Source organism: Salvelinus fontinalis, chromosome 23 (assembly GCF_029448725.1).
Source record: "Salvelinus fontinalis isolate EN_2023a chromosome 23, ASM2944872v1, whole genome shotgun sequence".
Taxonomy (NCBI): Eukaryota; Metazoa; Chordata; class Actinopteri; order Salmoniformes; family Salmonidae; genus Salvelinus; species Salvelinus fontinalis.
In genome coordinates, this window is record NC_074687.1 from 42,396,047 (window position 1) to 42,502,456 (window position 106,410).

The following is a 106,410-nucleotide window of genomic DNA, read 5'->3' on the forward strand; positions in this document are numbered from 1 at the left end:
CATTTAAGTTACTGTTTTGCCTTGAAGGAAGAGGTTGCTTCCTTATTTCACTGATCAGCGGATCTACAGTGGTTTCTGTGAAGTGTAAACACTAATTTACAGGCTTTACTTAGCAAGACAGTGTAGCATGATGTGTTGTAGGCCTACTTTGGGTTTACGGCTTCTTCCAATGGTTTGTGGCACAGGTGGTTATTCACCGTAAAAAAAATCAAACTACCCTTTATATGTCATTTAAACAGTAAAGTATGAAAACCCGGGGGATTATCATGAATTACACACGACGAAGGCTGTTCTCAAACGCCTGGATGCGGCACCTGGAGTGCCTAGGTTCGAGTGCCTATTAAACGGTTGCCAACATACAGTACATAAAATAAATTGTTTGACATTGACAATCAAACCCTTTTTTTCTACTTAGCCAGAGTCAGATGAATTCATGGGTACCTTTTTGTATGTCTGCGTGCAATTTCAAAGACGTTGAAGGTCGTTAATGCTAATTGCTCATGCTAACTAGCGTTTGCCCATTGACAAAGACTACAGGAGCAGCTAGCATGCTAAAGTGAATAGTTTGGGCAAAAGCCAGTAGTTCAGAGATTCAGAAGTTGCTAGCCAAGCGGACTGGTGGTCCATTTTAAGCAACAACAAAAAAAGGTTGATATGCAGGCTGGACGACTAAAGCTAACACACAATCACATCAAGTAGCTGAAATTAGGTGTGCATTTTAAGTTGTTTACCTTTTTTTCTATTTCTTTGGATATATCTCCATAATAATGATGAATTCGCCTGGCTCAGAGAAGCTGTCAGTCTTGTCTGGACACATTAATACAACGGGTGAGTCTATTCCTGGATGCTGTTTGGTTAAAACCACATTCCAACAATTATCTATTTCACAACCCACTACTGTTGTGAAATAACAGAACTCAATTCTGCATAGGTCAAGGGGGCAGGCAGCAAGGTTCAGAGTTAGAGGACTCATGGATATGACCCAATTTAGCATGGACATTGCCATTGAGGGCTTCCACCATTTTAAAGTAGTCAACTGAGTGGAGATTCTTATGGGTTGGGAGCGATCAGCCAATGATCAGAGCATTGTCTTCAAATTGGGTTAACTATGGTTTTTAAATTACTTTAAAATACTGTGTATCACCACATTCTAGTGGTCACAATAAGTCAATGACACAATTTGGTTCAGGACTCCAGCACTGCAAGTGGCAGTAAATCACCAATATTAGCTTTGCTTTTTTTCAAACACAAAATAAGAAAATGTAATACTTCAAAATGGAGATGGCCTCAATGACACTGTACGTGCTGTCACAGATGCCATAGTGCATTGTTCATTCAAATGGAATTGCCTGGGGACAAGGAATTTTTATTTATTGTGAATAACTTGAGGCTATCAACCAATCAGCATCCAAGATCCAAATGTACAGTTTTATAATGACTGTAGCTTAATGGGAAAAAGGATATTCTGATATTGTAATTGATTGACTGTCTGCATTGTACCATAATCTTGGCATTCATGTTTTTTAATTATCTCTCTTGTAGGCCTATGTTCGATCTTGTAGGCTTCGTCCTAATATTTAAATATTTCTTAACTCCATTCTTTTACTTTTCGATGTGTGTGTATTGTGAATTGTTTGATATTACTGCACTGTTGGAGCTACGAACACAAGCATTTCGCTACACCCCAGTAACATCTGCTAAATATGTTTGTGACCAATACAATTTGACTTGATTTTGATGGTTTTGCATACGTGATCGAGCTTCTGTGTATGTGTGTAGGGGCAAGGGGCCAAGCTTTTTTCCCCTTGACTTGAGGGATAAAGTTTTATTGTATATATTTCAGAAAGTGATCAATATAAGAAACGATTTATGTGGTTGCCCTATTAAGAGACAAAGTGCATTCGAAAAGTATTCAGACCCCTTGAATTTTTCCACATTTTATGTTAGTCTTATTCTAAAATGTATTAAATACATTTTTTTTTAAATCCTCATCAATCTACACACAGTACCCCATAATGACAATTTTTGGAAATGTATTAAAAATAGAAAACAGAAATACCTTATTTACATAAGTATTCAGACCCTTTGCTATGAGACTTGAACATGAACTCAAGTGCATCCTGTTTCTATTGATCATCCTTGAAGTGTTTCTACAACTTGATTGGAATTCACATGTGGTAAATTCAATTGACTGGATATGTCTATATAAGGTCCCACAGTTGATAGTGCATGTTAGAGCATAAACCAAGCCATTAGGTCGAAGGAATTGTCTGTAGAGCTCAGAGGCAGGGTTGTGTCGAGGCACAGATCTGGGGAAGGTTACCAAAAAATGTCTGCAGCATTGAAGGTCCCCAATAACACAGTGGCCTCCATCATTCTTAAATGGAAGAAGTTTGGAACCACCAAGACTCTCCTTAGAGCTGGCCACTCAGCAAAACTGAGCAATCGGGGGAGAAGGGAAAGAGAAAGGGGGATACCTAGTCAGTCAACTGAATGCATTCAACTGAAATGTGTCTTCCGCATTTAAACCAAACCCTCTGAATCAGAGAAAGACCTTGGTCAGGGAGGTGACCAAGAACTCGATGGTCACTCTGACAGAGCGCCAGAGTTCCTTTGGAGATGGGAGAACCTACCAGGACAAGCTCTGCAGCACTCCACCAATCAGGCCTTTATGGTAGAGTGGCCAGACGGAAGCCACTCCTAAGTGAAAGGCACATGACAGCCCGCCTGGAGGACCTCAGACTAGGATGATTGTACAACTTACCACAGGACAATGACACTAAGCACAATGCCAAGACAATGCAGGGATAGCTTCGGGACAAGTCTCTGAATGTCCTTGAGTGGCCCACCCAGAGCCCGGACTTGAACCCGATCAAACATCTCTGGAGAGACCTGAAAATAGCTGTGCAGTGACGCTCCCCATCCAACCTGACAGAGCGTGAGAGGATCTGCAGAGAAGAATGGGAGAAACTCCCCAAATACAGGTGTGCCAAGCTTGTTGCATCATACCGAAGAATACTTGAGGCTGTAATCGCTGCCAAAGGCGCTTCAACAAAGTACTGAGTAAAAGGTCTGAGTACTTATGTAAATGTCATATTTCAGTTTTTTGTTTTTAATAAATTTGCTAACATTTCTACAAACCTGTTTTTGCTTTGTCATTACGGGGTATTGTGTATAGATTGATGAGTGGGGAAAAAAACAATTTAATCGATTTTAGAATAAGGCTGTTACAAAATGAGGAAAATGTCAAGTGGTCTGAAAACTTTGCGAATGCACTGTACGTTCCTGAAAAAAAATACTGACTTGGAATTTGAGCAGGTTAAGTTCAGGCTGTTTCCTATCAGTGGAACTGCACCATCTACTTTCGCTTTCTCGGAAACCACATGGTTTCTACACTGCCGTTCCATCACTTTCTGCCACTCCCGCCGACAGAACCTGCAGAGCACTTGCAAAGATAAATGAAGATACGCCCACGACTGTTGAACTTTGCCAAGCAATTGTAATAAATGCAGTATAGTCAGCAAGACAGCTTTTCGAGTTATGAATTAGCTTTTTAAAATGTTGAACATTCCATTGCAGTACAGGATGAACTACCCCAAAAAGATGTGACATTACTTTCAATGCTTTTTCTCAAGAATATGTTAGGTTTCTATTTACGGTGTGAATGAGTTGATTTTTAGTTTCTGATTTCATGCTGATGAGGGAGGTTGCCCGATAGAAAGAACAGCGCCAAAACGCGCACTGGACTGTGATTGGTTCTCTGCTGAACCTATGCAAAAGCTTGGCTGCGATAGGCTATACAGAATTAAAAAGCCTACCTAAATGTTCACATGCTTTCTGAAGCACAGGGCTGGGGATGTTAGTCGAGGAACCTTTTCCCATATATCTTGACTTCACCTTTTTGTGCCGTTTTCAACGTTAATCAAGGTAGGTACAGCTTACTGTACCTGGTAGTTACTGTAATCAATACATAGCAGGGAAAATACGCCCAAAAAAGCAATTGTGCATGCAGCGAATTTTGTGTCATATATTATTGAAACGGTCAAATATTGTACATATTTCAAATGATTGTCACAAAATAGATTGTCTGTACATAGAATTTGGTTTTGTAAGGAAAAATATAATTTCTGCCATTTTCTTCTAATGATTTTTTTGAATAATTTTAATTTGAAAATTGTATTAGGTTTCACTGGCAGCTACTGGCACATATTTTTGAATAGCGTCACTTGTGCGGATTAATTTGACAAAGGTGATTAGGCCACCTAATAATTGCATACTGAGTCAATGCATGTGCAATAACTACAAGTGTGGTACAGTAGATTACCATATTTGTATCATGTTTTTATTTTATTTTTGTCTTACAATGCTGTTTTCAGAACGTATTTGCTTGAACCGTTATCATAATCGTAGAAAGACACGTCAGTTGATCTTGCAACGCTTCAAAGATGCAGGTTTAGAAAAATCACATCACCACAACCATAGCTGTTGACTGAATATAATTTGCTTCAATCAATCAGCATGTGATAATGGTTGTATATTCTTCATTTGGAACAGGAAACTCGAATTAGAAATATATCTTGATAAGAGACACAGGATACTCAATGGTTCAATGCGTAATCTAATCTATTGATGAAAGAAAACAACTGTTCATCAGTGCAGGAAAGGCAGCAGTATTGTCCCTGGACATCACTTGTAACCAGTGATGGAAAAAGTATCCAATTGTCATACTTGGGTAAAAGTAAAGATACCTTAATAGAAAATGACTCAAGTAAAAGTCACACAGTAAAATACTATTTGAGTAAAAGTCTAAAATAATTTGGTTTTTAGATATACTTAAGTATCAAAAGTAAAAGTATAAATCATTTCACATTCCTTATATCAGTTCTTACCAAACTTTTTATAGTCCCGTACCCCTTCAAACATCCAACCTCCAGCTGCGTACACCAGGGTCAGCGCACTCTCAAATGTGTTTTTTTTGCCATCATTGTAAGCCTACCACGCACACACTACACGGTACATTTATTAAACATAAGAATGAGTGTGAGTTTTTGTCACAACCCAGCTCGTAGGAAGTGACAAAGAGCTCTTATGGGACCAGGGCACAAATAATAATATAATAATAATTAATAATTTTGCTCTTGATATAACCATCTTGCATATAAAAACTTATTTGTTAATCGAAAATTGTGAATAACTTACTACAGGTTAATGAGAAGTGTGTGCTTGAAAGGATGCACATAACTCTACAATGTTGGGTTGTATTGGAGAGTCAGTCTTAAATCATTTTCCACACAGTCTGTGCCTGTATTTAGTTTTCATGCTAGTGAGGCCGAGAATCCACTCTCACATACAGTTGAAGTCGGAAGTCTACATACACTTAGGTTGGAGCTATTAAAACTCGTTTTTCAACCACTCCACAAATTTCTTGTTAACAAACTATAGTTTTGGCAAGTCGGTTAGGACATCTACTTTGTGCATGACACAGGTCATTTTTGCAAGAATTGTTTACAGACAGATATCTTCACTTAGAATTTACTGTATCACAATTCCAGTGGGTCAGTAGTTTACATACACTAAGTTGACTGTGCCTTTAAACAGCTTGGAAAATTCCAGAAAATATTGTCATGGCTTTAAAAGCATCGGATAGGCTAAATTACATAATTTGAGTCAATTGTAGGTGTACCTGTGGATGTATTTGAAGGCCTACCTTCAAACTCAGTGCCTCTTTGTGTGACATCATGGGAAAATCAAAAGAAATCAGCCAAGAACTCAGAAAAAAATTGTAGACCTCCACAAGTCTAGTTCATCCTTGGGAGCAATTTCCAAACGCCTGAATGTACCACGTTCATCTGTACAAACAATAGTACGCAAGTATGAACACCATGAGAACACGCAGTCATCATACCGCTCAGGAAGGAGACGCGTTCTGTCTCCTAGAGATGAACGTACTTTGGTGCGTAAAAGTGCAAATCAATCCCAGAACAACAGCAAAGGACCTTGTGAAGATACTGGAGGAAACCGGTACAAAAGTATCTATATCCACAGTAAAACGAGTCCTATATCGACATAACCTGAAAGGCCGCTCAGCAAGGAAGAAGCCACTGCTCCAAAACCGCCATTAAAAAGCCAGACTACGGTTTGCAACTGCACATGGGGACAAAGATGGTACTTTTTAGAGAAATGTCCTCTGGTCTGATGAAACAAAAATACAACTGTTTGACCATAATGACCATCATTATGTTTGGATTAAAAAGAGGGAGGCTTGCAAACCGAAGAACACCCATCCCAACCGTGAAGCACGGGGGTGGCAGCATCATGTTGTGAGGGTGCTTTGCTGCAGGAGGGCCTGGTGGACTTCACAAAATAGATGGTTTCATGAGGGAGGGAAATTATATGGATATATTGAAGCAACATCTCAAGACATGAGTCAGGAAGTTAAAGCTTGGTCGCAAATGGGTCTTCCAAATGGACAATGACTCCATGCATACTTCCAAAGATGTGGCAAAATGGCTTAATGACAACAAAGTCAAGGTATTGGAGTGGCCATCACAAAGCCCTGACTTCAATCCCATTGAAAATTTGTGGGCAGAACTGAAAAAGCGTGAGCGAGCAAGTAGGCCTACAAACCTGACTCAGTTACACAAGCTCTGTCAGGAGGAATGGGCCAAAAGTCACCCAACTTATTGTGGGAAGCTTGTGGAAGCCTACCGGAAATGTTTGACCCAAGTTAAACAATTTAAAGGCAATGCTACCAAATACTAATTGAGTGTATGTAAACTTCTGCCCCACTGGGAATGTGATGAAATAAATAAAAGCTGAAATAAATCATTCTCTCTACTATTATTCTGACATTTCACATTCTTAAAATAAAGTGGGGATCCTAACTGACCTAAGACAGGGAATTTTTACTAGGATTAAATGTCAGGAATTGTGAAAACTGAGTTTAAATGTATTTGGCTGAGGTGTATGTAAACCTCCGACTTCAACTGTAGGTACGTGGTTGCAAAGGGCGTCAGTGTCTTAACCGAGTAATTTGCCAAGGCAAGAAACTCTGAGCACAGCCCTATCCAGTAATCTGGCAGTGGCTCTGATTTAAATTACAATTTCACAGAACCGCGTGTTGCAATTTTGATGAGTCTCTCTTGTTCAGATATTGTTGAGTGGACTGGCGGCAGGGCATGAAAGGGATAACGAATCCAGTTGTTGTGTGTCGTCCGTTTTGGGAAAGTACCTTCGTAATTGCGCACACAGTTCACTCAGGTGCTTCACTATATCACATTTGACATTGCCTGTAAGCTTGAGTTCATTTGCACACAAGAAATCATACAATGTTGGAAAGACCTGTGTGTTGTCCTTGTTAATGCAGACAGAAAAGAGCTCCAACTTCTTAATCATAGCCTCAATTTTGTCCCGCACATTGAATATAGTTGCGGAGAGTCCCTGTAATCCTAGATACAGATCATTCAGGCGAGAAAAAACATCACCCAGATCGGCCATACGTGTGAGAAACTCGTCATCATGCAAGCGGTCAGACAAGTGAAAATTATGGTCAGTAAAGAAAACTTAAATCTCGTCTCTCAATTCAAAAAAACGTGTCAATACTTTGCCCCTTGATAACCAGCGCACTTCTGTATGTTGTAAAAGCGTTACATGGTTGCTGCCCACATCATTAAATAATGTAGAAAATACACTCGAGTTCAGGGGCCTTGCTTTAACAAAGTTAACCATTTTCACTATAGTGTCCAAAATGTCTTTCAAGCTGTCAGGCATTCCTTTAGCAGCAAGAGCCTCTCGGTGGATGCTGCGCCAAGTGGCGTCAGGAGCAACTGCTTGCACATGCGTTACCACTCCACTATGTCTCCCTGTCATGGCTTTTGCGCCATCAGTATAGATACCAACACATCTTGACCACCAACGTCCATTTGATGTCACAAAGCTGTCCAGTACTTTAAAAATATAATCTCATGTTGTCCTGGTTTCCAGTGGTTTGCAGAAGAGGATGTGTTCCTTAATTGACCCCCCCCATAAACGTAACAGACATATACCAGGAGCTGTGCCAGGCCCGCCACGTCTGTTGACTCATCCAGCTATAACATATATAGTTCACTGGCTTGTATGTGAAGCAGTAATTGTTTCAAAACATATCCTGCCATGTCACTAATGCGTCGTGAAACAGTGTTGATTGATTAAGGCATTGTCTGTATAGTTTTTTGGGCCTTTTCCCCCAGCATTGTCCCAGCCATATCCGCAGCAGCAGGAAGAATTAAGTCCTCCACAATAGTATGGGGCATGCCTGTCCTATCCACTCGGTAGCTCAACATATAAGACGCCCCTTCTAGCCCCTTCTTATTAATGGTATCTGTTGCTTTTATATATGTCTTACTACTCGAATGTCATCTTTATTCTCGCTCAAAAAACTCCCGTGGCTTATTTTTCAAATTGTCATGTTTCGTTTCAAAATGTCTGCGCAGGAGTGAAGGTTTCCGGCGAGAGAGTAACGGTTAATGTGATTGGATGTTAATTATTTGACTAGGCTACCTGTATTTGACATTGTGTTGTTATTTCGCTGAACACTAGATGGTTGAATTTTATTTTTGGCAGTGAAACGAGGCTACTTAGGCGAGAGAAAAAACCTCACCCAAATGTATAGCCCCGTTGGAAAATATAACTGTACTGTTTGAAAATGTGAAGAATTAAAAAATATATATATATTGACTGCTCAAAAAAATAAAGGGAACACTTAAACAACACAATGTAACTCCAAGTCAATCACACTTCTGTGAAATCAAACTGTCCACTTAGGAAGCAACACTGATTGACAATAAATTTCACATGCTGTTGTGCAAATGGAATGGACAAAAGGTGGAAATTATAGGCAATTAACAAGACACCCCCAATAAAGGAGTGGTTCTGCAGGTGGTGACCACAGACCACTTCTCAGTTCCTATGCTTCCTGGCTGATGTTTTGGTCACTTTTGAATGCTGGCGGTGCTTTCACTCTAGTGGTAGCATGAGACGGAGTCTACAACCCACACAAGTGGCTCAGGTAGTGCAGCTCATCCAGGATGGCACATCAATGCGAGCTGTGGCAAGAAGGTTTGCTGTGTCTGTCAGCGTAGTGTCCAGAGCATGGAGGCGCTACCAGGAGACAGGCCAGTACATCAGGAGACGTGGAGGAGGCCTTAGGAGGGCAACAACCCAGCAGCAGGACCGCTACCTCCGCCTTTGTGCAAGGAGGAGCAGGAGGAGCACTACCAGAGCCCTGCAAAATGACCTCCAGCAGGCCATGTGCATGTGTCTGCTCAAACGGTCAGAAACAGACTCCATGAGGGTGGTATGAGGGCCCGACGTCCACAGGTGGGGGTTGTGCTTACAGCCCAACACCGTGCAGGACGTTTGGCATTTGCCAGAGAACACCAAGATTGGCAAATTCGCCACTGGCGCCCTGTGTTCTTCACAGATGAAAGCAGGTTCACACTGAGCACATGTGACAGACGTGACAGAGTCTGGAGACGCCGTGGAGAACGTGCCTGCAACATCCTCCAGCATGACCGGTTTGGCGGTGGGTCAGTCATGGTGTGGGGTGGCATTTATTTGGGGGGCCGCACAGCCCTCCATGTGCTCGCCAGAGGTAGCCTGACTGCCATTAGGTACCGAGATGAGATCCTCAGACCCCTTGTGAGACCATATGCTGGTGCGGTTGGCCCTGGGTTCCTCCTAATGCAAGACAATCCTAGACCTCATGTGGCTGGAGTGTGTCAGCAGTTCCTGCAAGAGGAAGGCTTTGATGCTATGGACTGGCCCGCCCGTTCCCCAGAACTGAATCCAATTGAGCACATCTGGGACATCATGTCTCGCTCCATCCACCAACGCCACGTTGCACCACAGACTGTCCAGGAGTTGGCGGATGCTTTAGTCCAGGTCTGGGAGGAGATCCCTCAGGAGACCATCCGCCACCTCATCAGGAGCATGCCCAGGCGTTGTAGGGAGGTCATACAGGCACGTGGAGGCCACACACACTATTGAGCCTCATTTTGACTTGTTTTAAGGACATTACATCAAAGTTGGATCAGCCTGTAGTGTGGTTTTCCACTTTAATTTTCTGTGTAACTCCAAATCCAGACCTCCATGGGTTGATACATTTGATTTCCATTGATAATGTTTGTGTGATTTTGTTGTCAGCACATTCAACTATGTAAAGAAAAAAGTATTTAATAAGAATATTTCATTCATTCAGATCTAGGATGTGTTATTTTAGTGTTCCCTTTATTTTTTGAGCAGTCTATATTATTATTTTTTAAATGTGAGTCACATGTTTATTTGGCGTATGCCTAACGGCATTGTGGGAATACCTGCCTTATGTTAAGCAAACCAGACGGCCCACATTTTTATTTTTTATTTATTTATTTGGAGTAAAAAGAAAAAGTTGTCAAAAATATAAATAGTAAGGTAAAGTACAGATACCCCCAAAAACTACTTAAGTTGTACTTTAAAGTATTTTTTACTTAAGTATCTTACACCACAGCTTATTAACTTGTGACACTGTAGGAAAGTGAAATGCACTTCAATTGAATTCCAGTCTAGCTACTTTTAAAGCTTGTTTAAACTATATCCCTTCACGGAGTTACACAGAACGCCGTAAAAAAGATCATGGAAAACAGTTCAGCCATTATCACATAAGGCAACATTGGTGTTACCCAGCAGTACCAAAGAGCAGCTGACTCTCTTCCTCAACCCTTCAAAAACTAAAGAAGCTTATAGTTGACTGTATGTGCCTATGGAATGGTACATGGGGAAACAATGATTGCCATGTCTCTGTACCTGGTTCCTAGATGGCCCAGTGGTTCCAGCTGCAGAAATTAGACTCCAAGTACCTGGAGCAGGTGGACCAGCTGTATGATGATACTTTCCCTATGGAGATCCGCCAGTACCTCAGTGCCTGGATCGAGAGCCATGACTGGTGAGTGAGCAGCAGTGGCTGACTAGGTCTGTCATTTACACAGTCAGTATGTGTAGATGTGTTCAAAGGCTGTGTACTGTTCTCATAATTTAATGTGCTGCTGTTTGCTGATCTAGGTAAGGGATGGGCAACTGGCGGCTGTGGATCAATCCCCCCCCCCCCACAAAAATGTAAACTTACTGTTGAGAGTTAGAAAAGTATAAAATGCACAAGGTGCAATTTCAAAATTTGTTTGTGTAAAAGCAGATTCTCTTGTTATTTCTCACAGTCATTCAATTAGCCATGTCAGCAACAATTTTTTTAGATTGGTAAATTAGCTGGCCGCTAGACTATGTAAACTTGTCACTCTCACTCAAATATCATATTAAAAACTGCAATAACTTCTCTCCAGCCTATGGCAATATATGTAGAATTTAACGAGTGCGCTGAGAGACGGGAAGCAAGTACAGGGAGTGAGTGTTTTAATAAGTAAACCCAAAAAAACCACAAACAACACACCGACATGAAACAGAGTCAATAACACCTGAGGAAAGAACCAAGGGGAGTGACAGCTATAGGGAAGATAATCAAGGAGGTGATGGAGTCCAGGTGAGTGTCATGAGGCGCTGGTGCGCAAGACGATGGTAACAGGTGTGCGGAATAATCAACAGCCTGATGACCTAGAGGCCGGAGAGGGAGTATACGTGACATAGAATTACAGGAAATGCATGGGTAGATGAAAGCCTGCGCCAACTACTGTAATAAGAAAACTGAAAGTAAAAGTAAGAGATGTATCAAGGTTGACACTTTCGTTGTTGTTGATGTACAGTTTGTCAAACTCTTCACCTTCTAAGATACTGTGTCTCCGTGGTCTGGTCGCTATCATTTTAAATGATAACGATAGATTTCAAAATCCCGCCCCTTTTGGTTGACACCCTGCAGGGACACGGTGGCAACCAGCGTTTCCCTGGCGACGGTCCGTTTCCATGACCTATTGGGCCAAGTGGACGTCCAGTACAGCCGCTTCGCCCTGGAGAACAACTTCCTGTTGCAACACAATGTACGCAAGATTAAACGCAAACTGCAGGTAAGGCCAGGGTGGAATGTGCTATTAATTTGTAAGGATTGACCTTAATTTACAAGGTATAAACACTCCGGCATTGGCTATTGAGTATTAATCCATTAAACTGGTGCTTCGATTCTAAGACTGCTGCTCTGGAGATGCTGTTTTATTGTCAGATCAGGGCCAATCAGGATCGAAGGTATCAACAATGTTTCAAGCTGATGTAATGACACAAATTACACCACCAAAAGTTTTTTTTTAAATTTTAAAATGTATTATTTATTTTTTTTAAAGAATATACCTTTATTATTATTCCCCGCAATCCCTACCACCGATCCCCCAATTGGAGTAAACTAATAAACACTTCTGCTTTTACCTTCAATGTATACATCTCATACACATTTTACAGACACAGTCTACTTTACAATAGTTCTCTCTTGTTTGTTCTTAGTCCTTCCTCTATTTCTGATGTCCATCCAGTTTGATTTCTATTTGTAACTGTGCTATTTCACAAAAGTTCCGAACCTATATACATTTTACAGATCCCGTATGTTTTACATTGTTTATCTTGTTATTAGTCCCACCCTTCAGTGCCATTCAACCCCTCCCATCTATCTCTCAACATCATCCATTTCGGGTTTCTATTTTCCATATATTTTTCAACTGTGCTGTGATGCTTCACAAAATAATTGAACCTTCCTATTCTCATAGCTTCTACAGATTGTAGATTAAAAATAAAAATAAATGCTAAAATAATTATTATATTATTGATTGATTGACTATGGCTCTTCAAATCACCTAGTATTGCTATCTGTAGCGTTAGTTCTAGGCAAATGTTGCAATTCTTCAGCTATTCCTGGACCTGTGACCAAAAACGAGCTACATATGGACAATACCAAAATAAATGATCTAATGACTCTGCCTCCTCACAGCAGAATCTGCAGAGCTGGGAAGATTGTATCCCCCATATATATAACATTCTATTAGTTGCAAGAATTTTGTACAATAATTTCAATTAAAAAATTTGAAGTTTTGAATCCGGCGTTGTTTTGCGTATCAGTTCATAAACCATGTGCCATGGAATGTGTACATCGAAAATCTCTTCCCAACTATTTTGCAATTTATATGGCACAGCTGTCAGTTTTTTGGTCCTTAAATGAAATTGGTATATGTTTTTATTTATCACACTTTTCTTGAACCATTTATGTTCTTTAATACAGGGCCGACATACAAGTTCCTTACTTTTTTACCCTTCTACTTGCCTCTTCCATTTTTGTGGTAATTAATTGGTTGTAATTTTGGGTAGAGCAGACATTTCCATATGTCTGTGTTAGCTGCATGTGTGACAACTCCACCAGTCCTATTTATGATTTTATTCACAAAAATTATACCTTTTTTAAACATTTCTTCGATAAATACCGTTTTTTTTATCAATTAGTATATTTGAATTTAACCACAATATTTGTTGTACTATTTGTTCCGTCCTTTCAGGTGGAATAAACTGAAATTGCAATCAACTTTCTAAGGCTTGTTTAAAAAATAAAGATATTTTGGAGATTATTTCCTTTTCAAACAACCGAAAGTGAGCAGGTGTAATCTGAATAAAGGGAAAAAGGCCCTTCTTGAACATAGGATGAGACATTCCTACCAATTTACTAGAGAACCAGTTTGGATTTAAGTATAACTTTTGTATGACTGATGTCTTTAGTGAGAGGTCTAATGCTTTAATATTTAATAATTTCTGCCCTCCTAATTTCTCCCCTCCGATAGTGGACAACCTTGTTTTACTCCTCTAGATAGTTTAAAACTTTCTGAGATGTAGCCATTATTTACTATTTTACACCTAGGGTTACTATACATAACTTTAACCCATTTTATAAGAGATTCCCCAAAATTGAAATATTCTAGACATTTATATATAAACTCCAGTCGTAGTTTATCAAAAGCCTTTTCAATATAAGCTATGAAAATCAGGCCTGGTGTCCCCGATATTTGATAGTATTCTATTGTTTCCAGTACTTGTCTTATATTATCTCCAATGTATTGTCCATGTAAAAAACCTGTCTGATTAGGATGAATAATATCTGACAATACTTTTTTAATTCAATGCCCCAAGCATTTTGCTAGGATTTTTGCATCACAACACTGAAGTGTAAGAGGTCTCCAATTTTTTTAATGGACTGGATCTTTATATATACCACTTGGGTCCTGTTTCAGTAATAATGATATCAGACCTTCTTGACCTTCTCTGATAATTTACCATTTATATAGGAGTGGTTAAAACAAGCTGATAATGGTCCTTTGAGTATATCAAAACAAGTTTTGTATAATTCCACTGGTATGCCATCCAGCCCTGGAGTTTTCCCATCCTTAAAGGTCCCAATTGCATCAAGCAGTTCCTCCTCTTTAATTTGGCCTTCACATGAGTCTTTCTGTACAGATGTTAATGTTACATTATTATTAGAAAGAAAATCCATACAATTAGTTTCATTTAGTGGAGATGGAGGAGCCTGAAACAAAAACATATTCTTAAAGTACTTTACTTCCTCTTTCAAAATATCATTTGGTGTATCATGCGTGACTCCATCATTTGTAACAAGTTTTAATAAAAAAAAATTGGTAGCATTTCTATATTGAAGATTGAAAAAGAATTTGGTGCATTTTTCCCCATATTTCATCCAGTTCGCTTTATTTTTATAATATATTATACTGGATCTTTCTTGAATAAGTTCCTCAATTTCTTTTTGTTTTTTCTCTAACTTATTCTGTGCCTCTATGGTACTGTTTTTATTGCTATCTAACTGTACTGTTAGTCCTTCAATTTCCTTTGTTAATATGAACTCTTTTGATCTAAATTGCTTTTGTTTTATAGATGAGTACTGAATTGCATGGCCTCTAAAGGCACACTTAAAAGTGTGTACATGACCAAAAGCTTGTGGACACCTGCTCGTCGAACATCTCATTAAAAAATCATGGACATTAATATGGAATTGGTCCACCCCTTTGCTGCAATAACCTCCACTCTTCCGGGAAGGCTTTCTACTAGATGTTGGAACATTGCTTCGGGGACTTGCTTCCATTCAGCCATGAGCATTAGTGAGGTCGGGCATTGATGTTGGGCAATTAGGCCTGGCTTGCAGTTGCGTTCCAATTCATTTCAACGGTGTTCAATGTAGTTGAGGTCAGGGCTCTGCAGGCCTGTCAAGTTCTTCCACACCGATCTCAACAAACCATTTCTGTATGGACCTCGCTTTGTGCACGGGGGCATTATGATGCTGAAATAGGAAAGGGCCTTCCCCAAACTGTTGCCACAATGTTGGAAGCACAAAATTATCTAGAATGTCATTGTATGCTGCAGTGTTAAGATTTCCCTTCACTGGAACTAAAGGGCCTAGCCCGAACTATAATAAACAGCCCCAAACCATAATTCCTCCACCAAACTTTACAGTTGGCACTATGCATTAGGGCAGGTAGCGTTCTCCTTGCATCTACGAAACCCAGATTTGTCCGTCGGACTGCCAGATGGTGAAGCGTGATTCATCACTCCAGAGAACGTGTTTCCACTGCTCCAGAGTCCAATGGCGGCGAGCTTTACACCACTCCAGCCGACGATTGGCATTGCGCATGGTGATCTTAGGCTAGTGTGCGGCTGCTCGGCCATTTCATGAAGTGCCCGACGAACAGTTCTTGTGCTTCCAGAGGCAGTTTGGAATTTGGTAGTGAGTGTTGCAACCGAGGACATATGATTCTATGCGCTACTCACTTCAACACTCGGCAGTCCCGTTCTGTGAGCTTGTGTGGCCTACCACTTTTCGGCTGAGCTGTTGTTGCTCCGATACGCTTCCACTTCACAATAGCAGCACTTACAGTTGGCCAGGGCAAACATTTAACAAACTGACTTGTTGGGAAGGTGGCATCCTATGACGGTGCCACGTTGAAAGTCACTGAGCTCTTCAGTAAATCCATTCTACTGCCAATGTTACCTATGGAGATTGCATGGCTGTGTACTCGATTTTATACACCAGTCATCAACGGGTGTGGCTGAAATAGCCGAATCCACTAATTTGAAGGGGTGTCCACATACACAAAAGTATCTTGAGGTTCTTTAAGCTAATCATTAACCGTTGAATTGTTTGAGTTTTCAAACAGGATACTGGCTATCCAGTCCTTTGTTACACAAGCCTTTGTTTTAGCAAGCTTAAAGCCGCTATATGTACGTTTTTGGGCGACCCAACCAAATTCACATAGAAATGTAAGGTATAGATCTGTCATTCTCATTGAAAGCAAGTCTTAAGAAGTGGTAGAGCTGTTCTATGTGCGCTCTTTCTATGCTTCTCATTTATATGTTTAGTTTTAGCTTATTTTTCGGATTTGTATCCCAGCTTCAAACAGCTGAAAATACAATATTTTTGGTTATTGAAATGATATTTCACAATGATTATCTATACTTACTTGTTTTGCCACAAACTGAAATTAGAATTTTAGCAACCAGGAAACAGTGGCACAATTTCTGCATATTGCACCTATAATGTTTTATCTGGTTTGCAGGACATTTCCTCTTAATAAATTACATTTCCAAGAGGTAGCAACTAGCAAGTATGTGAAAAAGAACAGTGGTCCCGGAACAGAACCTTAAGGAACACCCATTCGACTTTTAAAGTTGATTAACTGTCTTCCTAGGACCACTTTCAGGAGGACCCTTTGCATATGGCCATGACTATATGTAAATGTCTGAAAGAGGAGAAGAAAATCCTGGCCTCCGTCTTACAAAAAGAGGTGAGACACTGATCTTGCCTTTTTCATACTGTCTTATGGAAATGTGGGAGCATCGTCTGTCGCAGTGTGTGTACTGAATTGTGATTATGACGCATTCTTTTGTGTTTCCGAGAAAAGTTGTTATTGCATGGACAATTTAGCCATGAACTGATTTTTCAGCAAATGTCTTAGCAGCATATATATATATATATATATATATATATATAGTATATACTGTATATTAAAAGTGTTAAACAGCCTCTGATATGATGTATTTTATCTTCAATCATAGCTGCAACAGAAGTAGCATTTCAGAGTGTGAAAGAAGACCATATTGTCTGTAACTGTTTCTGACAGGAAACCGTTGGGTCCACGCAAAACAACGTGATGTTGGAGAAACAGAAAGAGTTGGACAACAAAGTCAAAAACCTGAGGAACCAAGTACAGGTGCGCTCATTTGGCCATTACCAGGTGATATTGGTTGTGTTTTTTTTGTCATGCAGTCTACTACGGCATTGTCTATATGAAAATAGCCAGTTGAACAGTCTGGAAGAGTAGGACAGAAAATGTTTTTCACAAACATCATCGATGTCCATGAAAAACCAATAGTGTGACTTCTGCCCTCTTCAGGATGCAGAGCAGGAAATGAAGTCACTGGAGGACATACAGGATGAACATGACTTTAAGAAGAAGACCCTGCTGAGCCGAGGTACTGTAGGAGTTATAGCCTCTGAGCCTGGTCCTAGTCTATTTCAACAGCCTGGGTCTGGTACACGAGACTAGACTGGTCCTAGATCTGTTAATGCTATATGTCAAGGTTCCCCAACTGGCGACCCACGGGTGGTTTTATTTGGTCCCCCAAGTTATATTGAGCCTCCCAAAAATATATAGAGTGCTTTTGGATTTCTTTGTTACGTCACAGCCTTATTCTCAAATTGATTAAATCGTTTTTTCCCCCCTCAGCAATCTATACACAATACCCCATAATGACAAAGCAAAAAGAGGTTTTTAGACATTTTTGAAAATTTATTACAAATAAAAAATTGAAATATTACATTTACGTAAGTATTCAGACCCTTTACTCAGTACTTTGTTGAAGCACCTTTAGCAGCGATTGCAGCCTCAAGTCTTCTTGGGTACATTCTTTTCTGCAGATCCTCTCAATCTCTGTCAGGTTTAATGGGGAGCGTCGCTGCACAGCTATTTTCAGAACTCTCCAGAGATGTTCGATTGGGTTCTGGCTGGGCCACTCAAGGACATTCAGAGACTTTCCCTGAAGTCACTCCTGCGTTGTCTTGGCTGTGTGCTTAGGATCATTGTCAGCATCATCCCCACAGCATGATGCTGCCAACACCATGCTTTACCGTAGGGATGGTGCCAGGTGTCCTCCAGATGTGACGCTTGGCATTCAGGCCAAAGAGTTCAATCTTGGTTTCATCAGACCAGAGAAACTTGTTTCTCATGGTCTGAGAGTCTTTAAGTGCCAAATTTAAGTGCCTTTTGGGACTCCAAGCGGGCTGTCGTGCCTTTTACTGTGGAGTGGCTTCCGTCTGGCCACTCTACCATAAAGACCTGATTGGTGGAGTGCTTTAGAGATGGTTGTCCTTCTGGAAGTTTCTCCCATCTCCACAGAGGAAATCTGGCGCTCTGTCAGAGTGACCATCGGGTTCTTGGTCATATCCCTAACCAAGGTCCTTCTCCCCGATTGCTCAGTTTGGCCGGGCAGCCAACTCTAGGAAGAGTCTTTGTTGTTTCTAAACTTCTTCCATTTAAGAATAATGGAGGCCAATAGAGTTCTTGGGGACCTTCAAATGCAGACATTTTCTGGTACCCTTCCCCAAATTGGTGCCTCGACACAATCCTGTCTCGGAGCTCTATGGACAATTCCTTCGACCTCATGGCTTGGATTTTGCTCTGACATGCACTGTCAACTGTGGGACCTTATATAGACATGTTCAATTTACCACAGGTGGACTTCAGTCAAGTTGTAGAAACATCTCAAGGATGATAAATGGAAACAGGATGCACCTGAGCTCAGTTTTCGAGTCTCATAGCAAAGGGTCTGAATACTTATGTAAATAAGATATTTCTGTTTATTATTTTTAATACTTTGGCTAAAATCTCAAAACTTTTCGCTTTGTCATTATGGGCTATTGTGTGTACAAATCTGAGGAATTATTTATTTATTTAATCCATTTTAGAATAAGGTTGTAAAAATTTTAAAAAAGAAGGAAAATGTCAAGGGGTCTGAATACTTTCGAAGGCACTTATATATCTATATAATGAATTAAAAACATATTGGACATGAAAGACTAAAAACACCAGGATATCCTCTCCAAGTGATTTTGGAAATCTTTTCCCAAGTTTTCCTATGCATAGTAGAGAAACACCTGATCGTATACAAATGTAAGCAAGGTTTGAAATGATTGTTTTAGTCTAATATTATATCTGTTTGGGCTTCTTGCGGTCATCATCTAGTTGATGATCCCTGGTCTATGCTTTAGCCAATGTGAAGGTACTGAAATAACAACTTACTCCTACTGTACTAAAAACTACTTTCCGGACTGAAATAGCTGTGCTGTAAAATTCCAGATCTTTCTTTTTAATATCATATTGGGAATGCTTAACGCTATATCAGTTGTGACTCTATGTATTTGTTAGTGGAACAAGAGGTGAATGGGATGACACCGGTGGTACAGAAAGAGATCCGTGAAGAGGAGATGGTCATCAGAGCGATGTTCATCAACCTCAACAAAACCAGAGAGGTGCGTGTGTATGCATCCGTGTGTGTGTGTACGCTGTATGGTTAGCTTGTGGTGTATGATTAGCTTGTGGTGTTTGTTTTCTCCTGACCTGCAGGTGGTGGTGCATCAGATAGCTGACATCCTGAACTTGGCCGGGCAGATCCAGTACACCCTGGTGACGGAGGAGATACCTGAGTGGAAGCACAGACAGCAGATTGCGTGTATCGGTGGTCCACCTAATGCCTGTCTAGACCAGCTACAAACCTGGTCAGCCCGGCCTCCTGTCCACCTTAGCTCCTGCCCCTGCCACTACACATAACCTTAGACACTGTTCAGATATTTTCAAACATAACCCTGTGTGTGTGCAGGTTCACTGCGGTGGCAGAGGGCTTACAGCAGGTACGACAGCAGCTGAAGAAGCTTCAGGAGCTGGAACAGAAGTACACGTACGAGAACGACCCCATCACTCAGTGCAAAAGCACTCTGGAGGAACGCGCTCTCCTCCTGTTCAAGACCCTCATTGTCAAGTGAGACCCCGCTCTGTCACCTATATCTATGTTCTTGTCGCGATCACATACACATTAGGGTTTAACCAGTAGACCGGGACTTACCGACCAAGCTCCTTCCCGATTCCCAAGAAAAATATTGACGGGTCCCGTGAACCAATGCTAAACACATTTTATGCAGCACTAATGCAGAATATGCTTTGCGAATAGCTGCATGAATGAACCGGACATATCAATATCTGGATTCATTCATAGTCTACATTAGACCAGTCTTCACATCGCTAGCAGCCGACCATATTTTGCCTACTCAATGTAAAGTCCCCAATAGAAAACATCCCTTCTATAAATTGCATTGCTGACTATCAATAATAGGCTATACACGCAACCTCTCGACACAATTACTGAAAGCTATCTCTATCTTACATTCACAAATCTCCAAGCTATCTTTGTGGCACTGGCAGAGTCTCAAAATATAAACTGCAGCTACTCACTGTTATCAAAATGTCTGGTACATTGTGTCCACGAATGTGCTCGAGGAAATAGACATTTGCAACATTGATCCATGATGTTACAATAACAAAATGAGTACATGTGTGCTATCCTTGTTGCTGAATCGCCACTACTAGGCCTATTTGCATGTCTGTTTAGCGGAGAATCGGATATGTTGTTCCCTGTGATTAAAGTCACCACAATACCATGACCTTACGAAATCTCCTTGATAGCCAGGTGCAAGGGGATGGGAAAGGGCCAACCAGCTGGCTGACATGTAAAACCAATGACACTTTCACTAGGCTGTCGGCTAATAACCTCATCATTTTTTTGCTATGTCTCCTGGGCTTCATAACCATGTCTTTATAACAATTCAATAATGATGAGACTGGAGACAGGAATGTGTTCAAAAATGTATCTAGAACGTGTTCGGTCTCAACACATGCAACCCCCATGATGCTCCGTGACACAACCCCAATACACTACATCTCCTCCTTTCCTACTTAAATTGTCCCCATTATGAACAACAGTCCTGAGAAGGTGACTGTGAGCCCCTAGGTGACGACTGCTGGGTCAGGGTGTCACCCAGTAACAGTTCTGGACCACTCACGACTGGTGGTTCTGTCGGTGTGGCTTTACTCAACGGTAACTGATATGTGTGCCTTTTCCAGATGACGTCCTCTGCAGTCTAGACAGTGTAGGACACAGGACCAGTCGGAGCAATGACTGTAGCAGGAGACCCACTTTTGTCCGTCGAGGTAGTTCTTAGCTAAGACAGTCTCCAGGATTAAAAGCTCTGCCCTTTGCTCTCAGTTCATAACGTTTGAGATGACTGTACTGTTGACGTCGCACTGCCTCCTTTGAGTTCGGAGGTTTGAGTAGGTCGAAGCTTGTGCGTAACTCTCTCTTCTTGAGTAGCGATGCAGGCGAAGCCTTGGTGGTTACGTCAGGCGTGTTCCTGTAGGATAGCATTAAGCTGTTCAAGCATTGTTGCAGTGTCCCTTGACCCTGAACACTTTTAAGGCATGTTTCATGGTCTGTACGAACCTCTCTGCCAGCCCATTGGTAGATGGATGGTACGTGGGGCGGACCTGCTGTACGCCATTCACATGTAGGAACGTAGTCATTTCTTAGGACATTAGCTGCGGTCCGTTGTCGCTAATGAGTTGGAGTGGCGATCCAAACTGACTAAACACTTCTCCAAGCTTCTCGATGGTCTTCTCAGCAGTAGTAGGCCTCATGATGGCAACCTCTGGCCACTTGCTGTGAGCATCAAAGACTACGGGAAACATGTTGTCTTCGAATGGACCTGCAAAATTGACGCGTACGCGTTGCCATGCTTCCTTCGGCCAATCCCACGGATGAAGTTGAGGTACGTTGCGAACCTTCTGACACGAGGAGCATGTTTTTGCTTTCTCCTCAATGCTTCCATCCAATCCAGTCCACCAGAAGTAGCTTTGTGCAATTTCCTTCATGCGAGCCATTCCACAATGACCCGAGTGTAGCTGTTGCAACACTGGTATCCTCCAACACTGGTATCCTCCTCCAATGATGCTCGTCAGCGAACAATGATCTGTAAGAAGGGTGAACTTCCTCCTGTACAGATACTGGTGAAACTGACGCACTCATGAGGGTTTCTCGTTCTATCTGTGCGTAGTTACTTTTTGCATTGTTCAATGTTCTCAATACGAAAGCGACCGGCTTCTCTTCACCTGAAGGCATGATATGGGACACAACTGCTCCCTCATATGGGTTTAGCATCACAAGCTGGTTGGGATGGGCAATGACGGGTCGAAGTGTGTCAGTGCTTCAGATTTCAACAGTGTTTCCTTGGTTTTCATGAATGCTTCCTCACATTGTTCTGTCCATTTCCATGTTTTGTCCTGACAAAACAACTGATGCAGCAGTTTCAGCTTCATTGCTTAGATTGGGATAAAGCGTCCGTAGAAATTCAGTAACCCCAGGAAAAAACATTGGCTCACGTTCTTAGGAACTGGGGTGTCCAAAATATCCTTGACCTTGGATGGATCCTTGTGAAGGCCTGTGGCGTTGATGACCTGTCCAACGTATTCAACTGATGATTTGAATGCACATTTGACCGTACGAACTCACAGGCTGTAGTCCTTCAATCTCTCCAAGGTCGCATCCAAGTTCTGGAGGTAGTCCTCTTCGTCTTTCCTAGTAACGAAGATGTCATCCAGGTAGTATTGTACTCCTGGCAATCCACTCAAGATCTGGTCCATCTCCCTCTGGAACAGTGCTGGCACACTTGAGATTCCAAACGGTAGATGACAGTACCTGAAGACCCCCTTATGTGTCACGACGATCAGCAGTTCCTTTTGACTTTTCACCCACGTGCATCTTAAAATCGACCTCTGCGAAGTCTACTTATGCTGAACTATTGACTTGCCACTAAACCCGCAAAAAGGTTGTCAATGTGTGGTAGCGGATACTGCTCAGCAGACAACACAGGGTTAACTGTGACTTTGAAGTCTCCCATATATCCTGATTCCACCATTCTTTTTAAAGGCATACCTCGGGATTGTGGCAATAAGGCCCTTTATCTACTTCCCCAGAGTCAGATTAACTTGTGGATACCCTTTTTATGTCTCTATGTCCAGTATGAAGGAAGTTGGAGGTAGTTTCGCGAGCTAGTGCTAGTTAGCGTTAACGCAATGACTGGAAGTCTATGGTTATCTGCTATCATGCTCATTTATTCTAAAGTTTGTCTTCACAGTTTAATAAATGTCCTTTCCTTTACTCACTGTATATTCCTCCCTTTTATCATGTTGTTTTCCCACTCCAACGTCTGTCTCAAATCCTTTTCTGACATCCCATGACAATGCTATCTCGACTATGCACTTGCCCCTGTTAGCAATACACTGTGCAGCATGGGAAATAACATTTTTAAATAAGTAAAAAAACGACTTCTTCCAGACAGAATAGTTCCCATAGGTTCAGATTTACACGTCGCCAATCTTTTATGTCTTGTGGGTTTCATAACCACGTCTTTATAACAATTCAGTAATTTTAAGACGGGAGACCGGAGTCAATTCAACCATTTATCTAGAACATGCTCAGTCTCAACACATACAATCCCCATAATGCTCTGCGGCACAACTACAATACACCTACATTTTAGGCCTAGATTTAAACTAGGTTAAATTAACAAATTGTGTTATGTGGTGACTTTTTGACAGAACTTTGAGTTGATTCAATTGTGACTAATACAAAACAAGAAACCATGAAATTCCTCTCCAAATTTATAAATTCAAAAAATCACTGATATTATATGATTTTAAATAGCTTTTCCGGTTTGAACGGGAATATTACCGGGATGGTTGCAATTTTCTCAGAAATATAAATGTGTAGATTTTCGGGAAAATATTAAACCCTAATACACATGTTTAGTAAGTTTCTTTGGACAAAAGCGTCTGCTAAGTGGCATTATTATCTATCATTATTATGTAGCAGAGTTGGTTCAGTGAACTACGCTCGCATGAAAGGTAACCATGCCTGAGATTTGGGGTGTGATCATTAGTCCAAACCGTTACAAACGGAAAACGTTTTGCTGTAAAAACTAGAGTTTCTGCTGGACAAATTCAGGTAGGTTCCTCCCTGTTTGGTTCTGTTTGCTTCCGTTTGGTTCCTAATACATCCCAGAAGACATGAGTTAGCTCCCAGAGTTAATGTCTAGACTAGGCTTTAGTGGAGTGCCATAGGAGTGTGACTATCAGATGATTGAGAGTATGTTTCTGTGGTGTCTGTCTTTCAGTTCTATCGTGGTGGAGAGACAGCCCTGTATGCCCACTCACCCCCAAAGACCCCTGGTGCTGAAGACTGGGGTGCAGTTCACTGTCAAAATCAGGTGGGGGCACCAGTGACACACACACTTCAAACTCAATGTGCAATACTGTATTGATTAGTTTGTAGAATCAGCTGGGTTATATTTTTTCAGGTATGCTGAATGTCCCCTTTAGGACCCACATATTGGTACAGGAGTTCCCACAAGGTGGGCATGCTGGAGATCAAGCAAAGAAAAAGTAAAAATAGCTTTTAAAAAGCAGGCAAAGGGAAACCACTCCACTGCCCCTGTGGCCCCCTACTGCTGGTCAAGCGTATTTATTTGAAGGATAAATACGATGTGCAATTAATAGATTGTTTTAATGTGAAATGAATATGGTTGATTTATTATTATTTGTTTAATTTTCGGGAGAAGTGCAGTGGAATAGCGGCAATTTTTAGGATGTCAATATAAATGAATGTATTTATGGTTATTTTGTCTTGTCTTTTAATCATTATATGTGTTATTGTTTTTACCATCGAGGGCCACTTTGGGAACATCCATTTTTAATTAATACTTTCACGTGATATCCTCTGGGTCCACATTGTGCATTTAGTTGTATATGTCAAAATAAATTCAATCCAATTCAATAGCAGGGCTGGAGCAAAAGCCTGCAAACCTGAACAACCTTATTTTAACAATGTTATCCCCAGACTGCTGGTGAAGCTTCAGGAGTTCAACTACCAGTTCAAAGTCAAAGCTCTGTTTGACAAGTAAGTGAATGTGTGTGTGTTATAGAAGTGACCTGCCCTGAGAGTATACTTGATTCTGTAACCTTTTACCTCGAAGGCCCTGTATTAAGATGACACCGCACGTTCAGAAGTAATTAATTCTATTTTATCAATGACAAGAGTCAAAGCTTGAGTCATTGATGTGGGTTGTCTTTCTTTAGGGACGTGACTGAGAGGAATACAGTGAGAGGGTAGGAATTCATTTGCTCTTCATTTTACAACCTATACCTGAAAAAGCCTCGAAGTGATTACATTTCCTCTAAATTGATGTCATTGTCCAGGTTCCGGAAATTCAGCATCTTTGGAACTAATTCTAAGGTTATGAACATGGAGGAGTCCAATGGAAGCTTGGCGGCAGAATTCAGACACCTGGTATGAATTGAATTCCCTTGGTCCTACAGTAGCTGGCACTTTAAGAGTCAGAATGTCTTAATGTTCACATGACTGGTTTGCCTTTAGCCACATTTTCAGGTTTGCCTTGAAGCTTTCAAAGGTACTGCACTCGGTCACACTGGTTGGCAGGGTGCTCCATAATCCAGACGCTCTGACTGAAAAAAATTGTCTGGCCAAATTGTTAGTCTGTTACGAACTCTCCTAAGAGAGTGAGTTGTGGTAAGCGTTTCTTGCCTTGGGGTCAGGCGACTCGGTTTGGAGTCCCCTAATACTGTACCTACCACTGGTCACAGCGATATACACTGAGTGTACAAAACATTAAGAACACCTTTTTAATATTGAGATGCCTCCCCCCGCCCTTTTACCCTCAGAAAAGACTCAATTCGTCTGGGTATGGACTCTACAGGGTGTCGAAAGCATTCCACAGGGATGATGGCCCATGTTGACTCCAATGCTTCCCACAGTTGTGTCAAGTTGGCTGGATGTCCTTTGGGCGTTGGACCATTCTAGATACACAAGAAAATGTTGAGCGTGAAATTCAGCAGCGTTGCAGTTCTTGACACAAACCGGTGCGCCTGGCACCTACTACCATATCCCGTTCAAAGGCACTTAACACGTTTGGCTTGCCCATTCACCTTCCATTTACCCTCTGAATGGCACATACACACAATCCATGGCTCAATTGTCTCAAGGCTTAAAAACACTTCTTTAACCTGTCTCCTCCTAATTCATCTACACTGATTTGAAGTGGATTTAACAAGTGACATCAATAAGGGATCATCGCTTTCACCTGTATTCACCAGGTCAGTCGATGTAATGGAAAGAACAGGTGTTCATAATGTTTTGTACACCCAGTGTACAGTATACTGTAAATGTCATACCGATATTTGTGTGCTGCAGGTGGCATCTCAACTCCAATTATTTTCTTCCCCAGCAACTAAAGGAGCAAAAGGTTACAGGCAACAGAACAAACGACGTAAGGAAATGTAACAATTATTTTCATTTGAATCATTATACGTGTGGTAATGCTGTATCTAAGCTAAGCTACAGTCTTAAATAGCTTATCATCGTTGTCAAAAGAAAACCTGTGTGTGTCCACTCAGGGTCCTCTCATAGTGACAGAGGAGCTCCACTCCATCAGCTTTGAGACACAACTCACTCAGCCAGGACTCCAGGTCAACCTGGAGGTGAGAACAACATTCTAGTTTGAGGATGCTTTTACTAAACATGGTATACAGTCAGGGTAGCAATGTTTCTAAGTAGTACATACCAAGGTACCTTACTGTCTACTGATGTCCCTTTTCCCTTCTGTGTGTGTGTGTGTGTGTGTGTGTGTGTGTGTGTGTGTGTGTGTGTGTGTGTGTGTGTGTGTGTGTGTGTCCAGACGACGTCCCTGCCCATTGTGGTCATCTCCAACATTAGCCAGCTGCCCAGCGCCTGGGCCTCTGTCATGTGGTACAACATGCTGACCAGTGAGTCCAAGGTACCCAACCCCTCACCTCACAAAATATTTCCTTTCCTGCTTTCTTCCAACATGTGATCCATGGGCTGCCAATTTCTGAAGAGCTACTGGGTGTGCAGGCGTTTGTTCCAACCCAGCTCAGCTGATCATCTCTGTCCCTCTCTTTCCTCCTTCAGAATCTGTCGTTCTTCCTGAGCCCTCCCCAGGCCACCTGGAGCCAGTTGTCGAAGGTGCTGAGTTGGCAGTTCTCCTCCATAACCAAACGAGGCCTCAATGACGAGCAGCTGGGCATGCTGGGAGACAAGCTCCTGGGTGAGTCTGGGAGAGGGAGTTCATATTGTGACTAGAAGGGGTTTTGTGCCACGACCCATCCACCGCAAAGCCGTCTGTGATATAAAGGAGCGCTAGTTGGTTAGACATACATTTGAAGTCGGAAGTTTACATACACTTAGGTTGGAGTCATTAAAACTCGTTTTTCAACCACTCCACAAATTTCTTCTAAACAAACTATAGTTTTGGCATGTCGGTTAGGACATCTACTTAGTGCATGACACAAGTCATTTTTGCAACAATTGTTTACAGACAGATTATTTCACTTATAATTCACTGTATCACAATTCCAGTGGGTCAGAAGTTTACATTCACTAAGTTGATTGTGCCTTTAAACAGCTTGGAAAATTCCCTAAAATGATGTCAGGGTTTTAGAAGCTTCTGATAGGCTAATTGACATCATTTGAGTCAATTGTAGGTGTCCCTGTGGATGTATTTCAAGGCCTACCTTCCAACTCAGTGCTTCTTTGCATAACATCATGGGGAAATCTAAAGAAATCAGCCAAGACCCCAGAAAAAAATTGTGGGCCTCCACAAGTCTGGTTCGTCGTTGGGAGCAATTTCCAAACGCCTGAAGGTACCATGTTCATCTGTACAAACAATAGAACGCAAGTATAAACACCATGAGACCACGCAGTCATCATACCGCTCAGGAAGGAGACGCGTTCTGTCTCCTAGAGATGAACGTACTTTGGTGCGAAAAGTGAATATCAATCGCAGAACAACAGCCAAGGACCTTGTGAAGATGCTGGAGGAAACCGGTACAAAAGTATCTATATCCACAGTGAAACGAATCCTATATCGACATAACCTGAAAGGCCGCTCCGCAACGAAGAAGCCACTGCTCCAAAACCGCCATTAAAAAGCCAGACTACGGTTTGCAACTGCACATGGGGACAAAGATGGTACTTTTTTGGAGCAATGTCCTCTGGTATGATGAAACAAAAATAGAACTGTTTGGCCATAATGACCATCGTTATGTCAGGAGGAAAAAGGGGGAGGCTTGCAAACCGAAGAACACCATCCCAATCGTGAAGCATGGGGGTGGCAGCATCATGTTGTGGGTGTGCTTTGCTTCAGGAGGGACTGGTGCACTTCACAAAGTAGATGGTATCATGAGGGAGGAAAATTATGTGGATATATTGAAGCAACATCTCAAGACATCAGTCAGGAAGTTAAAGCTTGGTCGCAAATGGGTCTTCCAAATGTAGAATGACCCCAAGCATACTTCCAAAGTTGTGGCACAATGGCTTAAGGACAACAAAGTCAAGGTATTGGCGTGGCCATCACAAAGCCCTGACCTCAATCCCATAGAAAATTTGTGGGCAGAACTGACAAAAGCGTGTGTGAGCAAGGAGGCCTACAAACCTGACTCAGTTAAACCAGCTCTGTCAGGAGGAATGGGACAAAATTCACCCAACTTATTGTGGGAAGCTTGTGGAAGGCTACCGGAAATGTTTGACCCAAGTTAAACAATTTAAAGGCAATACTACCAAATACTAATTGAGTGTGTAAACTTCTGCCCCACTGGGAATGTGACTAAAGAAATAAAACCTGAAATAAATCGTTATCTCTGCTATTATTCTGACCTTTCACATTCTTTAATAAAGTGGTGATCCTAACTGACCTAAGACAGGGAATTTTTACTAGGATTGACTGTCAGGAATTGTGAAACTGAGTTTTAAATGTATTTGGCTGAGGTGTATGTAAACTTCTGACTTCAACTGTAGGTGAGATGGACAATAGTTTTTCTTGACACTTATGTCTGGCAAGTGAGTTTAGCTGGCCAATTGATTTAGCTATGTAATCTTAGATAATGGCTAACAATGCAATTGTTGCTTAAGATCTATTCACCATTTAAAAAAGGAACATCAACATTCCTCACTTCCCTCCTCCACTCATCTATGACCACTGGCTGCGTCCCCTCTGACATCAAAATGACCCGAGTCGTTCCATGACCCGAGTCGTTCCCCTCAAACCAACACTCGACCCCCCCCCCCCCCCCCCCCCCCCCGACGTAAAAAAAAAAAAACGATAGACCTGTATCCCTTCTTTCTTTTCTTTCCCAAACACTTTAGTGTGCTGTCTCTGTTCTGAAAGAGTTGATCAATCTTCTTTACCCTAACCAGTCAGGCTTCAAGACGGGTCACTCAACTGAGACCACTCTTCTCTTTGTCACGGAGGCTCTCCGCACTGGCAAAGCTGACTCGTTCTCATCCTCCTAGATCTATCCGCTGTCTTCGACACCGTGAACCATCCGATCCTCCTCTCCACCCTTTCAGGGCTGGGCGTCTCAGGCTCTGCACACTATTGGATTGCATCCTACCTGTCAGGCAGCTCCTACCAGGTGACATGGAGAGGATCTGTGTCTGCACCACGTACTCTCACTACTGGTGTCCCCCAGGGCTCGGTTCTAGGCCCTCTCTTCTTCTCCTATACACCAAGTCACATCATTGCTATGCGGATGACACTCCACTACTTTTCTCCCCCCCTTCTGACACCCAGGTGGCGACACGCATCTCTGCGTGCCTGACAGATATCTCAGCTTGGATGTTGGCCCACCACCTCAATCGCAACCTAATCCAGGCAATTGTCATCTCCTGCCATCAAACCCCTGCAACTGATCCAGAACGCTGCAGCCCGCCTGGTTTTCAACCTTCCCAAGTTCTCCAATGTCACCCCGCTCCTTCGCACACTCCGATGCCTTCCAGTCGAAACTCGTATCCACTACAAGACCATGGTGCTTGCCTATGGCGCAGCAAAAGGAACTGCCCTCCTTACTTTCAGGCTATTCTCAAACCCTTCACCCCAACACGAGCACTCCGTTCTGCCGCCTCTGGTCTCTTGGCCCTCCCGCTCAATCCAGTCCAAGCTCCGGCCGCTGTGATCCACCGAGCTAACTTAAGATGAATGCGCTAACTGTAAGTCGCTCTGGATAAGAGCATCTGCTAAATGACAAAAAATGTCCGGTGTTATGTAAATGTAAACAGCTTATGACATGTGTCCATGTAATGCTCATAAGTGTAAGCTAAGGTCATTCCATTTAAGTGAACCAATAATACTAGGACGCTCCTGTGACAGGTCGAGAGGCTGTAGGAAATCCCAATGGGCTCATCCCCTGGACCAAATTCTGCAAGGTGAGCATCACACCTTAAGTTTGGCGTTTTTGCCAACCCCTGTGTGTTTTACTATGAGCTGTGTAGTAAGTGCGTCTTTGCCTGAGCAGAATGTGAATGAGAGGAGCTTTCCCTTCTGGCTGTGGATCGATGGAATCTTGGACCTGATCAAGAGACACCTCCTGTGTTTGTGGAATGACGGGTAAGAGCTTTGATTTTCACATTGTCTGAATACGTCTAGAGTACCTCAGCAACACATCGCTCAAACTCGCATTTCTTCAGTATGCCTTTCTGAAGCCTAGGTCTACATTGCGTTTTGTGAAAAGGGACTTTATTGTGCAATAATCCATTGAATGTCTGGGATGTAGGTGTATCATGGGCTTTGTCAGTAAGGAGAGAGAGAAGGCCCTGCTGAAGGACAAGGAGCCTGGGACTTTCCTGCTGCGTTTCAGCGAGAGCAGCCGGGAGGGAGCCGTCACCTTTACCTGGGTGGAACACTCCAATGGCGGTGTGTGTTTGTAGCTATTCTGTAACATTTATTTAACCTATATTTAAGTAGGCAAGTCAGTTAAGAACGAAATATTATTTACAATGATGGCCTATACATACATACCCATGCACAGACAGACAAAACATGTGTTTGCTGTTTCTTTTACACATTATGAATGTGTGTCCGTCTGTCTCTCCTTGTAGATGGGTTTCCGTTTGTATTATTTGACCAGGTAATCTGACTGCGAACACATTGGCTTATCACATTCTGTGCGTTCATTTATATATAACTATGAACATGCAGATGTCCATTTCCACACGGTGGAGCCCTACACTAAGAAGAAGCTGGCCGCCGTCTCCTTCCCTGACATCCTCCACAACTACAAGGTGATGGCTGCCGAGAACATCCCTGAGAACCCTCTGGTCTACCTCTACCCCAGGATCCCCAAAGACAGCGCCTTAGCGCGCTACTACATCCGCCCCACAGAAGGTAACTAACACTCGACCGCAGCCCAAACGTGTATATATTTTGAGGAAAGATTGAGTAGTTAAAAAGGTCAAAATGGGGTTGTGGACTTCCAATTCCAGTCAAAGCTATTTATACACAACATTCACTGCATACTGAGGCCTACTTTTTCATATTTTGTTGTGCCACAATTTTTCCCATTTGAAATACTGGCCACTGGTAATGTCTTGGTTCTGATTTATGATCCCTAAACGTGTATAACCTTCGACCTTCCCAGCCGCTGAGCCAATGGAGTTGGAGAGTGAGTCTGATGCTGGCTACGTTAAGAGGAAGCTTATCTCTGTGTCTGAATTGTAAGTGTGATTCTTGTTATGAAACACCTTCTAGTGTTTTCATATAGGCTTTCATTGGTTTTAGATCACCCACCTAGCCCAAAGTACAATGAAAGTGTAAATAAATAATGATAACACCAAGGTACAGTAAATGCCAAATTACCTCTAGATTTGAGTTTTATTGATTTGAGTTATTCACGTCTAAAGTTGATATTTTCTGCTGGTTGGGTTTCTCCTCAGCCACTCCAGACTACAGGACACCATGATGCCCATGAGTCCTGAAGCTGACCAGGATTATTAACCCTGCTGAGATTGATACTGTGGTAGGTTTCAGCCAGACAGCAGAGCCGCACACTGAGGTGGTAGGCTAGAGCCAGACAGAACACATGTCTAATCATCCTAAAACAGCTGGACTAGCATCATAGCTAGAGCATGTATTTTCAAACCTTTCATGCAAGGGTAGGGATAATCCATGCATTTTTACAATGTGACAGTACACACTCAATGCAATCACAAAAGTGCAGCATTCCACTATTGAGATGCAGCCCATTACTGTCCTTGATTCTGGTGTTGTCCCTCTCCCTACAGATGTCCCTCTCCCTACAGATGTGCAAAGCTTTCCCAAACTAACCTGCCCTCTTCAGGCAGCGCCCCTTGGAAAACATGTTACCCCCCTGCACCGAACTGATCTGAAGACATCCCAGAAAAAGGATGTTGATTAAGTTGAGATTTGTTGGGTTTCCTTTGTAAATACAACTAAAACTGTATACATATGTAGTCTGTCATTTTAATGTACATGCATGAGATTTTGGGGCTTCAAGTCCAGCTGTTTGTATTAAGGAATGTCATTCTTGTGTGACAGGATAATATTTTGTGAATGCATATGTAGTGTGTAATAACTTAAGGTGAAATGGTTAAGCTGTTATACAGTGAGCTTCAAAAGTATTGAGACATTTGACACATTTTTGTTGTTTTGGCTCTGTACTCCAGCACCATGGGTTTGAAATGATACAATGAGATTAAAGTTCAGTCTGTCAGCTTTAATTTGAGGGTATTTTCATACATATCGAGGGAACCGTTTAGAAATTACAGCTCTTTTTGCACAGTCCCTTCATTTTAGGGGACCAAAAGTTAATGTGACAAATTCCCTTACGTGAATTTAAGTAGTCAAGTTTAGAATTTGGTCCCATAATTCTAGCACGCAATGATTCCAAGCTTGTGACTCTTCACACTTGTATGCGTTTGCTGTTTGTTTTGGTTGTTTGATTATTTTGTGCCCAATAGAAATGAATGGTAAATGTTTGGACTTCACTGTTTAATTTAAGGACAAAGAAGAGGGCTCACACATGCCTGAATAGCTTTGATTTATTTAACCTTGTTTATTAAAATAAATATATCATATGTGTGTATATATTCCACTGCCAGGAGCAATCGCACATTTGCACATCAAGTATGCCCTAAAATATGAACAGAAAAGGACATTCGTGTTTAGCAATACATTCAGAACTGTCTTTAGTTGGAACTTTAGACTGGTCTGCATTTACTGGTGACACCTGACTTGAACCATCTGTCCATATGATCTACATGGGTTCAAACTCCGGTCTCCTGCAAGCCTCAATATTGTGTTCGCCCTCTGAGCTAAAGCCTAGGCAGCTGACAAGTTATCAGGTCACAGGCAAGGTTACCTTTCACTGAATCACCAATCCATTACAACAGGCATAGTATAACAATAGCAAAACCAATGTCTGATTTTGAGACCTTCTCCTGTATGTCACGGATACGACAGCGTTATGGTGATTGGTTGGAGGGTTCAAGTCTTGTGTTTCCCAGACTACTGGGAGTGGTGAATGAGGTTGAATTTCTGTGGCAACATGTTGTTATCGTTCTCATTCTTTGGCTTTCATTTGAACATTTTCCTATACACAATGTCACCGTCTCAGACAGATCTGGGGAGTTGCTGAAACCCGGTCACGTTGCCTTACAGAGACCAACAAGTAGTGGTAGAGATGTTATGTACATAGAGGACAGGGTTTTCCAATCCACTTGATATTCCATCTGTGTATTCATTATCTATCTGGAATAGAACGTTGCGTAAGGTTATTCTCCATTGTGTCAATGAAGCTGTTCTTTATGCTACATAGGTCTTATGGGGGAAAATACTACCACTGTTGTTCATTTATAATTTGATCTATTGTATTGTATTGCTTCATGCGGTCTTAACATTCACGTTAACAATTTAAAAGATAAACACGAGTTGTAAATTGATTGCAAGTGGTTAAGTTTTTGGTATCGCTCATGTCATACTGTGCGTCATTCAACTGGATGGATTTGACATTCATATTGGACCTCATGAGTGGCTATGCACAAAACTGACACACTAAATCAACCAACTGTTTTTGCACCTGTCAATAATACAGGATACAATGCTACTGTGCATATTCAAGTAGCAAAGCATAACATACAAATACAATAAGTAATTCAGGACTTTCCATTCATCTTAGACTCTTTGGAAATTAAATGGAATTTGACTATGCTATAATTCTAATCCTGAATTAAGCCTTGTTTATATTGTGTGATAGGGTCCTTTACACACCAGCTGATTTTAACTACTACTGTGGGAAAATTGATTCCTGGCCACAGGCACACGCTTATTCATAAAATATGACATCTAAGAGGATTTTTTGGGACAATATTCATGTCAACTGCCATATGTTTATGTATTTAACACGTTAGCCCACTCTTTTACACAAACATGTCCAATTGGTTTCCTCCTTTCAGAAAAGTGCTTCTGATGAAGAGTGGGTAGATGGTTTACTTGTAGGCTTTAGTCCTGTTGTATTGGTTTGATAGAAAGTATTCTGTATGACATCAGACAAGTGATGTCAGACTAGTGTTTTATCATGGGGACACAGGTACTCCCCTGTTCTGTCGGCAGTTCCTGATTTACCTACCTCTCTATAAACAGACAACCGCCTGTGTTGTGCGCATTACATACAGTATTTAGCTATAGGGAAGTACAATTCCACTGTTATAAATGAGAAAATACAGAAAAAGAACAGACAACAAAAAATATATACAAATAAAAGAGGGTCTTGAGTTCATCCCAAACAAAGTCAAGTACAGAAAAATGATATTGAAATGAAAGCTGAAGGGCATATAGTTCCTATGCAGTAGGGTTGATAAAAGTCAAGACAAGTTTGACCCGGACTAGTGGAAGCATAGGATGTCTGGTAACATCTGGCATCCTTTACATGTGACTAAGAAGGCTACAGGTCCATATAGTGCCTCTACCCTAGTGGTGGCTCATCGTGTCCTACCGTTTATTTTAACTGTCCAACGAGGCATTAAAAGAAGCACTGTAGCTGGAATGGTACAGAGTGACCTTAGTGCCAACATAAATGTCATTTCAGATTCAACTTCATATCACTCCATAGAGAGTGCCTGATTTGGCCAAAGATTACTGGACATTGTGGCCCTCCAGGAAGAAGACCAAACTGCATGATGATCTATTACATTAAATTACAGTAAGTATTGGTCCTTGATATCATGAAATGACTTAACTTTCAACAGTAGATAAATATACAATTTACATGTAGGAGAATATGTATAATAATATCACTTTATATTGTGCACCATTGTCACAAAGATTCAATCAGATTGTGCACTTTGATTTGGGACCCTAACACACCACACATACTTGGTGATGGAAGAGAGACGAAAGATACAGCAAAAGTAAGCAACACGGTCGCAAAAGGAGCAAAGCGCACGACGAAGGTAAAGCAAAAAAAGCTTACGGTAAAACAAGGGAGTATAAAAAAATATATTAAAAAAACACACGTTCAATCAAACACACAGTTCAGAAATACGACGTCATACAAAGTCGACAAAAGTCACTCCAAAAAGCGCATCCCACCACAAAAACAGCAGTCTAGTATAGTAGAGATGATATAAAAGCAGCGTGGTGCCACCTGCTGGCTGGCGAGGCGACACTACAGCAGCCCGTCTAGGTTGTTCTCCGTCGTCTCCTTGACCTTCTTGGGGATCTCTTGTGGGTTGTACTTGTTTTGATAGTCCTGGAGGATGGTGACCACGTCGTGATGGCCAAAGTGCAAGGCCTCCTCCATTGGAGTGTTGTCCCACCTATAGGGAAGATAACGAGCGTGACTGACTGGGGTTAGACTGGCCTACAAAGGCATAGTTCTGGGAGCTAACACTAGTTGTTGTGAAAATGACAGGGTACAAACAAAAGTGTTATTTTGGAGTGGGAGTACACTTGTATTGTAGACTGTACATTGTAGACGCTTACTATCACTCAAGTATATGATACTGTCTCTCGTCCACCCACAAAAAAAAAAACACACCTAAACACACACACAAGAAAGGCAGACAGACAAGTTTCTGTGGGCTTACCTATCCTTGGGAACAGGGTTCACCTTGCACGCCTCTAAGAGGAAGCGCACCACCTCTGCATGTCCTGAAAGTAGAGCAGATGGCGGAGTTACGTAAGAAACAAAAAACACACACACGCACTCTCTCACACACACTGCAGCAAAGACGTCACACACTACGCAGTGCAGCTGCCAAGGGACAGCAAATTAACCCCTACGAAACAGAGGGGGCTGAGTCTGCCAATCCCTCCCAGAGGACCCTGACATACACACACACAATTTGTCCCCGTGTGTGACAGGAAAGGGAGGCTGTGAGACGCACCTTCTGCTGCTGCAACATGTAGAGCCGTCCTGGAGTCATAGTCCCTCTGCTCCATGTCCATGGAGGAGAGGGCAAACCTGCAGACACACCGACAGAAAGGTCAGCAGTGTCACAGAGATCGAAGATAACGGGCAGAGAATGAAGACAGAAGTAATTCAGAGATACAAAAGAAGACAGATCATTATGAACAAAGGTATAATTACTCAAGTATTCTGAATTTAACATGTTTTTTTTTTTTTTTTAAACAGTCCTTTTCAATCCGTGTTTGTCAGTGTGTGTGTCATCTGTGTGTAAGAGAGCTGCGTACTGTACCTCCTTAGTGCCGAGACGTCTCCGGTGTAGGCGGCAAACAGGAGATTGATGACAGACTTGACCTGGAGAGAAGGAGGAAGGCAGTTTGTGGAAACAGGCAAACACACACACACGCATGGGGTGGGGGATATGTGCCCTACCACAGTCCTTCACCAGCTAAAAGAGAAGCGGAATCTGCCAAACATCAATCAGGACTTCTGGATCCCAATCAACGCCTTACAAAAAAAAACATGGCAATGGCAGTATTATTAATTATGTAGAATGTAATGCAATGTAAGACTTGCCAGAAGTACTTTTTACCCCCTTATGCCAAAGCACCTCTCATTGTGACTGACTGAATAGCATCTATTCATTCTTTTGAGAAACGGCAGCATGAAAATAGGCTACATCCTATATCATAAGCCTTAAGACATTGAAAACAGATCATATGACCTGTTAACTTTAGTGTTGTCAAAACATGACTCACGGCTCCTTAAGAAGTATCTTATTAACTGGGTGGCAGAATAGAGAACCTTGGCTAATAAAGCTGTCAATATTTAATATTGTCCCAAAATATATATATATATATATTTTTAAATTCAACTAACTATTTGTGTGCAGTGAGACCACTGTGAGCAGTTAGTAAGACCAATAGGTATGTTTGTGAGTAGTGAGTGTATTAGGAGTGATTTAGGAGTTAAGAGCGAGTTCTCTAGCCCCAGGCAAACCGTGAGTCCTGGCTCGAGCTGTAGGCAACAGGGGATATTGACAGATTTATTAGCCAAGGTTCTCTATTCTGCCACCCAGTCAATTAGATACTTCTTAAGGAGCCTTGAGTCATGTTTGAGGAGCTACCAGTATTGACTACAGAACTACAGACCAGATACTGTGGTTGGATTCTGGCAGTGTTTTCTAAAGAGTTGAGTGGAGAAATAAAAAGTTAGAGATTCACATATTGGGAGTAACACTATGGCACTAGCATAGAAATAGAATACAATACAATTCGAGCTTATTCTCTTGTGGTCCATTTACTAATTTGAAGCTTTAGCAGACTATGTGTGGCTTTTCTGCTGCATTGCAGGTTATGGGTCTGTGGTAGCTTTCTCTAATCTAATCTGATAATCAACCACTAGAGGGTGCTGAAACATTACTCAAGGCATAGTGACATTGCCTTCAGTAAATGGTCTCATGTTTTTCCCATTTGGGTGGCGGTGGTATTGTGGGTAGAGCTTCAAAGCGTCAAAGTCTAATCATGTGAACTACTGTTTGGATCGGAATTAGATGCTTTAGATACTCAACTGTACTGGAGTGAATTAAAAGACTGAATCAAATAAAAAACACAGTGCTGGGGTATCAAAAGCATAAAACCCTTGATTCACAACAAACCAGTAAACCAATCAATTAATGCATTACTCAGTTAATGACAATATGGAGTTATTACCAATTTAGATGTTTTTTTTTGCTTGGGGAGGAACAGTTGTGCAGTATTTCTGTAACATCTCAGAATCATTTTGATGATGCTGCAGAGTTCAGAGACAACTGCCCAAAACAGAACATATAGGAGCTCCACATCACAGTAGAACACCAATCAGAACAGAATAAAGCAGTGCAAAACTCAGCATAGCTGTAAGTAGCATAGCTGGCAGAACTGAACAGAGTAGAATAGAGTAGAGCAAAGGTATTTAGCAGATCAGTGTCACAACTCAGTAGCAGAAAATAACTAGTTAGACAGCAGAGCGCAAAGCAGTCATTCCATATCATCTCAGATGGTTCTGAAATCATTTTTTGTAGTTAGAAGCAGATAAAATGTGCATTTCTGCAACATTATTTTCTTAAAATGGAATTTGATCTCTGAGAAACTAAGCTAATTGATTGCAACCAATTTGGCCCTTTTAAATGTATAGGATTCATATAATATTCAATATATATATTAACCAACATCCAATTTGGACTCAACTTCTTCCTACTATTGAGAAAGACATGGGGAAACCAATACAATGGTTAAAAGCCACCCACGGACGCCCTACACCAATCCCACCCCAACAACCAGTATCAGTTCTTTGTCTGACAAGTAGTATGGAGCTGCGGCTTGAAGTATTGCTTCTTCATCTTATGTGATGTATTCCTGTGAATCTAATAACCCCCACGTTCAAAGAAATTAGCCATTGAAGTCACTTGCATTATTTATCACAAAAAGATGGCATCCTTTTCCAACCCACAGTCATCAACAAACATGGGCTATGTAGGCTAGTTGTGATATAAACCCAAATGTATACACACCCAATGTGTGGCAGAGAACCTCTGAACCACGCTGTTCATATGGGGCCAGGGAGGCGTTTTGGACCGAGATTCTTTTGACTATTAAGAGGCTAGACACGGACAAGTCACTTAGACACGCCCAGTCTGAGTATTGTGCCAATGGGGGATATGTAACACCATTGGCATTTGACCAAAATTGCCACTGCCATAGAATTACACAATTTACTTATATTTCTATGGCAGTGACTACATCTCCCCCACACAGGTATTATAATGTGTGTTTGAATCCAATCTAGCCTATATTAGCCCAGCCCTGCACAGACACAGGTCACTGTAGGTGAGAACACATTGCAACACACAACCAGCGAGCACAGCATGTCAAGGGTAGTCCAGCACATTCCCATAAAACATGTCTAGACTGTATACAAAAGTGTATACAATTCAACCTATTAAAACAGAACTGGCTCAAAAGAAGCAAATTTGGACTTATTACTAAATAACTTAACTACTTTGGTAGTTATTACCCCCCTTATCACCCTGAAGCCGAAACAGTGACTTTTCAGTCACGTTTGTTATAAGTGTGATGGATGTTCCTTGACAGGCTGAAAAAGAATGGCTACAACAGAAATACAATACAATAACCATACTATAGACAGACATAGTACAGCAAGGAACACAGTTGCCAGCAAAGAGAGCACGCTTGACTTAACTCACCAAGTAAAAACTGGTTCAGAACAATGACCGGAGCGCGAGCATACAGACCAAGCTCACACAGATCAAGCACAATGCATTCTGGGGTCTCTTCTGATTGGGTCCATCAACTCTGAAAGGGTGCACCGCACTGCATACCACACAAGACCCCTCCCCAAATCACCCACCCCCTCACCTTTCGTTTACCTGCTCAGATTGAACTGTCACCAGAAGAGTCAAAGCTAGCCACAGAAACTGCACTTTCAAAGTATTTATCACACAGACATGATCAGGTACAGTATTTACTTGGGAATTATATGGTAAAATGGTAATTACATAAGAATAACCAACTAGTTCACATTAAATTACTGATTGTTACAGATTGTTTAAGATTCATTAAAACCTCTAGGCACCGTTTAGTACAAACCAGATACAAAATTACCAATTGTGTTGAAAGTAGGTATCAAAAACGACCCATTTATATCATAATTTCCTAGTAATCCTAGTAAGCGAATACCAGTTGAATACCAGTGGAAACAATATAACAAAGTGCTATCACAAAATCTGTTAACTAATAAAACAAAAGGGCTAAACCACTTAGTTTCAGTTGTGGTAATTTGACAAACAGGTATTTGTTGGTTATAGTACTTTATTGGTTTATAACATGGCAGCAAGGCAACATGATTTCAACAAGTACTTCACCTGTCATTGCAACACACGTCTAGCATTACAACTACTGAAGCTCTTTGCTTGTATTTGCAATACTGGCCTCTTGTAGAACTACAAAGTTCTACAAGACAAATACCTAGTGTTTTCATCCAAACCAAGAGTCAGTGTCTTTACTATGAGGAGAAAGCAACACCCTTTTATGCCCAAGACACCAAAACCAGTTTGAGTTAGAGTAATAAATCAACATTCCAGGTAGATCCGGTTAAGATCTGAGGAGCTCACGAGAAGTTCATGTTAAATGCACTGATACACATTCTCAATAAGTTAACAGTGCAGGCTGCTGGTGTGTATAGTGTATTAGACTTGGAGGGCTACAGCTGTTTTCTCCAAGGCACAGATATGGAATGAAACAGAAAAATAAACATGCAAGGAGGACTAAAATGAACTTTAAAATATCAATGTGTGATTCAAACACATTTATTAAATCAGACAAAAATATGCCATTTGAAAGAAATAGTAAAATAATGACATTGTGGGAAACATTAAACATGTTGCTGTGAAATCATAAAAATCATAAATTGTAATGAAAATACTGGTATGGCATTCAAAAAAACCCTTGTGTAAAATTTGATTGGGGTTATTAGACACATTTTGCAGTAGAGTAGAAAGGTTCAGTAAGCCCCATAACTTCCTCCTGTAGCCTTTAACGTCAACCTAACTCCTAAGTCTTGCAAGCTTTCAGCCCCTGCATTCTCCATATTATGTCAACATGGGCAAGACACTAGAAAACCCACTCAAACGTGTTTCAGAAAATACGAGTAGCAGAAAAAAAGATACAATTTCAGTACAAATAAATAGGATTGATTTAACAGAACTGATTATTTGGTAAATTAGCATTAGCAAGCAAGTTAACGTTAGCTGCTAGGCTAGCTAGAGCTAGCTTCACTCCACAGTGACAGAGACTTGTAATGCTTTGCACCACACACTGACTGACATCTCAAAGGCCTACACTTTAAAAAAAAAAACATCCTTAGTGAAATAGTAGTCCTAGTTCCAAATCACAATTTTAAATGAAGTCCAAGCATACAGACATGACAAAACAACAAAAATATATTTGAGGTAAGTCTGATACTAAAAGAAGCTAAAAACAAACTAAAAGTATATGGGATAGGGTGGGGTCAAGTCAGTAATTCCAATTAAATTAATAAATTCTAATTCAATAATTGAAAAACAGGGCATCTACGTTCAATAACTTGCCAACAAACTGAAAGGGAGAAGCCATGTATCTTTCAAAATTCTTTCCATTTATGAATTTTACATTTAAAGCACTTCCTGAATTGACTTCAATTCAAATTGACCCCAACCTTGACCGGTATGGGACCCATAGACTTATATGGACCCACGAGAAGCGCACATTCATGACGAAGCCATGCGTAACATACAGTGTATACCAATTCAACAGTTCAGTTTCAAGCATGATTGGATAAAAACATTGAAAGAAAAACAGCCCCAGCAGCAGGACACCCACGGCCTTGGTTGACGTACATGTGCAAATGTGGCCAACGTTTGTGAAATAAGTTGATTCCCTTGCCGTTCTGCGCTGCTGTTGAGCTTCATCAAGCTTACTGCAAGATAACAATCATCCCAAAACACACGTCAGGCAAATACAGTCTTTGGGAAAACTGTAGATACTGTACAGTGCATATGGAAATAAACATGATGCATTCTTAAGCTACAGTATAGATAAGAGGACTGGTTTCCTCTTCCTCTTTAAGGGTAGCTAAGCGTAATTCACAGTAATAATACAGATTAAATATAATTGGTAACAATGTGTGATCACACTTTCAATGGTATACTGACTTGTACAATACATATACGTATGACCTATATAACCATGATATGCCATCTGACATATACATACTGCAACTGCCTATGGAATAGATCCAGCAGGATTCCACTAGGCTATGTCATGAAAACTAAAGGTTTGTGCGGTGTCTTGTCTGTCTGAGCCAGGGTCAATGTCCCCTCAGCATGCGTCACAGCTTAGATCGACACGGTACACACACCACTCAAATACAAAAAGGCGCACACAAAAGGGGGTGGAATGAATCACCTTTCACGTCCTTGATGAAAAGCTTCGGTCCACTCAACAGCAGTTGAGAAATCGTCTCATGTGAGATGCGTTGCTGGTATGTGAAAGGTAAAGCACTGGCATGCAAGTTAGAATGGTCCGACTGATATCGTCTCCGTGTCACGCCTGATAAGTGCCTTATTGTTATAATCTCAGTTTGCTCTTCTAAAAGCATACTACAAGCTCTATGCAGACGAAAATATCGGAGTGTTGCAATGTCGTTTTTCATCACAAAAGGGGCGGACTGTTTTACTACCTGAAAATTGAGACATGCAGTATCATTACTTCTGCAGCCGTGGGGGCAGTATTATTGCTTGGTTCCTTGATCTGATTATATATATATATATATATATAATATATAATATATAATATATATATATATATATATATATATATATATAGGCAATTCATCAAAGTAGACTATTTTGCATTGATAAACAAATATCTCAGCAACTGAATCCACTCAAAACATTATTTTGTTTAGAAATAGTAACTAGTGATTCCAGGCTACTGTGAAATGGTAAAACCTGCTGTAGCCAACTTGCTAGCCATGTGCTTTTTTACTCCATGACCAAAACATGCTGTTCTATTTTTAACTGATATGGGAATGAATAAACAAGCAGTATATCAAACTGGGATCATGTTTTAGCTTACACCAGCAAGTAGAAGAACATTTGCCAGGGCATATTTCTAAATGATAAATCGGATTATTTCACATGGAGATGTGGGGAGCTAAAAAGACTAGCTAGCTTGCTATGTTTTTAGCCAGGTTAAAGCCAGCTAGCTACTATAAGCAAAGGAAGGCTACTGTTCCTTGTTTTCAAAAAATGAAGACCAAAAGAAAAGAAAAAAAACGGGAGGGACCGGCAAGGATATCCTGTTACCAAAAGGTGTCCTCTACTTCAAAAATCCCACTTCACCCACACACATAGATCAACAGAGTTAAGCTTGTAGTAACCTCAAGAGCCTGTCAACGCATATAAATACAATGAGATACATTATATTTATATGTGTCAAAGCACAACACTCCACATCTTCCCTTGGCTTTTGGTTTGAGAAAACCTCCCTCGCTTTGGTTAACAAACACATTACAATGGGCCTAATACCCACACTGGCATGTTCGACAGATACAGGACTTCAAACCTGTCAGTAGATATTGAAGCACACATGAAATGATGGATCAAGTCTACTTGCAAAGCCTCAATCTGAGCCAGGCAATCCCTTCAGGCCCCTAAAGTCTGACATTCTAGACAGGCAGCTGGAAGGGCTTCCCTCAGCTCTGCAGGGACCCCAAAAACACAAGGGATGCATTTCAAACTCATAAAAGACACACCCTCTTCCACTTACCCTCGCCTTATTCCCTTGGGGGAATCCCCACAGCCATATTTGTCGTTGGTCCAAATGATTAGCCAAGCAAGGGAAGTTTGCAACGTAAGCCCCTCAGCCCTCGTTTTTCATAGAGTTTGCAAGTGTACAATTATGTTCGCGTCGGGGCCTGAAACACCCCATAATTCAATTCGCAATGATTGTACATCCGCTAAGAAAAGTCAGCCAAAATTTAAAACCTCAACGTCAATATGGAGTCAACATACAAGTGTAAGTAAAAACGAAGGTAAAGAAGTTACAAATTGTGCTACACAAACACGTCTCGTAAAAGTAATGATGTTTTTGTTTGGTTAGCTTTTGGAAATTGTAGAAATAAAACATTCCCCTTCAGAAGTTCCAGCTAGACAGGTTAGTTAGCTAATTAATTTTCTAGCTATGATACAGTAGGCATATATTAATAATTATGTAGTTAATATAAATAGACATGCACTCATAATTGACTGGAGCGCATATAAAGCACGCACAAGCTACCGTGAATGAAAACACAATCGTTGCGGGACGAACGAGTGACGAATTTCCGGGCAAGGGCGGTCCATTTAAAAATCATTCCTTCCTAACTCACAACGCAAGTGTCAACTCGTCAGACATCATGATATATCATCAGAAGTGTCCACTTCATTTGAGGGCTGAGGGTGTGTCTGTTAAGCGTTTGGATTGCAGCCACGGAGACACAGAAATAAAAAAAAAGTTACAGTAACCCAGGTAGGATCAATTATCATTCATCACCAGTACATAATGTGACATTACATTATGTAAAAAAAAAAAAAAAACTTCTAGAAATAAATAATCCTCTTGATAATTTATATAAATATATGAAGTCATATATGGGTGTAGAAAGGGGACAGGAGAAGGTGGGAGGAAGGGAGAAGAGAGTGGGTCCTAGTTGCGCTCCCCGACACTCTCCATCCTATAGACTACAGTGGTGGAGCTGTCCTCGTGGCAATCAGTGGGCACCACCTTTTTCCACAGAGAGTCTTTGAGAGCTAGCTCTTGCTGAAGGCTCTCGTAATCCATTGGTCCGAAGGTAAACTGCTGTTTCAAGCAACATGGGATAACAGATTAGTCGGGTCTGCCTGCACATGCCACGAGTGCGGCTGCTCTAGGGATGTGTGTGTGTTACTATCTATGCGTGGTTGGTAATGTGTTAAGTTTTGTAACTATGTAATGGAGAATGTGTCGGCCTTTCTTTATTGTGTCTATGACTGTTTGGCGTGTGTGTGTGTCTGGTTTTCTCTGACAGAGATGCCACCTGCTTCTCAACATACTGATTAAAACACCATTCGACCAAAAGGAAAGGATCATTCAAAATCAATCCTAACCTATCATTAATATTTTTTAACCAAGCATGCCAAAGTTGACTGACCTTGAGATTAAACCAAATTAAATGACAATCCCCTCCAAAAGGGCAAACCAGATAAACAAGTAAATTCCCCAAAATATATCTAAAATGATCAAACATCCACAAACATAATCCAAATGTCAATAAATTAGAGTGTACTGTAGCTATCGAAATAACTAGGGCAACAATTTCTCTTTAGGAACTCTCATTAGCAACCCTTAAGATACTCGGCTACAGCCAATTTAGCACGATTAAAATCAGGCACATTCTGTCATTCTGGGAAGGTGTGGTAACAATGGAAGAGGGGTGCGTCTGGGTGCGTCTGTAAAGGCGTGTGTGTGGACGGGATGGTTGTTTCTATGTGTACTCACCCTCTGGTCGCCTCCCTCCCTGCGAGGATCGTGCTTCTTGGCAAAGTGCCTCAGGTTGTCGTAGTTGTGGAAGTTAAAGAGAGACACCAGGTCCTGAAACGCATAGAATGAGAGAGGGTCATGTTCAGATGGAGGGAGGGAGACACAGAGAGAAAAAGACAGACAGAGAGAGCGAGTGAGACAGAGGGTGAAAGAAACAGAAAGAGAGAGCTCGGACTAAAAATCTAAACTCTAGAGTGTATCAGAATAGCGGTAGGGCTGGGATTCGATCCCGTGCGGACATGTCCGTACATGTCATGTGCTGAAGGCGGTGACGCTAACCATTGGTCTAGTGGCAATGCCAGATCACATGAGTAGGTAGAGTTAACATCAGCCTACAAGTATCAGCTAGAGAACACCTGGACCCTCATTCCAGCCAATGACGCATCAGCATTCTAACAGTCTAATAAACACATTTCATATATGCTATCAGAAGAAGAAGAATTTGGTTGTGTTTATGAAGGTCTTACGTAGTATTAGAATACTAAAAAACGTTTACTTTAAATAAGAATTGAATTAGCTTATGTTACTCTAGTCTAAATACAAATGAAAAAACACTATTTCAAGAGAAATCCATCAGAACGAAATTATTATAATTGAGTTTTTGCAGGTTTAAAGAAACATTGTGATAATAAGAAAATGTATAAAACAATAGCATATTTGAAAGTATTATGTTACTAGTCTTTGCTTAGTAGCCAGAGCAATGCTGCCTCACAACTGGCCATGTGCTGAAAGTATGGACAACCCAGACATTCTTGTAAAAAGTGATATTTGCAAATATTTATTTGTTTGACAACGGTAATTGTCATAAACGGCAGAATATGACTTTCTGATCCTATATCGAAATCAAAACGTTTGACCTGCATGTGACTCTGAATGAGGATTTGATAAAGTGATGCTCCTTTCCCTGCATCTGTCATTTCCAAGCTGCGTCCATCTCTTCATGTACAATTTGACAACTGATAATATTGTCACTCATCAGACTATTGTCAATTTAATCTTATCTTTAGGCCGACTCTTATTACGTGTGAAATTTGTTTCGGTATAGTTGATGAGCCGGCTGTGCAGGCTGACTGGCATCGTTTGCTTCCCCTCACTCATCAACTTGGATAGAGTCAAGGACATGTTTTGCATTATTCTAAAGGCCTACTGCAACAGCATGTTTTCATTTCCCTTACAATAAATGTGATTAGCAACAGAGTAATAGTAAATAAAAGTAACAGCTTCTTTTTACAAAGTAAAACATGAAAGAGAATGATATCAACCCACAAGGCGCACATTCAAATGATTTGGTTTAAACATGAGCCCCAACGCTGACAAATAGGCATAAACTCATCACTGCACTATTGTTTTTCTAAATTAAATCAACCTCTTCTCCCCCCTTGTCGTTCAACTAGGCCTAATTTTGAATTCAATTGTGAAGTAGAGTGCACAATTATCGCCCATTCATCCATTTGTCATTCATTCAGTGAGGACAGAGAGAGACTCATTAGCGCCTGGCTGAGCAAAGGCTCTAAATCATTTTCTGTTTGTGATTTTTTTTAAATGAACAAATGATCAATGCAAAATACAAACATTAAAAATAAAATAAATCAGGTAAGGAGCAGGAGGTTGCTTTTTTTTTACAAAATCAAAACATCAGTGGCCGTTGGCAGTTCTAGTGTTAAAGGACATTGGCGTTCTTCAACTAGATGTTGACAGTGGTCCCTGGCATTGTTTTCCAGCCATGCGATCTAATCAATCATCACTTTGTTATTAAGGAGCAGACTAGCGTGGGGCCTCTCTCTTTCGGCTCAGAGCTGTATCTGTACATAACCCCACCGCCAATGACTGGGCATCAATGAGAAAGCACGTACTAGTTCACTATGGGATATCACAAGTAAACATACATCTTCATACAGTATGTACCATTCATAAATCTTGTTATGCAACAAGTCATACAGCATACCATTGTGTGAAATGCCATAACCAGCTTAGTTGGGGCAAACAGAAACTAGCATCCATCCAATTTTTTTATACCTGTTTGAGTAGAGTAGACAGTAGAGAGTAGAGTAATACTTTATTGATCCCAATTTGGGAAATTGTTTTATGCGTCTGTGTCTATGTACTCGTCTGCACAATGAGTTTCCTTGCAGGAACAATAAAGTTAGAATTGAATTGTAGCATGAAGAATAGCTTAGGTCCCGAATCGAACTGTATGCATTCACTTCCCCCGTGATGCAGCCAAATGGAGGAGTCAGACAGTGACTTATGAATTAATAATGCATGGCGGGGAAGAGAAAAATGACTAGGGGGGAGAGGAGAACGATGACAAGAAGCTATTTGGGCCCGGAAATGCAGTAAATAAGATGTTTCTGTGAGGCCTTGTCAGATGCTCCAGGAGGACTAGTTGCCTAGGCTAGCTCATTTCTGATGGTAGAAGGATTAATATGCAGTGGTGGCTCAGAGAGCGGGAGAGGAGAAAGGGCGATATATAATAAGATGCAGAAATATGATCATGTGTGAGGGTGGTAGTAGTAATGTGTGTGTGGGGGGGGGCTGAGTATGTCTATTCGGAGGTGTCAATGTGTGTTTGTCAGTGTGTCCCCGTACCGTGCAGAACTGAATGCCTCTGACACTGTTGCCCAGCTTGTCCAGCGGAGGAGACCAGCACATGATGCCCATGACATTGGGGACCACCAGAAGGATGCCCCCCGCCACGCCCGACTTGGCTGGCAAGCCCACCTAGAGACACAAAGATACAGGGAGAAGTTACCCACAACTCTGTGGACATCAGGGCCCAAAATGTAAGAAGTGCATTATCTAGGATAAGCTCCCCTTATTCATTATGATCTAAGACAAAAGTGATCAAATATTAACAGTCATACTCAGACTCAAGGTGAATACAGGCCCAGAGCATTATACACACTAAGAGTGAGTGACAGACAGACACACAGAGTGAAAGTAATGAAGGAAAGCATAGGACCTACAGCAGGAATTAACTAGAGTCAGCCGCTGGGCCAAGTTTTTCTTGAGAGGATGGTCTGGGGAATAATTTGTAGACTGCAAATTGACCACAAGAAGCGCAAACAGATATAATATTTGACTAATACATAACCATTTCAAACCTTGTTTACATTTGTATACGATCACGTGTCTCCCTATTATGCGTGGGAATACTTGATTGGATAATCGCGCAACATCTGATTGGATAATCCTCCATCGGGGCTATAGGTAGACCATTGACCTGGTTTGTTCTGGCAAGGACAGCGACTGGAGCCCAGTGGAGGGCAATCGGGGACATTGTGGGGCAGAGACAGGATGGATGGGACTAAAAGGGTCGTATTGGGCAGGAGGAAAAGGCAGATTTCGTCAGAGTGGCAGTATTGGGCAGAATAAGCTGTGCTTTAACTGGACCACAAATGTCAATGTTGTGGCCTGACACTCAAGGTACATCTCAATAGTGTAAAATGGCTTCCTTTTCTTGTCTCCTCTCTTTCATCTGCACTTTTCTGGAAAAAAACAGGCCAGGTGAAAGCAATTTTTTTTGTCAGAGCAGATAAAGAACGGGAGACTGTGGAACATTTATATACAGCAGTGTTGTGTTGTGGTGCTATATGAGCTATGGCGGTGAGGGACAGTATACTCACGTGGAAGGCGAACTGGCCAGAGAAGTCGTACATGCCGCAGGAGTGCATGAGGCTCAGCGTGTCACGCACTGCCTCCGGGCTCAGCACGCGCTCGCCCGTGATTGGACAGAAGCCGCCGTTGGCCAGGGTGGCCGCCATGACGCTGGCGCTCTCGCAGGTCACCTCGATGGAGCATAGCTGGAGGGACACAGACAGTTACAACACAAATGTAAGATCAAGCCAAACAGTTATAGTGAAAGAAATACATTAATATAGAACATGCACACAGAATAAATACACTGCTCAAAAAAATAAAGGGAACACTTAAACAACACAATGTAACTCCAAGTCAATCACACTTCTGTGAAATCAAACTGTCCACTTAGGAAGCAACACTGATTGACAATAAATTTCACATGCTGTTGTGCAAATGGAATAGACAAAAGGTGGAAATTATAGGCAATTAGCAAGACACCCCCAAAAAAGGAATGGTTCTGCAGGTGGTGACCACAGACCACTTCTCATTTCCTATGCTTCCTGGCTGATGTTTTGGTCACTTTTGAATGCTGGCGGTGCTTTCACTCTAGTGGTAGCATGAGACGGAGTCTACAACCCACACAAGTGGCTCAGGTAGTGCAGTTCATCCAGGATGGCACATCAATGCGAGCTGTGGCAAAAAGGTTTGCTGTGTCTGTCAGCGTAGTGTCCAGAGCATGGAGGCGCTACCAGGAGACAGGCCAGTACATCAGGAGACATGGAGGAGGCCGTAGGAGGGCAACAACCCAGCAGCAGGACCACTACCTCCGCCTTTGTGCAAGGAGGTGCACTGCCAGCGCCCTGCAAAATGACCTCCAGCAGGCCACAAATGTGCATGTGTCTGCTCAAACGGTCAGAAACAGACTCCATGAGGGTGGTATGAGGGCCCGACGTCCACAGGTGGGGGTTGTGCTTACAGCCCAACACCGTGCAGGACGTTTGGCATTTGCCAGAGAACACCAAGATTGGCAAATTCGCCACTGGCGCCCTGTGCTCTTCACAGATGAAAGCAGGTTCACACTGAGCACATGAACACATGTGACAGACGTGACAGAGTCTGGAGACGCCATGGAGAACGTTCTGCTGCCTGCAACATCCTCCAGCAAGACCGGTTTGGCGGGTGGGTCAGTCATGGTGTGGGGTGGCATTTCTTTGTGGGGCCGCACAGCCCTCCATGTGCTCGCCAGAGGTAGCCTGACTGCCAATAGGTACCGAGATGAGATCCTCAGACCCCTTGTGAGACCCTATGCTGACACATGCACATGTGTGGCCTGCTGGAGGTCATTTTGCAGGGCACTGGCAGTGTACCTCCTTGCACAAAGGCGGAGGTAGCGGTCCTGCTGCTGGGTTGTTGCCCTCCTACGGCCTTCTCCACGTCTCCTGATGTACTGGCCTGTCTCCTGGTAGCGCCTCCATGCTCTGGACACTACGCTGACAGACACAGCAAACCTTTTTGCCACAGCTCGCATTGATGTGCCATCCTGGATGAACTGCACTACCTGAGCCACTTGTGTGGGTGGTAGACTCCGTCTCATGCTACCACTAGAGTGAGAGCACCGCCAGCATTCAAAAGTGACCAAAACATCAGCCAGGAAGCATAGGAACTGAGAAGTGGTCTGTGGTCACCACCTGCAGAATCACTCCTTTTTTGGGGGTGTCTTGCTAATTGCCTATAATTTCCACCTTTTGTCTATTCCATTTGCACAACAGCATGTGAAATTTATTGTCAATCAGTGTTGCTTCCTAAGTGGACAGTTTGATTTCACAGAAGTGTGATTGACTTGGAGTTACATTGTGTTGTTTAAGTGTTCCCTTTATTTTTTTGAGCAGTGTATATATGACAGTCAAACGTGAGTCTAGGGCATTGCGTACTCAATTCTTCTCCTGTCACAATATTGCCCCCACTCTGGATGAAAACGTACTACACTATAATCAAAATAGAGTGTATGCATAGAGAATGAAAACAATACACTATGATCAAAGTACATGTAAATGCATAGAGTATAATGTACCCAGTACAACTACTTCTCTCTCTTGTCCTTCTATGGTTTTAGGAAAGGCTCCAGGTTATGTGAGTTCTCAGTGGGCCAAGGCAAACATTACCAAAGGACCAGCATGACCGGAGCCTATACGTCAGTGGGCTGCCAGCGCGACACCAGAGACGAAGGCTGTCAACACCCAAAGGGATGTGACATCAAAACACAGCTATCCCATTACACACATGCGTGCGCATGCACACGTTTCCCTTCTCAGCCAGAGAAGCACATGAACAAAGTCAGTCACCAGACCCAGAAAGAGAGAGAGGGAGGGATAGAGGGGGATTCCCAATCCAGCCATTACAATAAGCCTGTCCTCCCCATTTCTCCCTCCACTGGCAGTGTGTAGTTGTTGTGGGCCATCTGTCTGTACGTACCTGGAAGTAGAAATCCAGAATGGACGTCATGTCTGTCCCCTCAGGAAAGCACTGCAGAGAGAGAGAGGAGAATAGAAAATGAGGAATGAACAGACAGATTACATCCATGCAATATATTTTGACATGACTGACATGCTGTTCTGTATTTCAGCAATCTTAGATTATACATTGGACAGAAACAGAGAGAGAGCGAGATGGCTAAAGTTCCGTTACTCCTTAAGGAATGATAGAGTAGCTCCTAAATCAAAATAAATACAGTTGAAGTCAGAAGTTTACATACACCTTAGCCAAATAAATTTAAAACTCCGTTTTTCACAATTCCTGACATTTAATTCTAGTAAAAATTCCCTGTCTTAGATCAGAAGGATCGCCACTTTATTTTAAGAATGTGAAATGTCAGAATAATAGTAGAGAGAATGATTTATTTTAGCTTTTATTTATTTCATCACATTCCCAGTGGGTCAGAAGTTTACATACACTCAATTAGTATTTGGTAGCATTGCCTTTAAATTGTTTAACTTGGGTCAAACGTGTCGTGTAGCCTTCCACAAGCTTCCCACAATAAGTTGGGTGAATTTTGGCCTTTTCCTCTTGACAGAGCTGGTGTAACAGAGTCAGGTTTGTAGGCCTCCTTGCTCGCACACACTTTTTCAATTCTGCCCACAAATTTTCCATAGGGTTGAAGTCAGGGCTTTGTGATGGCCACTCCCAATTCCTTGACTCTGTTGTCCTTAAGCCATTTTGCCACAATTTTTGGAAGCATGCTTGGGGTCATTGTCCATTTAGAAGACACATTTGCGACCAAGCTTTAACTTCCTGACTGATGTCTTGAGATGTTGTTTCAATATATCCACATAATTGTCCTCCTCATGATGCCATCTATTTTGTGAAGTGCACCAGTCCATCCTGCAGCAAAGCACCCCCACAACATGATGCTGCCACCTCCGTGCTTCACGGTTGGGATGGTGTTCTTCGGCTTGCTTTATGTTCTTTCAAACATAAAGATCGTCATTATGGCCAAACATTTCTATTTTTGTTTCATCCGACCAGAGGACATTTCTCCAAAAAGTACAATCTTTGTCCCCATGTGCAGTTGCAAACCGTAGTCTGGCTTTTTTGTGGCGGTTTTGAAGCAGTAGCTTCTTCCTTGCTGAGCAGCCTTTCAGGTTATGTCGATATAGGACTCGTTTTTACTGTGGATATAGATACTTTTGTACCTGTTTCCTCCAGCATCTTCACATGGACCTTTGCTGTTGTTCTGGGATTGATTTGCACTTTTTGCACCAAAGTACGTTCATCTCTCGGAGACAGAACGCGTCTCCTTCCTGAGTGGTATGACGGCTGCGTGGTCCCATGATGTTTATACTTGCATACTATTGTTTGTACAGATGAACGTGGTACCTTCAGGCGTTTGGAAATTGCTCCCAAGGACGAACCAGACTTGTGGAGGCCTACAATTTCTTTCTGAGGTCTTGACTGATTTCTTTAGATTTTCCCATGATGTCAAGCAAAGAAGCACTGAGTTGGAAGGTAGGCCTTGAAATACATCCACAGGGACACCTACAATTGACTCAAATTATGTCAATTAGCCTATCAGAAGCTTCTAAAGCCCTGACATCATTTTATGGAATTTTCCAAGCTGTTTAAAGGCACAGTCAACTTAGTGAATGTAAACTTCTAACCCACTGGAATTGTGATACAGTGAATTATAAGTGAAATAATCTGTCTGTAAACAATTGTTGGAAAAACTACCTGTGTCATGCACAAAGTACATGTCCTAAACGACTTGCCAAAACTATAGTTTGTTAACAAGAAATTTGTGGAGTGGTTGAAAAACGAGTTAATGACTCCAGCCTAAGTGTATGTAAACTTCCGACTTCAACTGTAAATACTTTCCCCCTACTAGCACTGACTTTGCTGCTAGCTAAAATGTACTTTCTATGATTGAGATATGTGGCTTTCCCCCCAGCTACAGTATCTTAAGATGAATGCACTAACTGTAAGTCGCTCTGGATAAGAGTGTCTGCTAACTGACTCAAATTTCAACGTAAAGGCAGCTCTCCGACTTGAGTTGCACAATGGGAACAGCAAACAGTGCCAAGTAAGAGAACAGGGAGGATAAGAGGAAGTGTAAAGATGAGGGAGAGATAGCATCACGGTTCTGACCTTCTTTTCTTTCAGGTAATAGCCGATAGCGAAATTCCTGTCTCCTGACTCACGCTCCGACTGGAATCTGGGTAACAAAGAACACAACAAAAGTTAACAGTCTACACCCATGTGAGTTGGTGTGTTTTCTTTCACCACATTCCTTCATTGCATCATAATTAAAAACCCTCTTCCAAATGAGATCATGAGCCTACTGTGATTAACTTCTGTAAACATCCAAACTTTAGACTGCATGCCTGCAGTCTAAACAATGACGAATAATGGAGGAGGGTCCGGAAAGGAGGAAGAGGCCACACAAAGGGGCTGCATCTGAAATGGCATCCTATCACCTATTTACTGCATTACTTTTGACCAGGGCCCACATAGTGCACTGTATACAGTGCATTCGGAAAGTATTCAGACCCATTGACCTTTTCCACATTTTGTTACCTTACAGCCTTATTTTAAAGTGGATTAAATAAATGTTTTTACCCGTCAATCTACACACAAAACCCCATAATGACATAGTGAAAACAGGTAAAAAAAAAGGTACAAATTAAAATCAGAAACACCTTATTTACATAAGTATTCAGACCCTTTGCTATGAGACTCAATTTTGTTCAGCTGCATCCTGTTTCCATTGATCATCCTTGAAATGTTTCTACAACTTGATAGGAGTCCACCTGTGGTAAACTCAATTAATTGGACATGATTTGGAAAGGCGCACACACCTGTCTATATAAGGTTCCACAGTTGACAGTGCACGTCAGAGCAAAAACCAAGCCATAAGGTCTAAGGAATTGTCCGTAGAGCTCTGAGACAGGATTGTGTCGAGGCACAGATCTGGGGAAGGGTAGTGGAAATGTTTTGCAGCATTGAAGGTCCCCAAGAACACAGTGGCCTCCATCATTCTTAAATGGAAGAAGTTTGGAACCACCACAACTCTTCCTAGAGCTGGCCGCCCGGCCAAACTGAGCAATCGGCGGAGAAAGGCCTTCTGACAGCGCTCCAGAGTTCATCTGTGGAGACGGAACCTTCCAGAAGGACAACCATCTCTGCAGCACTCCACCAATTAGGCCTTTAATGGTAGAGTGGCCAGACGGAAACCACTTCTCAGTAAAAGGCGTGTGACAGGTCACTTGGAGTTTGCCCAAAGGCACTTAAAGGACTCGCAGGCCATGAGAAGTGGGACTGGGAGACTCCCAGGGACTGGGAGACTAGTTAGGATTGAGGGAAAGATGAAAGGAGCAAAGTCCAGAGACATCCTTGATGAGAACCTGCTCCAGAGTGCTTAGGACCTCATACTGGGGCTAAGGTTCCCCTACCAACAGGACAACGACCCTAAGCACATAGCCAACAAAACACAGGAGTGGCTTCGTGACAAGTCTCTGAATGCCGTTGAGTGGCCTAGCCAGAGCCCGGACTTCAACACGATCAAACTTCTCTTGAGACCTGAAACTAGCTGTGCAGCGACACTCCCCATCCAACCTGACAGACCTTGAGAGGATCTGTAGAGAAGAATGGGAGAAACTCCCCAAATACAGGTGTGCCAAGCTTGCAGCTTCATACCCAAGAAGATTCAACGCTGTAATCGCTGCCAAAAGTGCTTCAACAAAGTACTGAGTAAAGGGTCTGAATACTTATGTAAATGTGATATTTCAGTAATACATTTTATTTGTAATAAATGTGCAAACATTTCAAACAATCCGTTTTTGCTTTGTCATTATGGGGTATTGTGTGTAGATTGATGAGGGAGAAAAACGTTTTAATACATTTTAGAATAAGGCTGTAACGTAACAAAATGTGGAAAAAGTAAAGGGGTCTGAATGCACTGTAGGGAATAGGGTGCCACTCTCTACTTACGTGGCGTTGCTGAAGCCTACATACTCATTTCCTGCCATCTTATTCAGGAAGTTCATGACCTGGAAACGAAACAACGAAATCAGTTAAACTTTTTTTTCTAATATACATTACCTAAAACAACCACAAAAATACCTCATACAACTCCAAACAGCTGCCACAATGCACAAATAGTTGTACTAAACTTGAGTTTACTTACATAGTCAAACTTCTCAGCATTGCTCGCGCCCTGCTGAAAAGTAATAGAAAAGGTATTAAGTCAAGTTTGTTGGACAAAGAGAAAATATTTACGGCAGAATGAAAGTGAATACATAAGCCTTGGCTTAAATAATAACAATACTGTCATACACAAAAACTAATGATCAGTTTGATGCATTATAAATGCAAAGTTAACTGAGCTTCGGTGAAACCTAGACAAACATACACAATTCAACATGGGTGAAGAGAATCTGACGGGTGTTAAATAGTTAAAGAGAGAAGTATAAGGAATTTATAGAGTCAATAGACAGTTAATGTGTGGGCTTTGGTTGGAATCAAATTAAAGAAGATGATCTGTCATAATCACATTTTGTATATAAATGTAACACTAGGGCTGGCACAATTACATATAACCGTGTAACCGACGGTTATGGTTACCATATAACCAATGGTTATGGATGAAGAATAACCATCATTCCCATTAAAAAATAGACTATAGCAGTTATAGTTATCAGAATATATACATACACACATTCTTGAAATATTTTTTGGGGCGCCATTCGTGCGGTTGACTCCGTTTCTGCCATAACATGGACTCTTAACAACATGAAACTTTTTTGCCCCTTGCTGAAGCAAGAAAGGTGTTGTAGCAAACGATGAATAAATGTGCTTGGAACATCTAACCCTGGCAATAGGTCATACTTGCATAACTCTGATGATAGAGATAAATGTGCGCAATTGTTCTGCATGGAATAATCGGAAATGGGTAGTTCTGACAATGCTCTTCAACAAGTGATGATATTAAAACCAAAATAGTTATCAAATTTATTTAACAATCCTTTGAAAGTGGCACGTAAGCTACCTGTCAATGGTTTTAGCGGAGCCTGCGGTCTCCTTTCACCCAAGCAGCCAAGTTGTACACTCGGCACCATATTGTGATGTTTTATTGATAATCTATTTGCCTGGTAAACTCATGGGTACACTCGTAATAGCTGCCTCGTATTGTGACGCAATAATTTCCATGGTAATGTAGAATGTTCATTGAATTTATGTTAAAGATGCACTATGCAAAAGCTGCTCTGCCATTTCCTGATTGCTAAAATTCTGATAGTTCTCCTAATTTCAGTTTATGTGACAAAACAAGCAAATATAGTGTATAGTAAAAGAGGCAAAAACAAAACTTAAAAATGGGAAGCATAGAAATAACTCACAGTAGCACAGATCTACCACTTCTTTATGAATTTGGTAGGGTCGCCCAAAAGGTTACATATTGCAGCTTCAAATGTGGCTCATGTTATGGATTTTTTGTAATGTCAGTTGAATCAACAAATCACACTTCCTATTTGAACGGTTATTACAGAGACTGCAGTCATTTGGCTGTCCAAAAATTTTCATCCAAAATCCCATGTCCGTCACAGCCCTATTTAACACTTATTTTAGTGCCGTGCATTGTGTGTGTGTGTGTGTGTGTGTGTGTGTGTGTGTGTGTGTATTATAGGCTAACACGTGTCCTGTGAACAGCTCTGGGGATCAGGAGGGCTTATTAGCATGGAGTGTTGATAGCCTGGGAGACTAAACAGAAGAGCAGGAGGTAGAGAGGGAGCAATGGAAGGCACAAGGGAGAAAAAAAAACGATCTTCCTTGTTACTTGATCTAGTATGCTCTTATTTCTTTACCATTACTGGCTTTGCTAGACATGGCCAAAACAAAAAGGCATGCATGTCTATTGACCTCAGCCTGCTTCATATATTCAGAGAAAAATACTTCACTTCCAGACAGCATTCTAACATATGTATCGGTAAACATAACCAAGTAAAACAATAAATTACAGTGGTATGTTGAAAGAGATGCTAAATGGGGCTATCGATGCATCTTTTCTAACCGGGCTTGTTCAATGAGAGGGGATGGTGGGGGAGGGAGAAAAGGAAGAAAAATTACCAACGTCATTTACCAACGACATGGCAGCGGTGGTCATAATATCCCACCGTTCCTAAGTCTGCAAAATATGCAACAACATACACAAAAAAAAAGACACAAGAAGCCATCAAAACCATGGTTACATAGTCGGGGTGTGGCCCCGGTGCCATTGTCATGGACACACAGTGGGGTGTGTAAGCCCAACATATTTCCTGTGAGTGGTGTAATCAGCTCTACACTATGCTATATGATGCACATGCGGGTACATACTGAGAGACAGAGCATTGAGAGGGACACAGACATATTTCTCTACTAACTGACACATAGACGACAAGTAAAGACAAAACCACTGGATTTTTCGACGTTTCACAGGCAAAATGTATGAACAGAAAGAACCCACCCACATTATATGACCCTGTCAATGAATGGAGGAGAATGCAGCTTGCTCAGGAGTAGCTGTTCTACTCGCAGTGCCTGTGTAATGTTGTGGAAAAACTCGCATGGGAATAAAATGGACACCCAAGACAAGGTAACACAACACCTTTCAAATCAACTTCACCCGATAAAAACATATACCTTTCAGTGTGTGTGTGTGTGTGTGTGTGTGTGTGTGTGTGTACAGTATGTGGTGTGTGTGCTCCTGATTCCATGTAGAGGTACGTGAAGGCGTAGCCTCTCCGTGGGTGTGTGCGCATACTCTGTATACACTTAGCTGTTTGGTAGGCCAACATGCGGGTCTCGATTTCCAGCCGATTCGAGTCCATCAGTCACACACCACAAAGTCTGGTAGGACATACACTAGCACTTGGAAAAGTAATGGACATCTCCATCTGTTTATCATTTGGTGCATAATATTTAAACGAAAGGGGGGGTCAGTATAATGGATGAGTTGTTTCACGAAATGGCACCGGAGGCTTGACCAATTGGGCTATTGTGTACATAATGTTTCTGCCACCGTCTCTTATGACTGAAAAGAGCTTCTGGGTATCAAGACAGCGATTACTCTGCTCGTACTGGACGAACATTTTTTCTTTAACGAATCAGACGAATAAAAGGATTTACTTCAGGCACCCGACAAGGCCCAAATCCCCGTCATTCGCATGAAGAAGAGACGGAGATATCGGGGACGTAGGTCAGGCTGCCTTGTAAGGTTCTGAAGGCGAGTGGGTAATCTGCCTCTACTATCAGTCCTATTAGCCAACGTGCAATCATTGGATAATAAAATGGATGAGCTCCGATCAAGACCATCCTACCAACAGGACATTAACTTTTTAGGGATAGGGGGCAGCATTTTCACTTTGGATGAATAGCGTGCCCAGAGTGAACTGCCCAGATGCTAATATATGCATATTATTATTACTATTGGATAGAAAACACTCTGAAGTTTCTAAAAAGGTTTGAATGATATCTGTGAATATAACAGAACTCATATGGCAGGCAAAAACCTGAGAAGAAATCCAAACAGGAAGTGGGAATTCTGAGGGTGGTCGATTTTCAACTCATCGCCGATTGAAATCCCAGTGGGATATGGATCTGTTTGCACTTCCTACGGCTTCCACTAGATGTCAACAGTCTGTAGAACGTTGAATGAAGCTTCTACTGTGATGTTGAGCCGGATGGGAGCTGTTTGAGTCAGTGGTCTGGCAGAGAGCCAGGTCCTGGTCACGCGCATTCCACATGATATCGACTTGCGTTCCATTACTTCTATAGACACAAAGGAATTCTCCGGTTGGAACGTTATTAAATATTTATGATAACAACATCCTAAAGATTGATTCTATACTTAGTTTGACAAGTTTATTCGACCTGTAATATAACTTTTTGAAGTTTTCGTCCGAAGTTTGCCTGGACCTGCACGAGCGTTTGGATATGTGTACTGAACGTGCTAACAAAAGTAGCTAATGGGACATAAATAATGGACATTATCGAACAAAACAACAATTTATTGTGGAACTAGGATTCCTGGGAGTGCATTCTGATGAAGATCATCAAAGGTAAGGGAATATTTATAATGTAATTTTGTATTTCTGCTGACTCCAACATAGCGGAGAAATGTTGTTTCTATCTGAGCGCCGTCTCAGATTATTGCATGGTTTGCTTTTTCCGTAAAGTAAAAAAAAAATCTGACACAGCGGTTGCATTAAGAACAAGTGTATCTTTAATTCTATGTAAAACATGTATCTTTAATCAAAGTTTATGATGAGTATTTCTGTTATTTGATGTGGCTCTCTGCAATTTCTCCGGATATTTTGGAGGCATTTCTGAACATGGCGCCAATGTAAACTGAGATTTTTGGATATAAATATGCACATTATCGAACAAAACATTGTGTAACATTATGTCCTATGAGTGTCATCTGATGAAGATCATCAAAGGTTAGTGATTAATTTTATCTCTATTTCTGCTTTTTGCGACTCCTATCTTTGGCTGGGAAAATGTCTGTGTTTTTTGGACTTGGCGGTGATCTAACATAATCATATGTTGTGTTTTCGCTGTAAAAAATGTTTTTTAATCGGACACGATGGATAGATTAACAAGATGTTTATCTTTCATTTGCTGTATTGGACTTGTTAATGTGTGAAAGTTACACATTTCCCAAAAATATTTTTTAATATGCCGCGCTGCCTTTACAGCGGAATGTTGTCGAGGGGTTCCGCTAGCGGAACGTGTGTCCTAGAAAGGTTAAAAACTGTCATATCTTATGTTTCACCGAGTCATGGCTGAACGATGACATGGATAACATACAGCTGGCTGGGTATTCGGTGCATCGGCAAGATAGAACAGCTGCCTCCGGTAAGACAAGGGGTGGCTGTCTGTGTCTATTTGTAAATAACAGCTAGAAATCTAATATTAAGGAAGTCTCAAGGTTTTTCTTGCCTGAGGTAGAGTATCTCATGAGAAGCTGTAGACCACACTATTTACCAAGAGAGTTTATCTATATTTGTCACCACAAACCGATGCTGGCACTAAGACCGCACTCAACAAGCTGTATAAGGCCATAAGCAAACAAAAAAATGCTCATCCAGAGGCGGCGCTCCTAATGGCAGGGGACTTTAATGCAGGGAAACTTAAATCTGGTTTACCTATTTTCTACCACCATGTTACATGTGCAACCAGAGGGAAAAAACACACACAAAAACAACTCTAGACCACCTTTACTCCACACACAGAGACACGTACAAAGCTGTCCCTCGCCCTCCATTTGGCAAATCTGACCATATCTCTATCCTCCTGATTCCGAAAGCAGGAAGTAACAGTGACTCGCTCAATATGGAAGTGGTCAGATGACGCAGATGCTAAGCTACAGGACTGTTTTGCTAGCCCAGACTGAAATATGTTCCCGGGATTCATCCGATGGCATTGAGGAGTACACCACATCAGTCACTGGCTTCATAAATAAGTGCATCGATGACGTTGTCCCCACAGTGGCCGTACATACATACCCCAACCAGAAGCCATGAATTACAGGCAACATTTGCACTGAGGTAAAGGGTAGAGCTGCCGCTTTCAAGGAACGGGACTCTAACCCGGAAGCTTATAAGAAATCCCGCTATGCCCTCCGACGAACCATCAAACAGGCAAAGCATCAATACAGGACTAAGATCGAATCGTACTACACCAGCTCCGACGCTCATCGGATGTGGCAGGGCTTGCAAAATATTACGAACTACAAAAGGGAAGCACAGCTGCGAGCTTCCCAGTGACACAAGCGTACCAGACAAGCTAAATGACTTTGAAGCTCGCTTCGAGGCAAGCAACACTGAAGCATGCATGAGAGCATCAGCTGTTCCGGACGACTGTGTGATCACGCTCTCAGCAGCCAATGTAAATAAGACCTTTAAACAGGTCATCATTCACAAGGCCGCAGGGCCAGACCGATTACCAGGCCGTGTACTCCAAGCACGCGCCGACAAGTGTCATCACTGACATTTTCAACCTGTCACTGACTGAGTCTTTAATACCAACATGTTGTTTCAAGCAGTCCACCACAGTCCCTGTGCCCAAGAATGCTAAGGTAACCTGCCAACCCGTAGCACTCACGTGTGTAGCCATGAAGTGCTTTGAAAGGCTGATCATGGCTCACATCAACACCATTATCCCAGACACCCTAGACCATCTCCAATTTGCATACCACCCCAACAGATCCACAGATGATGCAATCTCTATTGCACTCCACACTGCCCTTTCCCACATGTACAAAAGGAACACCTACGTGAGAATGGTATTCATAAACTACACCTCAGCGTTCAACAACATAGTTCCCTCAAAGCTCATCACTAAGCTAAGGACCATGGGACTAAACACCTCCCTCTGCAACTGGATCCTGGACTTCCTGACGGGCCACCCCCAGGTGGTAGGGGTAACACATCCGCCACGCTGATCCAAAACACGGGGGCCCCTCAGGGGTGCGTGGTCAGTCCCCTCCTGTATTCCCTGTTAACTCATGATTGCAAGGCCAAGCACAACTCCAACACCATCATTAAGTTTGCAGATGACAACAGTGGTAGGCCTGATCACCGACAACAATGAGACAGCCTATAGGGAGGAGGTCAGAGACCTGACAGTGTGGTGCCAGGATAACAACCTCTCCCTCAACATGATCAAGACAAAGGAGCTGATTGTGGACTATTGTAAAAGGAGGACTGACCACGCCCCCCATTCTCATCGACGGGGCTGTGGTGGAGCAGGTTGAGAGCTTCAAGTTCCTTGGTGTCCGCATCACCAGCAAGTGATCAAGGTCCAAACACACCAAGACAGTCGTGAAGAGGGCACGACAACGCCTATTCCCACTCAGGAGACTGAAAAGATTTGCCATGGGTCCTCAGATCCTCAAAAAGTTATACAGCTGCACCATCGAGAGCATCCTGACTGATTACATCACTGCCTGGTACGGCAACTGCTCAGCCTCTGACTGCAAGACACTACAGAGGGTAGTGTGTACGGCCCAGTACATCACTGGGGCCAAGCTTCCTGCCATCCGGGGCCTCTATACCAGGCGGTGTCAGAGGAAGGCCCTAAAAATTGCCAAAGACTCAAGCCACCCTAGTCATAGACTGTTCTCTCTGCTACCGCACAGCAAACGACACCGGAGTGCCAAGTCTAGGTCCAAAAGGCTTCTTAACAGCTTCTACTCCCAGGCAATAAGACTCATGAACAGCTAATCAAATGGCTACCCGGACTCTTTCTGACAGTGAGTGGCGGGTCAACGACACGCCTGTTCCCAGATCTGTTTGTGCTTTCTTACCAACTCCTATAGTCAATGTCACACCAATGACCATAGGAGATGGGGAGAGCACACAAACAGATCAGACCAAACAACATACGTGTCCTATAGTCCCAGAAAAAGTAGCCTAGTCCTCAGAGGAGCACCTAGAACAAAGGTCAATTCCACAACAAAACAAGCCTCAGATGAATGTTCAACGAGTCTCAACAAGCAACGAGAACAGACAATCACTTCTGTGATGTTTGCGTTTACTCTGTTCCTATTGGTCCATCCTCTCCAAAGAGCAGACAGATGGGGTGACACCCTCCTGTCCTCAGGAGCCGAGAGACGACAACAGTGAGAAGATGAGAGACAGTTTATTAGGTCTAGACAGGTGTGGAGAGGCACAGAAGCCTGCGGTTAAGCTAATGACTACACTCCTAGGAAAAAAAAGGTTACAAAAGAGTTCTTCGGCTGTCCCCATAGGAGAACCCTATATTTTGTGTTTCATGTAGAACCCTCTGTGGAAAGGGTTTTACATGGAACCCAAAAGGACTCTACCTAAAACCAAAAAGGGTTATCCTATGGGGACAGCTGAAGTATCATTTAAGGTTCCTAGTATCTTTTTTGTAATAGTATAGCAAACCTCTTAGAGGGACACCAAAAGCTAGCACTAGCTTCTCCGATTGATCAGCTCAGGATCAATGCCTGTTTAAAGAGGAAAGATTGGTTCACTCTCTTTTCATCATGGAAACAAACAAGTAGATGGAATAAGCTTAGCGGCTTTTGAAATATATTTGACAAGTCATGCTTATTTAGTGGAATTAAATTAGTGCGTGAGTAAATTTGTTATGCATCTTATTTATCACACGTGCATATCATACAGATGCAGCGCCTATGAGTGAAAAATCTGTCAGACAGCACAATAGTTGCTGCTCTAGGTCCTCAAACAGCTCTTTCCTTGCTGCTGGAGTGAAAGGTGCTTTAATAAACCCAATCATTGCGTAACTTTAGAGTTGACTATTATTAGTCAAGGCAATCACCTTTAGACGATTATTATTTCTCAACTAGTAATTGAAGCACGCTTCTTATTCGCCTGTGCATAGGTAACAGAAGGCAGGTTTCCGACCATATCCGTGGCATTTGGAAGTCTCCCATATGCCATTGAAAGCAGTAGCCTATTTCTCTCATGTTCTATTGGTTTTCAAATCAACTTTATTTCATTGTCCAGTAGCCAAAGGCACAATCCTAGTCAAATTAGCAACCCATGCTAGTCTTTGCATCTTTAGATCTCCCCTCTTTCACACTTTCTAATGGATATTTTCATCTCTGTGGTTTCCCACTGATTGCATTGTGGAATGAACATCCGCGCCTAGCCTACTGCCTTGTCTGCATTGCTGCGCTTATAATGTGAAGATATAATAGTTTATCAACATTTTAAGCTAAATGTTCTGATCTGTTGTATCAGCCTCATTGCTTTTTAACGTTGTTTCATGTAGCCTACTGCTTGTATTACTTTGGAATCTATAGTCCCACAACTGTCCCAGAGTCGGTTTGGAATAGGCTATTTCTTTCTCGCCAAGCTGACCAATAGAATAGGTCATCTTTTCTACTATAGGGGATAGTAGATTGACATAGACTAGTGATTTGACTGTTCGTTACTCGTCTTGTTGGCTGAGGGAAAGTACATGTGGACAGTTACTCTAACATCTTCAAAGTGCGCATCGGAGTTCGGTAAGAAGGATGCACGTCGTTGCATCCTCAAGTTGCATGTTCTGTTCAAATGAATTACCCTAATCTAAATGGGATTTCTGTACTTCCGAGCACCGTGTGTGGACGGCCTAACCAAGTTACGCACCCAATTCATATGGGTCTGATAAATGTAAATGCTGCCAGGCAAATGTCCAGTGCCACATTTTACTAACGGAAATCCTGCTTGGCGGGCTCAGCTAAAGTGCTCCATGATCTCTCTGACATAGCTTCGTCTGTTTGTGTGTGTGTCTGCCTTTCTGTCTGTGTGTGTGTGTGTGTGTGTGTGTGTGTGTGTGTGTGTGTGTGTGTGTGTGTGTGTGTGTGTGTGTGTGTGTGTGTGTGTGTGTGTGTGTGTGTGTGTGTGTCTTTCTGTTTGTCCATTCAGGTTATTATCACCTGGGGCGGCAAAATCATGTCCCAGTGTGGCTGCCCTAAATCCCTCTCAGGGAGGATTACGACAGGTCTTAATCGCCATGGCAATCACCTAGCAGTCGACTTCATGCCTCTCTGTTAAGTCAAGAGGTGTTCTCTCAGACAAACACACGATGATGATGATAACAAACTAGGTTAACCCCCTTGAGGCATTCCAAACGTTATCCGTCTAACAAACTGACCCGGACTCTGTTTTTATCAATATCGCGAGCAATAACAGACTAAGCTAATTTTGTACATACCTACAGTAAAAAAAAAATAGAAAAACAATCTACCAAATCTATTAATTTATAATGTTTATTACTTCTCCCTGCCATTATCATTCACCTAATTGCTAACATATGATGGGGTCCCTGGGTAGCCGGTGTGCCATGACCGGGGCCCCTGGGCAAGAAAAGGTTGAAGACCCCTGTGTTAGATCGCGGCGCTCGTCACTAATCAAATATCGACGCTGGGACAGAGTGAACAAGGCAAATGTACCTTATCTGGGCAGGAGGTCATTGGTATGAACTATGAATGAGACAGACAGTCAAAATACACAGAAACACAAGTGGATTCTTACCTTTATCAGTGAGGTGCAAACAATAGCGCCGGCGTTCACCATGGGGTTGTGGGGCTTATCTGGAAGAAAAAGAGAAAAAAAGACATACAATAACTTAAAATATTGATTACAAATCTCAAAGACCTAGAGTGGGAAGGATTCCTTGCAGAGCCTTTTCAAAAATGTACTACGGTATCGGTTATAAATGCTTGCTACGAAGAATGTTGGAGTGACGTGCCTTTCGTTGTAAAATGACATACAAATTCATAGAACCATATCAAACACAGACCACTGTCGACACTAGACAATCTATTCATAATTTTGCAAACCTTTTTTAAATGTATTGTAATGAAATGGATATGCAAATGTGATTTGGCATAGAGCGCTGGGAACAGATGCAAGCCTGCACTTGAATCAATCAGGTTTGTTATTCAAACATGACAGACCAACACTTTCTCTCTGACTACTTAAATACTAATGACATTTGTTAGGGGCAAAGTGAAATGAACACTAAACAAACAACATGATCTGGGTCCTGCTCAATGTCCAAATGTCAAGGCTACTTCTCTCGCTGCAGTGAGTCTTAACCTCCTTACATAACGGTCACCAAATTGACATAGCTATCCTGGCACCTCCACCAGGGGATTCTGAGAACAGTGGCACATGGCCCATGCAGACAGGGGATGATAAAGACCAGGGCCCGTATCCACAAAGTGTCTGAAAGTAGGAGTCCTGATCTAGGATCTGTCCATATAAAGCACATTTATTATGATCTAAAAGGCTAAACTGATCATAGATCAGCACTCTTACTCTGAGAAGCTTTGAGGATATGGGCCCAGATTGCTACTCAGATGTGCACCAGCGCTAAGGATTATGGGGTTTCAGTGACTGAACACAACCCTGAGACAGTTACAGTGCCTTCAGAAAGTATTCATACCCCTTGACTTAATCCACATTTTGTTGTTACTGCTTGATTTAAAAATGCATACAATTTATAATTTTTACCACCCAGCAAATGTATTGAGAATGAAATTAAGAAATCTCCTGAGTCAATACTTTGTAGAAGCACCTTTGGCAGCGATTACAGAAGTGAATCTTTCTGGGTAAGTCTCTAAGAGCTTTCCACACCTGGATTGTGCAATATTTGCACATTCATCTTTTCAAAATTCTTCAAGCTCTGTCAAATTGATTGTTGATCCTTGCTAGACAACCATTTGTACGTCTTGCAATAGATGTTCAATTAGATTTAAGTAAAAACTAACTCAGACACTCAGGAACATTCAATGTCTACTTGGAAAGCAACTCCAGTGTATATTTGACCTTGTGTTTCAGGTTATTGTCCTGCTGAAAGGTGAATTAATCTCAGTGTCTGGTGGAAAGCAGACTGAACCAGGTTTTCCTTTAAGATTTTGCTACTGAAAAACTCCCCAGTCCTTAATGATTACAAGCACACCCATAACATGATGCAGCCACCACTATGCTTGAAAATATGGAGAGGTACTCAGTAAAATGTTGTATTGGAATTGCCCCAAACATAGCATTTTGTATTCAGGACAAAAGGTTAATTGCTTTGCTACTTTTTTTAAAACAGTTTTACTATAGCGCCTTGTTGCAAACAGGATGCATTTTTTTAGGAATATCTGTCAATTAGGTTAGTATTGTGGAGTAACTACAATGTTGTTGATCCATCTTCACTTTTATCCTATCACAGCCATTGAACTCTGTAACCGTTTTAAAGTCACCATTGGCCTCATGGTGAAATCCCTAAGCGGTTTCCTTCCTCTCCGGCAACTGAGTTAGGAAGGACGTCTGTATCTTTGTAGTGATTGGGTGTATTGATACAGCATCCAAAGTGTAATTAATAACCTTACCATGCTCAAAGGGATATTCAATGTATGTAATAGGTGCCCTTCTTTGTGAAGCATTGGAAAACCTCACTAGTCTTTGTGGTTGAATCCGTGTTTGAAATTCACTGCTTCACTGAGGGACCTTACAGATAATTGTATGTGTGGGGTACAGAGATGAAGTAGTAAAAAAATCATTTTAAACACTATTATTGGACACAGAGTGAGTCCATGCAACTTATTATGTGACTTGTTAAGGACATTTTTATTCTGGTATTTACACATTTGTTTTAATTTTTGTCCATAACAAAGGGGTTGAATACTTACTGACTCATTTCAGCTTTTCATTTTGAAATCATTTGTAAAAAAAAAAATTCAGGCTATAACACAAAATGTGGAAAAAGTCAAGGGGTGTTAATACTTTCTGAAGGCACTGTAGAATACGTCATTACATACTGTATCTTTCTTATGACGAGCGCAAATTTAACACAGTTGTCAAAATGTCAGTAGGAACTAAATGGGAGAAAACGTATTGAAATGGAGGAGGTAACACCTGAACATATCCAATACAAATGTATAGTTTTTTAATGTTTGCTCTGATTTACCAGCACAGGCATATCCCATTTCTTGGGGTGAGGAGGACAGTGAAATGTATCCTCCATTTGGTAGTCAAATGTGTTGAGGGAATGAAGGTCACCTTAACTTTGACTACATAATGTGTGTGTAGAAAAACATTGAGGTTTCCATATGGCCAGCTAGGACACACACACACACACACACACACTGTTGGGACTCTTGACAGGTTCTCTTTCTTCTATTCCTGGGTCACCATTGATCTTTCTATTGGTATTCTGAGGGAGCTAGATGTAGAATCGTAGGTGGAAAAGCAAGCAGGAGGACACTGTGTGAGACCCCCGACTCCTCATCATACATCAGCCCACCCCTAGTGAGCAGAGGGAGGGAATGGCCTCTGAATCATTCAAGTTTCATCACGTCGTCATAGCAACAGTTGTCGAAAGGCCAAGTTGGATTGAAAATAGACTAAGGCGGTTGGGGTTTGTGTGGTGCAAGTAAGGGCCTCTACCCACTCTTTTTATTGGTAATGTCAACATTTACAACCAATCAGCCCGCCTTGTATTCCGCGGTGGATGCGTCATCAGCTGGAGAGCAGTTAGAAAGCAGTGGCATTTGTAACCGTGTTGGATGGATGATGACGCTCGAGGCATCGATGTGTAGACAGAGGGGACTGGGGAAAGAGACATCCCTTGTGGGCTCTTCATCAAAAGCACTTAAGAGGTAAAATAATCAAACAAAGGGGATGGCGAGAGGACGGGGGACGGGGGCATTCAAAGGCAAAGTGGCTATGGCATACTTTGATCTATGACCTAGCTACGTCATACTGCTCAGAAAAATATTTGTATTTATTTATTTTAGATGTCTGGACACTGCGACACAGTGATGCTGTACCTGCCTATTTACCTGACCTGTAATGATTTGAAATAACATTTGATGACAGGGATACAGAATTTAACGGTGTGATCTGGATTCAACATTATTGTGATTTGGATTCAAACTGGTCCCTGGCGTGACCTGAGGAGCTTTCCCCATTCTGGTCATTCTAGTCTAATTCTGTGCCCCAGCAGGATCAGCGCTGAGAAACAAAGCTGTGTGTGTCCCTCCCAGCTCACCGTCCTCGTCCAGGAAGAGCTTGTTGAAGCGCAGGCCGCTGGGCTCCTTCCCGATGAAGCGGTGCACGTACTCGGTGCCGTGGTCGTGCACGGCGATGGCGTACTTCAGCGGCTTCACACACGACTGCAGGCAGAAGGGGACCTTGGTGTCGCCTACCGTGTGTCTGAGGAGAAACAAATGCAGGCTTAAGAACAGGTTAATCCAGTCCTGCTTCCCTGTTCTTTAAGGCTTCCTACACATCACAAACCAGATGCACCTTAATTGACTTTACGTGTCATCACGTCACATGATAACAGTGCTTCTCTCACATCCGTTTAAGGTAATAATAACACTGATATCACAAGAACGGCTTGAGGACAGTTAGAAATTGTTCATAAAAATATAATTTCAATGCAGATATTGGCCTCAACTCTGCCAAGAACCGCTGTGTGCATGCAGGAACTATTCAACTGGGGAGGTTTTCTTACTGAGGCTGAACACTAAAGCAGTGTGCAATATCTGGAGCGCATGATGGCTCTCAACACTGTATTTCAAACCATATAATCAAGTGGGGGAGGAGTGAGCGAGTTAACGTATTGTTAAAGAAGGTCACTATGACCAGACATCGTCACTCATGGGCCGTCATTAAAGGAGATGGGGAGAGGAGACACAGAAAAGTGAGAAGCTCAGAAGGGGGTGGAAGAAAGTGAAAAAGAGGTAGAGGGAGAAAGACTGTGGCGGATGGAATACAGAGGGGGGGGGGAATGCAGAGGGGGGGGGGAAAGAGACAGGATAGAAGGAAAGAAAGATGAAGAACAGAAATAGAGAAACAGAGAGGAAGAGGTAGGTTGAAAGAGAGAGAGGGAATAGATAGACAGAGAAAGACAGTAAGAGCGACAGAGAACGAAAAGGAGAGATGCTAAGGGGCATCCAGATAACTGCCCCTCCCTATTTAGTGCATCATGGTGTTTCAACATGTTTCAACAAAACACCTCATTCCAATGTTATCTTTAGGACTTTCTATCCTACAGCAAACATCATAAAGAGGAGAGATTGTGTGTTTATATGTCGGTAAACGACACTAACACCCCCTAAGATTGGTTGTTATTTTACCATATCTATTATCAATGAGTGCGCCAGAACTAAACTTCGCACCCCAAATCGTAATGTTTGGCTTCTACTGGAAGTTTAGCTGGCCCTTATCCCAGTTCAGATGGCCTTGAGATATCACATCACTGGGTAAATTTGCAGATGTTAAATAGCGGAAGCGTGTGCATTTTCAGTGTTGCCAACTGTTGACCAACTTACCAACTGTTGGTCTTCAAGATAATAATAATAACCCTGCCTCAATCACATGACAAAAGCTTAATGAGTAATGGTGTGGTGAGGCGCGAGTCTAACCTTTGTCCATCCACTGTACACAGAGACACGGCCCACAGGTCTGGGCTAAATTTGGCAAGCTGGGGAATGTAGTCTGCAACCTGCGGCGGAGAGAAAAATAGTTCCAACACCTGTTCGTGTAAGACTGCCAGCTCCCTTGACAAAAATACATAGTCTTAGGAGAAAAAAAAGGTGCCATCTAGAACCTAAAAACGGTTCTTCGGCTGTTCCCATAGGAGAACCCTTTTTGGTTCCAGGCAGAACACTTTTGAGTTCATGTAAAACCCTTTCCACAAAAGGGTTCGGCATGGAGCCAAAAAGGGTTCTCCTATGGGGACAGCCGAAGAACCCTTTTTTTCTAAGCGTGTAGAGGTAAGCGCACACAGAAGAAAAGGATACATAAGAAAACTCCAGCTACACACAAGGTCTGCCATTGACGATACCACAGAGGAGGTGGAAGACAAAGATAAAAGGTGAAAGAGACAGACTACAGGAACAACGAGAAGGATGGCGTCCACCCACCTCCCCCGGGATGGGCTGATTACCAACCTGGCCTTCAGTCAGATTTTTGGCACTCTCGTAGAGCTCGTCGATGTGAGAAGAGAAGGACTGGAAGTCGGGGATGACAAACTTCTTGCGGAAGGCCTGGGTGAGCAAGACTATGTTGCTCTGGACACATCTGGAGGCAGGAGGGTGGTAGAGGTTATTTGGACATTAGATGACATGAGTCCCTCTTTGCTCAGGTAGTTCACATGGAGCTAACATAGCCATGGTGAGCAACAAAATAGACACTAAACTGACAAACTTTTTTTTATAGTGATGAGTTCTGGCTTCTAAACTTGAAAATATAAAATATCCTTATTCATGTCACAGAGGGAGAGAGAGGAATGTAGAATGTTTACATTCTGTCAGAACATGTTATTGTTAGACATCAGGGATATATGGGAAGGAAAAGGGCCACAGTCTGGTACAAGTCAGGAATTTGGGCCGAGGTCAGGTCAGATGAAGTGTGAAAGAACATGCATTACTAAAGCCCTGTATAGCAACAGAGATGTACTGGCTGTTTAGGTGTGTAAGGAGGAGACTCAGTATAGGAGGAACGTTTAAATACCAGTGCCTGGTTAACTTAAGATAAACAAAACTCACTTACTGTAGCTTTGTGAGTGCTACATGAACATTCATAAAAGATGCTTATCTCAATGACCACAGTATATGGCCTACTAAAAAGAAAAGTGAGGTGGCAACTAGGGCAGTTTATCATTTTATTTTTATTTCATTTAACCCTTATCTAACTCAGTTGAGTAGAAATTATTGTTTACAATGACGGCCTACATGGTCCAAACCCGGACGACGTGCGCCGCCCTATGGGACTCCCAATCACGGCCGGTTGTGATACAGTCTGGATTCGAAACCAGGGTGTCTGTAGTAAAGCGTCGAGCACTGAGATGCAGTGCCTTATTCCTAAAGATCCTCTTCCATCCTTGAAGAACAAATCGATAACCATACTGTACCTAAAAAGGTTTGAATGCATGGTTTCTTGTAGGATACTGTTTTTAACATGCCGCCAGGCCTCAGGAGATCGTTGCTAGCCAATATTAGCATTTAACACATTGAAGGATATAACACCCAGGTGTGTCCAGGAGACAGACATCCCATATAGTTCCATCCCCATCCCTCTGCTGCAATCATTTACATACACGTCCCTCAGGGAGCTATAGGCTAGGCCTTGGAGACTCAGCGAGCAGGCTGCAGTTACAGAAATGTTCTAGGGACAAACTATTCCAGGGGGGGTGAATAACGGAAGGGTTGTCTTTAGGGAACCACCCAGAAAGAACTGTATGCGCACACACAAACTTTTCTTGTAACCACAAGGACAACTATTGTACAAGGCAGCACTTCCTCTAGATGCAGATGAAAACAGGAAGACTGGCATGGGCATAACTGGGCACGGCGTGTAGATATGGAGACCAGTTTGGCTCCGGACAGACGGACCAGTTTCAGTGCGACTGTATAGTAGTGCCATCACTCGTTTCCACCTTGCCCCGGTGTATTAAAAATAGCTGACCATCGCCACACACATAGATATTTGACGTTTCATTTGTGGTGATGGGTGACACTGGGCAGAAAAGCAGGCAGCGAACACCTGACACGACAACTGGCCGAGCAATCATGTGAGCAAGACATTACCATCTGAAATGTTCCGAATGCAACCCTGGGTCGTATTCATTAGGCAACAAACGTTAGAAACCGGGAGGGACTACCTGAACTTCTCCAATAAAGAAATGCTTTCTGTTACAACACGTTTTGCTACAGTGTGCCCTAATGAATACAACCCTGATGTTGCAAGCACCGCACGCCAATCAACTGAGTCATTTGAGCCTACGACCGAACACTGAAGTACATAGACTTTCTGTGGTTTGGCTCTGCTACTCCAGGAGGTCTGGACCCCCTGTCTAGTCTACCGTCCATCAACAGCAGAAAGGACGAGTGGACAGAGCCTATCGTTTTACACAGTGCCCTGTCAATGTTAACCTGGCCAGCCTACTACCACCCACACCCACAATGTGTTCAGCGGGTGACAACAGAGAGAATGAAAGTGCTAGGTCAGAGGTTCCCAAACCCCTCTCTTTAAAAAAAAAACTCAGTCCAGCTTTCAACTTACTCTTGAAAGTTGTAATAGTAGAATGCACAAGGTGCAATTTCGAAATTGGGTAGCGCATCGTCAGTTTTCCTCCTGTCATATCAGTCATTGCAAACCTTAGAGATATTTATAACTTGTTAGAAATGTCCAGATCAACTAGCCCATGTCAGCTACATGTTTTTTTTGCTAGGTTATGGAGCCCATAGATTTTGTTGTAACGTTTGAGCCGCTAAAACATATCACATGAATACACGTTAGACATGGCAAAACGTATAGAAATGCAAGAGAAATGTTGTTTAAAAACAGCAACATTCTCTCTGCCCCCCCCCATAACAAAATGTGTAGAATTGCAGGAAATACATTTCCCTGATAAATTCTCTCCACCAACAAGAGGGGTGTGAACAGTTTGTGTCATGAACAGTGCTTGTGCCAATAGTAAGACATGGTTCGCGGGATGTTCCCCAATGTAGGAAGGGTAGACTGAGTGAAAAGGTTTGGGATACCCTCTGCTAATTGGCCAGTTAGGGCGGTGTAGCTTAACGGTATCCAGAGCGTGATGTTGTTAGGTAAGATGAGGAAGGGAGAACGAATGAGTGTACTCATGCACTGCTCAAGTCATTTCCCTTCGCCACAGAAACTTAGAAATAAGACACACCGTGTTGGCCGCTAATGACAACTGTCAGGCCCAGTGTGTGCGTGGCTGTAAACAAGCTTGTGGGGTTAACCAAGCTTGTTTGTCTTTGAGTAAGATGGGGGGCAGGTGTGTGTGGGTGGGGGTACACGCTAGGGCTGGGAATTGCCAGGGACCTCACGATCCGATATTATCACGATACTTATGTGTCGATAATGCGATTCTCACGAATCTACATGGATTGCCATTCGATACCGTGAGTTTATTGCAATTTGATGTTCCAAACATATTGATCACTGTACCGTACCAGTCAAAAGTTTGGACACACATACTCATTCAAGGGTTTTACATTGTAGAATAATAGTAAAGACATCAAATCTATAACATAACACATGCTGCAGAGAGCACATGATGACCTGTGTCATGGCTGTATTGGTGAGCCTGACGCTTTCTGCCTGAATGACACGACACGACTATTGGCTCTGGTCGGGTCTCTGATAGAACCTGTTCTGGAAGGATTTGGGGTAACGCTCTCTGTAAGCCACCCCGTTATAATGCATTATGAATGCACTTGAGATGGCCTATTATCACGTCACCTTCACTTCGGCATAGTGGATGATAAGACAGCTCAGGGCTTCATAACAGCTCAGGGCTCATCTTCACAGCCTTTTGTGGCCAAAAGACAACAACTGCATTCATATAGCATTACTCAGAAGTGGTAATACACATTAAAGACATGCTATAAGCATTCATAATAGCTCATGGCTCATTGTAAGAAATGCATTTTAAAACACGTGGCTCATAGAAACAAAGTGACATCACCGGGATTAGTTAGTTTCCATTGAGGTGATAAGGTTCAGGACAGGATGTCAACAATTAGGTTCGATCTGGGCCGTGTGACACTGTGGCAGGAAGTAGATCACTGGGTTTCCTCTAGCTTGGCACAGGCGGGCGAGACGTGAATAATGGATTCCATCTTAACCCAGAGAAGAGACGGGCTGAATGATTCATGAGCTAGAGCTGTTATGATGAAGAAAACACGCAGGAACCGGAGCTCTGTCTGCACAGACACAACGACTCCCTGTCATGAGTCAATCATCCCTCATTAGGGCTTTTCACACTACTGAGACGAGCCAAACTGAGCTGGTCGGGTTAAGCATCCACCATAGTTGCATGAACAGTGCTGAACGAGACCATGTGAAAAGAAAATATCCAAGCCAGCCTTGTTCGCGTGGGTACAATATTGTGAAATGAGTAATACATAGCCAACAGCATATTCACGCCCCACTCTATCGATCCATATATCGTTAACACTACTGAGCGTCTCTGATTCGTATCGGGCAACAACACTTACTTCTTGAAGAGGTGTCTGTCCAGCATGACTCCGTCCGAGGTGTTCTTCAGGGTTACTTTAAGGGTGTCCATGCATTCCTTCAGCCGGGGATCTCCTGTGCGTAGTCCTGTGGCCTTTAGTGCCTGCAGAAGGAGTGTGGGGGGGGGGGGGTCACACAACTCTGGTTTAGCCATGGTGGGCCCGCACTGAGCAGTCACAGAAACTCTGGGTTAACCTTGGTGAGCCCAAAGTGAAAAATAAAAAAACGTCCTTGGTGTTGAAAGGCGTATGAAAAGCGGCCATTCCTGGTCTCTCCTCCTTTATTAGCACTGATCAGACCTGATTAGCTCTCTGTGATCGTGAAGGAAAGGAATCAAGGAAAGGAAGCTATTCCAGCAGCCTGGGAGAACAGTTACAGAAGACGGGCAAAGTTCCTAAAAAATAAAATAAAACAGTATAGACTGTATATAGCCCGGGACTGTTTGTGCCATCATGGCAACTCGCCACTGATTGTCATGCCAAATAGCAATGAAGTTGGCAAGAGCACAACCAGATCTGGGACCTAAAGACCAATATTAATCAGCCGATATTGGCCTTTTACTGATATCGGACGATAATTCCACCGATATTCGATAAATAGAATATAGGCAAATATGTTCTTTTTTTTTCAACTTTATTGTTACAGTTAGAATGCTCAAACACAAGGTTACCACATGATTATGGGAAGTCGCTTTCTCAGCAAAACCTCTCACAGACCTAGCCTGGTTCAAAATCCACATGTGCTTCAGGGAAGAGAAGCTGTGAAGTAGCAGAGTCACGAAGCTGTGTTTCTCCCGTAAAACCCAGGGGGTATTATTTGACTGTGTGTACATGTTTGTATTCACCTAGTGTTCCTAATATTGTGTCAAAATCGGTGTGTGGGTTTGGGTGCGTGAGTGTATTTAATCATATACTGGCCCTCAGATCTTCTCCTATGCCATTACATATGCTGCCGCGTTGGGAAAAACTGTCAGGAAAAAAAGTTCTCTCCATAAGATTTGTTTCATGAAATTGTGAAAAAAAAAATCAATGGCTGTAAATATAGGCTAATATGATTCTTGGCATCATAACAAAGATAGTCAGACTGCAAGTTCCAACAGAATCACCTATATTCACAACAGCCCTATTTTCCTGACCGTTTTTCCCTTGGCACACAACAGAAACATTTTGAGTTTTAGAACTAGATGTTCATACACTTGTTTGAGGACGTTACAGCAGGTAACGTCACACCCACCAGCGGGGAGAGCCTGCTGTAGCTGTTATCCCAATCATCTACAGTATGCCTAAATTGGGTCAAACAACTCATTGATATACTATGGGGCTATGACTCAATCCAAGCTGGGCACAGTTCTTAACCCAATATCCCTGGTTAAGAAGATGGGCACAGTTCCCAGTTCCCTAAAAAAAGGGATTGTGTAGGAGACACAGGAGAACGTTAGAGAATGCCCTACCACAAAAAACAACAATGTGTGCAAGGTTCTGTTACACACTCTTCCTACCCAGGGAAGGGTGTAAAGGAAGCAGTGAAGAGGACACTCTGGTGATAAATAGACCAATAAGATCAGATAAGCTGGAGTAATAAAGGACGGTGTGTGTGTGTGTGTGTGTGTGTGTGTGTGTGTGTGTGTGTGTGTGTGTGTGTGTGTGTGTGTGTGTGTGTGTGTGTGTGTGTGTGTGTGTGTGTGTGTGTCTCTCAACCTTTTGGCAGCGCCTCAATCTGTGATGTGTGACACAGAGGACAAATGGCTAAATGTCGTGATAGGGCCCGGGGGAAATAGATTTCACACCCTTCAACCACCTCCCCATCACTCTGTCTGAGGACTCACTTCAATTATCTCTGGACAGGAGACAGGGCAGCAGCAGTGATCCAACTCTTATGAAATAAACTCGTCGTGATAACGAATATGGCAATAATATGATCATGTGGATGGCGACAATGGAAAACTGTGTGGTGGTGCTGAAGTATGTAGCATGATCAGTGTAACCTTATGTAGTTAATGTTAGTCAAATGTAATTACGATAGTGATTGTCGCTCTGAATATGATGTTGTAAATATAATCATGCTGATAACAATGATAGTATTGATGAAGATGATGGTTACAGCATCAAATAATCTGAGACCAATGGTGTCTAATAATGAAAATGGGTTAGGATGGTGTGTGTATGGCTCACTGTGAGAAATTTGTGGACGGGGATCTTCTCCTGGCCCTCTGCGATGGTGTAGAAGAGCAGGTCCTCCAGACTGGGCAGGATGCCTGCCTTCCTTCTCCTGTAGGGGAGGAACACACAGGAACACAAGATGTCAGAGAGCAGTACCTTTAATAACACCTTTAGAAATACAGGGTAGTTGTCACTTCCATAATAGAACTATAATTCATAGAAAGGACATATCCCCTTCAGACCACTGCAATTGAGCTGGTACATCATTGAAATGTAAATTGATGTACCGAATTACTACCACAAAGATGTCCGCCGGACCAACCACCGAATGTCAACTTACATGGAAATGTCTTTTCTAATATCTATATTTCTATGACTCCAATAGGTTTCCTATGGAAGATTTGACAGTATAATTTAAAACTGATATTCCCCATTCAAGTCAACATGCTCTGATCCATTTGAATGTAGAAATTTCTATTTTATTCCCATTTGAGTAAATTTATCAGCCAAACATGACACCCATCCTGCATTGAAGAGCATGCAGTGTCAACACAAACACTAGGGTCCGGCACCTCTGTTTCGAACTGTTTCATTCCGGAACCTATTTGCCAGGATCCAGTACCTCTCGTGACAAGATTTTTTTTTTACTGTCGCAATGAAAAAAGTCTACTAAAAGTTTATTTGAGTTGCCTCTAATTCCCCTGCCCAATTTTATCAACATCCAAATAGGCCTATTGAGCAAAAAGCATCGTTTTACAGAGTAAAACAAAAGCGAGATAGGCTTTTGGCACGAGCGCACATAGACCATCGCCGGTGAGTGAGCTGAGCATCATTGTGTGAGTCAGTGAAACTGGAAAGTTTGTTTTCAGGACTATCATTTCCTCCTCCTATTTAACACCTAGGTCTAGGCTACTGATGGATTGAAGACAGGTTCGTTTTTATTGATCTCAGATTCTCAATTTGACAGTGTCATTTCAAATCATTTGTGCGCTATTAAAAGAAGATTCTGCTAAAAGACTCCAGTCATGGAAAAGGATGACCCTCAGACGACTTGTTGGAGGTTTTTGGCTAAACCAGACATAACAGTTCCACTTGAATTTGAGTTACATGAACCAAAGGAAATGGAAGAAAGTAAAAAAATAAAAATAAAAATAGCAGAAGGTGGTCAACCAGTTTGTGTGTCCAGAGCCATTCTCGCCAGGGTTTATCTAGCAGCTGTTGATGTGGTATTATCACATTTGGGGAGGGATTTCTGAAGCTCGTGTTGGAAGGCCTGAATGTGTGGGAGCGTCCATATATATATGAGTCCCTGTGCGCTTCTGTGGTGACATGGTTAAAAAAAGTGGTTACCTAACCCTGTTGATATTCTATCCCTGTTATCACATTAGAGAGGGCTTACGGTTGCTTGCACTGGCAAAGCAGAGTGGGATTGCCACTTGTAGCTCAGTGACTGACTGTGTATGGCAGTGGCACAGTTACCAGGAGCGACAGACGAGACTGCCACTTTCACGGCGCCCGTCACAACACAGTCACTTGCCAGCCGAGCTACCACCGTTTAAATACAGTCTCGCCAAGGGCGTCTGTACTTCAAAGTCATTACTGCTGGTCACAGTTGAGGTAATGTTTTTTTACATGGCAGTAATGAGTATTTCCTGTAGTTTCTGGATGTCTGAGAATAAGTCACATCTGGTTTTCAGGGCATGGCTAGTGTTGCAAGGAGATGATGATGGGGGGACTCTTTGGGTCAAATCTCTGACATCCCTTCTGGATGTCTGATCCATAGGTATGCAGTGCAGTGAGGAACTGGGAAATACATCACACAAATGTCAGACCAGAGGTAAACCGGGGGGGGGGGGGGGGGGGGGGGCAGGATGTAAAGGTGGAGGAGAACGAGGAAGCGAGAAAAACAATATCTACCCGTGAGAGACAAAAATAGTAATATACTTACAGACACAAATGTAAAGCAAGCAGGACGATGGAGAGAAAGAGGGGGAAAGAAAACAGGCAAAAACAAATGAGACATTAACACACAAAACAGGAACCCAACTCTTTGTCATGCTCCTGGGAATAACCATTGGTGTCATCATCATATTCTCCCTAGAGGTACCACTAGTTATGGATACCCCACCACTGGAGAGAAACATCCATGCCCTGGAAGAGTTACAAAAAAGCAGAAACCTTCTGAGAATCCTCAGGAAAGCCTATGTTATGGGTCAATTGTGGCTACCAAAACATACAGTAGGTAAATACAGTTAAACAAATATTCTCTCTATGCATGCTATTAGTGGAAATAACACATTGAGCAAGTATTGAGTGGAGTCATAAAGTTCCATGCATCCATGCATCATCATCATTAGACCAACAAATGAGTATTGAGTAAAGAGTGAGAAGAGGGAGAGAGAGACAAAAAAGAGAAAAGAGCAGGAGACAAAAGAAGAACAGAGCGAGAGAAAAGCGAGACAAAAAGAGAACAGTGTTAGAGAATAGCGAAGAAAGAGGGAGGACAACTGCACTGGGCCTGCTGGTTTTAATTACATTTCCTGCTGTCTGCAGTGGGGTGACTAAGGACACACACGCCTCTGTAGGTCAGACTGACACACGCAGTATCCAGACTACTTTCTCAGCATTGGCTCCCACTGAGTACAAAACACAAAGCAGATCGAGTCACACACATCCCCACAGAGTATAGGCTACACACACACTGTCCAGTTCTCTCCCTCACTCAGAGTTTACACACAGCATGCTGTTCAGCACACACAGCCTACCATCCCCACTGTGATCTGGGATTGCCAGTTGCCAATGGAGCTCGCCAGCTTGTACAAAAAAATAGCAGAAATTAGTAACCTCTGGTTCGTTCAGCCATTCCTTTGGGAGAAATTAAATTGGGAAAGAATAGGGTTTTGGGATAAACGCCAAAAATAAGGTCTGAGGTTTACACAGAAAAATAAGAGAAAAAAGGGGTAAAAAAAATGTTTGTTAATAATATCAGTCAGTTAACATGACCTTTATGAATTCTTTGTGCTTTTTTAAAATTACATAAATACTTACAAATTCACCAAAAAAGTGACGTTAGCTGATGAAGAAAGATTATAGAACAAAGCGTATGAGATCTCCTAAGCCTCTGTTTACCTTATTTTTGGCGTTTATCTCAAAACCCTACAAAAACTCCATTCATTTCGTGGTATCCAATTGGCTTTGTCCAACCAACCATGGCGGAGCTAGTGCCAACAAAAAGACGCCATAAACTATTGCTCCCTATGCTACACACTCCAGCAGCGTCAGAGTGCGGCAGCCACATTCCTGGAATGCCCCCGCCAGTCCCGCCCCCCCTGATGGGATTAATAAAGACAACATCCTGGTCTCGTTCACACGCCACTAACCACACCACAGAGCCAACTCAGTCCAGACCCTCCGGCTACAAACTACCAGGCAGACATACAATATTATATAATCTACTGCAGAATCCAGAACCCTTACAATGGAGGAGCTGGCACACAACTGCTAGAAGGAAGGCACTGATTGCCCTTGCTCAGAAGATATGGTAACTGTCCACCAGCAACAACAACAAAAAACTTGCCGAGTCACAATATCAAGATAGTAATTCACGTTGACTGAACATACAGTTGTCTCAATTTGCCCCAGGTTTACACCAAATCTATAATAGTGTTTCAAGGTTTGTTTGATTTCTAATTCAATTGGTGTTTGTTGACAACCGAAACGCGTATCAATCAAGACTTAACGTTTATCTGAAGTCTTTGCCCCAGATGGTTGTGTCATCCTAAGAAGACGACAATCCAACGGTTTCTTGCACCTCAGCAGTTAAGAACCCTAACACAGCATTGCCAATAGATCAGCCACAGACATTCAAACCATCAGATTGCTGAGTCACAAAGACACAGATGCCAGAAATATCCAAGAGCTGGCTGACGTCAAGGTGACTATGGTCGTGTTTTAGTTGAAGAATTCCATTAGAGGATTAAAATACAGTATGTGGAGAATTCATTTATGATCATTCAGGATAGGATTCAGACAATCATTTCACAGGGTTCACTAGGAGGTTCACCGCCATCGACTACAGGTACAAATTGAGTAACTAAATCTGGCACATTTACAGAAATCACGTTCGATGTGCATTATCCCTGTCAAATAAATCTAAAAGAGTAAAAGTCATCTTAAGTGGCAGGTCACTGACTCCAGGTCCAAAGTACTGAATCCTGTTGGGGTAATGCCATCCAGTCGTAGGTTGATCCTAGATCAGCACGTAGGGGGATGTTCTGCTTGGAGCAAGACCAACAGGGCTGCGCCAGACAGACACAGTATTGACTTTGCCCAATGCCAAGGATACGCCCAGTAATAAATGCTAATGAAAATATTGTTTATCTCGCTCTCTCTCGAATGCATGGGTATTAGGCTATGGGCTAACCTTTTTTTTTTTAAATATAATTTATATACGGACACTCCTGAACCATCTTGTGTCTAGCTGTTTAAAAATACACTTTGCCTATATTCCCTTTGCTCTCTATTCGATAAGCTATGAATGTGCCTGAAGGCTACGCTTCATTGTTTTATGCATGGCTTTCTCCTGAGCAAACAATGAATGTAACGGATTTCCATCTCAAAAACTTATTTGAATAGCCTAGAAACGTAAGGTAGCCAGAGGACTAAGAATGAGAAAGAACAAACAATAGAAATAGCCTATAGAAAAATCAAATAACAAGTTTAATCAAGTTTACCATTAAAAAATATACATGTCAAATGTTGAGCTTAAATTTCACAGGCGAAACCATACTTATCACGTGGAATTGCAAGTTCACATGTGTAAAACAATCACTTGAAAATCAAAATTGCAGTTTCGCATGTAAGAAAACTGTGGTTGAAATAATGTTATTCTCACATGTGAAAAGGTGGCGTTAACATATTGCAGTAGCAAAATTTGAGAGTGGTTGCATTTCTCCAGCCTCATCCCTCAGCTTTTTACTGAAACTGGTGGGGAGAACACTTTGTTAATGTTTCAATTAAGGATTGCTGCTTTAAAACACTTTCAATAGAGTAGTGTTATTACATTCTCTAGTTGGGACCACTTCCCCTCAGTGACGTGCAGTCAGGGTAGGGAGTGAAAGTGTGATAATCTATGTAGCATCTAAAAAATAAAAATAAATGCTGTTATGAACAGCCAAATAATTTTTAAAATTTTAAAAATTATCTAATGTTTTTTCCTCAATGATTATAGTGGTTTTTATGCAAAATTTAAAAAAACCTGTGGAAATTCTCCAGGGTATTCACACTTTCATTTCCAGCCATTAAAATGCTTTTGAATTGATAATGCTGCAGCCGTTCCTGAGTCCAGTTACTGTTAATGGACAGGGTCAGCATAGGCCTCGCTGTTTTGCCTAGCTTTCTTCAGCCAATTTCATATTTTGCGCATGCGTTTTGCACAAATATGTTGTGTTGGTATTGCGTGGGATAAACTGTGCATATTAGGGTGTGTCTACACCATTTGGCGTTCGCATCCTGACAAATGGTCATTATTGCACCTGAAAAATGTTCTTAGTTGGAATAATGTAACTCATCGCTTTGGAGGGTTTGAAGTAGTGATGGAGGACAAAAAAATTGATACAGCTACATATAGTGATATTTTTCTTGGACGATATATCGATATTTGACACAAAGTATTGATTTTTTTTAAAAGTATCACACACACACAACCGTTGAAAAGTTTGGGGTCACTTAGAAATTCCCTTTAAAAAAAATTAAAAATAAGAAAAGACTGGTGTTATATAGTACCAGTCAAAAGTTTGGACACACCCACTCATTTGAAGTTTTTTAAACTATTTTCTACATTGTAGAATAATAGTGAAGACACCAAAACTATGAAATAACACATTTGGAATCGTGTACTAACCGGAAAAAAAAGTATTAAACAAATAAAAATATTTTAGATTCTTCAAAGTAGCCACCCTTTGCCTTGATGACAGCTTTGCACATTCTTTGCACACGCCCCAGTCTGACAATTGCAAGCGAACTGTCATGTGCCTTTTACTGAGGAGTGGCTTCCGTCTGGCCACTCTACCATAAAGGCCTGATTGGTGGAGTGCTGCAGAGATGGTTGTCCTTCTAGAAGGTTCTCCCATCTCCACAGCCGAACTCTGGAGCTCTGTCAGAGTGACCATCGGATTCTTTGTCACCTCTCTGATCAAGGCCCTTCTCCCCAGATTGCTCAGTTTGGCTGGGCGGCCAGCTCTAGGAAGAGTCTTGGTGGTACCAAACCTCTTGCATTTAAGAATGATGGAGGCCACTGTGTTCTTGGGGAACTTCAATAATGCAGAAATGTTTTAGTACCCTTCTCCAGATCTGTGCCTCGACACAATCCTGTCCCGGAGCTCTACGGACAATTCCTTCGACCTCATGGCTTGGATTTTGCTCTGACATGCACTGTCAACTGTGGAACCTTATATAGACATGTTCAATTTACCACAGGTGGACTTCAATCAAGTTGTAGAAACATCTCAAGGTTGATCAATGGAAACAGGATGCACCTGAGCTCAATTTTGAGTCTCATAGCAAAGGGTCTGAATACTTATGTAAATAAGGGATCTGTTTTTTATTTTTAAATAAATTTTTGAAAATTTCTAAAAACCTGTTTTTGCTTTGTCATTATGGGGTAGTGTGTGTAGATTGAGGATGAAAAACATTAATTTAATACATTTTAGAATAAGACTAACGTAACAAAATGTGGAAAAAGACAAGCGATCTGAATAGTTTCCGAACGCACAATATGCAAATTCTACCAATTAAATGTGTCCATATATTGCTATTTTAGTGGCATCAGTTGTTTCTGTGGATGCTACATCGGTCTATGGCTGAGCTGAGTAGAGCAATATTTCATTTTGTCGGATGATATGAAATATGCCGACATTGAAGGCTATCGCTTGTGTATCTTGGCTACATTGGTATTTACCAAGGATGTAACGATTCATAGGTCTCTGATTCAAAATGTTTAAGATATGACTGCATTGGTCGGTGGGCTCCAAACCGATCAAAATGTAGCATGCAAAAGGTCAGAAAATTGATTCAATTACTTTCTTCCTACCTTACGGAAATACCTAATATTTTGTGACAACAGATGTGTCTTCTCCTTCAGTGTGGAACTAAGCATGTAACTGTGTTGACAGCCATTGATCTACAAGTCATTTTGCCTGCCGAACAACCCTAGTGCACTGTGCCCAGCATCACGCGCTGACCAAACGCAAGGTAGGCGGCCTGTTCCTGATCTTGCACATCTGCGCTGCACCTTCAGCATTCAAATGCTAAAATGGCTTGTGTGATTTTAGGCTGGATTAGTTGAGTGACAACTTGTGTAATTTGCTAGGTCATCGTCATCAATGCGCTGTTGAAAACTCTGTTTTACAGGGAATAAAAGTAAGCTACCGAAGAGACTCATCTGGCTATACCTACTGAATGGGCTTACAATATAACGTATTTTAATTCTTCAGGTTCACCATCAGCATTAGTCATGGTAACAATCAGTGTATATGGCCATTCTTTGATATGGAGGGCAACGTTGATAATTTCATAATGACTAATCACTTTTGCGAGGCACATTGCATGGCCGAAGCTGGAGGAGAAAAGAAGCTCGCTAAAAAAAAAAATACCAAACGGTCAAAACCATTTGATTTTCAGATGGGAGTAAAATCCCACATTGTGATATTATATATTCATTGGCTATGTCATAGCTAATTTGTAAACAATATTGATACATTACTAGCTCAAACACTTAATGTGCAAAAATTACAAGTTCATTAGTGGTTAATGGTAATTTCAGAATCAAAGTGGGGGGGACAGAAAACAGCCTACATTACCTGCCCCCCCCCCCCCCTAATTTGATAGCGCTTACCCAGCCACCAACCTAATCGCAAGTCCCTGCTTCCCCTGTCTCTGAGAGTGGAAGCAGTGACTTGCAACCCACGGAGAGCTAGTCACTGTAGCCACAGACCAAAGCAACGAAAGAGAAAATGGATGACCACCAAAAGAGATGAACAGGCCAGTGAGACATGAGGAAAGAATGTCAGAAGAAAAACAGACAGGGCAGAGATTTTAGCAATGGCAATTTCTTAAAACACACTACAATGTTGTTTGCCATATGTAAGTTTTTTTCCCCCACAGCAACAGACAATTAATTTACACAGTAGGAAGTAAAACAAACAAAATATCGAAACGACGAAAACCACGACTCGACGACTAAGTGCAAACGCAGAGGCCCGGTTACCAGGAAACGGAAGGTGTTTTGCTTTTAATTTGACCAGTAAGCGGTCACTTGGAAGTAAACACATTCAACCATCTGCCTCTGTGACTGCTGCCTACGTGAGGGGACCTTTGCTCCAAAATATGGGAGGGGGAAAAAGCAGGGGATTGTCGAAAGTGCTAAGGCGGAGGACGTGTCCTTTCTTGGAACAGGGGCCCAGGTTATTTTACACAGGCACTGCACTAAGTGCCTCTCTCCCCCCTGGAGCATGGCTGAGGGCAGGATGTGTTCACACCGGACTGGCATGCTTCACTTCCTCCCTGGGTCCTGTTTGGTTCCTGCCTGGTTCTTCCTACAGTATCATGGGCCACAGGCCATCGCGTCCACCATCCACACGTCTACATCTCACTCATCAAGCTCACGTATTACAACAAGTATCGGAGATTGCCCATTGTGTTTGGGATGCTTTATGAAATTAGATATGTATTTGGAAACAATGACAAACTATCTGGCTTTAATATCCTAAAAGCTTTTTTAGCTGTTATTTGTCTGACTCAGAAGTTGACAATGTTATGTAAAACTCATACTCTCGGTAATTGTACCATAGATCAATCTCTTACCCAACAGATGGGTGATGGTTTAGCAACAGATGTTAGGTCAATAATGTCGGCGTCTAGATTATGCTACAGTGGACGGACGGCCTGCTAATCGACCGGGCCTGAGAAACTATTCCAGTGTGTTTGCCCATCTGAGGACGAGGTTGCCTGGGCGCAGGCTCGAGTGTTTATTCTTTTAGAGTGAATGAGAGTGAATGAGAGAGAGACACTGTATTCTAGAATTAGAACTGCTGACGCAGGCATTCTGCTTTAAGGCTAGACACAAACAGCGGTCTGAGAAAACCTCTTCAACACAGCAAACACCTGCAGTAGAAATGCAGTGGATTAAAACTCACTCCACATCTAAAACGGGAGATGTGGACAAGCTTTCTGACGTGGTCATAGACAGATGACGGAAGTGCATGTAAACTTTACTGTAGGGCCGGGATGATACCAGTATCACGATACTCGTTGGTATCGTGTCAAGGAAACAAAACAAATCAGATTTAACTTCTTTAGGAAAACAGCCCTAATGTTGCAAACAAACATCATTGTTGTCATCCAGAGTCACAATTATTTATTTTCCAAGCCATAGCACACAATATTTTACATACAGCAGGTTTTTTAAAAGGACCAAAGTGTTCGGTCTGCTTTGTGTTTTAATTTTTCCCATGGAACAAAAGATTGCGATACTGGTATCGTCCTGGCCCTATATTACTGCATATCATACTTTCCATACTTCTGTGGCCAATATTACTTTTCCTTTGAGCTGGCCCAGGCAAAGGCCAATTGGGGCAAACAATTTCAACAAACCCTAAATAGCCACCATGTGTCCTAAAACACACGTTGTTATTATGGAACACGTCATTCCTCCAATGGAAGACTTTGGGCATTATTACATTGCATTTGCGCAAATCCACTATGAGCAATGCAGAACAAAACGTGCACCAATGGCCACTCTGCCAACACTCCTTCCTCGCATCATTTCCCTCCATTATGGCTTCCCCATTAATGCCACAATCCTCTATTCTCACTCCTGTTCTCTGGGGCTTTCACCTCTTCCTTCCCTCTTTCACTGACGCGGGTCCCCGGGCCCCTGCGGAGATCGGGTTCCAAAAGCTAGGACTCAGAAGCGGCTGGGTAAGACAGCGCTCACCACCGCCACACTCCACTGTAAATAACCCTGCTCACTTGACCCAGCCTGCCACACCTCACTTAATGCTATAATGACTGGTTTCATTTCCAGTCTAAGCCTCTGACTTCCCCACTATTGTGTTGTGAGTTTATAATGACAAATTGCTCTCTGAGATGTTTCCCAATTTGGGCTGTAGCTGAGAATAGATAGTTTCTATGTTGGGAAAGAAATAAGTGTGCATTCTGTGTAGTAGGCACGTGTTCGGATGCTTGCATGTTTTAATGGATGTACAGAATGGGTCTGTGCAAATGTTTTGTCTGTGTTTTTATGGGTTGTATGTGATTTTACACTATGCCAACTTAACTGGTTTATTACTTCCAGTAGAGGGCATGCAGGGCTAACGGCTTTATCCCCTCATCTTTAGTACTGTAATAGCTTCCGGTCCTGTAGCATAAATCTAGCTTCCTACCTAGCCTAATCCCCTACTATAAATGGAATACGGGTCACATCATGGCGGAAAGAACCAAGGGAAGCAAACGTAAACACAAACACACACACACATATTAAGCACTACATGAGTTGTAGGCTAGATGGCAACCAGGCTAGCTGGCCTCTAACTGCGTAGCTATCCACTGAGTCTGTTGGTGGAAAAAAAGAGGGGGAGAGAAAAAAAGAGAAAGAAAAGAAAAGAGGGAGCCTCTGGGGATGCCAACAAAGGCCAGTCTAGTCTTCACACTCAGTGGCCTCTCACACAATGAGCAGTGTGTGTGTAGGCCCGCTGTCATACACACTCCTCTCATTAGGCGAAAGAGCAGCAGTCCACCAGTCAAACCAAACCACCCCCCCGACCAGGCTAGTCTACAGCATCCTGGGAGAACTGATACTACGCTAAAGCCCTTCACACGGCACCACACAGAACCGTACAGCGCAGTCAAACAATCTCCACCAGAGTACATTTTTGGAACAAAAAAATGTTCACTGCTGAAGAGGATTACTCGACTTGATTCAATAGTCTGAAGAATCTCCTGTATGCCCAGTCATTCCGAGTAGTTTTTGTGGATCTCTTTGAGAGAGCACATAGAGGAACCTACCTGGATGAGGTTTGTTCTATTTAAAACTTACTTAGGCATGTTCCACCAATATTCAGGTTTACTTATTTGAGCCCCCGGGAAGTTAGTGACCTAAACTACTCACCCAACTAGCGTGTATATGCCGGCATAAGTGTATCCTCTACAAGTATGTATACTGCACAAGTGTGTATACTGCACAGATATGACATAAGTCTGTGGGTACGGCACAAGTTTGTATAGCACAAGAGTGTATACGGCAAATTATGAACGCCTACACAAATGTGTTTTCCACATAAGTGTACATAGTGCAGATAGCCCCAGTAAGACTGCCATTCTGCTCCAAGGCTCTTAACCTGTATCAATGCTCTGTAGTGGACAAATACTTAGCCAGGCTGATAAGGAGAAATTACACTGATCTTTCTGGTGCTACAAACAGTACTGGGAGAAATACAAATGTTTGTCTGCTCATAAAAAATAGCCATTACACTGATAGGAGAATGAAACCATTAGATAAGCATAGCAAATTGTAACCAACAAGTGTTGCTTTTATTTAATCAATTTTAAAATAAGGCTGTAACGTAACAAAATGTCTAAAAAGGGAAGGGGTCTGAATACTTCCCGAATGTACAGTGCCTTGCAAAAGTATTCACCCTCCTTGGCATTTTTCCTATTTTGTTGCATTACAACCTGCAATTTAATTAGATTTTTATTTGGATTCATGTAATGAACATACACAAAATAGTCCAAATTGGTGAAGTGAAAAAAAATAACTTGTTTAAAAAAATGTCAAAACGGAAAAGTGGTACATGCATATGTATTCACCCCCTTTGCCATGAAGCCCCTAAATAAGATCTGGTGCAACCAATCACCTTCAGAAGTCACATAATTAGTTAAATAAAGTCCACCTGTGTGTAATCTAAGTGTAACATGATCTGTCACATGATCTCAGTATATATACCCACACACCTGTTCTGAAAGGCACCAGAGTCACTAAACAAGGGGCACCACGAAGACCAAGGAGCTCTCCAAACAGGTCAGGTACAAAGTTGTAGAGAAGTCGGGTTGGATTATAAAAAATATCTGAAACTTTGAACATCCCACGAAGCACCATTAAATCCATTATTTTAAAAAATGGAAAGAATATGGCTCCACAACAAACCTGCCAAGAGAGGGCCGCCCACCAAAACTCACGGACCTGGCAAGGAGGACATTAAATCAGAGGCAACAAAGAGACCAAATAAAACCTTGAAGGTGCTGCAAAGCTCCACAGCGGAGATTGGAGTATCTGTCCATAGGACCACTTTAAGCAGTACACTCCACAGAGCTGGGCTTTACGGACTTGGGGGGGTGAATAGTCATGCACGCTCAAGTTTTCAGTTTTTTTGTCTTATTTCTTGTCTTTTTCTGAGAAATATTTTGCATCTTTAAAGTGGTAGGCATGTTGTTAAAATCAAATGATACAAACCCCAAAAAAATCTATTTTAATTCCAGGTTGTAAGGCAACAAAATAGGAAAAATGCCAAGGGGGTGAATACTTTGCCAAGCCACTGTACTGTTTAATAGTTTAACCTGCCAAGTGTCTAGTCTTGCCTTCTATGAGCTAAATCCTAACATGAGATCTGCGCACCATCTTTACCCAGATGCTGCTGTTGCTGACAGCTAATCACCCCATCCGCCTGCAACACGCACCACACAAACTCTTCTCATCTGCTCTTTCTTTCGCATCTTAGTAACCCATTTCTGTTACATAAATGCAATGTGCCGAGTCTAGGGTGTTTGTGAATCTGCATTTACATGTATTGCCTGTGACGCAGTGGATTTTAGTCAAATCCATGAACTACATTTATAGGAAGTTGCTGCGGCTATGATAAAAATTAATAAAGCGTTGGCATTGGGGTAAAATGCCACCATTGAGGCCTTTGGTTTTCTGCCTTCAATAGAAAATGAAGTACTGTCCTTGTAAGCCACATGTGACGCACATGTTGAGGCTGTGAGAGAGATGTCTGTCTGTGGAGCAAGCAATCCCCCTTTAAAAGGACTAGTGAGCATCACTGACTCATTGCACTCCTGACTCAGAGGGGTTGGGTTAAATGGGGAAGACACACTTCAGTATCATGCACCACAAACCAGCTACTCAACCCCATCAACAGAGCTCATATTACAGATCCTTTTGGGGGTAGAGCTTGAAAAATTGTTAGTCTGAGGTCTGAACCGATGTTATATTTGTAACAGTTACAGTATTTTTATGGCCCTAGTTCAGGGGTCTCCAACCTTTTCTAGCATGAGAGCTACTTAAAAAAAAAAAGGTGATATGTCACAAGCTAAAAAATAAACACATTCTTCTCCTCTACCCTGAAACTCTTCCTCTGGTCCTTAGGGTACAAGATATGCGTTTTCTGTCAATATACCTGGTAACATAATGGTTAATAAACAACTCTAAGGGGGCCCCATAAAATCAGCAGTTCTTTGTTTTATTTGTCCTGCCATTTTATTATTTACTCTCAATATAAACAACAAAAACTGATGTTCTGCATCATGTCAATGCTTAAATCATATCAGAAGACCAACTTTGAGGTCTAAAAAAAACACAGATTTTTTGGTTTAAGTCCCCTTTAATTGTGCATTAATAAGTGACTGTTTGTTGCACACAGTCAAGTAGCACGTTACAGTGCTTGAATTGTTTTACACATGTCAATTAAGGTAACTGTTTGGCATTAGTCATATAGGCTAGTCTAGTTACTTTGTTGTTACTCTATTGGAATCTCATTGGTATTGAATTAAACTGTGGTATATGGCAAATGTAAGTTTTCTCTCTGGGGTTGAACATGCCCCAAGAACCCACCTATGAGTAGCTCACCAAGCAATTTTGAAAGTAAATGCATTTTTTTTCATGTGTTCCATCGCAAACTGTCAAACATAAAGCTCCTGGCTACTAGGCAGGTAGCCTAGTGGTTAGAGTGTTGGGCCAGTAACCGAAAGGTTGCTAGATCAAATCCCGGAGTTGACAAGGTAAAAATCTGTCGTTCTGCCACTGAACAAGGCAGTTAACCCACTGTTCCTAGGCAGTTAATGTAAATAAGAATTTGTTCTTAACTAACTTGTCTAGTTAAATAAAATAAATATTAAATCAAAGCCACGGACATTATTCCACTTCAGGTTAGCCACTATTGGCTTAAAAAGCCAAACTGGACACAATATCTGGCAATTAATTTCTTGAAGTATTGCCTGTCTATCTGTTTGGTGCACACATCTGTCTATTACTCCGGATGTAGCCAGTTAGCGACTGTAATGATAACCGTCTTGTAGACAGACAAACACTTTACCCCAAAATCTTCTCAATTAAATGTTAACTGCAAAGTAGGCTTACCTGACAGGAATATATAGATTATTTGTATAAATTGGGTGGCCATTGTTTTGCTAACTCTGCCATGACAAGTGCTGCAAAGCAGCAGGCCTAAATGCAGAAACACCGCTAGACCAACACATTCCTCTCTTGCTTAAAGGATCGGACCCTTTTTTTCAAACAATAGCATGGTATTCTTTCACTGTAATAGCTACTGTACATTGGACAGTGCAGTTAGATTAACAAGAATTTAAGCTTTCTGCCCATATCAGATATGTCTATGTCCTGGGAAATGTTCTTGTTACTTACAACCTCATGCTAATCACATTAGCCTACGTTAGCTCAACCGTCCCGCAAGGGGACACCGATCCTGTAGAGGCTAACATCTTGACTGCACCCTCTTTACTGTATAAGTCGTAGCACGGCATTTGCTTTAGTTCCTCCTTTTCTTTCCAGATTTCAACAACATCCTTGTCTCATGAGGTCACCTCCGTAGGACCCAACTGTACATGTGAAGCTTGCTCTATGTACTGCAGCTGTGAACAGTTGGAGCAGTGAGGAGCATGCTCATATAAGTTCACTATAAAACATCCACATAGCACTAATGTCATACCTTTCTCACATCATATCCCTCATGACCCCCCCCCCCCCCCCCCCCCCCGCTAGTAGTAATACCATGAAAACATACATCCCACTTTTAACAACACACACCACTCACTCTCTCTCTCCCCTGGGCCTCTATGCAGTCCATAGTCTAACTAAACGAGGACTGTGTGCATTGATTTCCTGGGGATGAGCCTGGTAACATGACCTAGGCCACGGGTAGGGTTCCCGGCCTGAGGTGGAACGGACCCCTCAATGGGAACATCCTCTCACTGTGTTACAGCAGCAGCAACAGTAGGCGAGCGTGTGTGTGTGTGTGTCTGTATTTAGGCCAGGCAATGCCCATATTTACAACACTGCTATGCTAGTGTGTGTGTGTCACCTGACACTGACACTCAATAGATCAGGCGTTTATACTGTTCTTACGCCACCAGCAGCCCATCCCAGCCCACCACCAACATGCTTATCAAACACACACCTTGTGTGTCTGCCCTCTCAACACACAAGAAGAAATGAGGCCCCTGATTAAACACATCACACACACTGGCTTACAGGCATTAAGAAAAAACATTTTTTCTTAAGATTAGGCATTAACTTATTTATAACCACTATACAAATGGTCAGTCAAGAACACCGTGTGCCCTCTCCCCCCAATCGAAACTTCAAATGGAGTGTCTACTTCGAGATAAGTACGTTACACTTCCTCTTTGGCTATAGATAAACTATGGTGCCAAGTAATCTTTCATATAAGCAACTGTTGTTTCACAAGTTGTTGGTGAGTCATTTAAAAAGGTTAAGTATTAGGTGAAAAGTGTAGTGGAGAGAAGAACAGCAGATTGACGCCAGTGTTGCGGTAGCCTACAACGCATTCTTTAGTAGTGAGTCATGCTGGAAAAGGCGTTGCATAGGGATCCATGGGGGAGGCATCTCCAAAGATGAGCTAAGTCTGTCGGCTAATACTCGAAAGCCACTTTCCGCTATGACTCCCATTCTACATGTCGAAGTATGTGTATTTCCACTCTTTTTGAAAGCTTCAGATTTCAAATGTACCTTTATCAGGAGTAGGCCTTGCCTATCATGTCACTTGATTGCAATCAGGTGTCACGGAAAAACACAATTTAGCTGTTTTGGCAGTAAGATAAAAAAAAACCTTTTTCTTTCTATGGGCTGTGTTTATGGAAAGGGAATGACAATTGACATTCCTAAGGTGCCATGTTCACAAAGTCAACGCCAATCTTGGACTGGAGCCATTTGATAACAGCTATGTAGCTATGTTCTAGTCTTGGGTCTCGCTTTATGTAGTGTTGTCTCTCTTGTTGTGATGCGTGTTTTGTCCTATATTTTTATTTCATGTGTTTTTATTTTTAATCCCAGCCCCCATCCCCGCAGGAGGCCTTTTGCCGTTTGGTAGGCCGTCATTGTAAATAAGAATTTGTTCTTAACTGTCTTGCCTAATTAAATAAAGGTTAAAATGTACACTTCCACGAGGGAAACAAACGTGCGCGCGCTTACAGAGACCTTATCAAATTAAGCACGCTACACTGTAAGAACAGAAAAAGTGGATACACGTTCGAGAACGTTCGGTTATTTTACCACCAAAGTGTATTACATGTTTATAAGGACAGTATGGCGGCAGGTAGCCTAGCGGTTATAACATTGGACCAGTAACCAAAAGGTCGCTGATTCGAATAGTTGAACCTACAAGGTGAAAATAAATCTGTCGATATACCCTTGAGCAATGCACTTAACCCTAATTTGCTCCAGGGACACCGTACTACTATGGCGGACCCTTTAATAAAATATATATTTTTTTACAAGCATTTAGTTACACCCGCAAAAACATCGGCAAAATATTTGTATGCGACCAATAATGTAACGCTATTTGATTAGAGTGGCTTAGCCCAGGAACGTGACTGGCTAGCTAATGGTATAATTAGCCTACGCTTTGTAATCAAATGGAATATAAAACCACTAATAGGCGCGCCTTGTTCTAAAAAATAGCAGGCTACAGGCAAATATGCATAGGCTAGTTTAGACTATGACAAATTCTACAATTTGTGGATAATGTGGAGCCCACCCAAATGCCTTCAACTTACTTCTCCGTCGCTGCTTCTGTGGCAGTCTCATCTTTCTTCTCCTGGTCGGTCACCGGTATAGCACTTTCGGTCACAGGTATAGCAGCACCTTCGGTCTTCGTGCAGTAGGTCCGGGTCCCAGGTGCGGCGCAAAGCAAAGGGCGGTGGACACCGGCATGGAGAAGCTTCAATTTGAAGCTAACTTGGACATCAAGAGAGGCGTTGCTGGAGCAGTAGTGGATTGGTAACGACGTTTTATTTCTTGTAATACCTGTCAAAGGGCGCTTTAGGTTGGATTGAAACAACTCCTTCAGCACTGCCGAAAACCTAAACTGTAACATTTCAATCCTTTCGAGCAAGTTGTGGAGAATTTCTGCCTGAAAAATCCTAAAACCCGAAATTGAAAGATGGGCAAAGTCACTGTACCACGTTAACATTCAGCGTGGGCAATGACTAGTACTGTAACGTACTGGCGTTGTAAAATGAATAAAATCCCTTATCTTACGCCCCCAAAATATCCTATTGGTGGAAGTGTCTTTATGGCTGATTGGCTGGTCTTGGTTTCTATCATAATTTTGTCCCGCATCATTTCCTCTGACGACTTGCGGTTCTCTAGCGGCGGGGAATATTTTAATTATTGAAGGGCATGGATGAAAGTTATTGCGCGTGCCGAATACCGATTTATTTTCCAGAATGTATGTGAAACTTTAATCACACAATTCATAAAACACTGTTCAAAACAAGAATGACGTCCCATGTGGCGGTCATTCAGTTTGTATAGAAACTGTTACAGTAGCTAGGTCTAGCGTAGCTTTAGTTGCTCTTTTAATTTGATTTTTTTTTTTTTTTTTTTTCACCTTTATTTAACCGGGTAGGCTAGTTGAGAACAAGTTCTCATTTGCAACTGCGACCTGGCCAAGATAAAGCATAGCAGTGTGAACAGACAACAACACAGAGTTACACATGGAGTAAACAATAAACAAGTCAATAACATAGTAGGGGGAAAAAAGAGAATCTATATACAATGTGTGCAAAAGGCATGAGGAGGTAGGCAATAAATAGGCCATAGGAGTGAATAATTACAATTTAGCAGAATTAACACTGGGGTGATAAATCATCAGATGATCATGTGCAAGTAGAGATACTGGTGTGCAAAAGAGCAGAAAAGTAAATAAATTAAAACAGTATGGGGATGAGGTAGGTAAATTGGGTGGGCTAAATACCGATCGCTGCAGCTGCTCAGATAGCAGATGTTTAAAGTTGTTGAGGGGGATAAAAGTCTCCAACTTCAGCGATTTTTGCAATTCGTTCCAGTCGCAGGCAGCAGAGAACTGGAAGGAAAGGAGGCCAAATTAGGTTTTGGCTTTAGGGATGATCAGTGAGATACACCTGCTGGAGCGCGTGCTACGGGTGGGTGTTGCCATCGTGACCAGTGAACTGAGATAAGGCGGCACTTTACCTAGCATAGCCTTGTAGATGACCTGGAGCCAGTGGGTCTGACGATGAACATGTAGCGAGGGCCAGCCGACTAGAGCATACAGGTTGCAGTGGTGGGTGGTATAAGGTGCTTTAGTAACAAAACGGATGACACTGTGATAAACTGCATCCAGTTTGCTGAGTAGAGTATTGGAAGCTATTTTGTAGATGACATCGCCATAGCCAGGAGGAAGGCATGGCCAGCCGTTGAGAAATGCTTGTTGAAGTCTTCGATTATCACGGATTTATCGGTGGTGACCGTGTTACCTAGCCTCAGTGCAGTGGGCAGCTGGGAGGAGGTGCTCTTGTTCTCCATGGACTTTACAGTGTCCCAGAACTTTTTGGAGTTAGAGCTACAGGATGCAAATTTCTGCTTGAAAAAGCTGGCCTTTGCTTTCCTGACTGACTGCGTGTATTGGTTCCTGACTTCCCTGAACAGTTGCATATCGCGGGGACTATGAATATCTTGAAAGACTTTCAATAAAACATAGATGATGAATGGAAACAAATGTACATTATCTGTTATGATAGCTTAATAATGTAAGCCTAAGCTCAGGAGTGAAACATAAAAGCTCAGCTATTATCATTCAGACATGGAGTAGTAGCAAATCATTCTAATCAAATTAATGAGTTGTGACAACAAACCTTTGTCTGCTGGGAGAGAGATTGATGCAGGCTCTCTCTCCCCCAGCTGGACAAATACAGTGTCAGTTCCCATACTCAAACCTGGAATGTGGTATACTTAGATTGACATTTTAAATTGGACAATACTCTGTCAGCACCAAAATATTTTAGGAATTTATTGTACAGTCTTGTTGGCTCACTGTTAAAGTGCTGTGTGAGAAACAGAGAAGAGGCTTCTATATTGTTCAGTCAGCCCTCTCATAGAAGGAAAGGTTGACTGGCATTTCACTGTACTTGTGCACGTGACAAAACTTGACTGAATAATGAACAGTATGACCTTGATGACCATCCTATACATCACACATTCTCTCAATTACGTGACATTGGCTGGATCATTCCCACTGGATCACATTCCTGCTGATGTATTATATAGCTTTGCCTCTTGCTGTGATGGCCAGGCAGTGCCACTGGAAAACGCTACATGCAGATGAGGTGCCCAAATTAGGAAATTGGATTGCAGACCGTTTTAGGGCAACGCCTCTTATCACCGATGGCTGTAGAAGAGAAAAGGGGAAGGATGGCAAGAAGGAGAAGCACTTTACTTTCAAAAAAGGTGTTACTGTATTCTCTCCCCCCACCACACACCTTTCTCACTCATTCTGTCTCTCTCTTCAGTGTGCAATAAAGTGCACTTCCTGTCTAGCTACTATCAGTTGATCAGCTGATATAGTGAAAGTGAGTGTTGGAGTTAAGTTCTCACTGTGCCAACTCATCACTGGGTTAGAGTCTCATACTAAGTGGGCTGGAACACTGCATGAACCATTATTCACCACCATAAGGGTGTATATTTGTAAAACCTAAGATCAACTAACCCCTTTCTGTCAATGGAGAGAGTAAGGGAGACAATGTAATGGGGTTTCCTTTTGAAAGAGTACTCTCACACTGACACCGTGAGCTCTTTTGCTTCTGCGGTTACAGAGATCTGAGACATGCGTCACATCCGTTCCTTTTCTCGAAATATCTCACTCCTTCGCCATTAAATTCTTTCCGAGGGTGCCCCTAACTGGTATGTATGTGATTAGAGACAAAAGGGTGACCCCTCTCTTTTAGAATAGGTACTGCAATTACTTTAAATGTAGATATTGTAATGGTCTTGCACTGCCATCTCACAGGGAAATGTGCATATATCTATAAGCAAAATGTTATAACCCTGATTCAGATTACCATCCTACCCATGCTAGATTACGGCAATGTAATTTATAGATCGGCAGGTAAGGGTGCTCTCGAGCAGCTAGGTGTTCTTTACCATTCGGCCATCAGATTTGACACCAATGCTCCTTATAGGACACATCACTGCACTCTATAAACTGGTCATATCTGTATACCCATCGCAAGACCCACTGGTTGATGCTTATTCATAAGACGCTCTTAGGCCTCACTCCCCTATATCTGAGATATCTACTGCAGCTCTCATCCTCCACATACAATACCCATTCTGCCAGTCACATTCTGTTAAAGGTCGCCAAAGCACACACATCCCTGGGTCGCTCCTCTTTTCAGTTCGCTGCAGCTAGCGATTGGAATGAGCTGCACATTTTTTTTAAATCTCTTCATTCAAAGACTCAATCACGGACACTCTTACTGACAGTTGTGGCTGCTTTATGTGCTGCATTGTTGTCTCTACCGTCTTGCCCTCTGTGCTTTTGTCTGTGCCAAATAATATTTGTACCATGTTTTGTGCTGCTACCATGTTGTGTTGCTACCATGCTGTGTGGTCTTGTGTTGCTGCCTTGCTATGTTGTCTTAGGTCTCTCTTCATGTAGTGTTGTCTTGTCGTGATGTGTTTTGTCCTATATTTATTTTTAATCCCAGCCCCCGTAGGAGGCCTTTTGGTAGGCCGTCATTGTAAATAAGAATTTGTTCTTAACGGACTTGCGTATTTAAATAAATATCATGCCACAATGGTTTTTGTAGCAACTATACTACCACTACTACACTCTCCCCCTCAGCTAGTCAAATAGTGTCAGTTCCCATCCTGACATTTTAAATTGGACAATACTCTGTCAGCACCAAAACATCTTAAGAATGTACAATACAGTCTTGTTGGCTCACTGTTAAACATTTACATTTTACATTTAAGTCATTTAGCAGACGCTCTTATCCAGAGCGACTTACAAATTGGTGCATTCACCTTATGACATTCAGTGGAACAGCCACTTTACAATAGTGCATCTAAATCTTTTAAAGGGGGGGGGGGGGGGTCAATTACTTTATCCTATCCTAGGTATTCCTTAAAGAGGTGGGGTTTCAGGTGTCTCCGGAAGGTGGTGATTGACTCCGCTGTCCTGGCGTCGTGAGGGAGTTTGTTCCACCATTGGGGTGCCAGAGCAGCGAACAGTTTTGACTGGGCTGAGCGGGAACTGTACTTCCTCAGTGGTAGGGAGGCGAGCAGGCCAGAGGTGGATGAACGCAGTGCCCTTGTTTGGGTGTAGGGCCTGATCAGAGCCTGAAGGTACTGAGGTGCCGTTCCCCTCACAGCTCCGTAGGCAAGCACCATGGTCTTGTAGCGGATGCGAGCTTCAACTGGAAGCCAGTGGAGAAAGCGGAAGAGCGGGGTGACGTGAGAGAACTTGGGAAGGTTGAACACCAGACGGGCTGCGGCGTTCTGGATGAGTTGTAGGGGTTTAATGGCACAGGCAGGGAGCCCAGCCAACAGCGAGTTGCAGTAATCCAGACGGGAGATGACAAGTGCCTGGATTAGGACCTGCGCCGCTTCCTGTGTGAGGCAGGGTCGTACTCTGCGGATGTTGTAGAGCATGAACCTACAGGAACGGGCCACCGCCTTGATCTTAGTTGAGAACGACAGGGTGTTGTCCAGGATCACGCCAAGGTTCTTAGCGCTCTGGGAGGAGGACACAATGGAGTTGTCAACCGTGATGGCGAGATCATGGAACGGGCAGTCCTTCCCCGGGAGGAAGAGCAGCTCTGTCTTGCCGAGGTTCAGCTTGAGGTGGTGATCCGTCATCCACACTGATATGTCTGCCAGACATGCAGAGATGCGATTCGCCACCTGGTCATCAGAAGGGGGAAAGGAGAAGATTAATTGTGTGTCGTCTGCATAGCAATGATAGGAGAGACCATGCGAGGTTATGACAGAGCCAAGTGACTTGGTGTATAGCGAGAATAGGAGAGGGCCTAGAACAGAGCCCTGGGGGACACCAGTGGTGAGAGCACGTGGTGAGGAGACAGATTCTCGCCACGCCACCTGGTAGGAGCGACCTGTCAGGTAGGACACAATCCAAGCGTGGGCCGCGCCGGAGATGCCCAACTCGGAGAGGGTGGAGAGGAGGATCTGATGGTTCACAGTATCGAAGGCAGCCGATAGGTCTAGAAGGATGAGAGCAGAGGAGAGAGAGTTAGCTTTAGCAGTGCGGAGCGCCTCCGTGATACAGAGGAGAGCAGTCTCAGTTGAATGACTAGTCTTGAAACCTGACTGATTTGGATCAAGAAGGTCATTCTGAGAGATAGCAGGAGAGCTGGCCAAGGACGGCACGTTCAAGAGTTTTGGAGAGAAAAGAAACAAGGGATACTGGTCTGTAGTTGTTGACATCGGAGGGATCGAGTGTAGGTTTTTTCAGAAGGGGTGCAACTCTCGCTCTCTTGAAGACGGAAGGGACGTAGCCAGCGGTCAAGGATGAGTTGATGAGCGAGGTGAGGTAAGGGAGAAGGTCTCCGGAAATGGTCTGGAGAAGAGCGGAGGGGATAGGGTCAAGCGGGCAGGTTGTTGGGCGGCCGGCCGTCACAAGACGCGAGATTTCATCTGGAGAGAGAGGGGAGAAAGAGGTCAGAGCACAGGGTAGGGCAGAGTGAGCAGAACCAGCGGTGTCGTTTGACTTAGCAAACGAGGATCGGATGTCGTCGACCTTCTTTTCAAAATGGTTGACGAAGTCATCTGCAGAGAGGGAGGAGGGGGGGGAGGGGGAGGAGTATTCAGGAGGGAGGAGAAGGTGGCAAAGAGCTTCCTAGGGTTAGAGGCAGATGCTTGGAATTTAGAGTGGTAGAAAGTGGCTTTAGCAGCAGAGACAGAAGAGGAAAATGTAGAGAGGAGGGAGTGAAAGAATGCCAGGTCCGCAGGGAGGCGAGTTTTCCTCCATTTCCGCTCGGCTGCCCGGAGCCCTGTTCTGTGAGCTCGCAATGAGTCGTCGAGCCACGGAGCGGGAGGGGAGGACCGAGCCGGCCTGGAGGATAGGGGACATAGAGAGTCAAAGGATGCAGAAAGGGAGGAGAGGAGGGTTGAGGAGGCAGAATCAGGAGATAGGTTGGAGAAGGTTTGAGCAGAGGGAAGAGATGATAGGATGGAAGAGGAGAGAGTAGCGGGGGAGAGAGAGCGAAGGTTGGGACGGCGCGATACCATCCGAGTAGGGGCAGTGTGGGAAGTGTTGGATGAGAGCGAGAGGGAAAAGGATACAAGGTAGTGGTCGGAGACTTGGAGGGGAGTTGCAATGAGGTTAGTGGAAGAACAGCATCTAGTAAAGATGAGGTCAAGCGTATTGCCTGCCTTGTGAGTAGGGGGGAAGGTGAGAGGGTGAGGTCAAAAGAGGAGAGGAGTGGAAAGAAGGAGGCAGAGAGGAATGAGTCAAAGGTAGACGTGGGGAGGTTAACGTCACCCAGAACTGTGAGAGGTGAGCCGTCCTCAGGAAAGGAGCTTATCAAGGCATCAAGCTCATTGATGAACTCTCCGAGGGAAACTGGAGGGCGATAAATGATAAGGATGTTAAGCTTGAAAGGGCTGGTAACTGTGACAGCATGGAATTCAAAGGAGGCGATAGACAGATGGGTAAGGGGAGAAAGAGAGAATGACCACTTGGGAGAGATGAGGATCCCGGTGCCACCACCCCGCTGACCAGAAGCTCTCGGGGTGTGCGAGAACACGTGGGCAGACGAAGAGAGAGCAGTAGGAGTAGCAGTGTTATCTGTGGTGATCCATGTTTCCGTCAGTGCCAACAAGTCGAGGGACTGGAGGGAAGCATAGGCTGAGATGAACTCTGCCTTGTTGGCCGCAGATCGGCAGTTCCAGAGGCTACCGGAGACCTGGAACTCCACGTGGGTCGTGCGCGCTGGGACCACCAGGTTAGGGTGGCCGCGGCCACGCGGTGTGAAGCGTTTGGATGGTCTGTGCAGAGAGGAGAGAACAGGGATAGACAGACACATAGTTGACAGGCTACAGAAGAGGCTACGCTAATGCAAAGGAGATTGGAATGACAAGTGGACTACACGTCTCGAATGTTCAGAAAGTTAAGCTTACGTTGCAAAAATCTTATTGACTAAAATGATTAAAATGATACAGTACTGCTGAAGTAGGCTAGCTAGCAGTGGCTGCGTTGTTGACTTTGTTTGAAAGTGTAGCTGGCTAGGTAACCTCGATAGCCGGCTAGGTAACCTCGGTAACTGGCCAGATAATTAGTCTAAACTACACAATTGTCTTAGATACAAGGACAGCAAAGACAACTATGTAGCTAGCTAACACTAGCTAGCTAACACTACACTAATCAAATCGTTCCGTTGTAATGTAATAGTTTCTACAGTGCTGCTATTCGGTAGAAGTTGGCTAGCTAGCAGTGTTAGCAGTGTTAGCAGTGTTGACTAGCAGTATTGACTAGGTAGGAGAACGGCAGCGTGGCGGACGAAAATAGCTGGCTAGCTAACCGATAATTACTCTAGACTCCACAGTTATCTTAGATACAAAGACAGCAAAGACAACTATGTAGCTAGCTAACACTACACTAATCAAGTCGTTCCGTTGTTCCGTTGAATGTAATAGTTTCTACAGTGCTGCTATTCGGTGGCTAGCTGGCTAGCTAGCAGTGTTGATTACGTTACGTTACGTTACGTTAAAAGGACGAAAATAGCTGGCTAGCTAACCTAGAAAATCGCTCTAAACTACACAATTATCTTTGATACAAAGACGGCTATGTAGCTAGCTAAGATCAAACAAATCAAACCGTTGTACTGTAATGAAATTAAATGAAATGTGATACTACCTGTGGAGCGAAGCGGAATGCGACCGGGTTGTTGAATGCGGAAGTTGCCTTAAAGTGCTGTGTGAGAAATAAAGAGGCCTCCTGTACTCCCTGTTCACCCATGACTGTGTGGCCAAGCACAACTCCACCACCATCATTAAGTTTGCAGATGAAAACGGTGGTAGGCCTGATCACAGACAACGATGAGACAGCCTATAGGGAGGAGGTCAGAGACCTGGCAGTGTGGTGACGGGACAACCGCTCCCTCAACGTGATCAAGACAAAGGAGATGATCGTGGACTACAGGAAAAGGAGGGCTGAGCACACACCCATTCTCAATGGAGCTGTAGTGGACCAGGGTTAGAGCTTCAAGTTCCTTGGTCATCACATCACCAACAAACTATCATGGTCCAAACACACCAAGACAGTTGTGAAGAGGGTACGACCACACCTATTCCCCATCAGGAGACTGAAAAGATTTGGCATGGGTCCTCAGATCCTCAAAAGGTTCTACAACTGCACCATCGAGAGCATCCTGACTGGTTGCATCACCGGCTGGTATGGCAACTGCTCGGCCTCCGACCACAAGGCACTACAGAGGGTAGTGCGTACGGCCCAGTACATCACTGGGGCCAAGCTTCCTGTCATCCAGGACCTCTATATCAGGCAGTGTCTGAGCAAGGCCTAAAAATTACCAAAGACTCCAGCCACCCTAGTCATAGACTGTTCTCTCTGAGTCTCTGCTACCGCACGGCAAGCGGTACCAGAGCGCCAAGTCTAGGTCCAAACAAAAGGCTTCTTAACAGCTTCCACTCCCAAGCCATAAGACTGCTGAACAGCTAATCAAATGGCTACTCAGAATATTTACATTAACCCCCCCTCCCTTCAACCCTGCTGCTACTCACTCTTTATTATATGCATAGTCACTTTACCCCTACCTACATGTACATATTACCTCAACTAACCTGTACCCCCACCCCCTGTATATAGCCTCATTATTGTTGCCCTTTTATTTTGTAAATATTTTAAGAAAAATGTGTTTACTGCATTGTTGATTAAGGGCTTGTAAGTAAGCATTTCACGGTAAGGTCTACACCGGTTGTATTTGGCACATGGGGCAGCAGGTAGCCTAGTGGTTAGAGCATTGGGCCAGTAACCAAAAGGTTGCTGGGCCAAACCTTTGTTTGTTACCCAGCTTTCAGTCATTTGTACACTGGGAGAAATCGCACACAAAAAGCATAGCACTAGTGTTTACCATCATACTATCTATATATTTTTATGACTCATGTACCTTTGGGTAGAGTCCACAGAGAAAGTTGGATCTTGCTTCCTTTTCACCAGTCGTTGGAGGCCTAGAATGACCTACCTAAATGCCAAGTGCATTGTCTCAGGACAACAGAGTCGTGGAGGGAGGTGAAGAGCTAGCCTCATTGCATGTGGTTAGTAGTTCCCTAGTTAATGACTTGACCTGGGCGTCATAATGCAGAATCCGTTGACTTCATTGCAATCTGGAGCATCTTCTGACCCAAATTCTTGAAGAAGCCTTTGGAGACAGTCTTGAAAAACGTAGATTTTCCAGAGATTCTGGGGGTAGGCTTGAGTTGGTTCAAGGCCTGGGGTGCCACAGAACTGACAGAATCCTATTTGTTAGAACTCTTGATGTTTCACCAATGTCAAAGGATTCCAGTAATGTGACCGGACTAATCTTTGACAACAATCTAACAATCAGTAAAAGGATCAAAGAGGAGTAGTCATTGCTTGTGGCGTCAAATGGCAGATTTGGGGAAGACGTATCATTGGCATTGTCTCGGTTGCTTGAAGTCATATTTGTGGCAGAGTCCATGGTTGCACAGAGACTAGACATCTCCACAGCTTTGTCATCAATCTTGGATTCCATTTCTCCTAAAACATCAATATCCAAAGTTCCACAATTGGGTCTGCTACTGCCAGACAAAGAGGGCCTAGGCAATGATTTGTCACTAGACCAACGCCTAGTGGTCATGTGAGCCTGACTTCCAGAGTCAGGTGTTCCAGCATCAGTTGGGGAAGACCCATTGATTCTGTTCATCAACTCTGCTAATTCCTCTGATGAATCAGACGCTACAGACCAGGTATCCATGACCTGATTGACCATTATATTGGTGAACAAGCTCTCTGTGTCACAGTAAACCTATGAGGATATAATGGAGCTGGCAGAACTGCTAATGATAGGACAATAACTTTCAACAGGCCACTCACTGGGGACTGTAGTGCCTGGCCGAGAATTCATAAAATCCTTCTGGGAACCTCTGGTTTTGGCAGAGGGGATAGACAGGGAGGTCTTTGTGGATGACGTGTGATGTGTCCCCAGGTCATGCTTACTGTCTGTACTCACCATGTCAACATCCTCCAACATGGAGCCCACGATGGAACAAGTCAATAGACCTACCTCTGACTTGGACACTCTCCTCTGGATTGCCATTAGAGTCTGACCTACTAAGGGTTTGGAATGAGTTGCCATGCTGGTCTGGCTGCCTTCATATTCACTGCCACTTAGTTGTGTAGGAGTTTTGCATACAGATTCAGCATGTTTGGGGGCCTCAGACACATTGTCTAGGAGGAACAGTTGTTGCTGGGAAAATACATTGCTTGACCTTGGTGAACAGTTGAAAAGGTTAACAGTGCCTGGCCAAATTTTCTTTCCTCTCACATTGGCCCTGTTGTGAACATTGACAGAAAGGCTTGAAGCTGACAGGGGTCTCTAACTGGCCAGACACTACAACAGACAATTTAGTAATCTGGGTGAAGCGCAAGGTCTTTAGCAAGGGTTATGACAATGTTGGAGGCTGCAGAACTGGTGTGAAGATGTGGATGAAGATGGCGTTACAGGTCTTTTTAAAGATTGACATCTATAGCATCACCATTATTATTGGACTCTGCACAAATCCCTGCACTTCTACCATGAAGGCTCATATTTAGAATGTCTATCAACCCTGATTGACGGATCCCACCCACCACATGAAGCTTTAGTTCGAAATGCCTCAGTGAAGAGTTTGTCAAAGGCTGTGGATACTTTCCCTTCATTATTGTTGATCTCACCATACAAAGAGGCCTGTGTATTGACAGCGCAACCATCAAAAGGTGAATATGATCTGGATGCAGCAAGGACGTGAATCCAAGAAACAACGTCATCCAAAAGCTTAGGTCTTTTGTATCGCCTTTTAGACATTCCTCCATGGATTCCTCAGCGGATACAGAGGGAGGATCTGACTAATGAGCTCCTTGGGGCAGGTTTGAAGGTCTGGTTTCCAGAGAGTCACTGCTACAAGACACCTGAGAATCTAAACTCACTGGGAGCCTATTTGGGAGTTGTAAAGGTAGTCCTCCTCCTCTTCATCCGAAGAGGAGGAGCATAGATTGAACCAAGGCGCAGCGTTGTGAAATGACATGATTTATTTAAGACACGACAAAACAACGAAGACAGAAAAACGAACTATACTTGAATTAACTAACAAAATAACAAAACGAATGTAGACAAACCTGAACATACGAACTTACATAAAACACGAAGAACGCACAACAGGAAAAATGACTACATAAAACGATGAACGAACGAAACAGTCCCGTATGGTGCAACAAACACTGACACAGGAAACATCCACCCACCACAAACAGTGTGAAAACACCTATCTTAATATGACTCTCAATCAGAGGAAATGAAAAACACCTGCCTCTAATTGAGAGCCATATTAGGTACCCATTAACCAACATAGAAACAGAAAACATAGACTGCCCACCCAAACTCACGTCCTGACCAACTAACACATACAAAAACTAACAGAAAACAGGTCAGGAACGTGACATAACCCCCCCTTAAGGTGCGAACTCCGGGCGCACCAGCA

General features: G+C 42.6%; 2 protein-coding genes across 5 annotated transcripts; one reads left to right on the forward strand and one right to left on the reverse strand.

The window, feature by feature from the left end:
• The first annotated feature begins 3,828 nt into the window (after positions 1 to 3,828).
• LOC129821358 (signal transducer and activator of transcription 1-alpha/beta-like) lies at positions 3,829 to 33,924 on the forward strand. The gene is made up of 24 exons (XM_055878959.1): positions 3,829 to 3,927; positions 10,833 to 10,960; positions 11,882 to 12,026; positions 16,683 to 16,778; positions 17,115 to 17,204; positions 17,388 to 17,466; positions 19,419 to 19,522; positions 19,617 to 19,768; positions 19,870 to 20,028; positions 24,272 to 24,364; positions 24,994 to 25,053; positions 25,233 to 25,262; positions 25,353 to 25,443; positions 26,399 to 26,440; positions 26,568 to 26,651; positions 26,849 to 26,947; positions 27,103 to 27,238; positions 30,338 to 30,393; positions 30,483 to 30,574; positions 30,741 to 30,880; positions 31,166 to 31,351; positions 31,605 to 31,680; positions 31,900 to 31,982; positions 32,248 to 33,924. Exons 2-23 carry the CDS (start codon positions 10,833 to 10,835, stop codon positions 31,958 to 31,960), a joined length of 2,199 nt encoding a protein of 732 aa, XP_055734934.1. The 5' UTR covers positions 3,829 to 3,927; the 3' UTR covers positions 31,961 to 31,982; positions 32,248 to 33,924.
• LOC129821359 (glutaminase kidney isoform, mitochondrial-like) lies at positions 33,015 to 94,896 on the reverse strand. Of its 4 annotated transcripts, none has more exons than XM_055878961.1 (18): positions 94,431 to 94,895; positions 77,358 to 77,454; positions 75,168 to 75,289; positions 71,091 to 71,220; positions 70,563 to 70,642; positions 69,182 to 69,345; positions 65,671 to 65,729; positions 55,806 to 55,835; positions 55,610 to 55,668; positions 53,768 to 53,834; positions 51,602 to 51,652; positions 49,174 to 49,350; positions 48,137 to 48,268; positions 45,506 to 45,598; positions 36,682 to 36,743; positions 36,370 to 36,446; positions 36,070 to 36,133; positions 33,015 to 35,799 (listed from the first exon to the last, which is right to left on the reverse strand). In XM_055878961.1, the coding sequence occupies exons 1-18, from the start codon at positions 94,844 to 94,846 to the stop codon at positions 35,649 to 35,651; spliced, it is 2,031 nt and encodes a 676-aa protein (XP_055734936.1). In that variant the 5' UTR covers positions 94,847 to 94,895; the 3' UTR covers positions 33,015 to 35,648. The 4 variants fall into 4 exon arrangements, with proteins under 4 accessions (XP_055734936.1, XP_055734935.1, XP_055734938.1 ...); XM_055878960.1 differs by having other exon boundaries at positions 55,806 to 55,838; XM_055878963.1 differs by lacking the exons at positions 33,015 to 35,799; positions 36,070 to 36,133; positions 36,370 to 36,446; positions 36,682 to 36,743 and adding an exon at positions 40,241 to 44,824 and having other exon boundaries at positions 55,806 to 55,838; positions 94,431 to 94,896.
• Between the last annotated feature and the right edge of the window lie 11,514 nt (positions 94,897 to 106,410).

Excerpts from the sequence above, each read along its gene's own strand:
- LOC129821359 (XM_055878960.1), bottom strand. The coding sequence starts at position 94,846 with ATGTTAACGTGGTACAGTGACTTTGCCCATCTTTCAATTTCGGGTTTT. Across the intron at positions 53,835-55,609 it reads GTAGGCTTCAGCAACGCCAC|ATTCCAGTCGGAGCGTGAGT; the intron begins GTAAGTAGAGAG and ends TTTGTTACCCAG. Across the intron at positions 36,134-36,369 it reads ACATGTTGCAGCAGCAGAAG|GACATGCAGAGGTGGTGCGC; the intron begins GTGCGTCTCACA and ends CTCTACTTTCAG.
- LOC129821358 (XM_055878959.1), top strand. The coding sequence starts at position 10,833 with ATGGCCCAGTGGTTCCAGCTGCAGAAATTAGACTCCAAGTACCTGGAG. Across the intron at positions 30,575-30,740 it reads CTGTGTTTGTGGAATGACGG|GTGTATCATGGGCTTTGTCA; the intron begins GTAAGAGCTTTG and ends TCTGGGATGTAG. Across the intron at positions 31,352-31,604 it reads CTACATCCGCCCCACAGAAG|CCGCTGAGCCAATGGAGTTG; the intron begins GTAACTAACACT and ends CGACCTTCCCAG.